At 43.9% G+C, this 106,016-nt stretch overlaps 5 protein-coding genes and 1 long non-coding RNA gene across 7 annotated transcripts; all 6 read right to left on the reverse strand.

Annotated features, from left to right (window-relative positions):
* Window positions 1-4,161: 4,161 nt before the first annotated feature.
* On the reverse strand, window positions 4,162-17,430 carry LOC308084458 (uncharacterized protein; the record flags this gene model as incomplete). Its single annotated transcript, XM_080427123.1, has 6 exons — window positions 4,162-5,540; window positions 7,534-8,006; window positions 9,088-9,396; window positions 11,395-13,375; window positions 15,523-15,642; window positions 16,947-17,430. 6 exons carry the CDS (start codon window positions 17,428-17,430, stop codon window positions 4,222-4,224), a joined length of 4,686 nt encoding a protein of 1,561 aa, XP_080283249.1. The 3' UTR covers window positions 4,162-4,221.
* Window positions 17,431-20,243: 2,813 nt separating this feature from the next.
* LOC308083145 lies at window positions 20,244-21,870 on the reverse strand. Its single transcript, XR_013932974.1, has 2 exons — window positions 20,924-21,870; window positions 20,244-20,875 (listed from the first exon to the last, which is right to left on the reverse strand). It is a non-coding gene; the product is annotated as an uncharacterized lncRNA (long non-coding RNA).
* Window positions 21,871-25,599: 3,729 nt separating this feature from the next.
* Window positions 25,600-38,073, reverse strand: LOC308083138 (uncharacterized protein). 2 transcript variants are annotated; one of them, XM_080425299.1, is made up of 5 exons: window positions 37,961-38,073; window positions 34,418-35,499; window positions 29,791-30,216; window positions 27,415-27,649; window positions 25,600-26,671 (listed from the first exon to the last, which is right to left on the reverse strand). In XM_080425299.1, exons 2-5 carry the CDS (start codon window positions 34,695-34,697, stop codon window positions 25,948-25,950), a joined length of 1,665 nt encoding a protein of 554 aa, XP_080281425.1. In that variant the 5' UTR covers window positions 34,698-35,499; window positions 37,961-38,073; the 3' UTR covers window positions 25,600-25,947. The 2 variants fall into 2 exon arrangements, with proteins under 2 accessions (XP_080281425.1, XP_080281424.1); XM_080425298.1 differs by having other exon boundaries at window positions 27,415-27,652.
* A 10,684-nt stretch (window positions 38,074-48,757) lies between these two features.
* On the reverse strand, window positions 48,758-60,565 carry LOC308084459 (uncharacterized protein; the record flags this gene model as incomplete). Its single annotated transcript, XM_080427124.1, has 5 exons — window positions 60,434-60,565; window positions 56,942-57,145; window positions 49,464-53,890; window positions 49,246-49,327; window positions 48,758-49,117 (listed from the first exon to the last, which is right to left on the reverse strand). The coding sequence occupies exons 1-5, from the start codon at window positions 60,482-60,484 to the stop codon at window positions 48,758-48,760; spliced, it is 5,124 nt and encodes a 1,707-aa protein (XP_080283250.1). The 5' UTR covers window positions 60,485-60,565.
* A 5,473-nt stretch (window positions 60,566-66,038) lies between these two features.
* On the reverse strand, window positions 66,039-74,019 carry LOC308083895 (uncharacterized protein). Its single transcript, XM_080426309.1, has 3 exons — window positions 73,798-74,019; window positions 70,482-70,792; window positions 66,039-68,928 (listed from the first exon to the last, which is right to left on the reverse strand). Exons 2-3 carry the CDS (start codon window positions 70,692-70,694, stop codon window positions 67,531-67,533), a joined length of 1,611 nt encoding a protein of 536 aa, XP_080282435.1. The 5' UTR covers window positions 70,695-70,792; window positions 73,798-74,019; the 3' UTR covers window positions 66,039-67,530.
* A 6,120-nt stretch (window positions 74,020-80,139) lies between these two features.
* LOC308083137 (uncharacterized protein) lies at window positions 80,140-102,088 on the reverse strand. The gene is made up of 4 exons (XM_080425297.1): window positions 101,941-102,088; window positions 98,288-98,336; window positions 85,463-85,584; window positions 80,140-83,772 (listed from the first exon to the last, which is right to left on the reverse strand). The coding sequence occupies exon 4, from the start codon at window positions 83,692-83,694 to the stop codon at window positions 80,224-80,226; it is 3,471 nt and encodes a 1,156-aa protein (XP_080281423.1). The 5' UTR covers window positions 83,695-83,772; window positions 85,463-85,584; window positions 98,288-98,336; window positions 101,941-102,088; the 3' UTR covers window positions 80,140-80,223.
* Window positions 102,089-106,016: the final 3,928 nt, after the last annotated feature.

Genomic DNA, 106,016 nt, shown 5'->3' on the forward strand with positions numbered 1-106,016 from the left:
ACACTGTATAATGTTATAGAGGTATCTAAAGCAGGGGTCTTCAACGTTTTCAGGCCAAGGACCCCCTAGCTGAGAGAGAGATGAAGCAGGGACCCCCTACTCTATATTGTATAAAATTGTGTTTCAGATTTTAAAAAAATTGTTCACTTGGTCTGCTCTTTTTCCCTCTACGCCTCTTTGCCAAAAATAGCAGATCTACAAGCTCACAACGCCTCGCAGCGCGAGGCATTGTGAGCTTGTAGATCTGCTATTTTTGGCTCAAGTTCTCCTCAGAAAAGGGATATTAGGGCTCAAGTGGTTAAGGTAAAAAAAAGAAAATCATAACACAAAGATTTGGCGGACCCCCTGTAGTAACTCTGAGGACCCCCTGTTGAAGACCCCTGATCTAAAGATCACAAAGTACGTTTCTGAACGTACCAAGTATCACGAGGTCCACCATTTCCTGTCTCGCAACCAAATCTCGCGATACCTCCAAAGACAGAAACGAGACCTGTCGCCGTTTAGACGCCTCAATAAAATGATGTGCTGTGCACCTGGAAAAGCAAGAAAACAACCTGTGAAACAGTATGTCTTCTTTTATATTCCTGAACCCATTATATGACAACGGTCGCAATCGTTCATAAATAGTGTTTGAGCTGTGTCCAGCCGGCGCCATTCACTGCCATGCATTTCATTGAACTTCCGGGCCGAGGTTTGCCACCCATGAGCGCCATGACGCATCCCCGGCGTCCCTTCCTTAAATGAGCTTCCTTGGATCAGGGCCCACTTGAAAATCTGGAAAGGTGTTCACAGCCCACCCATACTGACCACTTAACCACCTGTTAAGTGGTCAGTATGGGGGTGGGCCGCATGCATTTTCAGAGCATGATTATTTTCATGATCAATCAGATGTGTTTTCCGGCTTGGATCAATGGAACTAACGTAATATACTTTAAGTTCCTATTTACAATGAAAAGATTTGAAAGAAAAATACCTTGATTTATTCATTTGTTAATATTATATTGTCATTAAAATCTTTAGTGTTTTGCCAATCATTTGGGGTCCAACTGCAACATCCCCACGGAATCACTGGTCCAACCCAGAGGTTCTCAACCCTTTCAGGCCGCGACCCCCCAAAATAAATCATATCTGAACTGGGGACCCCCCAAAATAATCATATTTAAACTGGGGACCCCCTCAAAAGAATGATATTTGAACTGGGGACCCCCCAAAATAATCATGTTTGAACTGGGGACCCCCCAAAATAATCATATTAGATTTTGAACTGGGGACCCCCCAAAATAATCATATTAGATTTTGAACTGGGGACCCCCCACCCTGACAAGCACTTTGTAGGAGGCATTACATTTAGATTGACTTCGATAAATAGTGAAAATATACAAGCCTCTTTTGCCTCTTTATTTGACAATTTGGCCAAATGTTTGACCACTTTTTGTAGTATAGTCTGTTGATTACTTTTGATGCAGTAATGGTATTTTTTCATTTCTTTCTTTCACTTTACGGTCATCTGGGGACCCCCCCCCCCCCCCGAAATCACGTGCCCCCCCCCCAAAAAAAAAATCAGACCCACAGGTTGAGAACCACTGGTCTAACCTTTAGCACAAACTAGGCCTAGAAGAATACCAAGACAGCAGACATGCAGACTGGGAAGGCACATAATACACATATACATATATATATATCTACTGTATGAAGAGAAACAAGATGACGGTGAAAGCAGAACTATAAAAGTACTGATATTGTCTAAAACCAAATTTTCATTGGCTACGACCGAGAGATGCGGCGGAGATCTGAACCCGTTGTTCTGCCACCCGTCCTGGTGATGAGGTTCGGTTGAACGTTTGGATGAACTTGAAAAGGATCCCTGGCTAATAAGCCAAATATGCTTTAATACATTATAATTGTCCTCTATGACTAAAATGTAAAATTCAAAAACACTTTAAATGTTTTATTTATTTTATAAATGGTTCATCTTTCACTCAACAGGGGCAAAGCCCGTCGCAAGTTGATGATGTCATTTTGTCTATGTGTGGTCTAACTCTAGCCCTATAGAACTTATGGAATGCGAACGTGAATATAAAAACTAACTTAACCCATTAAGACCTGGAACGCATCTGTGTCACTTTTTGATTTGAGCTAAAAAGCATTATTTTACACTTTGGCTATTTTTGAAAAATCGTGAAAGTGTGCGAATCTTTGAATACATATTGTTTAAAGCGAACATTTGTAACTCTATTCTTTGCTTCTGGGGGGGGGGGGGGGTCCCTGGGGGTCGGCAGACAAATACATATCATTCTGGGGGTCTGAGTCCTTGTGGAATTTTCAAAACATATATAATTTGATAATAGAACGCAGATCTGCGTCTTTGGCGGGTGATGTGTTAATATGAGCATCAAATCAATATTTTAAATATGTTTTTTTTTGCACATGCATTCCATAAATTCCATAGGGCTGGGACCACACATGGATAAATGACATCATCAACTTGCGACGGGCGTTGTCCCTATGGAGTGAAAGATGAACCGTTTCTAAAATAAATAAAACATTAAAAGGTGTTTTTAATTTTACATTTTAGTTATAGAGGACGATTATAATGTATTAACCCAGTGGCGGAACAACTCAAAGCCGGGCCGGGAGGCACAGCACAGTGATCAGGCCCCCCTTGCACGTGCACATCCCGCGCCAAATTTTGCGGGTTTTGGGCGGATTCGGTCACTTTTTGGGGGGCTTTTTGTCACTTTATTTCGGTTTTAGGGTTAGGGTAGGGTTATGTTGTTTAATTCTTATTTTTGCCTGATTTTACCGATTTATTATCTGACGGCCTGGGCCCTCCAGGCTCGCGGCCCGGCCTCCCCGGACGCTCCGCCACTGTATTAACCCATTAAGACCTGAGGCCAATGAAAAAAATGTTTTCTAAATCCTGACGCTTTAAAAAATATATATATTCAAAGATTTGCACAAATTTTCACGATTTTACAAAAATAGCAGATCTACAAGCTCGTAGCGCGGCACTCGGTGCCGCGCTACGAGCTTGTAGATCTGCTATTTTTGAATAGCCTAAAGAAATCTAAAAATGACACAGATGCGTTCCAGGTCTTCATGGGTTAAGGCATATTTAGCCCAGGGGGTCCTCCTAACACACGGAGGCAGGAGGGGCAACTCACCAGACTAGGACACATGCATATAACAGTAACACACACACACCTTATTCCAAACCAAAAAGAAACACCCTGAACACAGTCTAGTATGAAGCCCAGAGATGCTTTTAATGACTACCAAGACAATTCAACTAATTGTGTTTTTTTTTTTTTGCATCACTAAACAAGCCTCTCGCTCATTTATCAAACCTACGTTCTTACACGCTAGATAAAAGGAAGGCTTACATAAAAACCAGGCTGTGTTGGAAAGAACTTCTAAAAACAAACTAAGCAAAAAAAAATTTTTTGTGTATGAATGTGTGTGTGTGTGTGTGTGTGTCTCTTGTATTTAACCCTTTAAGACCGGGAACGCACCTGTGTGTGTCATTTCAAGATTTCTTTGGGCTATTCAAAAATAGCAGATCTACAAGCTCATAGCGCCATGAACTTGTAGATCTGCTATTTTTTTTGAAAGATCGTGGAAAATGTGTGCAAATCTTTGAATATATATATATATTTTTTAAAGCGAACATTTTTAACTCCGTTACAACTTCTGGGGGTCCCTGGAACAAAATGTTTTGAGATGGGGGTCCACGGGCAAATACATAATATATATCATTTTGGGTGGTCCTCCACATGAAAACGTTTGAGAACCACTGATTATAGCAACATACGTATTTTTATTTTTAAACTGGATTTAGAAGACATTTGTAGAATCCCCAGAAGCAAAGATTTGAGTTACAAATATATCGTTGGATATATATATATATATATATATATATATATATATATATATATATATATATATAAAAAAAAATAGCAGATATATATATATATATATATAAAAAAAATGGCAGATATATATATATATATATATATATATATATATTCAAAGATTTGCAAAAAAATATCCACGATTTTACCACCAAAAAATCTACAAAATCTACAAAATCTACAAGCTGGTAGCGCGGCACTCGGTGCCGTGCTACCAGCTTGTAGATCTGTTATTTTTGAATAGCCCCAAAGAAATCTAAAAAATGTCACACAGATGCGTTCCCAGTCTTAATGCGGTTTAAAAAAGCGGTCACATCTTCCCCTGTGCGTGTTGCAGGTAGTGCAGCTGTAGATCCAGCTCGCTGGGCAGAGAGCCGCCGCATATCATGCACTGAAGCAGCCGCTCCGGGGCGAAAGGCAGCCGGCCGCCTCCCCCTCCCGCCGCCGCCGCCGCCGCCGCCGCCGCCGCCGCTTTGTGAGCGTCTGTCCGCGCCGCCGTCGCCGCCGCGGCGGCCACCGCCAGCTGCTGAGGCAGGGACAGGGTCTGGTGGGGCACGTGGAGCGCCGGCGGGGGTCGGTCACCGCCCAGCACCGCCTGCGGTGTGAAAAAGATATTTGGGTGTTGCTGTGGGTGTCGGGGCAGAGCGCCCACCGCCACAGAGTGAAGAGGGTGGGAGGAGCCAGGCAAAGCCAGAGGGGGGAGCGGGGCGAGCGAGGGGGAGAAAAAGGGAGACGGCTGATTGATGATAATCTGAGTGCCCGTTACCATGGGTTGTTGGCGCTGCTGCTGCTGCAGCTCCCCTACGCCGGCGGCCCCCCCCGGCGGCCTGAGCGGTCCGCTGAGCAGGCCCGGATGGGGAGGCCGTGCCTGGAAGCCCCACACCGTCGTCCCGACGGCGCCGCCGCCGGCGCCGTGCGGGGGGAAGCGCGGCGGCTCGTACTGTATGGCGAAGGGGACCTGCTGAGCGCCGAGCCAGCCGGCCGGAGCGCCGCCGACCACGTTGCCGACGGAGCTCAGAGTCTTCGGAACAACGGAATGGAAGTCCCACGGGACCAGCCCCGGAGGAGGAGGAGGAGGAGCGGGGGCCGAACCGGACGCGCCGCCGCTTTGGTCCGGCTGCGCCGAGGTGGACGCCACGGCGGCCGCGTCCGGAGGAGCCCTCCGTTTCTGCGGCTCGAACCCGCCGTTCCGGGGCTTTTCTGACTGGCTTTCTGGCTTACTCGATTCCCCCAGACTACCGTCGTCCTTCTTAGGGGCCGCGGAGGAGGAGGAGGAGGAGGAGGACGACTCGCTGGCGGGCTTTGGCGCCGACATGGCGGCGGCGGCGGCAGCACTCGACCAGTTGGGCAGGTGAAGCTCTTGGCCGAGCGTGTTGGGCGAGCTTCGTGAGGCCGGCACCATGTGGGCGGGGGGGGGTCTTAGGCTCCAGAGCGCCGCCGCCCCTCCGTCCAGGTAGGACAGAGACACGGGGAAGTCGTGTGGCAGCAGGGAGGCGGGCATGGAGCCGGGCGTGGAGCTGGTGGAGGCCAGCAGCGCTGCCGGCGTGGGAACGGCGTCACTCTGGTGCTTGGGCTGCCGGTGCTGCTCTGCGTCGCTCGGCGCTGGAGGGCTGGGTCTGTTTGGCTCACCTGGAGGGTTGTCACCATCATAGACATGTTAGTCAACAGTTAATTGTCGTACAAATAATTGCGATGAACGTTTTAACCCATTAACACATTCCATGCCAGAGTTTAATCTCATAATGTACTCACCAGTGCCAGCGTTTTATTGTTGTTTTTTAGTTTTTTTCATGTCGCCACAGACCTCGCTAAATAAGTTAAAAGTGCGCGTTCATTTGGTTCTAAACACACAGCGGATCCGTGAGAAACAACCAGCGAAAACAGTTTCCAAATCCGTGCCGCCATCTTGAAGCTACAGCCGATAAACGGTAAACAGTGATCAGCGAGGAGAAAAACAACAACCAGAGAAAATCGAGTTTTAAACAGGATCCCAGACAGGAAGCGGATACGATCGAAAAAACCGGAACCCGAATAATTCCGTTTCCAACCGGAAACCGGAAACGGAAATGGATCAAAAAAATTCGGAAAGTGCACCTGGGGCACTTAACATGGGAATCGGCGGTTCGCGTAGATCTACGCGACTGGCACGCTGCGGCTTTAAATAGGTTCGCGTAGATCTACGCGACTGGCATGCAATGTGTTAAGACCTGAGGCCGCGTCTAAAAAAATTTAAATCCTAAAAAAAGTCGGGGGAAAAAAAAAATGTCATGATTTTTCAAAAATAGCAGATCTACAAGCTCGTAGCGCGGCACTCGGTGCCGCGCTATGAGCTTGTATATCTGCTATTTTTGAATAGCCAAAGAAATCTAAAGTGACACAGATGCGTTCCAGGTATTAATGGGTTAATTATTGTTAATTATTTTTGGTATTAAACTAATATATGAATAAAAATTGCATTTCCGTTTCCTATCTCCATATTTTAACTTTGTGTATTTTGTAAATGAATGCCCCTACTTGATCATACTACACACAAGTGTCATAAATAAATAGCAGATCTATAAGCTCGAACCGAGCTTGTAGATCTATTCTTGCAATTTTTTTATTTGAATCCTGAAAACTAACAGTTTTGGACAGAGAACAGAGATGAGACAATATTACAAATTAGACGTTATAAAATATTTGCAATCATCTCAACTAAATTGCAATCAGGCGATATATATTAATTGTGACAGTTCCTACACACTTATTGTGTTCTCTTTAGTGTGTATTAGTTTGTGTTAGTTCCTACACACCTGTTGTGTTGTCTTTAGTGTGTGTGTGTGTTCGTGTGTGTGTATGTGTGTGTGTGTGTGTGTGTGTGTGTGTGCGCGCGCGTGTGCGTGCGTGCGTGCGCTCTATATCCGCTATTATAGGAAGTAGAGATGCACCGATACAGGTTTTTTCAATTCCGATCCGATATATCAATTAGGATATTTTTCGATATCCGATATATATGCCGATATCCGAGCAAAACTTTAAATACAAAAAAAAATGCATTACCTTTCAATTAAAGACATTTATTACTGAATATTTTAAAGTACAATAACAGTAGAAAAAAAAACAAATACACTATGATCTATCACCAAAAGAAAATACCTACAAATAATAAATTAAAACAATGTGCATACTTAGCTGCTTCTTAAAATTGTATTAAGAAGCAGATTTTACTTTTTTTTATCGGAATGTGGATCGGTTATGTCATGTCCGATATCCGATACGTGAAATAAGTCATATCGGTAGCCGATACCGATACGGTATCGGTATCGGTGCAACTCTAATAGGAAGCTGCTCAATTTGGAGGAGGCGTTGCTTCCTTTACCCATGATTGTTGTCCGCTGTGTTCCACAAGGATGACATCTTTAGTTTCGTATGTAACGTTGCTCTGCTTTACATGCACTTTGTAACTGGCTGTTTCCCCTTCATCTGACTGCACTGGCAGTGTTTATGTCCTTTGTACATTCTTGTACTTCTTGTTATGTGGACATAAATAAATATTTCAAACGTGTGTGTGTGTGTGTGTGTGTGTGTGTGTGTGTGTGTGTGTGTGTGTGTGTGTGCGTGTGTGTGTGTAGTTCCCACACACCTGTTGCGTTGTCTTTAGTGTGTGTGGACTCCAGGCTGTCAGAATGAGAGAGCCAGTCCGCTCTCCTCTGGTGCTGCCCTGGCTCCGGCTGATGCAGCGCCGCTGCTGCCGTGGTGTGGCTCTGTTGGGTCTGTTGGGTCTGTTGGCTCTGTTGGGTCTGTTGGGTCTGTTGGGTCTGTTGGGTCTGTTGTTGCGCCGGCTGAGGCGCCGGCATCACCTCCCCGCCGTCCACCTTCCACTGGACCGGCGTCAGGGGGCGACCCCCCCCCTCCTCCTCCTCCTCCTGCTGCTGCTGCCTGTCCTGCAGCTCCATCTGCCCGGGGGGGGGCACGGGGGGCCGTGGTGGCTGCTGTGGTGCTGCTGCCCGGTGGTTCTGCCACTCATGGTCTCTCATTGAAGGAAGCTGAAACGGAGGAGGAGGAGGAGGAGGAGGCTGCTGCTGCTGAGGCATCGCCACGCCTTCGCCCGCCGACCTGGACCATTGGGTAGGGATGTCACCGTTACAAATCCAAGTTGGCGATTAATTGTCACTCAAATAATTGCGGTTAACGATTTAATTGTGTGCTTTGGCCGTTGAACATTGGAACATAATGAATACAAAAAACATTTATGTGAGCCTTTTAGGCTTCGTTATCAAAGATTTGCACAGATATGACAAACAACTTAACCCATTAACACATTGACTGCCAGAATTATTTCAGATTTTTTGCAGTTTCATGCCAGGGTTTTTACATTGAAAAAAAAAAGTACTCAGGAGCTGAGATACAACATTTTTAAGTTTTAAGTTAACAAGGAAGTGGATAGGAGTCTAGATCTTCAACAAATCATATCTCCTTGGTCTTTGGGTCAAAAAAAATAAAAAATGTTTTTTTTTGTTTTGTTTTTTCTTTCTTAAGACCCGGGACGCATCTGTGTCACTTTTTGATTTGAGCTTAAAAAAATAAGCATTATTTTACACTTTGGCTATTCAAAAATAGCAGATCTACAAGCTCATAGCACGGCACCGAGTGCCGCGCAACGAGCTTGTAGATCTGCTATTTTTTTTTAATTGAGAAAATGTGTACAAATTAATATATTTATATTCTTTTAAAGCGAACATTTTTAACACAAATCTTTGCTTCTGCGGGGAGGGAGGGGGGGGGGGTCGTCCCTGGAACAAAATATTGTGAGATGGGGGTCGGCGGCCAAATACATATCATTCTGGGGGTCCTTGACATGAAAAGGTTTGAGAACCTCTGATATAGAAACGCACGTTTTTCAGAAAACTGTTAGGATTTAGAAGACATTAATAAGAATCGGCCTCAGGTCTTAATGGGTTAAATATACAAAGAAATTATAGACATATTTAATAATTTTATACATGTAAAAAGAAAAGCAGAAATAGCTGATCTACAAGCTTACAACGCGTCACGCGTTGTAAGCTTGTAGATCAGCTATTTCTGCTTTTTTTTTTATATTTGAAAAAAAAAAAATCCAACATGGAAACGATTATCACGATCATGCAAACATAATTGCTTTTTATAGACGATGATGCAATAATTGTGACAGGCCTACCATTCGGACGGCGCCCCCCCGGGCCTCCTGCCGGACGAAAAGGAGGAGGAGGAGGAGGAGGAGCCGGCGTACGGGCCGGCGCCGTAGCCCTGCTGCTTGCGCGTGTGGATCTTCTGGTGCACGAGGAGGCTGGTGAACCAGGAGAAGGACTTGTGGCACTCCTCGCAGCGGTGCGGCCTCTCGCCCGTGTGCGTGTTCATGTGGTCGCGGAGCAGGTAGGCCAGCGCAAAGCTCTTGTCGCAGAGGTGACACTTGTGCGGCTTCTCGCCTGTGTGCGACAGCATGTGCTGCCGGAGCTGCTCCTCGTCGCTGTACATTACATTACATTACGTTACATTACAGTCATTACATTACAGTCATTACATTACAGTCATTACATTACAGTCATTACAGTCATTACATTACAGTCATTACAGTCATTTAGCAGACGCTTTAACCCATTGAGACCTGAAGCCGATTCTACATGTCTCCTAAATCTCAACAGTTTTCTGAAAAACGTATGTTTCTATATCAGTGGTGCTCAATCTTTTTCATGTCCAGGACCCCCAAAATGATATGTATTTGGCCGCGGACCCCCATCAAAATATTTTGTTCCAGGGACCCCCAGAAGCAAAGATTTGAGTTAAAATGTTTCGCTTTAAAAATATATATATTCAAAGATTTGCGCACATTTTTCACGATTTTTCAAAAATAGCAGATCTACAAGCTCGTAGCGCGGCTATGATCTTGTAGATCTGCTATTTTTGAATAGCTCAAAGTGTAAAATAATGCTTTTTTAGCTCAAATCTAAAAATGACACAGTTCCAGGTCTTAATGGGTTAATCCAAAGAGACTTACAATAAGTGCATTCAACATAGGTAGGCAAGAAAACCACAAATCACCAGAAGTCGTAACACATCGGGTGCCAAACACGGTAAAAACTGTGTTTTCAAAGAGTAGCGCATAGGTTCCGAACACGGTAAAAACCTGTGTTATCAATCTTTATTTTTTTATTTTTTTATCCACAAGGGGGGGGGGGGGGGGGGGTTGGCTAGCGCAGCTCTGGAATCACCCACGGTGACTCTGAGAAGGAAGGGACAGATGGATCACCGTGCCAAAAAACATGGCTCCCCGTCCGCTCCCGTTCTATCTCCTTGATAAAAACCTCTGCAGCTCCGAAACTTTTTACAGTGGGGAAAACGAGTCATTTTCCGATGGACGATTACTCCGTAATGGCGACTCGCGTGAGAGACGTTATTGTTCCAGGCGTTAGCCAGGACCATCGGTCGTCGTGCACGCATCCATTGTTTGCGTGTGGGTGCTCGCCGTGGAGTCCACGGCTATAAACAGCACAGCGTTACAAACGGTGTGAGATCTCTGGTACTCAAAGTAATCTGTTTTAATAAAACGCCGGCACCCGATGTGTTAAGTGCATTCTCTTCTAAAACAAGCAACTAGAGCATACCTAGAGCTAAGGTAAAAGTGCAATATATCAGCTACCTGCTTTCTAAACCCATTTAGACCTGAAGCTGATTCTAAAAACGCCTTCTAAATCCTGACCTACGTTTTCTGAAAAACTTCAAATATGTATTCAAATATTACAAATAAAATGATGTTGCTATATACTGTACATAGCAACAAGAGGGTTCCCGCCCCAAAATGGGTTAAAGGGTAAGTGATATTTTTGGGTTAAAACAAAAAGTATTTTGTTAAAAGGTTAAAGCTCTATATTGTGATAGTAATCATTGCTATAGAGTGTTTGTTCAGTAACAGGAGTCTCCCCGTCTCTCCAGCTCTTTAATAAACAGAAAATAAATTTTTCGGTAGGTGTCAAAATCAGCCAATCAGGAGAAAGTACAAATTTTTGAGCTTAATTTGTATAGTGTTCCGGTTCAAATTTTGCCTGCTCATTTCTTAGTGTCATCACTTCCAATTTCACTTGTTTAATCTATATCCTGATTGAGTTCTCTATCCTGATTGGATAAAATTGGAAATGAAACTGAAACGAAAATGCATTTTCTGTTTAATAAAGAGCTGGAGAGACAAGGAGACTCCTAATACTGAACAAACACTCTATAGCAATGAGTACTATCACAATATAGTGCTTTTTTTAACACTTATTTTAACCAAAGAAAATCACTTACCCTACCTTTAAACAGATGAGACAAATAGGAAAATCAAACGAGCAAGAGCTAAAACAAATAAGTGCATCGAATAAACAAGATCCAATAAAACAATAAGACAAAGAGCTCGTACAACTGGTTAACAACAAGTAGGCAAGGAGAAGAGGAAGGGTAGCGTTTCCCGAAGAGGAGGCGGGGTTTTCACCTGTAACCTTTGCGGCAGCTGGTGCAGCGGTAGGGTTTCTCCTGGTGCAGCTTCTGGTGCGTCCGCATGTTCTGCAGGAAGGCAAAGTCCTTGCCGCAGTCGGGACACTTGTAGGGCTTCTTGCCCGTGTGGATGATGAGGTGCTGCTGCAGGTAGCTGCTGAAGCGGAAGCTCTTGCCGCACTCTTTGCAGCGGTAGGGCTTGTCCTTGGAGTGGATGCGCATGTGCAGCTCCAAGACGGAGCGGTGGCGGAACGTCTTGGCGCACTCGGGACACTTGTAGGTCTTGCTGCTGGCGGCGTCGGGCCTCCACTTGCCCTTCACGTTGCCGGTGCTGAGGTTAACGACCTTGTGGGTGGTCCCCGGCTTGCCCCTCACCGGCCTCATCTGCTTCAGGTAGTGCGCGGACGAGTTGTGGGCCCGCAGCAGATGCCCGAACAACATGGGCTCGTCTCGAAAGGTACTGGGACAGTGTGGACAGGTGTGCCCTTCCTCCCAGTTCAAACCTCGCTTGCCCTCGCTCTCGACGGGCGGCGTCTCTTTGCCCAGCACCGCGTTGTCCAGGGTCTCGAACTCGGCCTCGTGGATCTGCATGTGACCCCTGAGGTCGGCGGGAGAATGGCAGACCTGAGGACACAGGGGGCAGTCGTACGCACGTCTCGGCGCCGCCGCCGCCGCCGCCGCAGACACGCCCCGGTTGGCGTTCTCCTTCCCCGGTCCTCTGTACGTCTCGTGGACGGACGCGGGAGCCTGCCGCTTCCTGGACCGGGCGGCGGCGGAGAGGGGCAGGACGGCGCCGTGCAGCCTGTGCTGGCGACAGTGCGCCTTCATGTTCTGGGCAAAGGCGAAGGTCTTGCCGCAGTCGGGGCAACGGAAGGGCTTCTGCCCCGTGTGCAGGTACTGGTGCTGGTGCAGGAGGCTGCTGTACTTGAAGGACTTGCCGCAGGTGCCACACTGGTGGGAGCGCATGTTCTCCCAGTGCCGGCGCCGGTGGTCCTCCATGACGGAGTGGTACTTGAACGCCGCGCCGCAGTCGGGGCACTCGTAGGGCTTCAGGACGGCGTGGCAGCGCTGGTGGTGGCGCAGGGCCACGCTGTCGGAGAAGGCCCGGTGGCACTCCTGGCACGTGAACACGCTCTCCAGCGAGTGGCTCTGCATGTGCCTGGTCACCGAGCTCTTGAAGCCGAACTCCTGGCGGCACAGCGGGCAGTGGTACGGCTTCTCCGGGGCGGCGCCGGCGCCAGCGGCGGAGGAGCCGCAGCCGTGGGACCTCATCTTCTCCACCGTGGAGAAGAACTTCTCACACGTGGCGCACTTGAACGACAGAGTCCTCACCTCTCTGGTGGTGGGAGGCGCCTCCTTGCCGGGAGGAGGAGACAGGAGGAGGAGCTGCTGCTGCTGCTGCTCCTCCTTCTCCTCGCGGTGCTCGCTGCGGTGCTTGACCAGGCCGCTGCGGTGCTGGAAGCTCTGGCCGCACTCCTTACAGGTGAGCGGGTCCAGCTCGTCCTGGTGCGTGTGCGAGTAGCGGTGGAGGTTGTACATCTCCCGCCGGGAGAACTTCATCCCACACTCCTTGCACTGGAGACTCCTTCTCCTCCGCTTCACGGGGGATTCTTCTTCTTCTTCTTCTTCTTCTTCTGCCACCGGCTCCTCCTCCTCCTCCTCTTCCTCCTCCTCCACGCCGCCTTCCACCTCTTTCTCCTCCTCCTCCTCCTCGTCGGCCGCTTCCATTTCCTCCACAGCCGTCCCGTCGACCGCCTCGCGTTCCGGGGGGCCGCGAACCGCGTCTTTATCACCCGTGCTTTTCTCTGCGTGGGCGGGTGGGGTTTCTTTACCGTCGACCGCTTCAGCTTCAGCTTCCGGCTCACTGACGGCGTCTTTGTCTTTGACGAGGCCTTTCTCCACAGCGGGGGGTTCGGGGGTTTCTTTACCGGCGTCCACTCCTTCGCCGTTCCGTTCTTCAGCCACGCCTTTAACTGCACCTGTTCAACCACCACAAGAACCACCATGAATCACGTTTTATTTGTCACTAAAGACTTCTTTCAAAGGGGGGGGGGGGCATATTTTAACATTATGAAAATATCTTAGGACTGCCTGCATTATACAGTGGTGGAAAGTAACTAAGTATATTTACTTAAGTACTGTCCTTAAGTACAATTTTGAGGTATTTGTACTTTACTTGAGTATTTCCAATTTCCAATACTTTTACTCCACTACATCTCAGAGGCAAATATTGTACTTTTACTCCACTACATTTACTTGAAAACTTTGGTTACTAGTTACTTTTCAGATATAAATTATGATATAATGAAACATACATTAACCACTTTAAACCTATTTTATACCTAGGCTATTTTCAAATATTTAGTACTTTTACTTTTGGTACTTTTAAGTACATTTTGATGCCAATACTTTTGTACTTTTACTCAAGTAAATGTTTAATTCTGGACTTTTACTTGTAACAGAGTATTTTTATATTGCAGTATTGGTACTTTTACTTAAGTAAAGAATTTGAGTACTTTTTCCACCACTGCGCTGCATATACTGTAATACTGAACCGTACCTTTGGACCATAACAAAGTCACATACAAATGCATCGCATTACAACAATTTGATTTATAACTACAGTGCTATATCACTAGTGTTGTGTTGGCAGTGTAGCCAAATGCTAATCAATCCCTCATCTGTGTTTTGAACAAAACAAAAACAATTCTGCATTTTTTTCACATGCATGCACTGTACTGCTATCATATGTACGGTCTAATAAATTGTCTTTTGCTCAGATGGCAGTGACTGAATGAATGAATGCATTTGGTGTTTAAAAAGAGCACATCAGCCTTTCCATGACAAAATATCACCAGGAATAAAAACACAATAAAGCCGTAAGGCTTATTGTGGTCAATCAAACAATCACAACATAAACTACATAACACAAGGAACAAGCAGTTGGCAATCCTTACAAATAGAGCACCGAAGTCTGACGTAATTTACACATCCTAGGTTTGTCTACCTGGTTCGCGGTTTTCCACCCCCATTCTGAATCCCCATAGACGTATTTAACACATTGACTGCCAGAGTTTATTCATAATGTACTCACCCCTGTGCCCGCAATTTGCGTGTTTTTTAATTTTTTAATTTTGTAATTTTTCATTCAAATAAATTCTCTGATTGTGGTGTTAAGCACATACGACAGTTCCACCAGTAGAGAGCAGCAAATCCACACATTGATCACCTCGCTCGCCCCCTCCCAAACAGGCCCACGTCATATCCTGTCATTCACCGGATGTTATGTTTTCGACAATCCCTGATCCGCTGATCGGCCTGAAAACGATGTGATACACTACGACGATGACTGTTAGTCACCCGGACCAAAGAAAACAGAAGTTGAGCCGTCCGTTTGTTTTTTATACCGTGTGAAAAAACGTGTTTTTCCCTATTCTGGCCGAAAATGACCGGAGAAAAACAATGTGACCCGGAAATGATATTTTTTTTTACATCCGGCTCCGGGTGAGTGTGACGTAAGTGGAAAACGAAAGTGCTGATGAGAAATAAACAGAGCTGTGCGATCACAGATTAAACAATGAAAATTCAAAAGAACGCATCAATGCGTTCTTTTGAATTGCTGGCATTCAAGCGAAGAACGCATCGATGCGATCTTGGCAATCAATGTGTTAATATCGCGTCAAATAAGAACTGTGTTCCAAAAATAAACAAATGACCCCGGCGGTTTGACTCTTATGGATATGAAGCAACAACTGACGGTGAGAAAACGATAATGTTACATCCGCCGAATTAGTTAAATTTTCGCCAGAAATAGACTGTATCAAATATAAGTGACTGACTATCATAAACGATACAGAATCTCCTCCCTGACAATATCGCAGAGACAGTTTGTTTATTTTTGGACCACAATTCTTATACGAGACGATTCTAAGATGACCCAATGTTATTCTCCATAGAGAAATTACTTTACGAACCTGGGGATGAACGAGTGACGTCAGGACTTCTGTGCTCTATACAATGATACAGTGAAACAGGCCTTACTGCCCAGGTTCATTTCAAAACACACAGAAAAATATGTTTATGCATAATCATACATTTTTGTGAATCAACGTACCAATCACCTCACCTTTCTCTGCATCAGAGGGGGGGTTGTGTTTGTGGGTGGAGTCTGTATCTTCATCAGATATGTCTTCAATCAGTGAGTCCATCTGTGGAGCTTCAGGTTTCCCCCCATCACTGCTACAGTCTGGTAGAGGGAAGAGAAGAAACATGGATTTAAAAAAATATGTTTTTTTGGTTGTTTTTGTTAAGAACTCATTGAGTGCCATTAACGTGTTTCACGTGTTTTTACCGCTATGGCGCAACGTGCCAATGACGTGTTTGACGTGTTTTTTTTTTAACATGTTCAGAACCCAAGATATCTGAACACTCCTTGTTTAACGTATAACTGAAAAAGGCTGTATCTCGCTTCCTAAGCACTTTTTTTTTACTTTGAAAAAAACTCTGGCACTGGGACAACATAATATAGAAATAATTCTGGCAATTCTGGCACTCAATTGTACTACCTATGAGTATGAAAAAGAACAAAAACGAATCAACAAAACGTAAAAAAATAATAATCTGGCACTCAATTAGTTAAAAAGGTTTAATCTATCGAGTGTTTGTTTGTGACACTAACTTCAAACTCCATTTTAACCACATTAAGACTCATTCAAAACACACACCCCTGTTTCTGGTGACTTTAATTTTGTAATTTTGGGGGTCCTTGACATGAAAAGGTTTGGAAACAGAAACACCACTGATATTACAACAACAAAGGTTTTTCAGAAACCTGTTAGGGTTTAGAAGACATTTGTAGATCTGTTCCTGGATTGAATGGGTTCAGAGAAAGCATCATAATTCTGCGTTCAAACTGGCAGATCTCACACACACACACACACACACACACACACACACACACACACGACCTTAAATGGTCACTTCACTGGGGAGGGAGGGACCCCCCCAAAATCATGTGGGGACCCCCCCAAAAATCCTGTGGGACTGGGGACCACCCTCAGGGTCCCGACCCACAGGTTGAGAACCACTGCTTTAAATGGTAAATGGAGCCTTTAGTTTATAAAGCATTTTACACTCTTTACCCTCATAACCTCACAGACAGACTGTGTTCATCACGTGGTCCAACTGAACAGCACTGCTCTGGTCACGTGACGTGAACAACATCAATGCAGCTTGGCCTACATTATGTAAACAAACGGCACACATGCACACTCAGGCACGCGCGCGCGCACACACACACACACACACAGTGTAGCGTCTCTTAACTTAAAGAGAGAGTAGTAGTCATAGTACAAACTGAAACACATGCTCCATGTGGCTCCATTTGTACACTTTCACAGTTGAAACACACACACACACACACACACACACACACACACAGTGTGTCAAACAGCATTACAATTAGCATTAGCTTCAATGCTAACGTCAGGCACCAGCAGAAATCACTATCCAACTACGTTAGCAGACAGACAGACAGACAGACAGACAGACCCGTATCCATAGCGGCTTCCTCCTCCTCCTCCTCCTCTTCCTCGGATCCGGAGCACCCAGCTCCCAGGGAGGAGGAGGAGGAGGAGGTGGACCCCCCGGCCCGGGGAGCCCCGGGGGTCCGCGGTGAGGCCCGGTGGTCCTCGCGTTTCTCCAGTGGATCACACTGGGCAGCACGTCCAGCCTCCTCCTCCTCCTCCTCCTCCTGCTCCACGGGGCTGCTCCGCGGCTCCAGGCCGGCGGAGGGGCTCCCTGCCCCGGGCTGCCGGGGCAGGGAGCCCGGCGGAGGGCTGCTGGACCCACCGGTCCCTCTGCGTTCTGCTGGAGCCTCTGGTTCTGCTTCTGGTTCTGGTTCTGGTTCTGGTTCTAAGCACATGTCGCGGTTCTCCGGCTCTGCCGCTCCTCCCGGTGGGTCTTCCTCCCCCGGCGGTGGGTCTTCCTCCGGGGGAGGAGAGGACCGTGGCCACCCTACAGCAGCGGCGGCCATGTTTAGAGAGCAGAGCCTCCTCCTCCGTCTGGAGCTATTTGTGTTCCTAGCATGAGCGGGGCGAGACGAGGCTTCTGATTGGCTAAGCCATGGTTCACGTGGCACTTTCTCCTTGTATACAGACCGTACATCTACGTTAACGTTCAGATTACAAATATAAAGCGCTGACCCCACGGCCACGGATGTTACAAGTTGAAACGGGTGGGTCTAAGTACCCGTTTCTTACGTATTGTTCAATAAAAAAGCATTTTAATCCGATTGACGGCCATTCTCTCATACAGTTATAATGTATCAGAGTGCAATACACCTCCCAACCGATAGGGTCGCGTAGTTGAAAGCATATGGAGAAAATTCAAAGAAAATGGCCACCGATCGGATTAAAATGCTTGTTTATTGAACAATACGGAAGATACGGGTACTTAGACCCACCCGTTTCAACTTGCTACTTCTGTGGCCGTGGGTTCAGCACTTTATATTGTAAATGTGAACGTTTATGTATATGTACGGGTTGTAAATGGAGAAAGTGCCAAAACCAGGTTGAAGTTCCGCCATGACTGTCATGATATGACAGTCATGTTTCAGGGCTATGATTGGCTAAGAAGGGGGTAGGGAGCGCTCGGCTGTGTTCACTCGGACCGCGCGGGGCGGTGTTGACATGTCGGAGGCTGAGACACTAGGGGAGGTTGACGAGGATCTACTACTCTGTCCCTATCGGGTCATCAGAACTCGGACGGCGCTGAGTCGGCTCTAGTGGACTTCGCAGCGCTTGGCACGGCGACTCGCTCGCCTAAGCTCGCTCGGCGGTGCCTGGCTCTCATGGCTCAATAAGTCCCATTCAGGCCTCCGTCGGGTTGTCCTAAAACAAAACAAGCGCCCCCTCGCCCCGCTCATCCTAAGAATACAAATGTAGCGTCTGTCTGTTGAACCCAAGCCCCCAGAGTTGCTGAGAAACATTAAAGCTGCCACCCCAGTGGCCAAAGCTGGAACTGCAGGCGGGGAGAAATACATGCACGCGCAAAACATACTGAGAGATATTTATATTTATACATATAAATATGTAAACATATTATACATACATACATATGCATTTACATATAAATATGCATCTCGAGTGTATTTAATAAATATCTCGCGTTCAATCCTTGACACACGGGCTGCCGTAGAACGCAAAAAGGACACTAGTGCGCATGCTCATAACTCTATGGGGATACAAAATCGAACCAATAATTCTACTTCCGGCAGGTTTCAGGGTGCTTCAAAACGCCACTGAGCACATTCATTGAAATGATAGCTGGGGGCGGGGCAATCCGCCCTCTAGTTATATTATACCTCTATGGTTGAACCACAGCTTACTGGAGGAGACACACTTTTACATACACACTCACACATGTGGACAGTGGAGCTACACACACTGACGTCCCATAGCCCCAAGGGACACCCCGCGCACTGATTGGTCAGTGCGTTGCTAGTCAACCGATGACGTTTAAGCAGAGACATTGTTTCCAAACAAATGAACAATGTAGCAAAATAGTCAAATAGTAAGAGGTACCTCTTCTTTGACTATTTTGCTACATTGTAGACAGACAGACAGACAGACTATCTCTCCATCTATGCACCTAGCTAACTGCCAACTGTAACAGGAAGACATTAAGACAACACACCCCAAAGAGAGCTTGAAAACATGACTGATAATGAAAAACTATATATAAGTAATTCTAACAGCAAAAGCAAAAAGTGAAAGCAAAGCATTATTATTATTATTGCTTTGTTGTATTTTTGCTCAGCTAGTTTGTGATTGTAAAGTGACAATGTGACACAGCTGTTTACACACTGTTGTGTTCATTCTATTTTAATTGTACATTTATTAGTTTTGATTGTACTTTTATTTCACACTTACTTTGGCAATATAAATGTATGTTTTCCATGTCAATAGAGCCCCTTTGAACAAAAGAATGGAAGAGAATATATGAACAAAGAAAGAAAGAAAGAAGAGAAACACATTCATGCTCACTAAATAAAGATTTAGATTCTGGTGACTTTCCTCTGGTACATTATTATTATTATAGGCCATTTATTTCACCTATACATTCTCAAAATAGGGAGTCCAGGTTGAAAGTGACTAATAATGGTTTATGTTTTAAAACCATAGATTGAGTTTGACGCACATGATGTGACAAGTAACTGACTGTGTGGTTACTGGGAAGTATCGCGAGAGAAATCAATCACAGCGCGTTCCTTCTGGTCGATGGGATCGAGACCTCACCAAGACGATGTCCACAGAGGCCACAAGGTGGCATCAAATGCCAATCTAGCATAATAACTACAAAGAACTGTATTCATGTTTTTAATTATCTTAAATTATTAACATTTTATCAGCAGGCAGGCACTCAATGCATGGAAAATGTGTTTTGTACATGATCTTTTCACTCTATAAAGCTATTCGGTGTGAAAAGTGTAATATTGCATCTAAAAGATGCTGTGCTTTTGCAAAGATAGATAGTGTCTCTGTCACTGATGTATTAGTCATCATGGTGGACATTTATTAACCACTTAAAACCCAGCATCTGCATTGTGGGGAAAGCTTTCACAGGAAAATAGCAGATCGACAAGCTCACAACGTGTTTATAACCAAGTATTTGGTGATCTATACTATCTGTCTAATACATCATCTTAAATTGCTGGTTTATTATTTCTAGTCTGTCATTTATCTTCTTTTGTTAACATGTATAATGTAAGATGTCAGACTTCACACCATTTGTTTTGTTTTACGTTTTGGTAATAAAATGCAGTATTCACCTCATGAGAATCACGTGTAATTTATAGGAGACTTTATTAAAGTTTGGTTGATACATTTCAGCAGAACAGAGGCCATCTACAAAATATAAATTGTGCAAAATGATACGCAGCTCGGATTTACTTTGTGGTTTTCCTTGCAACACCCTATATGTACACAAACATACTGCATGCAGGATTATTATACATAGCCCTACTTATTCATGTATATCCTCCTATCAACTCCACCAGAAACAAAACATGTTAAAAGGAAGCTAGTTATAAGTGATATCTTTCGGTTAAAACAAAAAAGTATTTTGTTAAAATGTTAAAGCTCTGTATTCTGATAGTATATAGCAGTGTTTGTTCAGTAACAGGGGTCTCACCCTTAGCTCTGGTCCATAGCGTTAGAAGGCATTCTCCTTAATGAGAACTCCTTCTAACGCTATGGACCAGAGCTAGGAGAACCCTTGGCTTAGGAGAACCCATTTATCAGCTTCAATTTGATTGTGTTCCCAGTTCCAGTTCCCAGTCTGCTCACTTACTTTGTTGCATCCTGTTTATTAAGAGCTGGAGAGACGGGCAGACCCCTGTTACTGAACAAACACTCTATAGCAATGATTACTATCAGAATACAGAGCTATGAACACTTATTTTGAACAAAACAATATCACTTGAACAACCCCTTTTAACTCGAAGTCTATGCCGAAACAAATCTGACAAGTAACAGGTTGAAGTGCTTGAAGGAAGCATGGGCTACCGGTGATAATTATTATCACTAAATAACTTGTCTGGGTCTGCAAAGATTGATCCTGTTTGTCTCAAAATGCACTGAATAGAATATAATACAACTTTATTGCCTGGCCGTGGCCGGGGAGGTGGAACGTAGGGCTGGGCACTTAACTTCAATATATCGAAAGTCCAAACCTAACATTTACAACCAATAACCGACCTTAGATCTTGCTCACGGAGGTCAATCGATTAATTGAGAAGCAGCGTTTCATTTTTTTATAATTTAAAATAAATGTTGCATTTATCAACGAATCGTCACGAAATAAATTGAATATATGTTGTTTAATAAATCGAGCAAATCGATTCATTTGATGAAACACTTAAGCCATGTATTATTTTTGGCCCGTACGATGGTGGCGAGCGTGAATGGTCGATCTACGAGCTCACAACAGCTCGTGGCATGATGGCGATGCTTTGTGAGCTTCTAGATCTGCTATTTTTCACACTTTTTTTTAAATAATCGTTCGCTAATCATAATCAAAGCAAAAGTTTGAAATAATCATCGATATTGATTTGCAGTCGCATGGCCCAGCCCTGTAGTAGTGTCAATACATTGAGAGCGGGAGCGTATCTGTGTCATTTTAAGATTTCTTTGGCTATTCAAAAATAGCAGATCTACAAGCTCAAAGCGCGCTTTGAGCTTGTAGATCTGCGATTTTTTGAAAAATCTTGAACATTATCTTTGAATATATATATATATACATGTTTTAAAGAGAACATTTTTAACTCTGATCTGTGCTTCTGGGGGGTCCCTGGAACAACATATTTTGAGATGGGGGTCCGCGACCAAATACTTATCATTTTGGGGGGTCCTTGACGTGGAAAAGTTGGAGCACCACTGATATAGCAACACACTGTTAGGATTTAGAAAACATTTTTTAGATATGTATTTGGCCGCGGACCCCCATCTCAAAATGTTTTGTTCCAGGGACCCCCAGAAACAAAGATATGAGTTACAAATGTTCGCTTTTGAAAAATACATATTCACAGATTTGCACACATTTTCCACAATATCTAAAAAAAATAGCAGATCTACAAGCTCATAGCGCGGCACCGAGTGCCGCGCTATGAGCTTGTAGATCTGCTATTTTTTAATAGCCAAATACATCTTAAAATGACAGATGTGTTCCCAGACAGAATGTTTTAAGGTGAAGCTGCTATTTACCAAAAGCACAGACATACAGTACAGTTTGCAGGTAAAGTACAATAAGAACTATTAAAGTGGCAAAACGACTGCAGATTTACAAGTCCTTCTGTGACAAACGTTGATGATTGTCTAAATCTCAGCGGTTATCAACCGTTTCTGGATCGGGGCCCACTTTAAAAAAAAAGTATTTTAATGGTCAATCAATGGAACTAACGTGGTACAGTATACTTTAAATTCCTATTGTATTGGTATCACAATGAAAAGTATTTTTTTTCCCCCAAGGTTTTGAATAATGTTTTTTGGGCGGTGTAGCCGCCCCTATAAGTGGGGTTGGGGCACCTCATTAGTATTAGTTTCCTGCACTGTGATTGGCCCACTTTCCTGTACTGTGATTGGCTAGCGAGACACATGATGACATTAATAACCTATAAATAGGATTATGCACTTCCAAAAATGTTTTTTTTTATATGAATGTCATATGATCAATAAAAGTCTTAAAGGGCAAGACCACTTTGGTAGAGGTTTGGGTTGTGTAGTTACCTTGCCATGATGTAACTCCAAAGGTGGACAAGAAATGAAAAATAATTGCTCCATTAATTAGAACATTTCTGTGATGTTCTATATTGTCTGAATCAACTTTCGTTTACGTGCTAAAAGAGTGACTTTGAGATCTGTTTTACTGTACAATGTAAGTCAATGGGGAGCATATTTTGAATTATCAATGTATAATCAATGCAGCAATTATTTTTTATTTCTTGTCCACCTTTTACATCATGGCAAGGTAACTACACAACCCAAACCTCTACCAAAGTGTTCTTGCCCTTTAAACTTAGTGATTTGCCAACTATTTGACGGCCCACTTTGCAATATCCTCACGGCCTCAACAGTGGGCCCCGACCCACAGGTTGTGAACCGCTGGTCTTTTTTATCTACAGTTCCCCCCCCCCCCCCATGGTAATAAAGGAGTTATAATAAGAGCACTGCGAAGTTTTCTGAGCACTACTGCCAAGCATGTACAAATACATGTAAAGCATGTACAAATACATGCATATTAAACATCTGGGTTTAATTATTCATGGGATAACCGGGCATTATTATAAGACACGCCTCCTCAGCACCAGGGCTTCTAAAAAAAGGAGCATTCCAACCATTTTTCGACCGTATCTTCATATAATTGGTCCTCAGTAATCATGTCCTTTATAGGAAGGCGCCGTTTCTGTCTACTCACTGTGTGTCTCATTGGTGGGTTAACCCATTGAACCCAGGAATGCCTACGGTGTCATTTTAGATGTGTTCAGTAGCTATAACAGGGTGATGCAACTGTGATGATGCAGAGGGCCACTATATTTCCACTCTAACTCCAGAGGGACACGTTGCATATCATTGCTGTCGGGCAGAAAACGCTTATCTCCGAATTTTAACTTCATCATTCTAGAATGTCACACAAAAGTTGCAAAAATAGCTGATCTACAAGCTCAAAACGCGTCGCATTGCGAGGCGTTTTGAGCTTATAGATCCGCCTTTTTTTTTGTTGCTATTTTGGAATTGGAATCCTGGATTTTTTTTGCTATTTTTGAAAAAAAAATCTGAAAAGTAGCTTTTTTTTTTATTTCAAATGCATTTAGTTATACTTAACTTAAGTTAACTTTATGAACTTAAATACGGTTAAAAGAGCGGGTCATGTTTGCATGTTTGGACAATTTGGCTGAAATCAATAATATATCAGTATTGCAATATTAACCTGTGGGGCCGCATTAAGTGAAGGCGAGGGCCGCACGTGTCCCCCGGGCCGCCAGTTGCCCATGTATGAGCTATAACTATTATTTTATAAGTAGCAGAGATTTTGAGCATATATAGATTAGATAAATAAAAATCTTGATCGATATGACCAAACCCGCCTACCGATGATGTCACTGGTAGGCGGGATGCTGAACCGTCCACAGCCCCCCTCTTGAGACACAGAACAGACATGGCGCCACCTTATGGACATTAGTGAGGAACAATTATATGAAGATAAAAGGTTGAAAATGGGTGCTCCTTTAAAAAGGAAACGTTGAGTCCTACCCCATGATATTATGTTCATCAGATTCTCTGAGGGTTCAATAAAACCACTTGAACCCTATATGACCTCTCTACAAGCTCACAACACGGCACGCTGTGAGCTTGTAGATCGGCAATTGTTGCCCGAATGTTTTGACGATTTTCACCTAACATTGGCCTATTATGGGTTAGTCTTGATGATCAGAGATCCTCACTTATACTGGATGTCTGGTGACATTTCTACATTTAACCTGTTCAATCCGGGAGCTCATCTCTGTCATTTTAGATGTCTTTGGCTATTAAAAAATAGCAGATCTACAAGCTCATAGCGCGGCACAGAGTGCCGCGCTATGAGCTTGTAGAGCTGCAATTTTTTAGAAACATCGTGAAAGTGTGTGCAAATCTTTGAATATATACATTTTTTTAAACAACATTTGTAACTCTAATCTTAACTCTAATCTTTGCCTCTGGAACAAAACATTTGACAAATGTTCGCTTTTAAAATGTTCAAAGATTTGCACACATTTTCACGATTCAGCAAAAAATAGCAGATCTACAAGCTCATAGCGCGGTACCGAGTGCCGCACTATGAGCTTGTATATCTGCTATTTTTGAATAGCCAAAATAAAAATCTTAAAATGGCACAGATGTGTTCCAGGTCTTAGTGTTCTAAGGACTGTGGGGGATGTGCATAATTATTCATATCTCTTTTATTCATAATGACAAATTATGACCTTCCCCAGAACAGGGACTTTGTGTTGTAGGGTTCATGTGGTTTTATACCTGTAACCATGTTAGTCTGATGGGTTCAGAGTGCGTTGGTTTACAGATGGAGGAGCCGTCCTGACAGAGAACTAAGACTAACAGATTATTATTTACAACAGAGTCAATAGAAAAGGGGTGAAAAAAATAAAAGGGAAGAAGAACATGATTTCAAGCAAGATGTTCTGACAGCAAGTTCAATAACGCTCGACCCTGTGTGTGTGTGTGTGTGTGTGTGTGTCTGTGTGTGGGTGTGTGTGTGTGTGTGTGTGTGTGTGTGTGTGTCTGCAGTGGTGGAAAGTAACTAAGTACATGTACTCAAGCACTGTACTTAAATACAATTTTGAGGTATTTGTACTTCACTTGAGTATTTCCAATTTCCAATACTTTTACTTCTACTCCACTACATCTCAGAGGCAAATATTGTACTTTTACTCCACTACAATTATTTGAAAACTTTAGTTACTAGTTACTTTACAGATATAAAGTATGATATAATGAAACGTACATTAACCACTTCAGCCCTATTTTATACATAGGCTATTTGAAAATAGCAGATCTACAAGCTCACAACGCGTCGCATCGCGACGCGTTGTGAGCTTGTAGATCGGCTATTTTCAAATATTTAGTACTTTTACTTTTGGTACTAATTTTTTTATTTTGGACTTTTACTTGTACAGAGTATTTTTATATTGCAGTATTGGTACTTTTACTTAAGTAAAGAATTTGAGTACTTTTTCCACCACTGTGTGTGTGTGTGTGTGTGTGTGTGTGTGTGTGTGTGTGTGTGTGTGTGTGTGCGTGCGCGTGTGCGTGTGCGTGTGTGTCGAGCATAATCGGGTCTGTGTTTTACACGAAAAGTCTTGATTCATACTCTGTTGCGCGCGAGAATACCCAGAACTACAAGCCCACAACGACGCGTTGTGGGCTTGCAGATCTGCTGCTGTTCATCGCGGTCCTCGGCGCTCAGCAACACAAACCAGGCTTTAACTCCGTCATCTTCTTCAGCGCCGTCTCCTTCGCCTGTGATCCACAGTTCTGCCCCGCCGCGGCCGCTGCGAAGTTCCGTTCATGCCCGCCGTGGCCACGGGCGTGGGGACGGGGGCGGGGGGCGGCGCCGGGGGAGGATCGGGGCGGAAAGTGCCGCCGCCGCCGTGCAGCATCTCCGGCGCGGGGGGAGGCGACGATGTGGCGACCGCCGCCGTTGCCGATGCCGAGGCCGATGCGCCGGCCGACGGATTATTGGACCGTCGGGGGAGCTGCTGCTGCTGCGACTGTTGTTGTGCCGAGTGTGTCTGCAGCTGCTGCTCTGACTGCTGTGGTTGTTCCGTTGGAGCCTGTTGCGGTGGCGGGACGTGTTGCTGTTGCGACGCTTGCGGTTTGGGGGGTGGTCTTGCGTCCATTACTACAGGTTGGTGCGGCTGCTGAACCCGGTGGTGTTGCTGCTGAGGCGCTTGCGGCGCTTGCTGCTGCGCCTCCAGCACTCCCAGGAGCCTCTGCAGCAGGACGTTGTTCTGCTGCAGGCTGACGGCCAGGGACTCCTGCGAGGCCACCAGCGTCCGCAGGTCCCGGCGGAAGCCGTCGCCGAACTCCCTCAGGCTCTTCTCCACGCGGTCGCCCAGCTGGACGGCCGCCTCGCCCAGCACCCGCAGCTCGTCCTCCAGCCAGGAGCTGCGCGGCGGGGCCTCCAGGGGACCCCCCTGCTGGGCCCCCAGAGACGGCTGGGGGCTGCCGGGGAGAGAGAACGCCCAGAGGATTATAGATAAATAACTTACTGCTCAGTCCCTGCCACGGACTGGGCAGGGACTACAGTAAGTACACCACAACACCACATGGACAGGACCACATCATGTTCACAGCTACTCCAAAAACACATCCCGATGTTATAATGCAGGTTGTGGGAGCGACGTGTGTCCGGCCGTGTGTGTGTGTGTGTGTGTGTGTGTGTGTGTTTTTATGAGCCGGTGTTTGTATGTGTTCTCTGTGGCTCTGCGCCGCGGCGACAGGTGTGTTGGAACTGTTGCAGGTACCAAGTGCAAAGTCCCGTTCCATCCCGTACATACTGTCTGTGCACAGCGCATAACCCACACTCTGCACATACTTTGGGTGCTCATATGCCCGGACGGGTAATGGACTAGTATATTTAAAATAAAATAAAAATATTTCTCTTTTTTTTTTTTACAGTAAAACAAATTTGCACGACTGCAAAGACCAGACAGAAGCTGGACGATCCGCTTTAGCCCCGGATCACTGTATGAACGTTGTGGGAGGCAACAGTCTACAATAAAGAAACACTGAATCAACAAATAAAAAACAAACTCAAACTAAAAGCATTTTCACAAAATAAAAACTAAACTAAACTAAAGTAGCAAAACCCTCTTTATTAACTAAATAAAAACTAATCTGAAAACATAAAGTCAAAAATGAAATAAAACCTAAAAACGAATGAAAAATGGCTGAACTCTACTGACCTGGAAGGAGGGCTGCCGTTGAAGAAGGGGGCGCTGTAGAGCGGCGAGGGGGGCAGCCATCGTTCAGAGGGCGGCGGGGGTCCGATGCCCAGGCCCAGGCCCAGGCCCAGCTTGTCCTCCATGCTGTTCTCTGGACCCCCGTCACAGTCGGGGTCTCCCACCATGTCCCTGTCCCTCTCTGGGTTGTCCTCGTCCTTCTCCAGGCCGTCCCGCTCAGACCCGTCCCCTCCGCCCCCTACTGGAACACACAGGGAACAACACTTGATTTGATGTATTTGACGTAGAGGTTTGAAATAACAACAAACATGCTTCTCAACAGAGTTGATTTTAACAGCACATTTCTTATTCAGTTTTAGTCATAGTCTTTTAAATCAAAGTTTTAGTCATATTTCAGTCATCTGAAATGTTCTACTGTTAGTCTAGTTTTAGTCGACTAAATCTACAGTTGATTTAGTCGACTAAAATGTATGTTGGCGGTGCCTTGACGGCGTCGTATTGGCTGATTTTACACTTGGTTGCATGCTGAAAATAGCAGATCTACAAGCTCGCTGCGCGACGCGTTGTGAGCTTGTAGATCTGCTATTTTCAGAGCGCAACACCCGAGCGCAACTAAACATAAAATGACTTGTCTTTTAGTTCTACTGGATCTCTTCTCCACTAGATCCCTCTCTAACATTTTAGTCTAGTTTTTATGTGTTGATGAAATTGTCAATGTATTACATTTAGTTTTAGTCATCATAGCTTAGTTTTTATTTAGTTTTCGTCAGTGAAAAAAAGGTAGTCGACCAACATTTCTCGTCATAGTTTTAGTCGATGAAATCAACAGCTTCTCAAAAGACAGTCAAGGATAAAAAACACAATAAAGTCAGAGACTTAATTCCATTGTGGTCCTATATGGAAAACATAAAAACGCGTAAAAAAAGGTATTGGTACATACATTATATCCAACACTTTATAACTACACACTACACTACAAAAACTAAAAAAAAACTGTTCACAGCATAAATAAAATACATTAAACGCGCTTCTGCAACAGGGAGCTGACATTACTTTGACATTATGTTTTACAAGTTAATCCTTAACCACTTAAACTCTATATACTTATATATCAGACATATATAGCTCTTTTCTTAGTACCCAAAGTCGCCTTACAAAACAAATAAAAAGAAGCAACTTAACTAAAGTATATCTCGCCAAATATAGCTGATGTACAAGTTCACAACACAGCTCTGCTATTTTTGACAAATTGTTGGCCTCAGCCAGGATAGGGACGCTAGGGTTCAAGTGTTTAACTACAAGTAACTACTACTTATGTAAACTAAATAATAACAAGCTAAGCCAGCTAGAAACAACAACAACACTGTGGCACATTTCTGTCACCCTGCTAGACTTGTGGTCTGGAGAGTGACACATGTCAAACCTCAGTCCTTGTAAGATTGAAGTGCAGAAATATCAACACGTCTTTAGTTTCATGATCATAAAAGTGTGAGAATGTGGCCACTGGCTCTAAACACTCACCACTGGCTCTAAACACAGGAACACAGAGAGATATAGACACAGTTCTCAAGCCATTTGTGTAAAAATAATACAAATAATACATATACATATTGTGTAAAATAGCCTTCTAGTCTACAAGCTCAAAATGTGTAACATTGTGAGCTTGTGGAAAAATGCAGAGAGGATGTTTAGTATCTTGATACTAGGCGACTCACTAGCGTACCCCAGAAAGAAAGATCTAGGGATGTTAACAATTCATCTATAATCAATTAATTGCCGTTAAGAATTTACTTAATTTACTTCTTTTTTCTTTTTGAAAATAATGTTCATAACCCAAGATATCGTGATCCGAAGATTTGCTGCTCCATTCACTCCTTGTTTAACTTATAACTGAAAAAGGCTGTATCTTGCTTCCTAAGCACTTTTCTTTTTAACAAAAATAAAAATAAAAAATGCTGGCACAGTATGAACATTTTAATTTTTTTTCATTGGCACTGAGAGAGTTAATTGAAAGAAAAAAAAAGTCTTATTCCTTTTTCTTGGGGGGGGGGGGGGGGGCTAGTGAAAGTTACAGGTAAGGTACCATAATCAGAGTAATCCTTAATCATATTCAAGGGCTTTTTGGAGAGAAATGAGACAGACTCCATAGATAGAGCACTGCAGAGGGTAGGTGTGTGTGTCTGTGTCCAGCTGATGCTCGTTGAGGCTCGTTAATGTTATATACATCAAGGCAATTATGTTTCTGCACTCATTTTCGGTTTCGGACAAGAATTCTCCTTTTGGTCCTATAAATCACCGCTTCTCAATTCATGAATTAATCGATAATTTGCATCCCTAGACAGATCCTAAGTATAATAATAATAACAATAAGCATTTTACCTGGATCAGAGTCGGTGAAGCATGGGAAACTGCTCTTTGCCCTGGTGCTCTGCTTCTGCCGGGCCTGCTGAAGCCTGGGGCTGGACTGGGACGGCCGGCCCAGCATGGAGGACCCCCTGCTGGACGGGAGGTAACAGGTGCGGTGGCGGGCGTCGGCCAGCCTGCCGCCGTTGCGCCTCTTCAGGTCGTCCCAGCGCTTCTTGACCTCGCGGAGGGTGCGCGGCACCCTGGACACGGCGTTCACCCGCTCCAGGATGCCCGCCCAGATGCGCTCCCTCTCCCGCCGGCGGAGCCGCCCCGCGGGGCCGAACAGCTCTCCTTCACAGCGGGTGACCTCTGACACCAGCACCTCCAGCTCCGCCCCGCTGAAACGACTCTTCCGCTTACCTGCCCCGCCCGCAGCCAGCGCTGCCGACATCCCCCTGTCTGCAGGGAGGACACATTACACACTGTTTAACCACATGAACCCAACACTGCTGACATCCCCCTGTCTGCAGGGAGGACACATTACACACTGTTTAACCCATTGATACCTGGAACGCTTCTGTGTCACTTTAGATGCCTTTGGCTATTCAAAAATAGCAGATATACAAGCTCATAGCGCGGCACCGAGTGCCGCGCTATGAGCTTGTAGATCTGCTATTTTTGAAAAATCGCGTAAAAAAAAATTGGGTTTTTTTTTCAAAAAATTGTTAGGATTTAGAAGACATTTCTAGAATCTTCTCAGGTCTTAATGGGTTAACCATATGAACCCAACACTGCTGACATCCCCCTGTCTGCAGGGAGGACACATTACACACTGTTTAACCACATGAACCCAACACTGCCGACATCTCCCTGTCTGCAGAGCAGAGAGGAGAGGGCCTTAACTTTAGACACAGTACTTAGATAAACACTTTTACAACCTTATCTTCATACAATTGGTCCTCACTAATGCTCATCATAGGATGGTACCATTTCTGTCTAGTCACTCTGTGTCTCAGAGGAGGGCTCTGGACACTTCAGGAACCTGTGACATCAGTCAAATCTGAGAGGCAGAGTGAGTAGACAGAAATGGTACCATGTTATAATTACCGTAAATTTCGGACTATAAGCAGCGACTTTTTCCCAATTTTTCGACCCTGCGGCTTATATAACGGTGCGGCTTATCTATGGATTTTTACAGCTAACGGCCACTAGGGGACCTCCTAAATCTATGGATTTTACACCCGCGGCTTATAGTCCAGTGCGGCTTATATATGTTCCAAACATTCAATTTAGCTGCTGCGGCTTATAATCAGGTGCGGCTTATAGTGCGAAAATTACGGTATATGAAGATAAGGCTGAACATGGCTGGGGTCAGGGCTGGGGGTTATGCTATGCAAATCAATAATAAACATTTCTAGGGACGCACAATATATCGTCCATCATATCTGTATGGGATGATAAAATGCATTATCAGCGTTATGTCATGTGACATGATTGATGCATTATGGCCTGATTTGTATACTTAGCCGCGCATCATATCTCGCATCACAAATAGCCAATCTACAAGCTCACAGTACATCGCAGCGCGACAGGTTGCGAACTTGTAGATCTGCTATTTGTGGTGTGTGAGACACTGCCACCCAACTAAATACAGGTATTTCTGCAAATCTTTGAATATATATATATATTTTAATGTGAACATTTGTAACTCAAATCTTTGCTTCCAGGGGTCCCTGGAACGAAACATTTTGAGACGGGGGTCCGCGGCCAAATACATATAATTTTGGGGGTCCTTGACATGGAAAAAGCTTGTTCCAAAGATTTGAGTAAAACGTTTTCACTTTAAAAGATTATAAACAAAGATTTTCACAAATTTTCCAAAAAACAGCAGATCTACAAGCTTGTATATATATATGAGCTTGTATATCTGCTATTTTTGAATAGCCAAAGTATAAAATAATGGTTATAGCTTAAATCTAAAAAGGACACAGATGCGTTCCCGGTCTAAATGCATTAATACTTTACTTTACTTTATTTGTTTATTTAGACAGGACAGAGCATATTAATGAACGTCACATGAACGTAAATACACCGGATTTAGCAAAGATGCTAATTTTCATCCGCAGTCCTCACACAAAACAGAAAAACAATAACATCAGAAAACAGACAAACGGTGAAATACAATTACATTACATCACATAGCCTAAAAATGAACCTAAAATATGATCACAAATGGTTGCAGCTTTGGTTTTCAAGCAACCATCTTTTCACATTTAAAAGATGGAAATGTAGCACAATCCCTTATATGTAGAGGAAGGCCATTCCATGCTACACAACCCTGTACTGAGAGGACATTTTGACCGAAGGTTGTTTGCCGGTGCGGCACTTCACAATCTCCTCGAGTGGTTGCTCTGGTACTGATTCCTCTTTCAGGCTTCCTTTTAATGAATTCCCTTAGGGGGGGCGGGCACAGACCATGTAAGGTCTTGTATATGACCCCAACCTGTTTGAACTTTTTGAAATTGTCGAAGGAAAAAAAATTGAGCCTCCTGAGTATGTTACAATGATGATAAGAGTGAGGCTTCCTGTCAAACACCTTGAGCGCACTTTTGTAGAGCTGTTCGATGGGTTTTAGAATCGTCACGCCTGTGCAAGACCAGTTTGTAAAACAGTACTCAATGTGTGATAGGATCATACAGTGAAGATACGATCTGGCAGCTCCAACTGTCAGGAAGGGTCTAATTTGTTTAAAATTTTGAAGGTTGAATTTAATCGTATTTGTGACTTTCTTCACATGTTTTTTAAAAGTTAGGGTTGAGTCTAGTATGACTCCGAGGTATTTGAACTCTGGGACAAGTTCAAGTTCCTCCCCACCCAGAAACACATTTGAAGACTCCAACAACACTGGTCTTTTGGAGAAGGCCATGCAGACTGTCTTTTTGGCATTCAAGAGCAGACATGAATCTAAAAAAAAAAAAAGCTACCTGAAGATCTGACATGCCGCAATATCATGCTCTCAGCCCCCGCACAGCCGTAGTGCAGTGCTGAGGAGGAGCTCTGTGATACTGCCATCATATCTGAGATACCAAACTCATTTAAATACCTTGGAAACAGAGTGTGTTCCATAGGACCACAGTTACACTACAACTGCTATTGCGACATCTATATTACTCGATATGATGTGTTTTTATGTGGTCAACGAGTAGTTGAACTTTGGGGTGTTTGGATGAGCATTTTAGAAGAGCGCCTTTGGTTTTCAGCTGGGAGAAATACACTTTGGTGAACAACCGGCCAAAACATGGCATAAACACACAGGAAAATCTAGTTTACAAATTTGAATCATTTTCTCACAATGCATCTCAACTGAGAGCTTGGAGATCATCTATTTTCCAAATGATTTAGAATATGTTGCGGTCAAAGCAGTGGTTTTCCACATCAACCCAGAGCAGGTTACAACCTCCATGGAACTCCTACTTACTCTGTTCTAAGGTCGTATCGTGTTATGTACATGGATTAAAGCTAAATAAAATCTCACAACTGAAGATGTTTCTATGGCCAAGTCCTCCATGTGTGATTTGTGAAACTGTGTGAAAAATGCATTTACAGCTTAATGTAGAAATATTTTCGCTGCACAACATGCTTCCATAAAAGACATGCTGGCGTCTATGGAATCTAAATGAGGTAAATCAGTCATGGCGACTGAGAACTTTAATCCATGTATAGACCTGTCACCATTACAAAATTAACTTGACGATTAATTGTCACTCAAATAATTGCGATTAACGATTTAATTGTGTGTTTAGCGTTGAACATTTGGAACATATGAATACAAATGTAATTCCTGTTTGCCTATTAGCACAGACCAGATATGACAAAACATAAATATACAAAGAAATGATTGACATATTTAAAAATTGTATACATGTAAAAATAGCAGAAATAGCTATCACCGCTAATGCTCTACAAGCTGATCTACAGGCTTACAACGCATCACTTTGTGACGCGTTGTAAGCTTGTAGATCTGCTATTTCTGCTTTTTTTTTAATATTTGAAAATGTGTTGAACCTTTCTCAACATGGAAACGACTACGACAGGTCTGTCCATGTATGTAGTTACAACCAGTGGTGGAAAGTAACTAAGTACATTTACTTAATTACTGTACTTAAGTACAATTTTGAGGTATTTGTACTTTACTTGAGTATTTCCAATTTCCAATACTTTTACTTCTACTCCACTACATCTCAGAGGCAAATATTGTACTTTTACTCCACTACAATTATTTGAAAACTTTAGTTACTAGTTACTTTTCGGATATAAATTATTATATTATAAAACATACATTAACCACTTTAGCCATATTTTATACCTAGGCTATTTGAAAATAGCCGATCTACAAGCTCACAACGCGTCGCGATGCGACGCGTTGTGAGCTTGTAGATCTGCTATTTTCAAATATGTTTGTACTTTTACTTTTGGTACTTTAAGTACATTTTGATGCCAATACTTTTGTACTTTTACTCAAGTAAATTTTGAATTCTGGACTTTTACTTGTAACAGAGTATTTTTATATTGCAGTATTGGTACTTTTACTTAAGTAAAGAATTTGAGTACTTTTTCCACCACTGGTTACAACCTTCACGGAATGGAACTCCTTACTTACTCTGTTCTAAGGACAGCAGGTCGTCCGAGGACATGCCGGCGGCCATGATGTTGGGGTGCACCACCACCACGTTGAAGGGCAGCCCCCCCGGCAGCCCCCCCCCGCCGCCGCCGCCGCCGCCGTTCTGGTCGCAGCTGCCCTCCGAGTCCTCGTCCTCCCGGGGGAAGCCGTCCTCGGACACGCCCCCTCCGCCCAGCGCGCCCTCGGGGGACTCCACCTTGATGTGCATGGGGGGGGACTGCTCGTACAGCAGCCCCCCCTCCTCATAGTACTCCGTCATGAAGGGTCGGGGGCTTCCGGACGGCTCACAGCGTCACCGTCCACTGGCACGCCGCCGATTCACCGCCCACCGCCGCGGGCGCTGCCGCCGCCGCCGCCCCCCCCGCTAACCAACGCCACGCCACGCGACACCCGGCTTCTTACGGCAAAGTGCATGGTTACGTCTTCACATCACGTGTGCTACGTCATTAAGGACTGTGGTTGCTCAAAGTGGGGGTCCGTCCGTCCGTCCCTTGAGGGGGGTTCCAGGGGGTTCCCCAGCAAGAATGAGGAACAGGTTTAATTTCCCTGTTATTTCACCAGCTAGGAGTTTAGTCCAATCAGAGTAAGTAATAGAATGACTATTCCTAGGTTTCTCTCTCTCCCCACATACAGTATAGGCAAAATAAAAACGAATCTAATTGTAAAGTGTAATCTAATATCACAACAAAAATCTTCTCTTATCGGGGGGGGGGTCCCTGGCACAAACTCTTATCAAATGGGGGTCCGCGAGGCCAAATACATATAAATTAGGGGGTCCTTGACTGATCTCGAAAACGTTTTCCTCTTGGAACGCCGTTCAAATCAAATCAAATCAACTGTGCCGAATAAGTTCACATAATATTGTATAGAATAATAACAGAGATGTATGGTTGCTGCCTAGTGCCTACAGCCGTTCATAAAAAGGTCCATCCAAAATAATAATAATAATAATAAGTCCACATGTAGGTTATATATGAGGCTGGATGCTGTTAGCTCAGTCCTCCCTCATCAACACGGTTCAGTTGTTGTCTGAACATCCAGGCAGAGGATCCTTCACACAGCTGGAACAGAAACAACAAACAAAACATCTGGGTTTACAACATGTTTAAACTGTAAATATAGGAGGTAAATGATGCGATCTAACGCACTTGTTACGCAAAGTGGGGTCCCTGAAGGGGTTCCAGGGAGTCCCCAGCAAAAAAAAAAAACAGAGGGTGTTCACATATTGGTGACGTGCTGTGAGCTTGTTGATCCGTCTTTTCTTTTTTGCCTACAGTATCACATGTACAAAATATAGATGCCACGAGTTGAAAGTGGTTCATTTCACTATAACCTCAGCAGCTAGAAGCTAAGAATGTATTAGATTGATTGTTCACATCATAGCTTTAAATCCTACAGTATACTGTAACAGACAAGTTGTACAATTCTGTCCTTGATCTATTCTAACAACACTAACTTCTCTTATAGGACTCTCCCCAGGGCCCAGGCAGCCACATGAGGAACAGTTACACTTCACTAGCCTCGATCTCCAGGCTTTTATTGTTTAGTTTTGCTAAAAAATAAAAGCCTGGCCCAGCGAGTCGGTGAACTCGGTATGAGGAAGTGTTTCATTTCCCAACCAACCAGAGTACAGTGGGCGTCACTCGTAATGTCGTGTTAACGGGGCGGGGGTTGACGGACAGATCGGTGAACCAATGGGATCAGGCGCAGTCTCTCGCCGGCTCTATACACCCGCCCCTCTATACACGAAATCAGGAGCGTTGGGGCAGTCTACACTTCACTGACCGATACCCATAAACTGCTGTTTGGAATGGATGAATGGGCTGTCAAGGGTTGGTATTACAACTGTAGATTCAGGATTCAAGAGAATAGAGTACAGAAGTCCTGACGTCACTCGTTCATCCCCTGGTTCGTAAAGTAAATTCTCTATGGAGAATAACATTGGGTCATCATAGAATCGTCTCATATAAGAATTGTGGTCCAAAAATAAACAAACTGTCTCGGAGATATTGTCAGGGAGGAGGCTCTGTATCGTTTATGATAGTCAGTCACATATATATCAAATACATTTGATATATTTGATTGGTCTGTTTCTGGCGAAAATTTTACTAATTCGGCGGAAGTAACATTATCGTTTTCTCACCGTCAGTTGATGCTTCATATCCATAAGAGTCAAACCGCCGGGGTCATTTGTTTATTTTTGGAACACAGTTCTTATTTGACGCGATATTAAACACGTCTATGGGGATTCAGAACGGGGGTGGAAAACCGCGAAACCTAGGATGTGTAAATTACGTCAGACTTCGGTGCTCGATAGGATCTAAGAGTTGCTTGCGGCTATTGGGTTGTAGTACTCGAGACCGGTCTCGGGTCCGCATTTTGATTTACTCGGTCTCGTCTCGGTCTCGCCCATGATTTGACTCGGTCTTGACTCGGTCTCGGACTAAGGGACTCGGGACTCTACCCCCACCGAGTCCACTCGAGTCCAAGTCACTACAATGCAATGAAATATTTGTTATTAAACCCATATTATGAGGAGCCCATTCACATTAACATTATAAGAGAGCTGTCTGGTGCTTATGGACAGCTATCAAATAATAATAATAATTTAAAAAAAATCTGGTCTCGGTCTCGACTCGGACTTGACCCCGGATCCCTGGCCTTCCGGACTCGGTCTTGACTCAGACTCGCCCCCCCCCCCCCCTCGGACTTGGTCTTGACTTGGACTCGCTTTAGGTGGTCTCGACTACAACCCTAGCGGCTAATGTCACCCACCTGTTCACAGGTGTTCACACACCTGCAACCCTATCATGATGTGACCATAAATAAAGCTGATTCTAAAGTCTGAAGTTATCCCAACGAGACGATCTATAATCATCGCTATAATCAGATCATAACAGTTCCATTCTCTCCACTGTCATGTCTCCAGTACCTACACAGTAGCAGCACAACAACAACAGTCTTCTCTCAGTGGGGGGTCAAAACACCCGGCCGTAACTTAAAAGCTCCCCCAGGGGAGCTATAAGCTCTCTCGGCGTTGCCTGTTAACCTGCCACAGCTGTCTGCCGAGCTGGAGAGACCCGCGGGTTCGATTCCAGCTCGGTGCGCGAAAACCTCACGTTAATAACGGTGTCAGAACAGAAGTGGGATCATGACAAAACACTAAAAATACACATCGATTCTGGGGGGTCCTTTTGGCATGACAATTATGACAACAACACCTCTGACTGTACCCTGTACTGTACAACATGTAAACAACATAAATAACCCTGTAGACAGCAGGTAAACAATACAAACTAACAGGTAAACAAGGTGCCAGTGTGTCGCATTAATGCGCATCGATACGGAGCCGCTGCACCACATCCGCAATGGTTGCGCATTCCGCATACATTAGACCTGCTGATCCTGCATGTAGCATCTGTAGCTAACAGAGGCTAACAACACTCTGAGCTTGTTGTCATTGTGTTGGGTATCAGGGTGCTGTGGGGTGGGGGGGGTCTGTCAGGGTGCTGGTGGTCTTACCTTAGAGGACATGTGTTCACATGGATGTAAACACAACAAACCACTGGTCTGTGAGCTCTGTTCCTCTCTGGAGATACACTGAGGAGGAGGACACACGTCGCTTCTCATTGACGTCACGGACCGGGGGGGGGGGGGCGGTGCTATGTTCAAGAGACAAAACGTTGTGAAATTGTATTTATTTTATTTTATGTGGAATATTTTTTTTTTTTTTAAGACATTGACTGTTTTCAACTACATTTAAGAGACATATTTATATACATATTAATAAAGTGTTGCCCTGGGGCACTAGACTGTATTAAAAGGATAGTTCACCCAAAAAATTACTTATTTTCTGTCAATTACACACCCCATGAAACCTTGGATTCATGGAGATTTTTTAGTTTTTGTCGCATTCCTGAGACAATAATTTGATGACCAGTGGAAAGATGTTTTTTTGTTTTCTCTTAGACAAATCCAGTATTTCTTCTCTTTTTTTTTTTTTTTTTTTAAATACTGTGTTTTCTCTTATCCTCTTTTCAATACAGTAGCAAATGACTGAAAACTCATTTTTTAATCAATTCTCTTACAAAGATCCTGTATTTTCTTCTCTTTTTTTTACTCACCCTCTGCTGTTTGCATCCGATAATTTTTTTATTAAATCGATTTAAATTCTCACCAGTTTCAATCGATTTTTTTAACCGATTTACCTCTCTCACTGCCAAGAACGACTTATCACTTTTTGGAATATATATATATATATATATATATATATATACATATTTTGAGCGGGAATGTTCAGAACCCAAGATATCATTATCTGAAGATTTGTTGCTCCATTCACTTCTTGTTTAACTTATTACTTAAAAAGGCTGTATCTCGGCTCCTGTGTACTTTTTAAGTGAGGTTTGGATATTTGTACAATGTGCAGGAATGTGCATTGGCCAAAAATGTACAAAAATTTACCCCGCCTAACCCTGCACCGTGATTGGCCAATCACAGTCTATTCAGGACTGTGATTGGCCAGTGTCACATGACACATGTGCATAGCCCTATATAAGAAACCATAACTTGAAAAAAACCATATATTGGTTTTTTTCAAGTTATGGTTTCTTCCATCATAAAGAGTGTTTCAATAAATGTATTTCTTTCTTATTTTTGTACGATATTGGTTGACTCCATTCAGTATTGTGATTAGCTAGCAAGACACCGCCCACTTCACACAGGGTGTGATTTATTTTTATTTTTTACTATGTATTTTTGGCCCAGACATGTTATTTTTAAAGGCAGACAATTAATGTCAACGAGGTCGCGATGACCTCGTTGACCGTCTTTCTAGACAATTTCTTGATCTGTGGAGGCTCCCTGATCTCCAGCCAGTGGGTGCTGTCTGCCGCTCACTGCTACAAGTCGTAAGTTACACGTCCTTAAAGTCGTAAGTTACACGTCCTTAACCCTCTAAGACCCAGTGATGCCTATTGGAAACAATTATATTTTATAAAGAAAGATGTTTAAATATTTTTTTTTCTGTTATTTTTTCACCTCTAAATCCTCATTGGGTCCTATTGTTTAGTCTTACAATGCCATTGGCCAGGATATTTGCATATAAATACCCCCCACAGAGCGGGGAATCATCACAACTTGAAAAATCTCTGTTGGAACAGCATCTCTTTTTTCTCTGGAAGATATTCCTCACAAAAACGTAAGTAATATGCCTTTTTTTTTTTTTTGGTGAACATTACAATGTCTAGAACAGGGCGGCAGTGGCTCAAGGGTAAAGTGGCCGGGTAGAGTGAACTGGAAAACCGCAAGGTTCCCAGTTCGATCCCGGGCTGGGGCGCTCCCCTAGAGTTAGTGTCGAAGTGTCCTTGAGCAAGACGCTGAACCCCTAATTGCTCCCGATGAGCAGGTTGGTGCCTTGCATGGTTTCCTCCGCCATCGGTGTATGAATGTGTGTGTGAATGGGTTAATGGCACCATCAATGTAAAGCGCTTCGGATAGAAGCGCTATATAAATGCACCATTTACCATTTATTTACCATTTAGAACATGTACATATGTTATTATTGTGAAATATATGTCCCAATTTTAAATTAGAGCATGATTCATACTTGTACCTTTTTGGAAACGTTGGGCCTAAAAAAAAAAAGGGCAGGCCTAATGTTCACCTGCTACTGTTCAGCCTTATATATAGTTTTCACAATAGATTTAAACAGTTATATGTGTATTTCCCCCACTTTGCAGTACTATATATATATATATATATATATATATATATATATATATATATATGAGAGAGAGAAACAGTGAGAGAGAGTAGGCTATATGTGCATTTTTACTTTAATTTCTAATTTCCAATGATATTTGTAACCATTGTTTTAACAGTCAGAACCATACAATGTTATGCTAAGAGTCCTCAGCTGGTTCCTTTGTTCACACAAACTGAATTGTTTGCTTTGAGCAGTAAGCCTCAGAAAATGTCCACCCAAACTTTCTCTCTCCCCCTAAACAATACATATTCAACCATAGTTTAACCAATATATTCCCTTGTTATTTCTCAGTATGTTTAATTTGCTTTCAATACTCGGTGGCGGTTCGAATCCCGGCTCCACATGTCTAAGTGTCCTTGGGAAAGACACTGAACATTGCCTCCCCATTTGGATGCTATCAATGCATTGAATGGGAGATTATCAAGTTTTATCAGATCATTGAATGGGCGAAGTAGGCGACATACTGACCTACCCGCAATTTATCAGACCATTCATTGGGTGTTATCAAGACATACTGACCTACCGACGGAGATGACTTAAAAAGTCCAATTTTGGTTTTGGTTTTGGTTTCGGACCATGACGGAGGCGCACAGTCTCAAGCGAACTGGAGCCACGTGAGGGACCACCGAGCAACTTAAGTTCGATTCCCGGGCCAGGTCATACCAAACACTATAAAAATGGGACCCAATGCCTCCCTGCTTGGCACTCGGCATCAAGGGTTGGGTTTGTTTCTCTCCTCTAGAACAACTATCCAGACCGCCTAATGTTTGTTTCTCTCTTGTTTACAATTACAATTTAGGCATTTATCCAGAGCGACTAAAATCAGTCAGTCTGTATGGTGGTCATAACTAGGTCTGTCTGCATGGTGGCACCTTTTAACAGCTTGATTATCAGTAGGGTAGCATGGATGTAGCTGCTCACCTGTGATCATGATCATGCTGATTGTATGTGGTCTTCTCCTCAGGGCGACTCCGGTGGTCCCCTGGTGTGTGGTGGTGAGCTGCAGGGCGTGGTGTCCTGGGGCCCCGGCTGTGCCCAGAAGAACAAGCCCGGCGTCTACGCCAAGGTGTGCAGGTACAACTCCTGGATCTCAGAGACCATGATGAACAACTAAACTACAACTCCTGTAGATCTCACAGACCATGATAGAACAACTAAACTACAACTACAAACACCCAAAACATTCACTCGCAACCAGGAAGTCAACATTGTTGCAACAAGACAATAAATACATATTTCACCTCTAACTAATGTCAGTGTCTGTCTGTCTGTCTGTCTGTCTGGATCAGAATGTTTGTAAACAAACGTGTAGGGAAGTGTTTCTTAAACGGACACCCCTTAAACTCTGACAGTATATGATGGTGCCATACTGGTGACAGTAGATTCATAGTGTTGTCTCTTGACAATGTGTTGATCTGTGAGGCCAGCCCAGAGGATACAGATAGGTGGGCACTAGGCCCAGCCCAGAGGATACAGATAGGTGGGCACTAGGCCCAGCCCAGAGGATACAGATAGGTGGGCACTAGGCCCAGCCCAGAGGATACAGATAGGTGGGCACTAGGCCCAGCCCAGAGGATACAGATAGGTGGGCACTAGGCCCAGCCCAGAGGATACAGATAGGTGGGCACTAGGCCCAGCCCAGAGGATACAGATAGGTGGATAGAGGATACAGTGGATAGAGGATACAGATAGGTGGGCACTAGGGACATCTGGGCACTAGGGACATCTGGGCACCTACAAGTAAAATTGGCTATTTTGTCCAAAATGTTAAAAATAATTAATATTTGAAAAATGTTTTCAACCCATTAAAACCGGGAACGCATCTGTGTAACCACTTATACCATTATTTTATACTTTGGCTAATCAAAAAATAGCAGATATACAAGCTCGTAGCGCAGCAACGAGTGCCGCGCTATTAGCTTTGTGCAAATCTTTGAATATATATATATATATATTTAAAGCAAACATTTTAACTCAAATCTTTGCTTCTGAGGGGTCCCTGAAACAAAACATTTTGAGATGGGGGTCCACGGACAAATACATCTCATTTTGGGTGGTCCTTGACATGAAAAGGTTTGAGAACCACTGATTATAGCAACAAGCTTAAAAAAAACGTTTAGATTTATAGAAGACATTTATAGAATCCCCCGGAAGCAAAGAGTTGAGTTACAAATTTGAGTTAAAAAATATATATATACAGTATGTTCAAAAATGTGCACACATTTTCATCATAAAAAAAATAAATAGCAGATCTACAAGCTCATAGCGCGGCACTCGGTGTCGCGCTATGAGCTTGTAGATCTGCTATTTTTGAATAGCCAATGAAATCTAAAGTGAAACAGAGATGCTTTCCCGGAATGAATGGGTTAATGTAATGCTGTGTGTCTCTCTCCATTTCTCTCTCTCCCCATCTCTCTCTCTCCCCATTTCCTGTCAGTCTACTATATACTATCAATAAAGGCAGAAAAATACCCAAAACATATCTTAAGTAATAATAAGATCATAAGCGTCCTGTTCTTCCAGATATAAGGTCACTAAATGGTCTCTTGTCAGGTGGAAACCTCAGAGATTATGTCCAAAACTGTTACTTTTAAAAAATAGCAAAAATAGCAGATCTACAAGCTCAAAAGGCGTCGCTTTGCGCTACGTTTCTGAGCTTGCAGATCTGCTACTTTTGTGTGACACGGTACTATGATCAAGTAGGGCGTTAATTTACGAAAAAACACTCAAAGTTAGAACATGCACTTCTTGGTAGTGCTTGGGGTTGTGTCGACAGTATTGTATTTTAACAGACAACCCCATTCCCGTTGTAAAGCACACTTGTTTGGCTTGGATTGGATCTACAAGCTCACAATGTGTTGCGATGCGACGCATTGTGAGCTTGTAGATCTGCTATTTTTCAAAAAAATATTTTTAATACATTTTGAACTTGTGAAATGGGACATTCTGCATGATGAGTACTTTCTACTTTTGGTGCTTTAAGTACATTTTGAGACCAATACTTTTACCCGAGTTCATTTTGAATTCCGGACTTTTACGTAACAGAGTGTTTCCACATTGCAGTTTTGATACTTTTACTTCAGTAAAAATTCTAAAATGTGTGCACATTTTCACGATTTTTCTAAAATAGCAGATCTACAAGCTCATAGCGCGGCACTCTATGAGCTTGCATATCTGCTCATTTTGAATAGTCACGGTATAAAATAACGGTTAAAGTGGTTAAAATGATTGACACTAAATTAACTTATTTAGCTGGGGACCCCTTGGTACCCCACCAAGGACCCCTGGGGGTCCCCGGACCCCACTTTGAGAACCATCAAACTAAACAGTCCAGTAGTCTTCTTGCATCTCCACACAAACATTCATATTGATCCATTTATAATGAAAAAAGCAACTTGTTTCTGTCTACTCTTCACTCCACCTGTTTTTCATGAAAAACTGCAGAACACACACGATACTGCAAGGACAGAAAATGTGTATTGTTTGCAAATCAATATCCACAAATTATTCCTTTTTTGTAAATATTGCTCAAATCCTCTTGACCTGAAATAAATATGAAATATATAAAAACATTTAAACCCCAATGGTCTCTAGTATTCTCTAGGAACATTCGGCAGACATAGCCAATGCACAAGCTCAAAACGGTGCCGTGTTCCGACTCGTTGTGAGCTTGTAGATCGGGTATTTCTGGCCACAGAAGTACAGAGTCGACTCCGGTCCGTTTCTAGTCTACAGCAGTGGTTCTCAAAGAGGGGTCCAGGGACCCCAAAGAGTCCTTAAAGCAATATTTCACTTTCAAATAATATAACATAAAAGTAAAGGAAAAATCACGGCCCCCTCATGCAATAGGACATTCTAATGCGCGAGGAGGCCGTGATTTTTCCATAACTTATTTATATATATATATATTTTGAACGTTTTTAAGGCAAATTACTTAATATTGCATAAAAATCTGTTCAACCACTTGAAAATAGACGATCTACAAGCTCACAAGATGTCACCATGCGATACTTTGTTAGCTTGTAGATCTGCCGTCTTCCCTCCAAAAAGATCTTGAAATGTTTTAAATATTCTTTGTGACATTTTAACCGCATAAATCCTATACTGTATGGGTCTGTGGCCAAATGCATGTAGTTTCTGGTTTAGAGGTTTTAAGTGGTTAAATGTTTTTCTTTTGAACATAATGTCAACACATGATTAAAAACAGCTTTCTTATCAAACAATGACTGACATTGAAGCGGCTACGAATCAAAGCAGGATTATAATTGTCCTTTTGACGGTTTTATTTTTCTCAACATGAATACAGTCAGTGTGGAATGTTTATCGTCTGTCAACAACTCAACATAATGTGTTCCGTCTGCCAACAACTCAACATAATGTGTATTGTCTGTCAACAACTCAACATAATGTGTTCCGTCTGTCAACAACTCAACATAATGTGTATTGTCTGTCAACAACTCAACATAATGTGTATTGTCTGTCAACAACTCAACATAACGTGTATTGTCTGTCAACAACTCAATAATGTGCCATCATTTAATCTCAGTCGTAACCTGTCAGCCCTGAACCGTTCTGCCACATCAGGGCCTGGCAATTAAGCCAAAATATAATCTAAACTGATATTTAGAACCAATCACCACTTAATGTTGCATTGTGTAGGTTAATCGAATAATAGATTTTTTTTCCACCCTTATATATCAACGAATCGGCACGAAAGAAAATGAATACTTTTTTTTAAATAATCTAATAATTCTAATTAACCTCTTAAAGGAGTGACTTATTTTCTATCAATTACACACCCCACGAAGTCTTGAATTCATGGAGATTTTAGTTTTTGTCGCATTCCTAAGCCAATAATTTGACTCTACCGGTCATAAAATTATTGGTTTAGGAATAAAAAAGGAAAACAAAAATCTCCATGAATTCAAGGTAATTTTTTGGGTGAACTACTCCTTTAACCTTGTTACAAGGTATACTTTGTTGCACAATGGTGGTGGCGTAACAAAAATAGCTAAATCAGCTGATCTACAAGCTCACAAGGCGTCACGCAACCACGACGTGCTGTGAACTTGTAGATCTGCTATTTTCGTTATATACATTTTCTTTAACAATCGTTCATTAATCGTAAATCGAGGCACACGTTTTAAATAATCCCGATATATTGATTTGAAGTTATATCACCTAGCCCTAATTGTGATGTATGATATAAAAAATAAAATGTATCATCCTGACATACAGTAGATGTATGTAATTGATCCAATGATCAATTTCTGACTTGTTAAGATGGCAAAAATAATAAAATACATTCCTTCTTTCTGATTTGAATAACATGGTGGGGAACAGGCTGATATATACTATACCAGTGGTTCTCAAACATTTTAATTTCAGGGACCCCCCGTTTGACATGGATTTGGCCCACGGACCCCCATTTCAGACAATCTCTGGGACCCCGTTCTACACTGTAAAATCCTAACTCAGAGAGTGCGCGAATGGAACTAAATGGACCCTTACGGGTCCATTTAGTTCCATTCGCACACTCTCTGAGTTACAGACCCATTAACTCCTTCAAGGTACCCTGGGGGTCCTCGGACCGCACTTTGAGAACCACTGCATCATACTATCCCTGACCAAAAGCCAGTGGACACTGGACAGCCTTTGCTAATTAAGAGTTTCTAATTAAGAGTTTGTAATTAGTGTTTGTAGTTATTGACCCCTTAACAGACGACGTCACTCTGGTTGCAAGCGATAAGAAACAGTATTGCGCGCGCAGGTCCGGCACTGAGGGTGCCTATTAGTTTGTGTGGGTGGTGCGTTTGCCTATTAGTTTGTATTGGCCAGTGCGCTCATTGCTGTAATTCCGAAACGCACCCTATGTCGGGAATTGATTGCATGAAACAATCACCTGTGTGTTCAGTCTCAATGTTGGTAAACAAATAATTGGTCTATTGCTCTTCATTCCAGTCAACGTCAATCTCAACGCTACGATGACATCACTTCTAGGCCAGTGGTTTCTCAAAGTGGGGTCTGGGGACCCCCAGGGGTCGTTGACAGGGTTCCAGGGGGTCCCCAGCTAAATTAGTTAAAATAGCATTACAAAAATCTGTTTAACCACTTTAACCCTACTGTATAATACACAATATACAAGATTTATTTTTGAAAAGAATAAATATAATTTTAAAAATATTTTAACATAAATCTTGTTTGGGGTCCCTAGCACAAACATTTTCAGATGGGGGGGGGGGGGTCCTCTGTACATAGCGTATTCATTTGGGGTCCTTGACATGAAAAGGTTGGAGAACCACGGTTCTATGTGAAGCACACAACTGTCCTCTAGCACAGCGGTTCTCAAACCTTTTAATTTCAAGGACCCCCCATAACTCTGAGAGGGTACAAATGGAATCAAATGGACCCTTACATGGTGACACTGCCTGGTTTCATCTTGTTCTGCTCGCCATCACTCACCACCCTTAGTTAGAGACTTTTAATCCATTTAGACCGGAAACGCATCTGTGTCGTTTTAAGATTTCTTTGGCGATACAGAAATAGTAAAAAAAAATAATATAGCAATACAAGCTCATAGTGCGGCACAGAGTGCTGCGCTATGAGCTTGTAGATCTGCGGGCATTTGACCCGCGGGCCCCCCCAGCCCCCATCTCAAAATGTTTTGTTCCAGGGACCCCCAGAAGCAAAGATTTGAGTTACAAATGTTCACTTTAAAAAATATATATATTCAAAGATTTTAATAACATTTTCAAGATTTAGTGCCGCGCTATGAGCTTGTAGATCTGCTATTTTAGAATAGCCAAGGTATAAAATAATGGTTAAAGTTGTTAAAATGTCAAATGAAATCACAACAATTTGGTTCCATGTGTACACTCCCAGAGTTACAGACATAAGGGTCCATGTGTACACTCTCAGAGTTACAGACCTGTAAGGGTCCATTTGGTTCCATTTGTACGCTCTCAGAGTTACAGACCTGTAAGGGTCAACTTGGAACCCCGTCAAGTAACCCACATGGTCCCTGGACCACACTTTGAGAAACCTCTTCTCTAGCATGATGTCATTGTAGCTGAAGAGTTACATTCAGTGGAATGAAGAGCACTAATTACAAACACTAATTAGAGAGGGTGTCCACTGACTCCTGGTCATAAACATAGTTTTTTGGCAACACACCAACTTTAACACAGAAAATAATCATTTATTTAAGGTGAATCCATGTATATAGACCACCGAAGTCCTGACGTCATTCGTTCATCCCCAGGTTTGCGGAAGTCATTTCTCTATGGAGAATAACATTGGGTCATCTTAGAATCGTCTCATATAAGAATTGTGGTCCAAAAATAAACAAACTGTCCCGGCGATATTGTCAGGGAGGAGGTTCTGTATCGTTTATGATAGTCAGTCAGTCATATTTGATACAGTCTGTTTCTGGCGAAAATTTAACTAATTCGGCGGAAGTAACATTATCGTTTTCTCACCGTCAGTTGATGCTTCATATCCATATGAGTCAAACCGCCGGGGTCATTTGTTTATTTTTGGAACACAGTTCTTATTTGACGCGATATTAAATACGTCTATGGGGATTCAGAATGGGGGTGGAAAAATGCGAACCAGGTAGACAAACAAAGGATGTGTAAATGACGTCAGACTTCGGTGGTCTATAGAGGCAACGTTACATAATATTTGACGAATGGGGGGGGGGTGTGTGGGGACAATTACTGAAATTGTTAATCTTTTAGGGAGTTAAATAATGGGTTAAAATAATTAAACATCCCCACTCATGTAAGGCAACATGTAACACAAATAAAATGTTAACTCTTCAGTTATTCCATGAAAGAAATCAAATTCACGACAGGTCCTCCAGTATCTCTGATCAAACCGTTCCTTTATGTTGAATAGTTGACTCAAAGTGACACAGATCTTAGTTTGGCTAGGAGGCACATTATCAGGTCCTTCAAAAAAACAAAGAAAAGGCCATGAGGTCTCAATTAAACAGATACACCAACCCAGTCAATTCATTCCACAGAAAACATAATTGTTCATAACAGGTTTCTTTTTACATAATGGCCATGATGGGAACCAGTCAGTAAACAACTGATGTACTGTACATACTGTAAGGCAGGGGTCTTCAACGTTTTCAGGCCAAGGACCCCCTGGCTGAGAGAGAGATGAAGCAGGGACCCCCTCCTCTATATTGTATAAAATTGTGTTTTAGATTAAGCTTTTTTTTTGTTTACTTGGTCTGCTCTTTTTTCCCCCCTCTACACCTACACCTCTTTAGCCAAAAATAGCAGATCTACAAGCTCACAGCGCCTCGCGCCGCGAGGCGCTGTGAGCTTGTAGATCGGCTAATGTAGTTAATGAAGTTCTCCTCAGAAAAAGGGATGCTAGAGGGTTCAAGTGGTTAAGGTAAAAAAAAAAAGAATCACATCACACAAAGATTTGGCGGACCCCCTCTAGTGACTCTGAGGACCCCCCTAGGGGGTCCAGGGCCCCCCTGTTGAAGACCCCCCTGCTGTAAGGTCAAAAGGTCAGGGGCAGACGGCAGCCTATCAGCACTGTCCCCTGGCATGCTGCAGATAATGCTGGTACAAGCGCGAAACGTCGGTAAACGGGCGGCCGCACACGGCACACTTGATGCCGTCGGGTGACATCTCGTGCTGCCTCGGCTTGACACACAGTCTGGAATAGTGCGGCTTATGAACCGTCAGAGAGGAGGAGGAGGAGGAGGATGAGGAGGAGGTCGCCACGTGAGCATTCTGAGTCCAACTCACTCCCCTTCCCTCGTGGGCGGCAACGGACAGCGGCGTGCTTCTGGGCTGCGGGACGATACGGTATTGGCTGGGATGGAGGAGGAGGTGCGGGGGCGGGGCTACCACAGACACCGTGGGGAACTGTTGTTGGGGGACTGGCTTTGGGTGTTGGCGTGAATAGTAAGGATTATAATGAGGGCCAGTGATGAGAGACGGAGGAGAAGGCTGGAAGCCAGCATGGTGATGGTGGTGGTGTTGGTGGTGAGGTTCAGGGTTAGGGTTAGCACCACCATGCTGGAAGCCAGGATGGTGGTGGTGTTGGTGGTGGTGTTGGTGGTGGTGGTGAGGTTCAGGGTTAGCACCACCATGCTGGAAGCCAGCATGGTGGTGGTGTTGGTGGTGAGGTTCAGGGTTAGGGTTAGGGTTAGCACCACCATGCTGGAAGCCAGGATGGTGGTGTTGGTGGTGAGGTTCAGGGTTAGGGTTAGGGTTAGCACCACCATGCTGGAAGCCAGCATGGTGGTGGTGAGGTTCAGGGTTAGGGTTAGCTCCACCATGCTGGAAGCCAGCATGGTGGTGGTGTTGGTGGTGAGGTTCAGGGTTAGCACCACCATGCTGGAAGCCAGGATGGTGGTGGTGTTGGTGGTGAGGTTCAGGGTTAGGGTTAGCACCACCATGCTGGAAGCCAGCATGGTGGTGGTGTTGGTGGTGAGGTTCAGGGTTAGCACCACCATGCTGGAAGCCAGGATGGTGGTGGTGTTGGTGGTGAGGTTCAGGGTTAGGGTTAGCACCACCATGCTGGAAGCCAGCATGGTGGTGGCGGTGTTGGTGGTGAGGTTTAGGGAGGAAGGCTGAGCTATAACCGTTCATGTGAGGGTTCAACGTCTTTGGGGCGGAGTTTGAGGCGGCGGCGTGATGATGATGTTCGATGGACAGGTGGAAGTCGGAGTCCTTCTGCGCGCTCTGGGAGGGAGAGTGACACAGCTGGTGGCCGAACAGCTCGCCCAGAGTCTTAAAGCTGCCGCTGCACTCCTCGCACTGGTACGGCAGCGGGGCGGCTCTGCTGGGCCGCGTCCGCACCCAGCGCACCTCCGGGTGCTCCGTCATGTGCCGCCTGTAGGCGCCGACGAAGCGGAAGCCCCGGCCGCAGCGGGGACACGCGAAGCGGCCCTGCCGCTGCCGGTGGAGCCTCTGGTGCTGCCACAGCTTCTTCCAGCTCCCCAGGGTCTTGCCGCAGCACTCGCAGGTGAAAGTCTGGCCGCGGCCGTGGCTGAGCATGTGGGCTCGCAGGCGGCCCATGTGTCGGAACATTCGGCCGCAGCTCGGGCAGAAGTACTTCCTCGGGTCGGATCTGTTGTCCAGGTCGTTTAGCTTTGACGCGAGGAGCGACGGGGGCTGCGACGACGCGGCGGTCGACAGGAAGGGTTTATCGGTCCTCCTAACGGGTTCCCTCTCGTCGGCTCTCTTTTGGTCGGCCTCGTCCGTGACGAGGAAGGATATACCCTGGCGTGAGCCGCGTGTGCGTATGGGTTCGGGCAGCAGGTACTCCCGCGATATCTTAGTCTCTTCGTGGTCAGCCATGTAACTCATTGAGCTACCTTCTCTTCCCGCTACGTTGCAGTGATTGCGATGGTCGTTGAACTCCGACAGCACACCGAAGAGCTTGTCGCAGAACAAGCAGCGATAAAGCTTGGCTCCGGTGTGAGATCTCATGTGGCTGTTGAAGTCCTCCACCGTGTAGAAGGTCTCCTTGCAGATGTGACACGTGTATGACAGGGACGTCATGAGGCGCCTGCCTCGGCACTCCCGCAGGCAGGAGTGTTTCTTTGCGCTGCTAATGTGGCTGAACGATTTCTGACACAAAGTGCAATTGTACCGCTTCACCGACCAGTGTGAGAGCTCGTGAACGCGAAGGAAATAGGCCTGCCCGAAGCCCTTGCCGCAGATATCACATTTGAAGGGCTTTTCTCCGGTGTGCACGCGGACGTGCCTCTCGAGGGCAGAGGGGAAGGGGAATTGTTTGCCACAATACTTGCAAATAATTTCGGCTTCAAACTCGCCGTCTAAATCCCTCTTCCTCCGTCTCCGTCTTATAAACTTCCTCTTCTCGTAGTCTGGTATCACGATTTCTTCACCGTGCTTCTTCAAGTGGGCAGAGAACTCAGAGCAAGACATGTTAATCTTGCAAATTGGGCATCTTTGATACACCCTGCTTCTTTTGTGCGTCCTCAGGTGGAGAGTTAAGTTGGAGTTCCTGTTAAAGCCTTTGCCGCATTCATGGCAGTTGTAGGGCTTTTCTCCAGTGTGAATACGGGAGTGTATGAGGTACTGAGACAAGAACCTACATATCAGACCACAGTCTGGGCATTTGTACTGTTGCCCTCCTCTTCTAGAGGCCATGCCGTTAAAGTGATCAACGCCGTCTATTCCTGGTTGTACGTCCTCGAAGCCGTCAAGCTCCTGTTTCAGCCTCGCAAGAGGCTCACCCGCCTCCAGAGCACTCGGGAGCGGGTTTACCCTGCGTTTCCTGCGTCCCCATTTCGCTTTCCTTTTTCGTCGGGTTCGGAGTCCGCCCCAGCCCGGCTTGGATCTCTCCGTTGTAATAACCGTTGGGACGCTCTGCTCCGCCTTAACCGTCACGTTGGCCTTGCTTTTTAAAGCCCTACGTGACGGCGGGAGAGAATTAAAATAATCCAGCTCCATCTCCACATCCTCAGACTTAACGTGAGAGAGCATCTCAACGGTCCTAAACGGCTCGGAGCTGCCGTTAGAAAGACAGGGCGAGGGCGAGGGTGCCGTGTCCGTAGCACTCGGTGACCTGGACTCGAGGTCAGCCCCCCCGGGCTGCCCCATTCTGGCCACCCTCTGTCTGGGCCTCGCCACCTTCGCGTCCGTCCGACGTTTCTTGCCCCATCGTATCTTCCTCCGCCGTCTTTTTCTGGCCCGGGGCTGAACGGGCGCTCCCTCTTCATCGCCGCCGAAACCCATGTCACCGCTCAGCATCGACGCCGCCGCCTCATTAACGCCACAACCCGACATGTCGGCGGGGACTTGCTGAACGGACGGTTTGCGCCTTCGTCTTCTGACAGTGGGTAATAAACCCACCTCATTCTTCATATGCGAAACAGCACCGTCTCCTCTCCTCCTCAGTGTTCTCAAGTGATGCTCACCTTCACCTAGAAGATCCCTAACCTGATCTATACGATCCTCAACAGCAACTGCAGCATCTTGTTCCTGACTTACAACCAGTGGACGCTTTCTCGGCCTTCCCGGCCTTCTCTTTTCTGGTGGCGCTAGGCAGACCCCTTCTAGTGGCGCTGGGCCCACACCTTGTGGTGGCGCTGGGCCCACACCTTGTGGTGGCGCTGGGCCCACACCTTGTGGTGGCGCTGGGCCCACCCCTTCTACACCGGTGTTGGGGTGTGCATCAGGGGCTGGCAGAGGGTCTATGATACTCTCTGGTAAACTATCTATCCCGCCTGCACTGAAACAAAACGTATCTATATGTTGAGCAGTCTTAGATTGTCTCTTTTTTCTTTTTCTAGGTGGTTTATGGTCTGCATTAGTCTCTGGAAAAGGATCCATGGAGTCGGGAACTGCACTCAGACAAGCATTAACTAGATCTGTAACAGTCTTGGCCTGTCTCTTTTTTCTTTTAGGTGGTTTCTGGACTGCATTTGTCATTGGTAAGGCATCTATCATACTCTCTGACAAAGGATCTGTACTACCTGCACTCAAACGAGCATTATTGTGATCTCTAACAGTCTTGGGCTGTCTCTTTCTTCGTATAGATGGTTTCTGGACTGCATCAGGAGCTGGTAAGGCATCCATCTTACTCTCTGACAAAGGATCTATACTGCCTTCACTAAACCAAACATTACCTGGATCTGTAACAACCTTGGCCTGTCTCTTTTTCCTTTGTGATATTCTGTGGTCCGCGTCAGTCCCTAGCAAAGCGTCTGTATTGACTGCACTCAAACGAGCATTAAGTGGATCTTGAACGGTCCCCGGCGGTCTCCTTTTCGTTGTACCAAACGGTCGACCACGTTTTCTGCGAGCCTTCACTGGGACGTCTGTCGAAAAGGCTTGAACATTCTCTGACGTCTCTGCAGACTTGTCTGCCATGTCCTCCGCAGCGTGGACGAAGTGAACACTGTCCGTTTCGGGTTTAATCAAGCCACACGCACCCGGATATTCTGCCGATGCGTCCGTGTCAGCCAACGGTTGGGACATTCTCTTGTATTTTCTTTTAAACGGGCGACCAGGTTTTCTACGAGCCTTCCCAGACTGCACCGTAGTGTCTATCAAAGGGGCTTGAACAGTATTTGACGTGTCTCCGGTAGTGTTTGTTATCATGTCCATCACAGAGAGACTGTGTTGCACGCCAACACTGTCGGGTTCAGACTTAACGAGGTCAAATGGGTCTTTAACAGGGTCATTCTTTCTCCTCCTTCTCTTAGGGGGTGTGTGGGCTGCAGCCGTTCCCGGCAGAGGATCCGTCACGGCCGCACTGAAACGAGCATCGCCCGGACCTGCAACGGCCACCCCGGTCTGCCCCCTCTTTCTCTTAAACGGTCGGCCCCGTTTCCGGCGAACTTTCTCAGGCTGCACCGGGACGACGCCGGTCGAAAAGGCTTGAACGTTGAACTCCGACGTCTCTCCGGAAACGTCTCTCATGTCCTCTGCTGCTGCTGCTGCTGCTGCTGCTGCTGCCGCCGCCTGTGTCCTCGCATGGACACCGTGTTGGACGATAACACCGTCGGTGTCGGGTTTAAACGAGCCCCACGGCGGTCCCAAGGGTCCCGACGAGAAGTGTGAGACTACTGAAGGTCGGGACGTCTCTGTGACGTTCATCTGGTGTCCGTTTCCACGTGCAGAGGATGGATCATCAGGTCTGCTGTGGTCCAGCCTGTGCATCTTCTCTTCAGCTGTCTGTTGAAACAAAAAACATTGTCACTGACCAGTAATGAAAGAAGAAGAGTATTTCATTTAACCACTTAAAACCTAGGGGAACATTCGCCGAAAATCACAGATCTACAAGCTCAAAACAAGCAGTACGTTCAGCTTGTGGATGGACTATTTTCGGCAAAGAGATTTAGTGTAGGGGGGGGGGGGGGGGCGACCACGGTCAAGTTTACTATGAGGGCATTGGTTCTCAAAGTGGGGTCCGGGGACCCCCAGAGGTCCTTGAAGGAGTTCCAGGGGGTCCCCAGCAAGATGATGGATAGTTAGGAGCCAAATGGACCCATATGGGTCTGTAACTCTGAGAGTGTACGAATGGAACCAAATGGACCCTAACGGGTCCATTTGTTACACTCTCAGAGTTAAATTAACATTGATTTTACAATATAAATTGGGGTCCCAGAGATAGAAATGCCATTAAATGGGGGGTCCGTACGTAGCCTAAATGCATGTCAAACTGGGGGTCCAGTCTCTTACTTATGGGGGTCCGCGGGCTAATAAGTGTCAATTTGGGGGTCCTTGACATGAAAAAGTTTGAGAACCACGGAGGGCATAAGTGGTTATGGGTTCATAGTCTTTTAAATGTATGTGACCAACACCTATATTGATATCAAATCATTATCATCATCATCTGTTCATATCTGATAATACTACATAGTAACATAGGACTGTACCTTATTTTTCAATATATTACAACTTGCTTGTCTTTCTTTGTTATATTATTGTAAAGGGGGGTGGGGGCACACCCAGTAAAATGTCATTCTTTAAAAAGGAAAGAGCTGCACACTCTTTAGAAATAAATGATATCACAGCAGCTCTTTCTTTATTATAGTTATATTTTTGAATGCTGGGCAGACAAGGGATATTTCACTTTAAAAAAAAACTTTGGGTCATTTTATCGTCTACTCAGGATTTTGTGAGCCCCCCAGAACGTTTTTAAGTTGCTTGATCCATTATTTAGAAATTTGATATTAATTTTATCAGACACGACCCCTTCCTATACAAACCCATTATAACTTCAAACTCCATTTTTAGCATGTAGGTTAATCAAAAACACCTGTCCTTGGTTCTGGTGACTCACCCTGCCCTCCTAATACACGAGGGGGCCGTGTTTTTTTCGATTACTTTTTTTCATTTCTTTTTTATATATTTTTTTGAAAATTAAAAGAATTAAATAGAATAAAAAAATAAAATAAAATAAACGAAAAAAGTAATCGAAAAAACACGGCCCCCTCGTGTATTAGGAGGGCAGGGTGAGTCACCAGAACCAAGGTGTTTTTGATTAATCTAACATGTTAAAAATGGAGTTGGAAGTTATTATGGGTTTGTATAGGAAGGGGCTGTGTCTGATAAAATGAATATCAAATATATAAATAATGAATCAAGCAACTTAAAAACGGTCTGGGGGCGGGGCTCACAAAAGCCTGAGTAGACGATAAAATGACCGAAAGTTTTTTTGAAAGTGAAATATCCCTTTAAACAATTTAAAGATGCCTGTGTGGGGGTTCAGATAACTTGTGACGAGCATTTACCATTTCATATCATTTTTAAGAAAAACAATATGGTCTAACTAGTACAGACCAACTGCATTTAAACAGACATTTGCTTCAGATCAACCAATTATGGAGAATACTGGTTAGCTCAAGCCATAAGGTTTTTGATGCTTTATTAGAGAGTTTATATGATTTGAAAGGCTTACAACAGGGGTCTTCAACAGGGGGTCCGGGACCCCTAGGGGGTCCTCAGAGTTACTACAAATGTTTGTGTTATGATTTTTTTTAATGTAGATCGGCAATTTTTTGGCAAAGAGGCGTAGAGGGAAGAAAGAGCAGACCAAGTGAACAAAAAAAGTTTAATCTGAAACACAATTTTATACAATATAGAGGAGGGGGTCCCTGCTTCATCTCTCTCTCAGCCAGGGGGTCCTTGGCCTGAAAACGTTGAAGACCCCTGACTTACAATATCTGTGAAAGGAAGATCATTTGGTTCTCAAACATTTTCATGTCAAGGACCCCTAAATTGATATGATTAGTCCTCGGACCTAATTAAAGAGAGACGGGGAGACTCCTGTTACTGAACAAACACTCTATAGCAATGACTATCAGAATATAGTGCTTTAACCTTTTAACAAAATACTTTTTGTTTTAACCCAAAAAATATCACTTACCCTACCTTTAAATACCATCCTCTACACCAGACTCAACACAAATATGAAACTTTTTTTTTTTATTGCGATATTCCTATTCATAATACACAAACATAATACCCTACAACCCACCCACCCACTCACTCAAATCCCTTGATTTACCAATCTATCAAGCCAGCCCGTGTAATCCATCTATAGCCTGCCCTACTACGTCCTCTGGAAGTTTGTTCAATGCGCTTACAGCCCAACGTGTAAAGTAGCTCCATTTAAGACCTGGAACGCATCTGTGTCACTTTAGATTTCTTTGGCTATTCAAAAATAGCAGATCTACAAGCTCATAGCGCGGCACTATGAGCTTGTAGATCTGCTATTTTTTTAAATCGAGTTTTTTTTTTGTTGATTTCTTTCAAAAAACTGTTATTTTTTAAGAATCGTCTCAGGTCAAACCTCTCACTCCGCTATACAGCTCCGAGTCTCCCAGAATCGGTAGAACGTCCGCAAAGGCTCCGCTGTTTTCCCTTTTATCTACATCGTATCCAAAAACTAATGGTAGATTCCAAAGCGCACGGATGTTTAAGGTTTGGTCGGGCACAAAATATTTTAGGCTGGGGCACGAAATAACCGTTTAAATTGCTTATTTAGTCAGCCTGTGGCCATATTGTAGCCGAACCGGGAGCAGTACTGGCACCGGACGTAGGGGGGTTTTCCGGGTTGAATGGGAAACATGGCCACAGGCTGAATGGACCCCTAAGGGTCCAATTGGTTCCATTTTACTCTCTCAGGGTGGTCCCTGGCCTAACGCATATCAAACTGGGGGTCCTTAAGATTCAACAGGTTCAGAACCACAGATATAGACAAAACTTTCAGACTGATACCTGTACGCAGCCCCTAGAGGCGTGAAGTGGAGTGACAGGAGGACCGCACGCCGCTGGAACAGACGTCATCTCAGAGGATGGGACGGCATGCTGCTGGACACGCTGGCCACCCGGTGTCATCATCTCAGAGGATGGGACAGGATGCTGGACACACTGACCACCTCTGTGTTGTAAGGAGACTCTGTTCCCCATCATGTCAGCGCTCTGTGGATTCAAACAAAACACAGACCAGGGAGCAGATCAGCAATACATACAAGTTCCAGGCCCCCGGACGGCTGGCGTAGCTGTCCGGCATCTAGGCTGCTAAATGCAGCCTGACGGCGCGACGCGGATTCGAATCCCGATCCCGACGACCTTTGCTGCGTGTCACTCCACATTTCCTGTCAGTACTATCTATCAATAAAAGGCAGAAAAAGCCCCAAAACATGTCTTAACCCATTAAGACCTGAGGCCGAGTCTACAAAATGTCTCGGTTTCTAGAATGTCTTCTAAAAACAGTTTTTTTGGCGTATCGGTCGATACCAGTGTGTCACTTAAATAGGATCTAAGGACAGTGGTTCTCAAAGTGAGGTCCGGGGACCCTCAGGGTTCCTTGAGGGGGTTCCAAATGGACCCTTACAGGTCCCTAACTCCAAAGTGAGTGTACACAAATGGAACCAAATGGACCCGTTATGGTTCCATTTGTACACTCTCAGAGTTACAGTACAGACATATAAGGGTCAATTTGGTTGCTAACTATTAATTTGGCTGGGGACCCCCTGGAACCCCCTCAAGGACCTGGTTGAGAACCCCTGACTTAAAGGGTTTAAGTCAAGTCACTACTTTGTGCAGAACCTTTTAAAACAGGAGTTACAAAGCGCTGAAACGGTAATTGAAGAGTCAAATAAAGAACATATTGGAACATCCACTTGGTTCAGATGCAGGTGCGTTGGACAGTGACTAACGAAGCAACAAAAACACAGCTCTTGCTCAGCTGCATCGGCTTTATTCAAAATGACATGACGTTTGGGTCCCTCTGGACCTTCATCAACGTCCAAAGCTTCTCTCAGAGAAGCCCCCCCCCCCCCCCCCCAACCCTCCAAACCTTCAAAACCGCCCTCAAAACCCACCTCTTCAATATGGCTTTCTCCAGCTAACTCCACCCCCCCAGCTTTCTCATCATTCCACCGTTTTTTATTGATTGTATCCTAACAGTACGTTTTAACAGCGGGCGAGTCTACGGACGATCGCCGGGCGACATCGTCCAAAAGATAAATAAAATCCATCTTTTCAGATCAACATAGTCCCCCCGCCCACTTCGCCTCATCGCCAGTAGTTGCCGTAGTTGCAGTAGTTATCCTCTCATAGACATATAATGCACTTCCGGAAAATACTATCCTGAATCGCCTGCTGAAACGCACCGTTAGTCTTAGCCTTTTCCCCAAAAGTTGTTTTTCCTTTGTTGTTTTCTCATGCCCCTGTGTAAAGCGTCTTTGGATACTTAAAATTGTGCTTAACATAAGTATACATTTGAGATATTATTATTAAGAGCAGACTGGGGAATTTTTGTTCATGAATCTTTGCTCATGATTGCTTCAGTTCACAGCATCAAATAAATGAAATAAAAACATACAAAGGATAGCAGAGATAAGGGAATAACATAGTTAACACAAGTTCTAACAAGAGATAATAACCCACACAGCAGGGAGCAGGGTGTAGGCAAAAATGAGCATCATGAACAAGATGATCATCATTTAGCAAACATTTAGCATGCTGTCAAGATAGCAGCCGCAAGATCAATGTCAAATAAAAGTAGTGAAAGTGATTTTTGTTTTTCATACAAAAGTTTATAGCTCTATAATAGGATAGTAATCATTATATAGTGTTTGTTCAGTAACAGTGTTAAGTAGCTCTACATTATGATAGTAATCATTGTTATAGAGTGTTTGTTCAGTAATAGGAGTCTCCCTGTCTGTCCAGCTCTACAGAAAACAAATGTTGTCGTTGTCGGGCAGAATCTCAATTTTTCACAGTTTAAACAAAAATATATAAATCAGTGCTATTGAACAGTGTTTCACATATATTGAACCAATGAAAGTATTAAAAAGTGCTTCTGACTGAAACATTAATGGTCAAAAATCTCCTAACTCCACTTGAGCTGTATTTGGGAAAAGTGATGATAATATAAGGACTTGAAGGAAGGATTTGAATGAAATAACTTTCAAAACTAAAGTGAACTGATTTGTCTTTCTACAAGTGTCTTCAACATGAGGCATTCATCACTATGTCAATATGATCTGATTATGAATCAAAACCCACCCAAATAGAAGCATTTCTCCATATTCCAGGACTTTAAAAACACTGGTTCTCTTTTTTATCATTCAAGATATTATTCTTATTAATGATCCACATAAAGGCCCTTCAACAGTGTACACATGTCACAGGGTGGATTAACAGCGGACAGAGATATAGATATAAAAACAAAACAAAACAAACCAGAACATGCTACACACAACAAAACAGCAACACAAAAAACACAAATTACTTGTCAGGCAGTCAAACCAGTGCATCCCAAATCTTTTAATATCAAGGACCCCCGAATTCATATTACGGCTGCGGACCCCATCTGCAGCCACCCCCCATTCGCTTCACTGTCTCCATGATAAGTTGTGAGCTTGTAGATCTGCTATTTTTCAAATATCCAATGTAGCGTTAAAGTGGTCAAATGGTTTTGATGCCACGACATTAACTAATTTAGCTGGGGACCCCCTCCTCAAGAACATATGGGGGTCCCCGGACACACACTTTGAGAAAGCACTGCTTTACAAGGCCTGACATTACACTAAAACAATAAAATACCTTATGTACCAACATGCACACATGTTACAGTACAGATGAACATCTGGAATGTAGCCAGCAGTGTAATGTATCTGCGTGAGCGTGTGTGTGTGTGTGTGTGTGTGTGTGTGTGTGTGTGTGTGTGTGTGTGTGTGTGTGTGTGTGATGATACATTGTATCAGTCAGTCAACACAACAAACAGCTACAGTGTAACCAGTGTGTCTTCACTCACTGTCCTGCAACACTGCTGCAGACAGGGATGATATAACTGCGTTGTTTATGTGCTTATTATTATTATTATTATTATTATTATTATCAATGCTTATGATATGAATGGGTGCTGATCGTGCACGCTGATCGCGCACGCTGCCTGGCTGCAGCACTCAAAAGGATCCCTGCGGAAAGTCGTGCAACGTGTCTAATTCATTTAACAACTGGTTTGCCCTTTAAAAACAGACAGTATTTAAGCCTCTCCTGGTGAATAAAGTAACACAGTGACGTGTTTGTGAATGACATGCAGTCAGACACCATAACAATGCTGCAGGCTGCAGGCAGCAGACATGAAGGCCAGATCCAGATCACTCACTGACTCACTGCACGTTATTCTGGATCCTCCACACATTCTGGGCTCTTTTTTTTTTTAATGACAAATCGGTCACAAACACAGACACTCACCTGACAGCCTGCCTGCTGGATCACTGTCTCCAGTCTCTCCATGTGATCCATGTATGGTTTATGATAGAATGTGCTCCATGTTTAGAGAGGAGGATGTGTTTGTTGTGTAAGAAGTGCTGCTGCTCGGTTAGCCAGCAGGCTAATGCAATGCATGCAGCATGTCTGTAGTAGCCGCGCAGAGCTCCGCTCCACATTCACTTCAATACAAACCCCGCTGCGCTGCTACTACATGCAGTATGTCTGTAGTCAGTGGTGGAAAAAGTACTCAAATTCTTTACTTAAGTAAAAGTACCAATACTGCAATATAAAAATACTCTGTTACAAGTAAAAGTCCAGAATTCAAAATTTACTTGAGTAAAAGTACAAAAGTATTGGCATCAAAATGTACTTAAAGTACCAAAAGTAAAAGTACAAACATATTTGAAAATAGCAGATCTACAAGCTCACAACGCGTCGCATCGCGACGCGTTGTGAGCTTGTAGATCGGCTATTTTCAAATAGCCTAGGTATAAAATATGGCTAAAGTGGTTAATGTATGTTTTATAATATAATAATTTATATCCGAAAAGTAACTAGTAACTAAAGTTTTCAAATAATTGTAGTGGAGTAAAAGTACAATATTTGCCTCTGAGATGTAGTGGAGTAGAAGTAAAAGTATTGGAAATTGGAAATACTCGAGTAAAGTACAAATACCTCAAAATTGTACTTAAGTACAGTACTTAAGTAAATGTACTTAGTTACTTTCCACCACTGTCTGTAGTGCAGTGGTTCTCAAACTTTTTCATCTCAAGGACCCCCCAAATTGTCACTTATTTAGCCCGCGGACCCCCATTTGAAAAGATAAGCCAGGGGACCCCCATAAGAGAAGATATGTACGGCTCTAGCAGTGATTCTCAACCATTTTCATTACAAGGACCCCCAGTTTAACATGCATTAGGGCTACGGACCCCCATTTAATGGCATTTATATCTCTGGGACCCCAATTTGTATTGTAAAATCAATGTTAATTTAACTCTGAGAGTGTACAAATGGAACCAAATGGGCCCATTTGTACACTCTCAGAGTTACAGACCCATAAGGGTCCATTTGGTTCCTAACTATCATTTAGCTGGGGACCCCCTGGAACTCCCTCAAGGACCCCTGAGGGTCCCCGGACCCCACATTGAGAACCAATGCTGTAGTGGTCCACTGGTCCCACCCCCCCTCATTTTAATACAAACGCTGCTGCGCTGCTACAACATGCAGTATGTCTGTGGTGCCCCCCCCCCCCCCCCCCCATTATTTTAATACAAACGCTGCTGCGCTGCTACAACATGCAGTGCAGTAGTGGTGGTGGTGGGTTCTCAAGGACAATAATATGCAAAACATTGTAATAAATTAAATAATTCTGGTGATAAGCTTAGACTTTTTACAGGGGCCAGTTTGTTACACTTTGCAGACACCTGTAGATGCTCGTTTAGAAGGAGTTTTGAAGGAGTTTAAGGAGTCACACTTTTTTGATGACATGGTTGGACATTCCACATTCTGGTGGCATATGATAGCAGTAGAACGAATGTGTGTGTCTTTTACATTATTAAAGTAGTCTGACAGGTACATGGGTATCCCTCTTTTAACGAGTATCTTGTAGACCAGGCCCAGCTGTGCTGTCTCTGTCCTCTACCCTGAGCCATCCCACCCTATAGAATCATGGTGCAGGGGTCAGGTGAGTTCTGGGTGTAAGGCCTAGTAGTAACCTGACCAGTTTGTTTTGAGAGGGTCTGCAGTTTTGTTTTTAATGCCTCTTTGAGGTGCTAACGTCCCACAAGGTGCATGCATAGAGGAAATGACATTAGATGAGTGCTCCAGCTAGTGTCCTCACTGTGTTCCTACTGACCACAAAGGAGATCCTGAATAGAAAACTTGTTCTTTGGTTGACTTTTTACTGATTACTTTTGTTGCTATGTTTTTCACTTGAGACCTCGGCCTCTAAGACGAGGGTCTTCAACGTTTTTCAGGCCATGGCTACTTGGCTTTTGGCTGCGGACCCCATATTTGTGTTTAAAATAATACTAATCGAAATCATTCAAAAATTTTAACTTTTTTCTCGTCAAGATTCTCTTCAAAATAGCAGATCTACAAACCGCACAACGCAATGTGGTGTGAGCTTGTAGATCTGTTATTTTATGAATAGTCGAACTATACAGATGAGTAAATGTAGCATCAAAATCAGTAACCCTATTTTACAGATTTTGATGCTACATTTGGTTCATTTGATTAGATTTTGTTAAAAGACGTACGAAGTAAAATCACATTTTGCTGGGGACCCCCTGGAACCCCCTCAAGGCCCCTCGCTGGGTCCCCCGGAACCAAGGCTGCATTGTGGTTCTCAAACATTTTCATGTCAGGGACCCCCAAATTATGAATTGTAATATTGTGAATTATATTTGGCACCCATCTGAAAAAATAATGTCGTGCCTTTGTCATGTGAGTGCAGACCAGTCAGTGCTTAAAGTAGCTTAATTCAATATTTAATGTTCATTTGATCAGAAACTAAAGCCAGAGTATAGATCTTAAAATGACTCCAGGCCCAGAAGTGTTCTTAAGTGAAATACCCTTTTTTTTAGGGTCCAAAAAAACCCAGCACACTAAAGCAGGGGTCTTCAACGTTTTCAGCCCAAGGACCCCCTAGTTGAGAGAGAGATGAAGCAGGGACCCCCTCCTCTATATTGTATAAAATTGTGTTTCAGATGAAACTTTTTTTGTTTACTTGGTCTGCTCTTTTCCCCCTCTACACCTATACCTCCAAAAATAGCAGATCTACAAGCTCACAACGCCTCGCAGCACGAGGCGTTGTGAGCTTGTAGATCTGCTATTTTTGGCTAAAGTTCTCCTCAGAAAAGGGATGGGGTTAAGGTAAAAAAAATAAATCATATCACATTTTTATCACGATTTGGCGGACCCCCTGTAGTAACTCTGAGGACCCCCTAGGGGTCCCGGACCCCCTGTTGAAGACCCCTGCACTAAAGAGTCTGTTTGACATGCAATTAATTAATCACGTTAACCCCCCCCCCCTTTTCCTCTCTCCTCTCGTCCTCTCTTTTCTCGTCCTCCCTTTGGTTGTGTGGGTTTGTGTCCCATTGGTACAATCGTAATTAACCCTGTACGGATTCACGCTCTAGTAAGGCCTGCCACTAATTCTACAACCGGGGACCCGCTCCCCGGAGTTTCTTTTATTTCCCACGTCGCAGGTCCATGGACTGTCACTACGGACCCCCAGCTGCGGCTCAATACTGTGACTGCGGACCGGGCCTCTCCATGGAGCACGACCGTGGATTTCTACTACACTAGAAATATGTCTATGAAATTAATTCAAGGACCCCAACGGAAACAAGTCCGCAAGGACTTTTTTGGCCGGACCTTTTAGACAAAAGCATTATAAATGTAACTGTGTTGTTTTACATTCTTTTGCCTAATAAAAATTTCAATCAATCAAAACTACACTATACCACTACACTATACTGTATATTATCTTAACATTCTTTTATTATACCATTATATACTGCATACACACTATTGCTGTACTATATTATATTATCATATACATCTTACACTATTATATTTGCTACTATTGTTATTGTTACTACTTGCACTGTATCTCTTTCTGTCTCTCCTCTGTCTGTCTCACCCTCTCTCTCTCTTCTTTCCCCCGACACGGTCGAGGCAGAAGGCCGCCACCCTAGAGCCTAGGGTCTGCCTGACGTTTCTTCCAGTTAAGAGGGAGTTTTTCGTTGCCACTGTCGCAAAATTGCTTGCTCAGGGTGGGATTGTCGGGTCTCTTCTCTACATGTAAAGTGTCTTGAGACAACTTGTTGTGATTTGACACTTTAATAAAATTGAATTGAATTGAATTGTCTTTCATTTGATGTCTGTATGTTTACTGTATATGTACATGTACATGTACATGTACATGTACATGTATATGTATATAAAGCAAAGTGTGAAAAGTGAAAACAACTCTGGCTGCATGTTATGTTACCCATCCAGTGTCGTAAAGTAACTAGTACATTTACTCAAGTACTGTACTTGAGTACAATTTTGAGGTATTTCTTTTACTTTACTGGAGTATTTCCAATTTCCAGTACTTTTACTTATACTCCACTACATCTCATGTACTTTTTACTCCAATATGATGATTTGAAAACTTTTAATTACCAGTTACTTTGTAGATTTGGATCATTATTACTAAACACACTATCTATCCACTTCAGCCCTATATACATTTTGGCCATTTGAAAATAGACGATCTACAAGCTCACAATGCGTCGCATTGTGAGCTTGTAGATCGGCTATTTTCAAATGATTTTTCATACAGTTTGAACTTCTGAAATGCGACACTCTGCACAACGAGTACTTTTACTTTAGGTACTTTAAGTACATTTTGACACCAATACTTTTGTACTTATAACTCGAGTACATTTTGAATTCCGGACTTTTACTTGTAACAGAGTATTTCTACATTGCAGTATGTTGATACTTTTACTTAAGTAAAACATGTGAGTACTTTTACCAACACCACTGTACTCATCCCAGTCTGACTCCCGCTCTGCCTCATCATTAGAATGGACACAGAGTAGCTGTTGATGTGCTACATGACTGCCCCCTGCTGGTCATGTGGTGGTAGTGTGACTGCCATGTGAGGTGAGCTCAGCATCATGTAGCTTTTATCATCTGCAACATATCCTCAGACAGCTGTGGTTTGAAGATGATTAAACCACACTAAAGTTATTACTTATTAAAGGTAGGGTAAGTGATATTTTTTGGGTTAAAACAAAAAGTATTTTGTTAAAAGGTTAAAGCACTATATTCTGATAGTAATCATTGCTGTAGAGTGTTTGTTCAGTAACAGATGTCTCCCCGTCTCTCCAGCTCCTTAATAAACAGAAAATACATTTTACGGTAGGTGTCAAAATCTCAGCCAATCAGGAGAAAGTACCCATTTTTAAGCTTCATTTTTACAGTGTTCCAGTTCCAATTTTGCCTGCTCATTTCTTAGTGTCATCACTTCCAATTTCACTTGTTTAATCTATATCCTGATTGAGTTCTCTATCCTGATTGGATAAAATTGGAAATGAAACTGAAACGAAAATGTTTTAAAAAACGTTTTATAAAGAGCTGGAGAGACAAGGAGACTCCTTTCACTGAACAAACACTCTATAGCAATGAGTACTATCACAATATAGAGCTATTTAACACTTATTTTAACCAAAGAAAATCACTTACCCTACCTTTAAACCCAATAGATCAGTGCATTTTCACAATGAAATGTGATTATAGCCTAAAGTCAAATCAGGTTGGTGGTTATGTCCCATAATCTGACATTCTCACATTTTACTGAAGCCTACATGTAGTACACAGTGAACAGAACCCTTAAAAGTTAAAAAAGAAATTGATAAAATACAGTGATGTGCCGCGCTATGAGCTTGTAGATCTGCTATTTTTGAATAGCCAAAGAAATCACTAACCCGTAACACAGATGCGTTCCAGGGTTAATGAGTAATGTCAATTTACATAATGACATATTCTGCTGCATTATCATCATCATTACATACACACACAGTCCTCCTGAAAATATAGCTTTATTTTCTTACTTGAAATCCTGACAAAGCTGGTAGGAACACACAAGGCATTGTGGTCAACCTCACACCATACGAACCAATGTAAAAAAAGAAGCACATTTACAAAAAAGAAAAAAAACAATTAAATCCCTACAATATGTATCTATGCAAACCTAGTGTGTGTTTTTAAACTATGTACATAGATTTGACTTGTGCGCACTGTACAAATACAAGAAGGAGAGGGTTACCAAACGATAACGGTTGTTGGGCAATTCACCACATCGCTCTACAATTATAAAGGTTTGTTGGGGCACTTCTCCTGGGCAGGACAAAGTCAGATGAACACACCGACCACGATCTGTGGTTCTCAAACTTTTGTAATTTCAAGTTCCCCCCCCATAACTGTGAGTTAAGCCCCTTGTTCAGACTCAGGCCCCACATCTGATTTCCTATCCACACAGGGGAGTCGTGTTGGTTTTATGCAGTTTGAACGAGGCTAAGCAATGCGATTCAAAACGGATTCACACAAATCTTGTTTCCACGCGGTTCGTTTGCTGCTCAGACTTGATAAAAAAACACTTTGATTCCATTCTGGGATCAGGGCCACACATCTGGTTTGAGATGACCGCGAGAACAAACACAGCCTTGAGACTTAGTTATACTGTAGTTGCGCGCCGGCGTCGACTCGTGCTTGGTCACTAGCAGATCTACAAGCCCTTGTGAGCTTGAATATCTGCTATTTATGGCACGCAAACACCGACGTGCAACCAAGTATAAATCAGGCTTAAGGGTTCCTTTGAGGGTTCTTTGAGAACCTCAATCCTGGATCAATTCAGTTCTTGGCTGGAGAACATTTGACAGACCCTCTCTCTCTCTCCCATCACTCTATTATTCTATCTAAATAAAGCAAAAACCTCCCAAAATATATATACAGTAGGGCTGCACAATTAATTTATAATAATAAAATGTACATTTTCTTTTCTTATTCAATTCAGTCCAAACATCTTATTTATTTGGTCAGCTGGTCCCCTCGGCCTCACAGAAGAGCGTACTAATAACCACCATCTTCACAGCCATCGCGCTCAGTAAAATCACAGAGGCCATTACATATAAATAATATGGTGATGCAACGGCTTATGACGCCCATAAGCTCAATGAGAAACAAAGACATTAACAGAACGATAAAAAATTAAATTACACAAAAACAAAAATCATCATTTACCAATAATTGTGATTAATAATCATGGATTACATTAAGCAGAAATAGTCTGAGATTATCACTTTATCCATAATAGTGCAGCCCTAACATACAGTATATATTGTATTGGGTTTGCCCTCACAAGCCTTCATACTGCATAAAGTAGCCAAACATTGTTTAGGAGAACGCTCGTTAAGCATGTTGTGCCCATTTATTTATTTAGACCCAAAAAAATGCAACGTCAAATTTTACGTCATCTTTATGCACTTTTCTGAGGGGGGGGGGGGGGGGGGGGGGGGGCTTGTTTACATCTGAACAATATGGAAGGACGCGTTCAAAGCCTGGAACATCTGCACAGGCGTGGCCACCGGTGCGTTTTCCACTATGAAACATTCATCGTCGTCCATGTCCGCTTTGCCGCCCTCGCCGGCGGGGGAGCGGCGTGGCGCCGCCGCCTCCGTCCGGCCGGCCAGCCCGACCGTCTTGGTGGCGGCGGCGAAGGCGGCCTTCATGTTCGCCGTGGCGGCGGCGCCGGCCGGAAAGCTCGACATGTACTTACTGTTACTGTTACCGTTCAGATGCAGCACGGGGTACGGGCTCTTCACCGGCGACGGCTGGGTCAATTTCCTGAAGCGGTTGGGCAGCTTGCCCAGCTGCAACTGCTGCTCCACGAACTCCCGCGCCTTGGCACACTTGTGCCTCTGGAGCATCTGCAGCGCCTCGAAATCTATGTGGCAGATCTGACACGTGAAGCCGTTCTTTTTGTTGGCGCTGCCGGCGGCCATCATCTCCGTGGCCTTGTTGGCCAGGTTGGCCAACATGAACTCTGTCTGCATGCGCGCGCTCGACTGCAGCGGCCTGGGGAGCGCCGTGGAGGAGGGCCGCTGCTGCACGGCCTTCCTGTACGAGGAAGCGGCGCTGTGAGCCCGGGTCAAATCGATTTTACTATTGTTCGCCTTGTTGGCCAAGTTCATTCTGCTGGGCTGTTTCCTGTCGCTGAACGGCCGGGCCGTGATCAGTCTCATCTTGAGAGAGGAGCTGAAGGAGTTGCACTGGTGGTAGCGAGGCACCGACTTCTTGCTGGAGAGGAGCACCCCGCACCCGATGCACCCGAACACCTTGTCCGTGATGTGGGTGTTGTTGTGGTGGGCGGTGAGCTCGCGCCGCGTCTTAAACCTCATCTCGCATTTGCCGCAGATGAAGCGCAGGGCCTCGTCGAAGCGGCTCTCCAGCTTCTTCACCACCACCACCGGCTGATACAGAGTCCACAGGTCGGCGGTGGGGGAGCCCGCCGTCGACAGCAGAGGGCTCGGCTGCTGCTGCAGCGCGCCGGGCCCTTGGCGCGACGCCGAGGGCAGCATGGCGTTCACCTTCGCCGCCACCGACGGCAGCATGGCGTTCACTTTGGCGCCCGCCGAGGAGGAGGAGGAGGAGGAGGACACGTGCAGCTTGGAGGCCAACATGAAGGGCGCTCGCATCTTGGCCACCTCCAGCGCGGCCGCGGCGGCCCCGTCCGGGCCCCTGGGGGGTAGCGTCCACATGCTCTGCATGCTCTGCATGCTCTGCTGGGCGTGGGGGTGGGGGGCGGGCGCCGCCAGCCTGCGGAGCTGCTCCTCGTGGCGGTGCTGGGTGACGGTGCGCCGGTGGACGACGGTCTTGTGGTCCAGCACCCGGTGGCCCGGCTCGTGCGTGCCGCTGTGGTCCTGCATGATGGGATGGGGACCATATGAACGTTTTCATGACACCATTATTGTGACCAAAAATAATTGCAACTTACGATATTTTTTTTTCCTTTACATTTTTATCCCACGATTTTGTAATCCATTTTTTCACCCAGTGCCAATTGTCTATGTAATCCTGGGCGCTACACTGCCTCTGCCAGCCTAGGGAGAGCCTAGAGCCGAGCTCATGCCTCCTTCAAATACCAAGGCCCTCATTGGAAACAAGTCCGCAAGGACTTTTATGAACGGACCTGTTAGACAAAGTATTTTAAATGTAACTGTGCTGTTTTAATTTTTTTTGCCTAATAAAATATTCAATCAATCAATCAATGCATGAGCGCTAGCAAGCCGCTTCTTGTCACCTGACAGGGGGGAGTTTCCCAGGTAGGACGTAGCGTGTGGAAGGAACACGTTATTCCAACCAGTTCCCTTCCCCTCCATCAGGCGCCCCGGCTGACCAGGGGGAGGCAGCATAGAGACCAGGATTACTGCATGTTTTTGTGAGGGTATTAACTACCCTAGGAGACACGGGGAGAACATGCAAACTCCACACAGAGTGGGCCCTTTCGCCAACCCCACCTAGGGTATGGGCGCTGATGACGCGGAGGAGAGAACACGCCCCCAGCGTCCCCTGCGGGAATCGAACCCAGGACCTTCTAGCTGTGAGGCGACAGCGCTACCGACCGCACCACCGTGCCCTCTGCGATTTACGGTATTATCGCGATAATTAAAAATGCCACTTTTGTTAAACCACAGCGTCCATAGTCTGGGGTGGAACATTTGCCAAGCTCACAACGTGTCGCAGCGCGACACGTTGTGAGCTTGTAGATCTGCTATTTTTGGCAAAGAGATTTAGAGAGTAAAAAAAAAGGCTGTATCAACTACGTTCTTTACAGTACTGCGTTTTACCCATTCTAGAGGGTTTAACCATTTGACTGCCAATCACGTAGATCTACGCGAACCGATTTAAAGCCGCCACGTGCCAATCGCGTAGATCTACGTGAAGTGAAAAAAATCCAATTTCACCCAAAGACCAAGGAGATATGATTAGTTGAAGATCTAGACTCCTATCCACTTCCTTGTTAACTTAAAACTTAAAAAGTCTATATTTCGTCTCCTGAGTACTTTTTTTTTTCCAATGAAAAACTCTGGCACTGGCTAAAAAAATATGAAAATACCTCTGGCAGTTAATGGGTTAAGTGGCACCGGATACGCAGCTCGGTAAAAGGTGAATTGATCCCAATGTATTAGACCTCCAGAAAAACGGGGGCAAAAATCCTTGATTTTGCGATGAATTATGCAGGGTTTTTTGCAATTTTATGCGGGGAAGTTGCGAAATATATGCGGAAATATGCGATGCGAAGCGCATATTATGCGATGCAGCCTTTTTTTTTAAACGTTACCCCCGCATAATTATGCGCCATTTTGCTGATTATGCGGTAAATTCTGCGCATTTTCCTGGAGGGTCTAGTCTAGTGTATGAAGGAAAGGACAAATTTCACGATAAAAACGATAATAACGGTCCCATCCCGTACCTGCATGTCGGCGTAGACGGGGAACTCGGTGCCGCAGGAGCAGATGAAGGCGGCGGCGGGGCAGGAGTGCTCCTCCAGGCGCACGCGGCTGGGGAACATCTGCTCGCAGCTGAAGCACAGCTGCGGCTGGTCCTTCATCACCTTCATGGTGAGGCCCACCCGGGGCCTCTGGGAGGACTTGGGTCGGCCCCCCACGCTGAACTGGCTGAACATGACGACGGAGCGACGAGTCGACGACCGGACCGGACCGGACCGACCGCGGGGTCTCTCACTGCTGTCCAGGCGACCTCGATCTCAGCGTTGTCTTCTTCCTACGGACGGGGAGAAGAAGTTTAACACTTTTTTTTGTCGCACAGAAATCACACGAAACCCCCCCGCTTGATCTAAGGCAGTGGTTCTCAAGCTTTATTTTCTTTTAGCCCATTAACACCTGAGGCGATTCTTTAAAAAAAAATCTAAATCCTAACCTAAAATATTTTTTTCCCCCGATTTTTCAAAAATAGCAGATATACAAGCACCGAGTGCCGCGCTATGAGCTTGTATATCTGCTATTTTTGAATAGCCAAAGAAATCTAAAGTGACACAGGTTCGTTTCAGGTCTTAATGGGTTAATTTGAAGTAAGTGTTGCCGAGCCATGTTGCCCACGGGGCAGGACCAGACCCATGGAGAGAGAGAGTTACGACACGCTTTTGATCTGGCCGCACAGCGGGGCCGCTATAGAGTAACAGAAGTCCTGACGTCACTCGTTCATCCCCTGGGTCGTAGAAGTAATTTCTCTATGGAGAATAACATTGGGTCGTCTTAGAATCGTCTCGTATAAGAATTGTGGTCCAAAAATAAACAAACTGTCCCGGCGATATTGTCAGGGAGGAGGTTCTGTATAGTTTATGATAGTCAGTCACTTATATTTGATACAGTCTGTTTCTGCCGAAAATCGAACTAAATCGGCGGAAGTAACATTATCGTTTTCTCACCGTCAGTTGATGCTTCATATCCATAAGAGTCAAACCGCCGGGGTCATTTGTTTATTTTTGAAACACAGTTCTTATTTGACGCGATATTAAACACGTCTATGGGAATTCAGAATGGGGGGGGGGGGAGGAACACCGACCCACGTAGGATGTGTAAATACGTCAGACTTCGGTGCTCTGTGGGCTGTAGTTCCAAACATTGGAACTTCCTCGTTGAGACGGAACGAGCATTTTCCGCATTCCATTCTTACGATGGGAGTCAACGCTGGCTAGTGCGGTCACTCTCAACCTAGACCACGCTGCTGTTTCTGTAGCGTGAGGTACAGCTTGACGTACGAGTACATCCCCCTGGACATGATGACACTAGTATGTCACAGGGAGGAGGCATTTGGTTCCATTATGTACGCTCTCAGAGTTACTGAGTAATTTAGATAGCATGTTATGTTGTAGACTGATGCCAGGTTCCTTTGTTGACCTGGCATCCTATAGTTTGTATAGTTTCAATGTACAGATCATTGATTTTTTTAATATTATACTGTTTAGACTGATGATAGGTCCTCGGTTTACCTATGATCCTAGACGACCATTTCTATGCATTTGATGCATTACCTCGTGTTTACCTCGCTGACTGTAAATCGCTCTGGATTAAATGCCTAAATTGTACGCGGACAGACCAGTAAGGGTCCATTTAGAACCCCCTCCACAAGGAACCCTGGGGGTCCCCCCGGAGTGGACCCCACTTTATGAGAACCACTGGTTCTTCTTCCCTTTCCTGAAAAACGTTCAATGATGGATGGAAATGGTGGAGCTTGAAGGATGAAAACCAGTTAAACCTCCACCTGTGAACCTGTTGTGTGACAATGATGATTTAGATGAAGCCAGATTGTCATTCTAATCTATCTAATCTATATATAAATGCATCATTAAATACACATATAAAATGTCAGCTTAAGTAGTTAAATATGCCAGTTAGCACCATCTATACTTCCATACATAATGTCAGATTATTGAAGTGTTATTACTCTTATTAAAAGGGCAACGGATTAGCTAGTACATTGGCTCTCAAAAGTGGGGTCTGGGGACCCCCAGGGGTCCTTGAGGGAGTTCCAGGGGGTCCCAAGCTAAATGATGGATAGTTAGGAACCAAATGAACCCTTATGGGTCTGTAACTCTGAGAGTGTAACAAATGGAACCAAATGGACCCTTATGGGTCTGTAACTCTGAGAGTGTAACAAATGGAACCAAATGGACCCTTATGGGTCTGTAACTCTGAGAGTGTAACAAATGGAACCAAATGGACCATTACGGGTCTGTAACTCTGAGAGTGTAACAAATGGACCCGATATCCATGTGTACACTCTCAAGAGTTACATTATAAAATGTCTCTGGGTCCCAGAGATGGATATGTCACTAAATGGGGGTCCGTAGCCTTTAATGCATGTCAAACTGGGGGTCCTTGTAATGAAAATGGTTGAGAATCACTGCTAAGAGCCGTAAAAAAAAAAAATCATCTCTTATGGGGGGGGGGGGGGTCCCTGGCTTATCTTTTCAAAATGAGGGGTCCGCGGGCTAATAAGTGTCAATTTGGGGGTCCTTGACACTAAGAAGTTAAGAGAAAGCACTGAACTGACAGCTTTAGAACAGCTTTATCTGCTGCTGGGTTTTAGCCAAGCCTCTCTGTCTCTCTAGAGAGAGCTTTGTGTTTCTAAACAATAACCTTTACTTTTTAAACATCTGACACCAAAACACATCAATTGGTTCTTAAAGTGGGGACCCCCGGGGGGGAGGGGGGGGGGGTTCCCCAGCTAAATGTGTTAATATAGCATCACAATCATTTTGAACCACTTTTATACTTTTGGCTGTTCAAAAATAGCAGATCTGGCAGCTTGTAGATCTGCCATTTATAGCAAATTCGTGAAAATCTGTGCAAACCAACCTACATATTTTAAAGCGTTAACATTTGTAACTCTAAAATCTGTGCTTTCTGGGGGTCCCTGGAACAACACATCTTTGAGATGATGGGGGTCCGCGGCCAAATACAGATCATTTTTAAGGGTGGTCCTCGACATGGAAAAGGTATGAGAACCACTGATTTAACTGAAGGAATATGATGTAAAGATGACTGAGTTTAAACCACACATTTATCTCAACAACGTTCAACACAATGTGCTACGAGCTGCTGCTAGCATTACTTAGCATTAGCATCAGCTAGCATTAGCATTAGCACAGTGGACGCCGGGATTGAACAGGGAAACCATTACTTGAATGGGAAACCATTGCTTAGCATTAGCATTAGCATTAGCATTAGCACAGTGGTCGCCGGATTGAACAGGGAAACCGTTACCTGTGAGACGCGGTCTGACGTCCGGTGCGTGGCGCGGCGTCCCGTCTGATCATAACACGCGTCACAGTGCGTTTAACAAACGACGCTATAACGGTCCGTCTCTGCGCTGCTTCGGTGTGGCCGGGCTAACAGGAGGCTAACATGCTAACAGGAGGATGCTAACAGGCTAGGCTAGGCTAGCAGAGCTCGGCTAACAGCAGACCAAACCACAGAGCAGCTACAGCACCGACACAGATGCAGAGACGAGCTTCTTCTGCACTTTTTTGGCGCGGTTTCCGTCTCAGGCCGCCAGCCGGGCGCCAGGTTGTGCTGCCACCTGCCGGACGGGAGCTGATGATGATAATGATGATGATGACCAAGGGGGGCGGGGCGTTAGATGCTAAAGTATGACTATAGACCGCCGAAGTCTGACGTCATTTACACATCCTTTGTTTGTCTACCTGGTTCGCAGTTTTCCACCCCCGTTCTGAATCCCATAGACGTGTTTAATATCGCGTCAAATAAGAACTGTGTTCCAAAAATAAACAAATGACCCCGGCGGGTTGACTCTTATGGATATGAAGCATCAACTGACGGTGAGAAAACGATAATGTTACTTCCGCCAAATTGGTTAAATTTTCGCCAGAAACAGACTGTATCAAATATAAGTGACTGACTATCATAAACGATACAGAACCTCCTCCCTGACAATAACGCCGACACGCGGTGTTTATTTTTGGACCACAATTCTTATATGAGACGATTCTAAGATGACCCAATGTTATTCTCCATAGAGAAATTACTTCCGCAAACCTGGGGATGAACGAGTGACATCAGGACTTCGGTGCTCTATTCTTAAACCTTTTACATTTCAAGGAGACAAGGACCCACAATGATATTATGTAAAGGATAATTGAGTAGGGTTTTACACTCCTTTACTCCTTTTGGTAGGGCATTCCACATGTTTGATGAATAGCATGAGAACGAGTTCATTCCCTTTGTTGAGCCAAATCTGGGTTGCACATGATTCGTGGAGCTGCCTCTGGTGTTATGATCGTGGACTTCATTAACATTTAGGAAGTATTTACACAAATACAGGGGGATCCCAATGTTGTGGTGTATCAGACCAGGCCCATAGCAAGTTGCTGTACTCTGTCCTCAACCCTGAGCCATCCAATCCTAGCAAAAGGTGTGTTAGATGGGGGGTCCCTGGTTAGATGGGTTGTATGTTTAAGGCCAAGAAGTAGCCTTACTAGTACTACTAGCCTTACTAGTTTGCCTTACTAGTTTGTTTTCCCTACTATTTCAAGGAGACAAGGACCCACAGTTAAATGTAAAGGGATAATTGTCGCCACGCAGGTAGTTTTTGCGAAATAACAACCGACAGGATGATCAAACACTGAGGCGAAGCCGAGGTGTTCGAAGATTGATTATGACACGGCTACTTAATAATTCTTTTTACAAATTGACCCAAAAGTAACAACAAAACGAAGTGTTTCCTTGCTTACGGCTGCATCGTCTATTTCTCGCTTCAAAATGTTTTCAAAAACATTCTTGAGAGCAACGTTTAGTTGTAAATGACATGGTGTGTTTGTTTACATGTCTGTCATGTTGGATACAGCACAACGTTCAAGCAGCGCAGCAGGTGTTCGGAGTCTTTGATCAGACAGAGGTCTGTCATTGAGCTCATGGTCATCATTATCCAGAAATAACACACCACTGAATTCAGCTAACCTCGCATCACCAGTCTTTCCACCTCGGAGGAAAGCCTGGTGTCTGTTACTAAAGACCCATATGATCCGGTCTAGGCCACGCCTACTGAAAAAGAAAAAAGAATCCTGTTTCCGGATTGTCGCGATCCGGTTTTGCGGTGCCGCTTTGTTTTGGTTCCCCAATCCCTATTTAAATGGAATAGAATTTCCCCGTGGGATAATACGGATAATACAGACGCTAAATAGTCTCCGGAAAGTACACTCACATTTATATTTAAAAAATAAGCTAAACTACGCCGCATCAAGGATTTTATAGGACGGACCTATTTTGGGGTGAGACGTGTTTCCGGTTTGTCGCGATCCGGTCGCTGATGACGCGGATGACGTAGAGCTCCCGACCGGATCATATACCCGAAAAGGAATGGTGCCCAGGCTAGAATTCAGCCATGTAACTTATTTCCGTGTAATAAGCATTCTTAAGGCCATGGACCCCTGTTTGATACCATTTTTTTTTCATCTCTGTATCCTGTGTTCTTTTCTCTTTTTCCCTACTATCCTACTATGATTACCCTACCTATCCTCAACAAATCCTCACTTTTTTTTTACACAGGTGATACAGATTCATCTCTGGAATCCCAATCTACACTGTAAAATCCTCAGTGTTAAATAATTTAACTCCGAGTTACAGACCCATGAGGGTCCATTTGGTTCCTCACCATTAATCATTTAGGTGGGGCCACCTGGAATTTTTAATTCCAGGCTTTTATTTGTAACAGAGTACTTCTATATTGCAGTACTGGTACTTTTACTTAAGTACAGAATTTGAGTACTTTTTCCACCACTGGATATAAGCAAAAAAGTTGAGTGGTTAACATAACCTTTACTTGTGGGTGGATTTATCTGTAATTAGGTGAACAGATAGATATATATACGGTCTCGTTAACCCATAGACATACAGCTGACAGGTCTTACATTCAACCAAACAAACCCATTTCAGAAACAGACTGTAAAAGAAATCTAGTCCAGAAATAATAAAACCATGATTGTGTTCAAATTAGTTCAGCTTGGGGCCAGTTCATTTCAACCAACCATTGAGTCTACTGCCATCTACTGGACAGAATTTTATCATTTATTTTACATCAATGTAAAACCACTGGCAATATATTCAGAGCTGTATTTATTTCCTTGAAAATATCATCATATACGTACAGCAGTAGCACCACCTCACACTAAGTTCAAACTTAGCCTAGTTATATCTTAAATGGCTTTTAAAAAAGCCATTTAACCCATTTAGCCGGGAAAGTATCTGTGTCATTTTAGATTTCTTTGGCTATTAAAATATAGCAGATCTACAAGCTCATAGCGCGGCACCGAGTGCCTCGCTATGAGCTTGTAGATATAAGTGTGAAAATGTGTGCAAATCTATATTAAAAAAAAATATGTATATTCAAAGATTTGCACACATTTTCACGATTTTTCTAAAAAATAGCAGATCTACAAGCTCACGAGTGCCGCGCTATGAGCTTGTATATCTGCTATTTTTGAATAGCCAAAGAAATCTAAAATGACAGAGATGCGTCCCCGGATTGAATAGGCTAACCCATTTAGAACGGGAAATAATCGGTGTCATTTTTCCGATTTCTTTGGCTATTCAAAAATAGCAGATCTTAGGAGCAGTATATAGAATATACTGTGAGGTTGTTTACACAAAGTTAGGCGACAGCTACTGAAGAAAAGTGCCGGTAGTGTATGCAACATACCAAGTGTTTTCTTTATTTAGATGCACATGTACATTTGATTTGATTTGATTTGATGATGCTCTTTTCATTCTCTTTTTGCACTCTTTCATTAAATCTTTTTACGTTTTCTTTATTCTATTGTTATTACTTATGCATTATATGCATTGTCTGAAGGAAGCCGAACCAAAATAAGTTTTACTCTTATGTACCTGTACACAAGAACAAAATGTTACAATAAAGTACAACCTTGAACCTTGAGCTTGTAGATCTGCTATTTTTGAAAAATCGTGAAGATTTGTGCACATCTTTGAATATATATATATTTAAAGCAAACATTTGTAACTCAAATCTTTGCTTCTGGGGGATTCTACAAATGTCTTCTAAATCCTAACAGTTTTCTGAAAAACGTATTTTCCCTTGGTCAAGATCTTTAAAAAAAAATAGCAGATCTACAAGCTCGTAGCGTGGCACTCGGTGCCGCGCTATGAGCTTGTAGATCTGCTATTTTTATATAGCCAAAATATAAAATATAGATAAAGCAGTTATACAGATGCGTTCCTGGTTTGAACGGGCTAAAGGGCTATATGAGCATGTTGCTAAAACCGGACAGGGACAATTATCTACAAACATGAATAAAAAGAAACACGTGGTAATGGAGTATAAACTAATGACGCAAGATCTGTAGTGTTTCATAATTGTGCTTTACTGTTCCCTTAGGAAGCTACATCGGCATAAGATCTTTTATTCAAGTTGAGCGTATTTCATTGGCTATATAGTGGTGGAAAAAGTACTCAAATGTTTTACTTAAGTAAAAGTATCAATACTGCAATGTAGAAGTACTCTGTTACAAGTAAAAGTTCGGAATTCAAAATTTACTTGAGTAAAAGTACAAAAGCATTGGTATCAAAATGTACTTAAAGTACCAAAAGTAAAAGTACTGGAAAGAAAATGTCTGATAATTGTTTGCTCTCTAAGCCAAAATGCCTTCTGTATCATTTACAGTGAATTGTCCTGTTGTCAACTAAATCTAAAAAGGGAAGATAATTCAGGTTTCCATTTCTAAACACTACAGTTAAAGGAGAAGCTGTGGCTTTCACCTGCCCTGTAAAATACAACAGCAGTGCAGTTAGACACACATTTTAAAGCAGGGAAATGAGTACAAAACAGACTTTCATTAAATCTCTTTTCATCTGGTGAGATGGGTAAAGATAAACGGCTCCTTTATGTAGATATACAAAGTGAAAAAGATAATAGGTCCAATGTATTAATAATCTTAAATCTCTATGTGCCAACACAAATGTTGCTTGTCGTCACCTGTGCAGTATTGAGATAAAGGACTGGTTATAGTAAGCTATTAAAACCAGCACCACACAAAATGGAAAGGAGAGACACAAAATGCACAAATGTTTTACATTTATTAACTTGTTAACAAGCAAACACAAGCTACGCTACTACTTCTATGATAAAGTCTGCTTTAGCTATTAACCATTCTGATACGGTACTCAGAAATATTTACAAGATATTGTGTTTTCTGAAGGTATGGTTTAACCCGGGCAAAAAAATCTAAACAAGTTACTTCTTTTTACAATGGCAACAAAAGTCTTAACAAGTTACTGTATCTCTTTTTACAGTGGCAACAGTTATGATAGTTGGGAGTTCAACCAAAATCACTTTATGGCACAAAAACAAAAGGACATTAAACTGTATATAATATCAAAAATGATTGTGAACACTTCAAATCCCACCCTGTGCGCAGCGTCCTGTCTAAATAAAGTCTTAACTGCCTTAAACATGGTTTGCCTGGTCAGTTTGTGCATAATGCTGCTTGTGAGCACGAGGATGCGGGGGGTTCAAATCCGACTCCCGTCTTGTCTCACATGAAACGCTCTAGAGCAGGGGTCTTCAATGTTTTCAGGCCAAGGACCCCCTAGCTGAGAGAGAGATGAAGCAGGGACCCCCTCCTCTATATTGTATAAAATTGTGTTTCAGATTAAACTTTTTTTGTTTACCGGTACTTGGTCTGCTGTTTTCCCCCTCTACACCTACACCTCTTTGCCAAAAATAGCAGATCTACAAGCTTGTAGATCTGCTATTTTTGGCTAAAGTTCTCCTCAGAAAAGGGATGCTGGGGTTCAAGTGGTTAAGGTAAAAAAGAAAATCCTATCACACAAAGACTCGGCGGACCGCCTGTAGTAACTCTGAGGACCCCCTAGGGGTCCCCGGACCCCCTGTTGAAGACCCCTGCTCCACAGCTCTCTCGTCTATACGGTACACGGACCATTCTAAAACGAAGCATAAAAACGCACACCTAAAAACATGTTGTACACGTAGAAAAGAAAATCATTTGTAAAAAATAATATTCATGAGCCTGTTAGCCGCCAGAGTCAGGGGGCTGATGACAAAGTGTTCTGAAAAAAGGACGTTTTCAGTCATTTTTAACCCATTAAGACCTGGAACGGCATCTGTTTGTCATTTTTAGATTTCTTTGGGCTTATTTTTGGAGAAAAAAAATCGTGACAATGTGTGCAAATCTTTTAATATATATATATATATATATACATTTTTTACTAAAATCTTTGCTTCTGGGGGTCTCTGGAACAAAATATTTTGAGATGGAGAGGTCCGCGGCCAAATACATATCATTTCGGTGGTCGTTGACGTGAAAAACGTTTGTGAACCACTGATATTATAGCAACATACGTTTGGTCAAAAAACGGTTAGGATTTAGAAGACATTTGTAGAAGCAAAGATTTGAGTTACAAATGTTTGCTTCAAAAAAAAATATGTATTCAAAGATTTGCACAAATTTTCAAGATATATTAAAAAAAGAATAGCAGATCTACAAGCTCATAGCGCGGCACTCGGTGCCGCGCTATGAGCTTGTATATCTGCTATTTTTGAATAGCCAAAGAAATCTAAAAATGACACAGATGCTTCCCCCGGTCTGAATGGGTTAACATTTAAGAGGCAACCGTCAACCTGATCCTAAACTCTCACTACGAGTCCAGCGGCTCTAGTTTCGGTCTCGGCATGACGTCCCCGGCCATGATCCGGTGCACCCTCCTGCGGTGGTTTTTCAGCGACTTCAGGTTGGGGTAGTTCCCCTGGCAGACGTCGCAGCGGTACGCCTCTCTGGTCTGGTGGTGGTGGTCGTTGTGGTGGTGGTGGTCGTTGTGGTGGTGGTGGTGCGACAGCAGGTGCTTCTGCAGCCCCTCAGCCGTGCCGAACCAGCGCGCGCACACGGGGCAGCGCGTGGGCCTGCCGGCCGGCTTGCACCCGGCGCCGCCGCTCCTCTGGTGGAAGATGAGCGCGATGGTGCTCGGAAAGTCGGCGTTGCAGCGGGAACAGCGGTGATTGGTTTTGTTGGGTTGATTGGCGACGACCCGCATGCCCTTGCAGCGGTTCAGGGACACGTGTCTCCGCAGCGAACAGCGGGAGGAGAAGGTGTTGCTGCACCTGGTGCACGCGATGCGCTGTTTGCTCTTGTTTGTGCTCAGCTGCTGCACCGCCGCGGCCACAGGGCTCTTCAGCTGAGGAGGAGGAGGACGATGATGCTGCTGCTGCTGCTTGGGCGGAGGAGGGTGAGGTCTGGACGACGGCGACGGCTGCTGTCGAAAGCGCAGCAACAGCGGCTGCGAGCGTCTGGGCTGCGGGCCCTTGTCGTACAGCCGGTGATGGGGATGCATGTGGATCTGCAGGTGGACCTCGTAGTCGGCCCACGAGCCCACCGTCTCGCCGCACGTGGGGCACGTGTAGTTCTCCTGCGCGTGCCTCTGCAGGTGCTCCAGGAGGAGCCGCGGGGAGGTGAAGCCGAGGCCGCACTCGCACGTGACCCGCCGGGGCAGCACGGAGGGCAGCGACATGATGCCCCAGTTGTTTCCGTCGTCGTCGTCCTTCTGGCTGCTGTTCGCGTTGTCCGACGGGCCGCCGGGAAAGCGGGACGCCGGCGTCCCGCTCCCCTCGCCCGCTACGGTCCGATTCAGCTCGCATTTGTTCCTGTGAACCAACATGTTGTCTTTGCGGTTGAAGCTCTTCCCGCAGACGTAACAGTCAAACATAGGCTTGACCTTGTTGACCTTTGGCGATACAGTGCCAAACATGTGTTGCTGTTGGATCTTACTGCCCTCGTGCCGCGGCGGCGGAACCGCTCCGAAGAAATGCTGGACCGGGCTGCCGGTCCCGAAGCCCGGCTGCCTGGTCCCGCACAGCATCAGATGGCGCCGCAAAGTCGACTGACGACTGTAGGTCTTCTGACAGCGGCCGCACGGGTAACGTTTCACGCCGTTGTTGACGAAGAACGGCAAGGGCGCGTTCGCCGGGGAGTTCTCCAGGCCTTCCGGCACGAGCTCTTCGACCTCGTCGTCCATGTCGGCCAAGTCGGTTTCGCTCAGCGCTTCCATCTCTTCGTCCAAGGGCACGGTCCACTGGCCGTCGGTGCGACCTTCGCGTTGATCTGCCGCCGCGTCCCACCGGACGCTTTCTTCCTCTTGCAGCAGCAGCACTGCACTCGTGGACTGAGACGCGTCCATGTGCTGCTCCAGCCTGTTGGGGAAGAAAGGCGGAAAACTCTTGGGCGTGCCGGCGCCAGACCAGGCCGAATCCGAAAACGGCGAATTCGGCTCCACCTTCACTTTCCCGGCGATCTCGGTGCCCACGCCGACGGTCTTGGAAATGCCTAATATGGGCATCTCGGCGACACCCGCGACTTTATTGCCGTTGTGGACGGACGCTAGCCGCGTCTGTTTCTGATGAGCAGGGGACGAGTTCTGAGAGGGAGCTGAAAGTCGGCCCTGACACTTGTGCATTTTGAGGTTGTACCGCCGTGCGTAGCTGTGCTTGCACGTCGGACAGAAGAAAACTCTTTTCTGGTTTGTGTTTTGCTGGTTCTGCTGCTTGAGATGAGTAAACGACTGAATGTTTTTCACATGCGGTAGCAAAGTCTTTGGGTAGTTCGACTGCTTCGTGGCCTTCCCCGATAACTGAGGGCAGACGTGATTGTCCGGAAAGGGCATTTTTCCGATTATGAGTTTTTTGCAATGACGGCAACATTTAATCCTCTCTTTCCTGTGCATGGAATGATGTTCCGTCAGAGTGTCCACGTCCTTAAACACCCTGCGGCAGCGACCGCATTGATAAATGCCTCGCGTGCCGTTGTTCATGGGGTCGATGAGCGTCTGACGGGTCTCTAGAAGCACCACGGGGGAGAAGGTCTTGGTCAGGGACACGATGCTCTTGGTGCTGGAGTCGAGGATTCTGCCGACTCCGGGGGACTTCGTCTTCATCCCGGTTTTTTTGAGAAGCTGTCTCAACTGTGAAACGGACGGATCGGTGTTGAGCGGCGCCTCAGAATTAGCCTCTTGTGTAGAATTAGCCTCTTGTGTAGAATTAGCCTCTTGTGTAACTTCAACTGGGACGAGTTCGGTTTTGGGAATGAGCGTTTTTTTGTCGGGTATTTCCGCCGGAGGAGGCTGAAAGCGCCTCCTATAGGCCGTCGCCAGCAACTTCATGAAGTTATTGTTTTTGGGCAAATGGTCACCCTTTGAAAGCGAACTGCTGCTGGGGACGGAATCAGTTCTGTTGTTGTTGCAGGAAAGGATGCCTTCTTGTATAGACTCGGACATGTCTCTTACAGGTTCAGGCACGTCTTGTACAGGTTCAGGTATGCCTTGTATAGCCTCAGTCATGCCTTGTATAGCCTCAGGCATGTCTTGTATAGCCTCAGTCATGCCTTGTATAGCCTCAGGCATGTCTTGTATAGCCTCAGTCATGTCTCGCATAGCCTCAGGCATGTCTTGTATAGCCTCAGTCATGCCTTGTATAGCCTCAGGCAATGGCTCTTGCAATGTGGACACCGATTCCTTCTCTGGCGGCCGTCGAGGGGGTTCACTTTGTTCTTGAGGTGCGTTCACAGCAGTAGCATCCTTCTCGGCACCCGCGCCGACCCCGGTTTCAGTGTCTGGCGACACACGTTTAAGCTCAGCAGCTGCTAAAGCATGCCGTTCAGGAGCTGGGGACATTGGGGCTAAAACTGGCCCGGCGTCACTTGACCCAAGCGACCCTCGCAGGGGAGGACCCGATTGACCGCTCTTTTCTCCACTGGAGTGGACAGCGTCCGTATCACGGGGCTGGAGTAGGTGCGGGTTAGAGAGGTGTACTCTCTTATGCTCTAGCATGAGGTTGAAGTCCTTAAACTCGTCGCCGCAGTCGCATATATAGAGGGAATCGGAAGGGCTCTCGAACAAAACTATGGCCGAGCTGGGGGGCTGGTGATGATGCGACAGGTCCCTGAGGGGGACCATGGCTTCGTGCTGGGGGGGTTTGGAGGGCAGAACGGGGAGCGGAGCGGACATGGCCGCCGCGTGCGTGGCTTGGTGCACGAGCAGAGAGGCGAGTCCGGTGAACGTGGCTGAACACGCCATGCAGCGGTACACTTTGGAGGCCGAGGAGTTTCCCTGTAAGCCCAGCATGGTGGAGCCTGCCTGCCGGACGGACGGACGGACGGACGAGCGGTCCACTTCCTCACTCACGATTAGTCTGGAGAGTTCCTGTGAACACACACACACACACACACACACACACACACACACACACACACACACACACACGTACGTCAGACTGAAAGTCCACTGACACAACATGCTCAATGCCTGCACAACTAGTAACATTTGGAGTTTTGGTTAAGCCATTAAAACTGCCAGAGGTATTTTCATATTTTTTTAGCCAGTGCCAGAGATTTTTCATTGAAAAAACAAAAGTACCCAGGAGCCGAGATACAGAATTAACAAGTTAACAAGGAAGTGGATAGGAGTCTAGATCTTCGAAAAATCATATCTCCTTGGTCTTTGAAGACCAAGACTATTTGAAGATCCGGATCCGGATCCACGGATCCAGTCCGGGTTTTCTTCTTAATAAAAATAGCAAAATCAACGGGAAGTTAACATTTTTATTAAAAAAAAAAACACTACTGGGTTTGGTGATGTTCTATATTGTCTGAATCAACTTTGTTTGTGTTCGTTTATGTGCTAAAAGAGTGACTTTGAGAGCTGTTTTACCGTACAATGTAAGTCAATGAGGAGCATATTTTGAATTATCAATTTCTAATCAATGGAGCAATTATTTTTGATTTCTTGTCCACCTTTGGAGTTACATCATGGCAAGGTAACTACACAACCCAAACCTCTACCAAAGTGGTCTTGCCCTTTAATGGGTTAACCAGGAAAGCAGCTATGTAACCACTTTAACCATTATTTTATACTTTGGCTTTAAAAAAAATTTTGCAGATCCACAAGCTCATAGCGCCACGCTATGAGCTTGTAGATCTGCTATTTTTTAAAAAAATTTTAGCAAATCTTTGAATATATATAATATTTTTTTAAAGCGAACATTTGTAACTCAAATCTTTGTTTCGGGGGCGGGGGGGGGGGTAGCCTGGTAAACCCCCTCCCTCCGGAAATCTCATTTGCATTTGATTTCAGGAAGGAGGTCTGGGATTGCGCAGGGAGTAAAGCTGCCCGAACACTGCGTGTTCGAACCAATCAGCGGCTGCTAGGGGCGGATCATCCAATCACCTGCCTAGTAGCTTGAAAAAAAGAAAAACCGTCTGTCATCGATTCTGCGACCGGAGTCTCAGATGGGAAGTAGGCTGTGAAACAAATGTGTGTCGCAAGCTTCTTCCATTTGACGGTGTCAGGTTGGGGGGGGGGGGTCCCTGGAACAAAACATTTTGAGATGGGGGGGGGGAGGGGGGGGGGGGGTCCGTGGCCAAACACATATCTAAAAATGTTTTCTAGATCTGCTATTTTTTTTTCAATCGTGAAAATGTGTGCACATTTTTTTATATATATTTTTAAAAGCGAACATTTGTAAAATATGTTGTTCCAGGGACCCTTCCAGAAGCAAAGATTTGAGTTACAAATGTTTAAAATAAAAACATGTGTTCAAAGATTTGCAACAAAAAAAATAAAAATCACGATTTAAAAGAAATAGCAGATCTACAAGCTCGTAGCGCGGCACCGAGAGCTGCGCTACGAGCTTGTAGATCTGCTATTTTTGAATAGCCCAAAGCATAAAATACTGGTTATAACAAAAAATGTTAAATGACACAGTATGCGTTCCTGGTTCTAAATGGGTTCAATCTTTTACATTTGTGAAAAGCAAAAAAACAGACTTTTACGTCAACAGGTCTAGAACAAAAACCACAACAATACCTAAACTATAATATAATAATAATAATACCTAAACTGATGACACTTGGACGGGGGTCCACCACACTCCACAGGCGTTGGAGGTCTTGTGGCTCTGATGAGCCGTTCCGTCACCAGGTGGCGTGAACGTTGGCGTTTCCATCAGCGGCAGAACTGGAAGACGGGGACAAGAAGTGCCGACATTAGAGCTACACGAGGTCACGGTAGCGCTGTGCAACCAGTGACCAACACCTACATCAAGTTCTACTTTTCTTTTTGGGGGACAAATTGTTGGAGATTTATTTGTTCCATCAAATGACAAAAATGACACCATTCACCATCCTAGGTTACAGTAACAGCGCTGCATTGGCCCAGTGTTCATTTAGTCGACTAAAACTATGACGAAAAAAGGTCCGTCGACTACCTTTTTTTCACTGACGAAAACTAATTAAAAACTAAATAAAAACTAAGCCACAACTAAATATATTGACCATTTTGCAAACAAGTAAAAACTAGACTAAAATGTCAGTGAGGGATCTAGTGGAGAAGAGCTCCAGTAGAACTAAAAGACCAAACACAAAGTCATTTTGTGTTTGGTTGCGCTCAGATGCTGTGCTCTGAAAATAGCAGATCTACAAGCTCACGACGCGTTGTGAGCTTGTAGATCGGCTATTTTCATCATGCAACCAAGTGTAAAATCAGCCATCACGACGCCATCAAGGCACCGCCAACACACATTTTAGTCGAGTAAATCAACTGTAGATTTAGTCGACTAAAACTAGACTAAAACATTTCAGATGACAAAAATACGACTAGAACTGAACGGAATTTTATTCAAAAGACTATGATTAAAACTAAAGCAAAATTTGCAATTTTCTTTTCACCGCACCGCACAGGAGGAAAAAAAACAATGATTGCGGCGATCACCGCTGATCCGAGCGGTGCCGCCCGCGTGAACCGCTTGCCGTGTGTTACAACCTTTAGGCTAATGACACTAATTATGACTCCTCCTGCTTTCCATAGTTCCAGTCAATCAGTGAGGGAAGTGATGATTGAAATAAATGTTTCACTACGCTGTGTTTAACTACGCTGTGTTTCACTACGCTGTGTTTCACTACGCTGTGTTTTACTACGCTGTGTTTTACTACGCCTGTACAACTGCCAAGTTGAAGTTTAAGCCTTCAAGACCTGGAACGCATCTGTGCCATTTTTAGATTTCTGTGGCTATTCAAAAAATTGCAGATCTACAAGCTCATAGCGCGGCACCGAGTGCTGCGCTATGTAGATCTGCTATTTTTGAAAAAGAATCGTGAAGATGTGTGCGAATCTCTGAATATACATATATTTTTAACTCAAATCTTTGCTTCTGGGGATTCTACAAATGTCTTCGAAATCCTAACAGTTTTCTGAAAAACTGTTAGGATGTTGCTATAATATCAGTGGTTCGCAAACTCAAACCCAAAATGATATGTATTTGGCCACCGGCAGTCCAGTTCCAGGGACCCCCTGAGGACCCCCCAGAAGCAAATAGGAGTTAAAAATGTTCACTTAAAAAAAAATATGTATTCAAAGATTTGCACACATTTTCATGATTTTCCCACAAATTGCAGATCTACAAGCTCAGTGCTTGTTAGCTCATACAAGCTCATAGTGCGGCATCGAGAGCTTGTACAGTAGATCTGCTATTTTTGAAGAGCCAAAGTATAAAATAATGGTTAAAGAGGTTAAAATCTCAAGTGACAGATCCGTTCCCGGTAAATCTCAAGTGACAGATGCTTTCCCTTAGGTTAACCCAGGTCTTAATGGGTTAACCCAGGTCAAGACCTGAGGCGATTTTTAAAAATGTTTTCTAAATCCAAAAACAGTTTTTTGAAAAAAAAATCTGGAAAAAAAAAAAAAATCAAGATTTTTCAAAAATAGCAGATCTACAAGCTCATAGCGCGGCACGAGTGCCGCGCTATGAGCTTGTAGATCTGCTATTTTTTGAATAGCCCAAAGAAATGTAAAGTGACACAGATGCGTTCCAGGTCTTAATGGGTTGAAACACGCATGCAGTTACTTAAACGCTGCTTTTAGGAAATAAAGATACTGAATGAATGAGATGGCCCTCAGGTCTCGCTGTTTCACACTTTTTGAAAAGTATGATGGAGTGATTCAAAAACCAGGAAAAGCCAACACTTTGTTGTTGACTTATTTTAGGGGTGTATAGTGTCTTTGCTCAGGGTCACCTCGACACATTGCCGGGGCCGGGAATCAAACCTGGGACCCCCCTGCTTCCCAGGCGCGAACAGGCTTTTTGCATGTAGTTTAAGCGCAAGGGGGCGGGGCCGCGGGTGGCGGGTGGGGAGAGAGCCTGGCGACGCGAGCTATGTTAGTGCACTGAGTGGCAGTTGGGGCAAACGCAGTCCCCACAACATCATTTACGATTCTGTGCCTATCGGTACATAACTCGGACGGCGCTTAGTCGACTAGCAGACCATCGGCCGGTCGTCGCGGGCACTCGCGCCTGGAGGCGCTCGGGCGCGACTCCTCGGCCTCAAGGTCTGCTGAGTCGGCGCACCTCCGTCATGGTCCAAAACTATACTTTATCGGCGAAAAAAGTAGTCTGCGGTTGTTTGAAAAATCGTAAATGATGTTGTGGGGACTGCGTTTGGCCCAACTGCCACTCAGTGCACTAACTATCATAGCTCGCGTCGCCAGGCTCTCTCCCCACCCGCGGCCCCGCCCCCTTGCGCTTAAACTACATGCAAAAAGCCTGTTCGCGTTAGGCGGGGGCTGCTCTCTACCCGTTCAGCTATGGCGGCCTGGCCGCCCAATTCTCATGTGTACTAGGCTGTGTGTGGAGCCGTCTAGTGACAAACATGGACATGAGGAGGACGTTATTCATGCCTTATGACACTTAACGTCCTACCATGGTTACAACAACGTCATTGTAACGACTACAGTTTAGGTCAGTGCTTCTCAAACAGTGGTCCGGGGACCACCAGTGGTCCTTGAGGGGGTCCCAGGTGGTCCCCAGCTAAATGATGTTCCAAGAGTTGGAAACCAAATGGACCCTTATTGTGTACTGTAGATCTTTAACTCTTGAGTGTAAAATGAAACCAAATGGACCCTTATAGATCTTTAACTCTTGAGAGTGTAAAATGAAACCAAATGGACCATTATTAGATCTTTAACTCTGTGAGAGTGTAAAATGAAACCAAATGGGGTCCATTTGGTTTCATTTTACACTCTCAAGAGTTAAATTATTGTTAAACATCTGCATTACTTTATTATTACTGCATTATTTATTAATTAATTTTTAATTAATTTATTATTACTGCATTATTGTTAAACATCTGCATTACTTCATTTATAAGAAGTCTTACACAATTAGAGAATGTAGAAGAATTGTTACTTTGATCAACGTTTGCCTGTTATCTCTCCTATTGGTACCAACATCAATAAATACATGGATGGAATTGTGGACAAAATATTCTTGGGTCTGAGAGTCTAAATGTCATCAAACGGGGGTTCCGTGGCTTAAATGCCGAATAAATAATGGACCTTGATATGAAAAGGTTTGAAAACCACTGGTTTATGTCTATGACACAAGGTGGGTGCAGAGAAGGGATTCAACTATCAATTATTTTCCTGATATTTTGACTGTTTTTGAAAATGTGTCGCCTATTACAAGAAGAAAAAAGGAAACATTCAGTATACTGCACAAAATTGATTATTGTATTAAAATCAACAGAAATGTGTTTATAATTGATAATAATATATTAGCTCAATTAGCTGTTTCAGCCCAAATGCAGAGCCGTATCAGTTGCATGGAACAAAAGAAGACAGTTTAGTGAACAGCTTGGTGTTGCTTCATTAGACATCAACAGATGTGAAGGTTTGATTTCATGCCAACTTTCTGCAGTACCCATTCATTTATCTATTTAGTGCACGGTCCAGTAATCCCTGCTTGGATAATATTTATTTATCAACATAACCCCTGAATTACAGAATGCTTTGGAGCAGCTAGGGGAGCGCCAAGTCTACCCAGAATGACCAATATTCACCTAATGAAGACACAGCTGACTGACTGCGTCTGTACTGGCCTCTACAACTGAAACATGCTCCGTTTCTGCATAAAACACCCCCTGAGTTTCAGTATAATTTGTCATGACTCTGAAGGAGAGTTGAGGAAGTTAAGACCAAAGAACATTCTAAATAAATTAAGAGATAAGGAATAGACAAATTAGCAAAAGGCTAGGCTACCAAATAATAAGTAAGCACTAAGCACAACCTGAAACTGGATCAATAGTGAGTAAATGGAAGCTGAGAAAACTCAGCGTCTGAGAATATAGGAGGCTTGTAGGGATGTGCATGAATGACCAAAATATAAACATCTACTGTGAAGTTTTAGAAAAATAATAACAATAATAAATCGACAGTCTTACAGAAATTATTTATTTGATTAATGATTTTAGACTTAAATCTAAATATCTAAACAAATCTTTCCTAGAGACTCTATGAGGGAAACCACAGAGGGGCCAACATTGACAACAGTCACTTTTAATCCATTCAAACCCGCGAACGCGTCTGTGTAACCACTTTATCCATACTTTTTACCTTGAGCTATTCAAAAAGTAGCAGATCTACAAGCTCATAGTGCTATGAGCTTGTAGATCTGCTATTTTTGAAAAGTCGGGAAAAGGTGTGCAAATCTTTGAATATATATATATTTTTTTAAAGCAAACCTTTGTAACTCAAATCTTTGCTTCTGGGGGGGGGGGTCCCTGGAACAACATGTTTTGAGATGGGGGTCCGTGGCCAAATACATATCATTTTGGGGGTCCTTGACATGACAAAGTTTGAGAACCACTGATATTATAGCAACATACGTTTGTTCAAAAAACATTTGTAGCATCCCCCAGAAGCAAAAATTTGAGTTACAAATGTTCACTTAAAAAAAAAAAAATATATATATATATATATATATATATATATATATATATATATATATATATATACACACACACGATTACACACATATTCAAAGATTTGCACAAATTTTCACTACTTAAAAAAAATAAACAGCAGATCTACAAGCTCATAGCACTCGGTGCTCATAGCACTCGGTGCCGCGCTATGAGCTTGTAGATCTGCTATTTTTGAATAGCCAAAGTATAAAAGAATGGTTAAAGTGGTTACACAGACGTGTTCCCGTTCTTAATGGCTTTAAGGAGCTACAGAATGCTGTGACTGTGAGAGCGGAGCTACACTAACACCAGTCAACCATACCCAGAGCCCTGCATGTGGTGCTCGGGTGGTCTCTAGGCCAGGGGGTTCAAGTCCCACTGCGGTGCATCCGGCTTCTGCCCAGCATCCATAGGAGCAGTGGTGGAAAGTAACTAAGTACATGTACTCAAGCACTGTACTTAAATACAATAAAAAGGTATTTGTACTTCACTTGAGTATTTCCAATTTCCAATACTTTTACTCCACTACATCTCAGAGGCAAATATTGTACTTTTACTCCACTACAATTACTTGGAAACTTTAGTTACTAGTTACTTTACAAAACATACATTAACCACTTTAGCCCTATTTTATACCGAGGCTATTTGAAAATAGCAGATCTACAAGCTCACAACGCGTCGCTTTGCGACGCGTTGTGAGCTTGTAGATCGGCTATTTTCAAACATTTTTGTACTTTTACTTTTGGTACTTTAAGTACATTTTGATGCCAATACTTTTGTACTTTTACTCAAGTAAATTTAGAATTCCGGACTTTTACTTGTAACAGAGTACTTCTGCAGTGCAGTATTGATACTTTTACTTAAGTAAAACATTTGAGTACTTTTTCCACCACTGCTACTAATCACCAGAAGTCCTAAGTGCATTTCCTTCTAGAAGAAGCAACCAAGAGTATACCTAGCGCTAAGGTAAAAGTGCAATATATCAGCTACCTACTTTCTTAACTCTCTCAGTGCCAATGAAATAAAAATATATGTTCATACTGTGCCAGAATTGTTTGTTTTTTTTCAAAGTAAAAAAAAAAGTGCTTAGGAAGCGAGATACAGCCTTTTTCAGTTATAAGTTAAACAAGGAGTGGATGGAGCTGCAAATCTTCAGATAATGATATCTTGAGTTCCGAATTTTTTTTTTCCAAAAAAGGCAAAGGCAAAATAGGCAAATAAATAATAATAATTATTATTATTTCTTTTTTTAAAACTCGGGATAACTCGTTCTGGCACTGAGGGCATTCAGAAAACTCGGGATAACTTGTGGCTTGGCACTGAGAGAGTTAAACAGATGAGACAAATAGCTAAATCAAATGAGCAAGAGCTAAAACAAATAAGTAACTAAACAAGATCCAATAAAACAAGAGTTTGTAGGCTACAACTAGTTAACAAGTAGGCAAGGCGAAGAGGAAGGGTAGCGTTTCCTGAAGAGGTGGGTTTTCAGCCTGCGGCGAAAGATGGGCAGTGACTCTGCTGTCCTGACATCAGTGACTCTGCTGTCCTGACATCAGTGGGGAGTTCATTCCACCACTGTGGGGCCAGAACAGAAAAAAGACGTGACCGTGTAGATCGGCCAGAAGGACCACTGAGCGACGAGGCAACCAGTCGCCCCCGTGGCGGCAGACCGAAGTGGTCGGGTAGGGGTGTAAGCATCGACCATAGCCCGGAGGTAAGAAGGAGCTGTTCCTTTCACTGCCCTATAGGCCAGCACCAGGGTTTTAAACTGGATGCGAGCCGCTACGGGGAGCCAGTGTAGAGAACGGAGAAGGATAGCTGTGTGGCACGTACAGCTAGCTATGGGCCGGGGCGGTGCCTGTCAGCAGGGAATGTCCAACGGGAGGAGGTAGAAACAGAGTCACTATACGGCCTCCTGATTGCTTGGGGCTCCTCGGTGGCAGGTGAGCCAGTTAGGGTACGATAGCAGTGGGAGGAATTAATTGGTATAACAATTAATTGGGAGAAAAAAGGGGGTAAAAATAATTGGCTACTCTAAACAATATACTGTATATAAAAAAAAGATTTAAACATTTCTTTGGCTATGGCCTGGATCGCTGACGTAGCGAGTCCAGGCACCTAGGCTCAGTGTAGCCTGACAGCGCGTCGCGGGTTCGCGGGGTCCGTGCCCAAATACATATCTAAAAATGTTTTCTAAATCCTAATAAAACTGGCCTGTATGGAAGCGTGGCTGGAAAGAAAGAAGCCATTTCTCTAGAAAGAAAAAAAACATATCAAAGCACATCTGGAGTTTGCCAGAACGCACGAGCCTGACCCAGCTACAGATGTGGGACAAGGTTTTGTGGTCAGAGGAGACAATTCAAAATGATGTGTGCAGCACAAACCAGCTATTCAAAAATAGCAGATATACAAGCTCAATGAGCTTGTAGATCTGCTATTTTTTTTAAATCGTGAGAGCTTTGCAAATCTTTGAAGATGTATATATTTTTAAAGCGAACATTTTTAACTCAAATCTTTGCTTCTGGGGGGGTCCCTGGAACAAAATATTTTGAGATGGGAGGTCCGCGGCCAAATACATATCATTTTGGGGTCCTTGACATGAAAAGGTTTGAGAACCACTGATATTATAGCAACGTTTGTCATAAAACTGTTAGGAGTTAGACATTTGTAGAATCCCCAGAAGCAGAGATTTGAGTTTGAGCAAATCTAAAAACAAACACATTCAAAGATTTGCACACATTTTCACGATTATTTTTCAAAAGATAGCAGATCTACAAGCTCATAGCGCGGTACCGAGTGCCGCGCTATGAGCTTGTAGATCTGCTATCTTTTGAATAGCTTAAGGAAATCTTAAAAATGACACAGATGCGTTCCCGGTCTTAATGGGTGAAGAGACAACACCATCCGTACAGTTCAGACCCTGCAGAAGGAGGTGGTGTGTGGACCACAGCCCAGCACATCGGAGGTGAGCTTCCCTCCTTCCAGGCATGCTAAGCGATGCATAGCCAGCCAGTAGCCACTGCAGAGCAGATCATCATCAAACATACCAACCACCACCCCAGTAGCCACTGCAGAGCAGATCGTCATCAAACACACCAACCACCACCCCAGATCCACAATCTGTTCACACCACTGGCATCAGGCAGACCATACCCCAAAAATCGAATGCTGCACAAGCAGACAAAAGGAGAACTTTCACAGCCAGGCCATCAGGCTGGTGAGCAGGCACCGAGGCGTGATTTGGGAACCAACCAACCGGAGCTTTGGGCAAACCACGCCCCCGGAAGTGGCATAGTAATAGAGTTAAGGTCGTAACACACGGCAAGCGGTTCACGCGATCATTGTTTTTTTCCTCCTGCGCGGTGCGGTGAAAAGAAAATCTCACCACAATCCAGCTCTTGCCGCCCGCACGTGCGCCGCGTGCACAAACGAGCACGTGCGCGAGAATTTCACAGGGCCGCGCGCCCGCCTGCCTCACCGCCCCTCAACTTCTCCGCGCGTCCCAAATAATCGCCCGCCTCTCATTGAAAATTAATTACATAGGCGCATTGGCCGCTTGCCGTGTGAAAGGACCCTTATGCATTATTTTATCATCAGAGCATAGTGTATATAGGTGGGCCTGGCTGTATGTTATGCCACATATAGGGAGGGCAGTGGCTCAGGGGTAGAGTGGCCCGGGTAGAGTGAACTGGAAAACCGCAAGGTTCCCAGTTCGATCCCGGGCTGGGGCGCTCCCCCAGAGTTAGTGTCGAAGTGTCCTTGAGCAAGACGCTGAACCCCTAATTGCTCCCGATGAGCAGGTTGGTGCCTTGCATGGTTTCCTCCTCCATCGGTGTATGAATGTGTGTGTGTGAATGGGTTAATGGCACAATCAATGTAAAGCGCTTTGGATGAAAGCGCTATATAAATGCACCATTTACCATATTTACCACACACAACTACTATTTGTGCAGTAGGATGCGGGGGGGGGGGTTAGCGGAGTTGTTCTGCAGCCTAAAATCTCTTCATTCCAGTCCACACACTAGTGATGAGCGGGTCGACCCGTAACCCGCGGGACCCGCGGGTCAACCCGCGGCGCGGGTGGGTCGAGTCAGGATTTCAGAGGAAATTATGCGGGCTATGGGTGAGCGGGTCAGCCGCTCTCACACGCAAAAAAAAAAAAAAAAACTATTTTGAACAACATGCTTGTTTATTCAGCCCATGACAATGTTGTGCTACTGTAGACATTTAAAGGGACTTTGGGTACTTAAAAGAGCGCTATATAATATATATATATATTCCCACCGCGGGTCGCGGGGCGGGTTGAGCCATAGATTTATATATGGGCTCGCGGGGCGGGTTGAGGCGGGTTGGGTTCCGTCGCGGGTTGGGGCGGGGCGGGTCATGAAAAAACCCGACCCGCACATCACTACCACACACATATCACGAAATATCGATTTATAGTATTAGATTATAAAATAATGCATGCCCTATTATTTCCCTGTACAGTTTGCGGTACGTAGCGTTCTCAGGTATTATACTCCTGCAGCCGTAATTATCTCCTCACTCCACTCAAACATATCTTAAATATCAACTCAACTCGCTCGTTCTTCTTTTTTTTTTAAACGGTGGTGGTGCACTCTCTCTGTCTCTCTCTCAATGTTACTAAAAGCAAAAATAAATAAATAAGGTTTTCCCATTCAGACACAGCAGGACATTTCTGCATTTAATTGTTTTCAAGGTGAGAAATTTACCTTATGTCACTCTAGTCCAGGGGTCTTCAACAGGGGGTCCGGGACCCCTAGGGGGTCCTCAGAGTTACTACAGGGGGGGCCGCCAAATCTTTGTGTGATATGATATTTTTTTTACATTAACCACTAGCATCCCATTTCTGAGGAGGACTAAAGCCAAAAATAGCAGATCTACAAGCTCACAAGCTTGTAGATCTGCTATTTTTGGCAAAGAGGTATATAGGTGTAGAGGGGGAAAAAGAGAAGACCAAGTAAACATTTCATACAATATAGAAGGGGGTCCCTGATTCATCTCTCTCAGCTCACCTTATGTCACTGTTTTGGCTTGTTTTAACCTCTGACTAAAAATGTTACACTACTCTGTTGCTCAGTGGACTTTGTTAAACTTTCAGACGAGTCTTAACGAGCTTTAATAGGCTACAGCTGGATAGATGAGAAGACGTCTGTATAGGCACATGAATTAAACCAGCGATGTGGAATGGATGGCTGATATCATGATCACAACGTCTTTTAGAGTTGTTGTTGTTGGAAGCTGTTTACAGCATTAAGGACTTTTCAGATGGCGCCTAGTCATTTATTTGGAATAAGAGGCAACCCTGCAGGTAGGAGGAATGAGCAGCTACTGTCTGTATGAGAGAAGTGCGCGCACAGCGCCGCACACGCATGCACACACACACACACACACACACACACACACCACCCGTCCATGCCAAAGTTGTCTTTTCAACAGCATATGCAACGAGAGTCAGGGGGTGATTTTTCTTTGCAACTGGCTACAATAAAAGGGATGTTTAAAGGCTATTTTTTTCTGTAGTCTACAACATCTTTTGCATGGACCGTATGAGAAGCCTGGTGACGCACTTACTGCCTTTAAATTCCCCGTGATTGGCGAACCGACAGTCACTACATTGACTAGGCTATAACTGTGCGCAGCATTATGGAATATAATATATTCCATATTATATAGATATTCAATATATGTATCCTTATATTTCTATGGTAATCAGCACCATCTGTGGGCTTCTCTTGCTAATGTTTACTGAGTCGACTCACGCGACTTTGCTCATCATGCTGTTGCTGCGCAGTGCCAACGCAGTTTCAATTTGACCGGCATAAAATCGGAATTTATGACAGTGACCGGCCGAGCACCGATCCAGCCGGTTGGACCAAAAACCGGCTTTTTTAAATCGGCGGCCGATTGATCGGTGCATCTCTAATTGGTATTGTATGGAACAGAGGCCTAATGACAAGGATCCTAGTGCATTTCTGTGCCGTGTACAGTAGAGTAGGTAGACCATTAGAAAAGTATATACAAAATACTGTTCCACTGTGACATGTTTACAAGAGTTATGAGATGCTAAATTATTACATAACATTTATGTTGACACAATCTCATACAGTAAGTACATACTACATAGCAACGCTTTCTTTCCTCCAACATTGACATTAAATGAGCACAGTAAAACAAAACTAATTCTAAGTGAGTGGTCCTCAAAGTCATTTGACATTTTCATGTCAAGGACCCCCAAATATATGATATTTGATATGATATTTAACCCATTAAGACCTGGGAGACATGAGCTAAAAAAGCATTATTTTACACTTTGGCTATTCAAAAATAGCAGATCTACAAGCTCATAGCGCGGCGAGCTTGTAGATCTGCTATTTTTGAAAGATCTTGAAAATGTGTGCAAATCTTTAAATATATATCGGGTTTTTTTTTTTACATTTTTAACTCAAATTTTTGCTTCTCGGGGGTCCCTGGAGCAACATTTTGGGTGGTCCTTGACATGAAAAAAGTTTGAGAACCACTGATATTATAGCAACATAATAAAAATTAAAAACAAAATGTTAGGATTTAGAAGACATTCTAGAAGCAAAGATTTGAGTTAAAAATGTTCGCTGAAAAACAAAAGAGTTCTATAATAGATTTGCACAAATGTTCACAATTTCTCAAAAATAGCAGAGAGTGCCGCGCCATGAGCTTGTAGATCTGCTATTTTTGAATAGCCAAAGAAATCTAAAAATGACACAGATGTGTTCCAGGTCTTAAAGGAGTAGTTCACCCAAAAAATGACTTATTTTCTATCAATAGCACACCCCATGAAGCCTTGAAATCATGATTTTTTTTTTTTTTTACACGCATTCCTAAGCCAATAATTTGATTACCGGCGGAAAGATGCTAATGTATTCGGTAGGAGACACAAAGTAGACTCTTTGTGTCTCCTACCAGAGATGCACACGGTCAGTAAAAAATTGGCTTAGGAATGCGACAAAAAAACCAAAAAAATCCATGAATTCAATGCTTCATGGGGTGTGTAATTGATAGAAAATAAGTATTTTTTTGGGTGAACTACTCCTTTAAAGGGTTAAGTAAGTAGGGGTGTAACGATACGTTTTAACAACGATTCGATTCGTATCACGATACTTGGTTGTCGATACGATGAACGATACAGGTTAATTTAGAACGATACGATATGTTTCGATTCAGTGATTTAGTCGATACGATACATGAACGATACAGGTTCATTTAGAACGATACAATTCGATTCAATGATTTAAAATCGATATAGTAACTATTTATTTACCCCAAAAATCGGTGTGAAAAATAAATACCTGGATACTGGATATAAACCCCTCTCTTTTTTCTTCTTAAAATTGCTAAATACAACGCACAAGTACTTAGTATTGATAAAATGTATTATTTGCACTGCAAAACGATTCGATACGATTATTTGCATTGCAAAATGATTCGATACGATACAAAGTCAAACAATACGATATTTTGCTGTTTGCATATCGATATAGTAGATCGTTGAAAATCAAAAACGATTTTTCGATGCAGTTACTATATCGTTACACCTCTATAAGTAAGTATTCGGGCCACAGACCCCCATTTGAAAAGATGTTCTGCCTGCAAACCCCATAAGAGAAGATTTGTCGTCCTTTTTTCTAAAACATCCGGTAAACAGGCTCTAAACGCGCTGCATCGCTTGTCCATCGGCTATTTTCGAACAGCCGGAAAAAAAAGGAAAACTAAAATATGACATGGAGTGTTTAAAGCTGTGACTCCATTTTTTTTTGCTGGGGGACCCTCTGGAATCCCCTCAAGGACCCCCTCCCCTCTGAGGGGTCCGGGGACCCCCTGCTTTGAGAACAGCTGGTTTAAACATCCAGCGAAAGCTGGAAACTCACCAAGGCCTAGCGGCACGGCAAGCTGTCTGTCTGTAGCTTCAGTGTAAACCTATGGGACACATAAACACAACCATGCTTTAGGCATTAGGATCCATGCAAACACGTGACCTGATACAATTATTCATCTATTATTAACCCCTGATTTAGATTATCAATCTAAATCAGGGGTCTTCAACTAGGGGGTCCTCAAGAGATACTGCGGGGGGGGGGGGGGGGCATATCTGTGTGTGATAGGGACTTTATTTTTAACCACTTGAACCCTAGCATCCCTATTCTGGGGAGAACATTAGGCGAAAAATAACGAGCTTGTATATCCAGCTATTTTCGGAAATAAAAACAGTTTTGGTGTACAGGGGGAAAAAAAGAGCAGACCACGTACAGAGCCAAAGGTCAAGTTTACAAAGTATTGAGGGGTTTAAGTGGTTAAATGTCTGACAACACACATTTAACATGAATCCAATGTGTAGTGGGGGGGGGGTCTCTGCTTCATCTCTCTGTCAGCTAAGTAGAGGTGTAACGATATAGTAACTGCATCGAAAAATCGTTTTAAATGTTCAACGATCTACTATATCGATATGCAAACAGCAAAATATCGTATCGTTTGACTTTGTATCGTATCGAATCATTTTGCAATGCAAATAATCGTATCGAATCGTTTTGCAGTGCAAATAATACATTTTATCAATACTAAGTACTTGTGCGTTGTATTTAGCAATTTTAAGAAGAAAAAAGAGAGAGGGGTTTATATCCAGTATCCAGGTATTAATTTTTCACACAGATTTTTTGGGGTAAATAAATAGTTACTATATCGATTTTAGATCATTGAATCGAATTGTATCGTTCTAAATGAACCTGTATCGTTCATGTATCGTATCGACTAAATCACTGAATCGAAACATATCGTATCGTTCTAAATTAACCTGTATCGTTCATGTATCGTATCGACAACCAAGTATCGTGATACGAATCGAAGTTAAAACGTATCGTTACACCTCACAGCTAAGGAGTCCAAAATTATTATTCAATACGATCTAAAATAATTGCTGTACAGTGAAGTCCTCAAAATACCTTTTTGTCCTTGAACACCTTGATACTAGAATCCTCTGACCCCCTCCCCCCCCTCCCCCCCCACCCCGCCCCTCCTTCCTCTGTAAACATACCTTTAGCCCCGTTTGGAACCTCACTCTCTATGACAGATAGGGAAGCTATCTGGAGAGTGAGGTTCCAAACGGATATGCTGCTCTTTTTTCCCTCTACACCTATACCTCTTTGCCAAAAAATGGCAGATCTAATAGCAGATCTACAAGCTCACAACGCCTCGAGGCGCGAGGCGTTGTGAGCTTGTAGATCGGCTATTTTAAAGTTCTCCTCAGCAAAGTGATGCCAGGGTTCAAGTGGTTAATGTAAAAAAAAAATGTCATATCACACAAAGATTTGGCGGACCCCCTGTAGTAACTCTGAGGACCCCCTAGGGGTCCCGGACCCCCTGTTGAAGACCCCTGTATTAAACTGTAATAGCCTATACTGACGTGTCACTGAGCTATGAAAGAGTTAATAATGCATGGAGTCCACAGTGAGATATGTAAACAATATTTACTATAATGTGCAGATTATTTCAACATCTACTGACATCTGATCTGATCTGATCTGATCCACTGTTACTGAGGGGAATCTGACATATCAGACAGTAAGAGCCTAGAAAGCTTCAGCTTAACCCATTAATACCTGGAACTGTGTCATTTTTAGATTTGAGCTAAAAAGCATTATTTTACACTTTAGGGTATTCAAAAATAGCAGATATACAAGCTCATAGCGCGGCACCGAGTGCCGCGCTATGAGCTTGCATATCTGCTATTTTTGAAAAATCATGAAAATGTGTGCAAATCTTTGAACATAATATATTTTCAAAGCGAACATTTTTAACTCAAATCTTTGCTTCTGGGGGTCCCTGGAACAAAATATTTTGATGGGGGTCCGCGGCCAGATACATATAATTTTGGGGGTCCTGGACATGAAAAAGATTGAGCACCACTGATATAGAAACATAGGTTTTTCAGAAAACTGTTGAGATTTAGGAGACATGTAGAATCGGCTTCAGGTCTCAATGGGTTAATGTCCATCACTTGGCAACATATGACAGATCTACAAGCCTCCTGTCCCATTGAGGCTTGTAGATTTTGTTTTTGTTTTTGTTTTTGACAAGCAACACCCTCCTACTGCGACGTATAACTCAGGGTTTCCGACTGGCTTGGCTTTAAAATGATCCACTGACGTTAAAGTAACAATCAGTGATATAAATATAAAAGTCCAACATGTGTGGGTTGATTTGACTTGAACATCTGCACAGCCACAGGCTCTTCTTCTACATCAGTGGTTTCTCAACCAGTGGTCCGGGGACCACCAGTGGTCCTCAGGGGGGTCCCTAGCGAAACTAGTTAACATAGCGTCAAAATTTTTTTTAAACCACTTAGCTTTGGCTATTCAAAAAAAAACTGCAAATCTGCAAGCTTGTAGATCTGCTATTTTTTTGGGGGAAATATCTTGAAAATGTGTGCAAATCTTTGAATATTTATATTTAAAGCGAATATTTTTATCTTTGCTTCTGGGGCGGGGGGGGGGGGGGGCGTCCCTGGAACAAAACAATGTTCAGATGGGGGGGTCCGCGGTACATACATTTAGGGGTCCTTGGCATGAAGGTGGTTGAAAACCACCGTTCTACACCAATGACACTTTACACTGCTTCTTATCCTAGCTGTAGCATGCTAACTAGCACTGCTACAGCTAGCCAGTGGTGGAAAAAGTACTCAAATTCTTTACTTAAGTAAAAGTACCAATACTGCAATATAAAAATACTCTGTTACAAGTAAAAGTCCAGAATAAAAAATGTACTTGAGTAAAAGTACAAAAGTATTGGCATCAGAATGTACTTAAAGTATCAAAAGTAAAAGTACTAAATATTTGAAAATAGCCGATCTACAAGCTCACACTGCGACGCGTTGTGAGCTTGTAGATCTGCTATTTTCAAATAGCCTAGGTATAAAATAGGGCTAAAGTGGTTAATGTATGTTTCATTATATCATAATTTACATCTGAAAAGTAACTAGTAACTAAAGTTTTCAAGTAAATGTAGTGGAGTAAAAGTACAATATTTGCCTCTGAGATGTGGTGGAGTAGAAGTAAAAGTAATGGAAATTGGAAATACTCAAGTAAAGTACAAATACCTCAAAATTGTACTTAAGTACAGTACTTAAGTAAATGTACTTAGTTACTTTCCACCACTGCAGCTAGCACACACACTCTGCTATTGTGTGTGTGTGTGTGTGTGTGTGTGTGTGTGTGTGTGTGTGTGTGTGTGTGTGTGTGTGTGTGTGTGTGTGTGTGTGTGTGTGTGTGTGTGTGTCTCTAGTGATCTTAACCATAACTTACAATGTAAAACACAAACCCTGCCCACAGCACAGTGGTTAAATACACATAATGAGGACTTTAAGTATATATATATATATAATTTGAATCTTTTAAGTTATGATGCTAACAGAGCTAGCCTTAATGCTAGTGCTGCTGAAAGCCTCCCAGGAGAGAGAGAGAGAGAGAGAGAGAGAGAGCAGCTTTCAACCAGAATAATAATAATATTATAACCAGATAAAAGCCCTTACCGTCAGTCAGTCTCTCGTCCTTTAAACCACACGGCAGGGTGCTTTGTTGGGATGTATTCCAGCGGATAAAAGCTCTTTAAATGACGCTAAATAGATGAATTATAACAATAATGACGTGCGTAACGGAGATATGTGTGTCCTGCAACAATCTGTTCCTTTCCACGCTCGAGCTGCCTCTCTGACTGGTGGAGGAGGGGTGGGAGGGGCCTCGTGCTGTCCACGGTGTTGCCAGGTTGTGAGAAGAAACAAGCAGGTGTAGAACACCAAAGGCTCGACGGCTTAAAGTCGCTTATAATGAGCAGACTTGGCAACGCTGTGCCTCGGCCGTCGCGCGCTAACTGAGCTAAATGGGCGTGCTGCGCACGCGCAGAGGGGACCTAGCCAGCGGCACGCTTCAGACGACAGATCGGGAGGGGCGTCGTTTCACGATGCGGGTTGCAGATCCGGTCCAGAGCCGGATACGGAAACGGCTTGTGTGTTTCCCATGTGTGTGCGTTGAAAGTTACCAGATACAGTAGGCGGGGCTCTAGACCGGATCTGAGCACTGAGTGGCAAATAGGAACCAGGCTTTACACACTGTACTGCTGAAAGGGAAGAGAAGAATGCTTTCTGGGGTAAAAAAGAAAAGAAAAGAAAAGTAAAGAGCCCTCTTCACGCGCGGAAAATAGCACATCTTCAATTGTAATAAAATAATAATAATAATAATAATAATAATAATAATAATAATAATAATAATGATAATAATAATAATAACAATATTAATCCTAATCATGATTTCTATCAAAAATTAAAGTGACTTCTATTTTCAGAGTCATAATGATGATAAATTACTGGCTGAGTGGATATACATTCATTGTGCATTAGTTATGCCAGTGGTTCTCAACATGGGGTCCATTGACCCCCAGGGGTCCTTGAGGGGGTGCCGGGGGCCAGGGGGTCTCTCTCTGGAACCCTGGCCCGCAGTGGTGGCTAAATGATTGTGCAAGTAAATACAACTGTTCTCTAGTTGTACTCACTGAAACTATGATCAAAGTAGCCATTCATAAGAATGGTTCATTTGACCACAGCTCCATTGTTATCTCTATAACTACACTAGGCCTACACAGACAGTAAAAGAATTGTCTCACCATAATAGCAGACCATGTCAGACCCACCCAAATCATGTCTAACAATCAGTGGTGGAAGAAGTACTGAAATGTTTTACTTATTAAGTAAAAGTATCAATACTGAAATGCAGAAGCACTCTGTTACAAGTAAAAATCCGGAATAAAAAATGTACTTGAGTAAAAGTACAAAAGTATTGGTATCAAAATGTACTTAAAGTACCGAAAGTAAAAGTACTCAAATGTCTGAAAATAGCAGATCTACAAGCTCACAACGCGTCGCGTCGATATGCGACGCGTTGTGAGCTTGTAGATGGGCTATTTTCAAATAGCCCATGTATAAAATTAAATAGGGCTAAAGTGTAAAATGTATGTTTTATAATAACTGTTTCATAGCCTACGCTATATGCTTGATTTGGAATGAGTTTGTTTAAAATTTGGCCCCTGAAAATACATCTGTCCATCTGAACCACTTCTTTCAGACTGGTGTCCATATTTTGGGCATGTCATTATTTTTAGAGGCTATTGTAAAGAATTGCAGATCTATAAAAATAGCCAAGCTTGTATATATTTGTCATACAATAAAGTACATAGGGCTTTATAAGTGGTTTTGGAAGGCAATAGTGGTTTTCATATCAAACCTTAAAGAGAGCATGCAATGATGCTTATAATCTACTTTGCTGTTTAATACAAAGGGAAGGAGTTTGACATTGAGGCATTTTACCTGGATACATCTCAGGGGATATTATTACACATGCTGATGTAATGTACACACAAAAAAAGTCTTCCCTGTGGCTTCCTGAAGGAGTCAGGGCCCATACAGACAGTACGTTAAACTAGACACATTCAGTCAAACAGCTCCCAGGGTTGACAGTGAAAGTGATTTGTGGATCCAATAAGGAACTCTTCCAAGTATAACAGCAGTCAATGTGTGATTTCATCAACTCACAACATATTAGACTCAGTTGGTAATTTGATGTATCTTTTATGCACACACTTTATTCATTGATGTCATTTCAGAATGAAGAACTTTGTGAATATTTACCCCGTTGCTTGTATAGAATTCATGCCAATATACTCTGATTTCACACTGTTCTCTCAACTTCTCCGGTAAAAGTACAAAAGTGTTGGTATCAAAATGAACTTAAAGTACCAGAAGTAGAAAGTACTCATTATGCAGAATGTTCCATTTCACAAGTTTCCAAATGTTTAAAATGTAATAGCAGATCTACAATAGCAGATCCACAAGCTCACAACAATAAGTCGCATCGCAAGCTTGTAGGTCGGCTATTTTCAAAAGGCTGAAATGTATATAGGGCTGAAGTGGTTAATGTAGATCGGCTATTTTCACAAATTTCAAAAATGTATGGGGGAAAATGTTCATATTGTCACAACACAATATTATTGTCACACAATAACGATATCCCCAACACCCAGCCTTAACTCCTCAGGTGACAGACAGCCATAGAGTACAGAAGTCCTGACGTCACTCGTTCATCCCCTGGGTCGTAAAGTCATTTCTCTATGGAGAATAACATTGGGTCGTCTTAGAATCGTCTCGTATAAGAATTGTGGTCCAAAAATAAACAAACTGTCTCGGCGATATTATCAGGGAGGAGGTTCTGTATCGTTTATGATCGTCAGTCACTCAGTCTGCTTCTGGCGAAAATGTAACTAATTCGGCGGTAGAAACATTATCGTTTTCTCACCGTCAGTTGATGCTTTATATCCATAAGAGTCAAACCGCCGGGGTCATGTGTTTATTTTTGGAACGCAGTTCTTATTTGACGCGATATTAAACACGTCTATGGGAATTCAGAACGGGGCTGGAAAACCGCGAACCAGGTAGGATGTGTAAATTACGTCAGACTTGGGTGCTCTATACACGTCATCACTGTGGTGACTCTGCTGTGGCATGGAGCTGCTGTCTGCAGCCACAAAGAGCTCCCAGCTCGCCATGCGCTGACAACAACTGAATGCACATGGGTGTGTGCCCATTCTGCCCCATGTAATGCCCGCTGGCTGAGGTGGCAGATGGTCTGTAGACTGGTCCCTCTGCAGTGCGCGCACACGCACACACACACACACACACACACACACACACACGGCCATTAAACTGCAATTTCAGAGGGCCTTAAAGATAGTTTAGAAATGTATTTACATTTTATGGCATTTTATGGCATGGATAATATTCCAAATGAACATATGTGGATGGCCCAAATAATGTCCCTCGTTACACCTGGAGAGGCTTAAATATGAAAAGCAGGATAAAATGCAGGTATGGTCCCCCCCTTTTTGGACTTTATGGAAGTTGATTCAGACTGGCTGATGATCTTTATCTAGGCCAGGGGTCTTCAACGTGTTCAGGCCAAGGACCCTCTAGCTGAGAGAGAGATATAGCAGGGACCCCCTCTATATTGTATACAATTGTGTTTGAGATTACACTTTTTTGCTGCTCTTTTTGCTGCTCTTTTGTTGCTCTTTTTTCCCCTCTACACCTATACCTCTTTGCCAAAAAATAGCAGATCTACAAGCTCACAACGCCTCGCAGCGCGAGGCGTTGTGAGCTTGTAGATCGGCTATTTTAAAGTTCTCCTCAGAAAAGTGATGCTAGGGTTCAAGTGGTTAATGTAAAAAAATATATATATCACACAAAGATTTGGCGGACCCCCTGTAGTAACTCTGAGGACCCCCTAGGGGTCCCGGACCCCCTGTTGAAGACCCCTGATCTAGGCTGTATTCTGACTCTCATGTGTGCACACGCATACAGGGGGGGGCACCGCAGATTTATGGCCTGTGTCTCACTGCACCCTGTTGGGGCGGGGTGCCCTGGGGCTTCTGTTGGTTCCGCCGTGGGGTGGCGATGCCCCGTCCCACTGTACTACTACTGGGCATAATAAGACTTGTGCCCGGTGGTGTGGGTCGAGGTTTTGTGGCATCTCCAGTCCGTGACGGGGGGGGCTGCATGCAGGG

This window comes from Gymnoscopelus braueri (genome assembly GCF_963280865.1).
Source record: "Gymnoscopelus braueri genome assembly, chromosome: 4".
In the NCBI taxonomy this organism is placed as follows: domain Eukaryota; kingdom Metazoa; phylum Chordata; class Actinopteri; order Myctophiformes; family Myctophidae; genus Gymnoscopelus; species Gymnoscopelus braueri.

Bases quoted from the DNA above. Each gene is read 5' to 3' on its own strand.
- LOC308083895 (XM_080426309.1), bottom strand. From the start codon at position 70,694: ATGTTCAGCCAGTTCAGCGTGGGGGGCCGACCCAAGTCCTCCCAGAGG. The intron at 68,929-70,481 runs GTACGGGATGGG...CCCATCATGCAG, and splicing joins CCGTCTACGCCGACATGCAG to GACCACAGCGGCACGCACGA.
- LOC308083137 (XM_080425297.1), bottom strand. From the start codon at position 83,694: ATGCTGGGCTTACAGGGAAACTCCTCGGCCTCCAAAGTGTACCGCTGC.
- LOC308083138 (XM_080425298.1), bottom strand. From the start codon at position 34,697: ATGACGGAGTACTATGAGGAGGGGGGGCTGCTGTACGAGCAGTCCCCC. The intron at 27,653-29,790 runs GTAAAATGCTTA...TGTGTGTTCCAG, and splicing joins CTTCACCGACTCTGATCCAG to TAGGGGGCGGAGGGGACGGG. The intron at 26,672-27,414 runs GTCAGTAGAGTT...TCTCCCCGGCAG, and splicing joins AACGGCAGCCCTCCTTCCAG to CCCCCAGCCGTCTCTGGGGG.